At 37.4% G+C, this 144,179-nt stretch overlaps 1 long non-coding RNA gene and 1 pseudogene across 1 annotated transcript; both read right to left on the bottom strand.

The window, feature by feature from the left end:
- Window positions 1-40,267: 40,267 nt before the first annotated feature.
- LOC138811573 (uncharacterized) lies at window positions 40,268-105,086 on the bottom strand. The gene is made up of 3 exons (XR_011367430.1): window positions 104,799-105,086; window positions 84,028-84,144; window positions 40,268-40,399 (listed from the first exon to the last, which is right to left on the bottom strand). It is a non-coding gene; the product is annotated as an uncharacterized lncRNA (long non-coding RNA).
- Window positions 73,967-74,066, bottom strand: LOC138811575 (U6 spliceosomal RNA; annotated as a pseudogene).
- Window positions 105,087-144,179: the final 39,093 nt, after the last annotated feature.

Below are 144,179 nucleotides of genomic sequence, written 5' to 3'. Positions count from 1 at the left end.
ACTTCATCATACAAGGGAACATTCCTGGCATGTCAATTATTGTTTCTCAGAATCACTTAAACTGATTACTCTTTCCTTCTCTGTAACCGTAACTTCACAGTGGCACCCTTGGTGCAGAAGGAAGCACACTAACAGGTTTTTAGCTGTAAATTGATATTTTATATCTCAACTTAATACTACCAAAAATATAAAGCTTTGGCTATATAAATGCAAAGGCACTGATTGTACAATAATACCTTATAGACAATTCTACTCAGCTCTCCCCTCCTCTCCTATCCTCCCTTCTCCTCCTCTCTTTTACTCTCCCTTCCCTTCTTCATTCCTTTTGTCTATGTCCTCCATATTCATCTCTAACTTCTTACTTTCTGTCTTCCAGTAGCAAGTGATTTGGTTTATCAGACAACACATAAATCATTGAACAGATTTTTTTCTCCTTTTTGTGTTTATTTATTTTTAAAAGAAGTGAGTTTTAGTAGAGCACCAGTGGCTTCCACCTAGCTACTAGGTAGGTTCAAATTTGACAATTGAATTCCAAGCTATTCCAAATGAATAAACCTAAAAGATTCTTTTCTCCACTTGTAGTAAAAGGAAGAAGTGAAGGTGTGACTCAGGTGGTATAGTCCAAACATTGAGAATTAATGCCAAGATAGAGCTCAAGGCCAGTAGTTCAAAACCAAGTACCAACATAATATTAAATATACATCCTTCTATTTTGAATGGAGATATTTCTCCAAAAAGTCATACCCAGGACAATTTTCAAAGTCAAAGATTTTTTCAAAGTCTCTTTCAGATCTTAACCTGATTTCTCTGCTTGATTTACTTTATAGGAAATAGGAACCATTTGTTAGGAAATGGAAAGACTTAGTAAATGTTATATTAAGTGAAGTAAGCCAGGCCCAAAGAAATATAGGTCCCATGGTTTCCCTTATTTGCAATGTCTAGTATATGACTGAGTCAAGCAGAAAAGGTCAGATAAGTTAAACTAAAATTTTTTCATCATGTCCCTAACAAGAATCTCCAAGATTGGCCTTGATAATTCTGTCAGTTATGTTTGTGGTCCAATATTTTCTACAGTTGCTTAGGTTGCAAACTTCTCAAAGCACATACAGTATCTGGAAAAAGTGCTGTCTTACTAGGCACCTAAGGTATTTTTGAGGATCACAGTTCATTGCCAGCCTCAGTAGGAAAGTCCAGGTGATTCTTATCTCCAATAAACCATCAGAAAACTGTAAGTGGCACTATGTCTCAAGTGATCGAGTGCTGGCCTTAAGCCCCATGACTGACCAAATAAAAAAGAAAGAAAAGTATATATATATATATATATGATGAGATGAATTACATTTAAATATGTATAAATATATATGATACACATTTAAATATAACTAAATATTTGATGTATTTATAGTATATTCGTATATTTACATATATAATATGTTCATATTTTATCTGTATGTTTATAAATATATTTGTAATTTATATCCAAAGAGTACATCTGAAGATTTTGGGGAAATTTTAGTTTTTACAGATTACCACTGACCCATCATACTTTCAATCATTTTTTCCACTTATTACAATGTCTGCAGTACTAAGACTGAATGATTATGAAACAGAGCAGTTGTTTTATTCCTTAAGATTTTGGATTAGAAACATCTACTTATTTGGTGTGAAACCTGCCAAAATGTGATCTTGAAATCACACTCCACAAACTGGATATATACATCAATTTAGCAACTTATAGGTCTCAAACTTTTATTTGAATTCTGTATCTCATATACATTCAGCTTCCCTACAAACATGCATGCATATTCATGTTCACATACATCCCATACTCATGACATACTAAATGTAACACTGTAATAAAAAATAATTACTGAAAAAGAACACCTTCACAAATGTAATTAAATATCATTTTTTAAATATAATGCATTATTGAAATACTTATGAAAGTGCAGCTGGGAGGATGTTTCAAATAGAGTGCCAACCTAAAGATCACGTTTCTCAATCCAAACATCATTATTTCCATCCTCCCTTCCTCCATTAAAAAAATGAATACAGAATTCACCTACAAGTTCCTTAATCATTGATTGAATAAAAAAATTATAATATATATATATTTATGCATATATACAAAATGATATATTATTTAGCCACTCATTGTAATGAAATACCTTCATCTTCAGGAAAATAGATAGAAATGGAAACCTTTATATTAAAGCAATAAGCCATACTGTGTAAACAAATACTACAATTCTCACATGTAGACCCTAGATCCAGAAAATAAAATGAATAACCCACGTATAAAAGATGGAACTGATTGAGTTTGGAAAAAAGTGAATGAGGAGATGAAGAGAAATAGTGTGGAGTAAATATGTTCAAATAGTTCATAAGTTAGTATGATGTATGATCACATAATAAAATTTCAGAATAAAAATAGGATAATGAATTAATAAAAGGAATAAAATTTAATAAGCAACATTATGTGGACATATGAGTATAACACAATAAAATTACTTTGTGAAATTAATATTTGGTAATAAAAAGAAAAATTCATTCCAGTTGTTATAGATTCATATGTTAATTTCCTTTTTTGTCAGGTATTTTCCTGACAAACTATAAGGAAAAATGGACTTTGATCATTTAGAAAGACAATTTTGTCCAATTAGCATTTTTCTAGTTAATTACTGTCAATGTGAAATTGTTCAATCAAATTAAGTATTATATTAGAATATTTCTAATGCATTCTTCAAAATTTTCTCTAATGGTATATACTTTTTGCTATTTATTGAATATGTTTTGTTTACTTAATTGCAATATACCATTTTCTGAATGGAGTTTGGTTTATGCAACTAGGATATATTATACCTGACCAGAAAATCACTTATTCAAACAGTTTTTTTAATCAATAATACTTATTGTGAAATAAAGGGCTAAATCCAAATTATGTATATTTGAAGAGACTTCTTGGTTAGTCCTCACATTCCCCATTCCCTTCTTGAGAATAATACATATTGTAAGGAAATGCTTAGAATGTTTTGGAGAAATAGCTTGACTTTAAACGAGTGAGTTACTCTATGCTGCATTTTGTTTACTTTATATCCAGAATAGCTAAATTCTTACCTTATTATTTTCCTGAGGCTTTATACTCAGGTTTAATCTCTGATGGGAGACAGATAAATATATAAACATTTTTAACAGTGCTTAAATTTAGGTACAACTATACTCATGCAGATAGGCCTCATCAGTCATGAGACCATGATATTAAAATGTTAACCTATACTTACTGGCGTCATGTTATGTGATTTTGTGTATTATAAACAGTGGTTATTAGCATTTGTTTTGTAAACAACATCATTTCATGGATTAGGAACTGAAGTGAGACATTATACTCAGAACAAAATTTAAAGAGGCATCCAAAATTAGTTGCCAAGATATACATCATGTAACACAATGTATGAAAAATGCAAGCTAAAGGAAATAATTTATGAAAAAATCAACAATTAAAATAAATACAGAATCAGTATGACTGATTTTTCTTTTACCCTAGTTGTAATACGGCTTGCATGATGACTTTTCTGATTTTATGCTTAGTTAGGTCTTGATATTTAGTTGGAGAAGCTATGTTCTTTCATGTATTCATTTGTCAGATCAAAGAGGAAATGAGTTCCATGCCAGAATCAACATGCATTACAATGCTATAGTTGTATACTTTGCCAAAGTTTCAAATCAGCTCGAGTAGCTTGGGTCTTTTTTGGATCTAACTAATTAGGCATGCAATTTTGTCAGTACTAGAAACATTTTGACCACCAATTATTAAAATAACATTTTCCAGAAACTACTATTCTCTTTTCATGAGATTTTTAATTTCATTTATGTAATGTGCTGATGTTTTCCTTTAGATAACCCACATTCAGTAATCTACAGTGTAATTTGGAGTAGTTTAAAATTATGTACACTCATGTACACTGCTCAGATTCTATTATTTGCATATTTTGTTCTTGTTAAATCAGTGGTATTTACTTCTCAATGTTGATACTATTGGACTTACTCATTGCATTTTTGAATTTTTTTAGTATGTCATGAATTTTGTGAATTAATACTATAACATTTTTCCTTTTAAATGTGTGCAGATCTTTCTTAATATACAGTTACATCTGTTTTGATCCAAAGGATTTGTTATATTAGGTTCATCCAGATGAATTTAATTACAAATTAGCACAACCTTATTTCTGATAGACAGTTATAATTATAGCTCTACTCAAATTAACATGTATTTGAGGTTTTGTACTTAAAAAAAAACTGGGCCCAACATGTTTTTGTTCTTGAGGGAGTTCCACTTTCTTGGTTGTTTTTCCAGCTGTGGTGACTTTAACATATGTGTATTTTATTCCAAGAGTTTTGTGTATATATTTTGTTTCATATAACAGGAAGTACAAAAAGAATCAGTGATTTAGCACTTTCCCAAATAGAATTCTAAGAGAGACACTGACAAGTGGGAGTGGGCAGGTCTTAGTGAAAGCAAAATAACAGAGACATTGATTGATGTGAGTTGAAATCTGCTTCATTTTCCTCACTATTTCCAAAGTTATTACTTCAAAGTCTTTATTGAAAGGAAAATAATTTTGTCTGTAGGAACTCAGAATTTTTGTTTTAATTGGGACACAATTGGGACACACTACACCTTCATATTTTATTTTAACTCTAAAATCTTTTTTCCCTTAGTGTAAAACCACAGATGTGAATTTATAATGCTAAAATAACACCTAGTTTATATGAAATGGTGCAAACTATTTTCACTTTACACTATATGCAATATAGAATGTAATAATCATATTGTGTAAGATAGTATGTAATAATTGACTGTGCAAAGTCAATAATAGTGGATTTTTGTGATATACTGAGTAATAGTAAAAATTATATTTGAATCGTTTAAAAAATCCCAGTTACATCTAAAAATAACACATAGTTTTATAAACTAATGCTGAAAAAATAAAAGTGTTTATTGGAAAAACCAGAAATTTCAAAGCTTGCTTTTTAAAAATTGACTTGGATCTGGGTTTGTTGGCTCATTCCTGTAATCCTCGCTATTCTGGGTTGTGAGATCTGAGGATAGTTGTTCAAAGCCAGCCTGGGCAGAAAAGTCTGTGAGACTCTTATCTCCAACAAACCACCTAAAACGAGAAAGTGCACTGTGGCTCACGTGGTACAGAGGCAGCTGTGAGCTGAAGAGGTGAGGCAGAGTTCCCAGACCCAGAGTTCAAGGCCCACAACCGACAAAAAATTGACATGGAGTTTTACTTTATTAATTCATGATTATTATGAGTGGATGTTCAGTGAAAATGTCATTGGTTTTTATATTTTGTGTTGACATTAAATGAACCAAGTATTGTCTTAAATTAATCAAAAAAACTCTGATTCTATAACAGCATAAATTTTGTGGGTAATGGTTAAGAGCAAGTTGCATTTTTGACAAAAGTATATTTATATCACCCCCCAAAAAAAAGAGGAACCAAAGAAAATATATTCCATAAACTTACTCTGTAAATCTTGATGGACTAATAATCTGTGAGTTTGTTTTAACTTTTAATATAAAATTAAAGTAATACTGGATAATATGAACCCATTTAAATTTCCTCATCCTTGTCATTTAAGATACTTTCAAAAGAAATTCAACAGGTGACAGTGTTTTATATTACTTTTCCAAAGAAATGATCATTTCATCATTATAGTGTATAGCACAATATACCCAGAAAGCATTTGTTATGGAAAAAATCCCATTCTTTGGTTTGCTTCAATAAGTTTTCTTTCGGAAAAGTTTTATGAAATAACATGCTTTAATTCATAGTGCTTTCCAAAATATATCTCACAAATGCCAACAATGCAGCACAACCTGAAACATCTGTGGATTTTTCCACTTAGGGTGCATAGTAATCACTTTCAATACTCCTTAGAACTAGCTGTTCACAAGCATTAATTGCTCTGTCACTTCTATGCTTTAGAACAGCAGCATTTGACAATGGCATACATATTAATTTGTTTACCACATCTGGTTTGTTTTCAGCTAGGATTGTCTTCATGGAAGATGGTAATAGATAAGTTTTGCAATTATGTAGTTTAATAGGGCTCTAAGTTGTAGATATAGAACATACATTTAAGTGACTAAATATTTAAATTAAATCCAATAAATATATTCCTTCAATTTTCTGGCTAAAGTGTTCAACAATCTAGGTATTTTTAAAAGAAATATTTTATGTTGTTTCCTTGGTGACAACGTAATTTGAAGACTTAAGATTTTCCTATACCATGGCCATCTTAAATGAGGTGGATGTACTTGGGTTGGCATGAAAAACTTTTGGTATTGCATTAATGTTTGAATCTTGGATAGGATTTGATTGAGAATTGTGGCAGACTTTCACGGTATGGGAAGAAAAATGAAAGGACATACTAATACTTTTATCTGCTACATTGTTATATTAGTTTATTCAAACACAAAAATATACACATACAAACACACAGATATACACATTTGTAGTATAAAGACCCTGTCAGTTTGCAAAAAAATATTTTAATAGGAATTCCATAAAATATTTAGTCTGCTGGGCACTGATTAGAATTTATAGAAATATCCAGTTGATTCCACCCCTGGACAAGTCATTATCATTGGTGAATATGTTGCCATTTGAATTTAGAATGCCCCAGACAGACCTATGTGTTAAAGAAAAATGACTTTCTATTTCCTACCAGACTGTTGATAATTCCTGAGTAGTTCTTATGGAGATTAAGTTCATCCGTATGAAACCTATGAAACCATAGATACTCATCTACATTCTTCTTTTATCTTTTAATCATTCTACGTCAAAAACTTTTCTCTGACATCCTCCCCACCTTGACATTGTCATGTCATAGGCCCCCAAAGCGATAAAACCAACTGAACATACACTGAAACCTACAAACTTGTTAATCTGAGTAAGCCTTTCTGTTTAATAAATGGACAGTATCACTTACTATGGTAGGTTAAAAAGCTAACACAGAAATCTAGTCTTCCTAACAATGTAGAGTATATTAAATTGTGCTTCATTCTAAAATATCTAACTCCATTTTTAATTTATGTTTTAGTTTCTGTTGATCCCAGGGCTTAAACTCAGGGCCTGGGTTGTGTTCAAGGCCAGTGCTCGACATACAATCTAAACTGGAACTCTGTTTGTCCTGGTGGTTAACTGGAGATAAGAATCTAATGAACTTTCCAACTCAAGCTGGCTTTGAACTGGGATCTGCAGATCTCAGCATTTTAACTAGCTAAGATTACATCCTTGAACCACCAGTTCCTAGCCACGTTGCGTATTTTGTGTAATTCCAACTTTCAAGATTGTATGGATGCTCCTACTATAATATATTTTTTAAAAAACCCTGTTTTCACTGTATTTGATGTTGGTATAATTTGTGGAGGGGAAGGAAAAAAAAACAAATTATTTAAAAAGGGATACATGTGAACTCATTGCAACAATGAGATGTACAAGATGTTATGTAGAAAAATGAAGCTTACAACTTTGTTTCTGAGTGGGGGGAGGGTCCAGAGGGGGAGATGGGAGGGATGGTAAGGGGAAACAAAGGAGGAGTTAACAATGCTTGATAAGAAATGTACTCATTAACTTGCCAATGTAATTGTAACCAATCTGTACGGTATTTTTACACACACACACTCAAAAAACTTGAAACATACTTAGAATATTTGTAAAGTTTATAATGAAAGAAGAATTTTCATCCTTTACAAAATCTATGCAAAATCACTGCTAATCTATTGATATTTTACTGTAACGTTCCTGCAACCAGTTTGATATAGTTTAATACTTATTATGCGAAGTTTCTCTATATTCTACTGGAGATTTAATTTTTCATGTATGTATGTATATATATGTATATGTATATGTATCTATCTATACATATTCCAATGTGGATCATCAGACTTGAAACTTTGCTTTGTTTGGCTGTTCAGTAGTTAACCTGGTCGGCTCATTCTGTGACAATATCTGTGCACATTCTTATCATTCCTTTATTTACCACACCATCAGCCTTCTAAAATCAGCTTCATTTCCTGAAGAAGATTACCAATCAGTCCAACCAATATACACCAAGAGGGTTTTAACAAAACAAGCTTTAAGGAAGGAAGATATCATAAAGTGACAACTAAAGAATTTCTACAGAGAGTTGACATCTTTCACATTTCTGCCTTCCTCCTCATACTTAAGTATTGACTAACACTATAAGCATACTGCATTTATACCTTAAGGAACAGAGTTTTCTTTCCAACCTGAAGTCTTGTTTTCCATGATTTTTGACATAAACTTTTGGGAGATTTTTTATTGTGATGGGATTCCATCCAAAACAAAGCCGTGTATATCAAGAAAGCCAATATTTTCAACTCAGTGTACTAAACAAAAGAGGGAGAAAATTAAGGTTAGCTTTATATGTTAAGCACAACTATAGGCAATATCAATATATTTTGAAATTGTAGTAATCTTATATACTTGGGTATCAAAAATTAGAGATTTCCAGTTCCAGGCAAGCCCAGACACAAAAAGAAGTTTCAGAGATTCTAACCATTTGCTGGGTGGAATGTTTTATGCTTGTGTTAGGAGGACCGCAGCCCAAGAAGGCCCAGACATAATGATACTACCTCAAAATAAGCAATCCAATTATAATCTGCCGATATGGTAGTAGTAGAGATGCTGTTTCACAAGTATAGGGTTTTGTGTTCAATCCTCCAGTACCGCTAGGGATTTAAGTGTGTGCCAAGATAAGAGTTTGGCATGTCTAAGGTCAAGACTTCATACTCGTTTTACAAGCTCTATTAAAACCTTTACCTCTCTTGCTATTTTTTAAAATATAACCGTAATTCCATGCCTCAAACAAATAATTTTCTATTAGAGATTTTCTTCTACCCATTAAGTAATATGCTATGTGTTGGATACTGTCCCACTGAAATCATACTAAAGATAAAAAACTCATAGTCTTAGAAAGTGACTGCATATGAAAACAGAATCTCAAAGGTAGCATTTAAGTTGAAGTCTCCTCCAAGAGACGCAGAAGGCCTTGAATATGCCAAGGAAAGAGGACTCAGAAAAAGCCAACAATGATCTTGGAGTTCTAGTTCCACCAAGTAAGAGGCAATGTATTTACAGTATTAATGCTACCCAATCTGTGGTCGTTTATTATTTCAATTACTAGTAAACATGTGGAATCTATAAGACATGAAAAGTCATTGATTCTTGGGGTCCATGACTCCTCTCTATAATCCTAGTTATTAAGAAGGATGAGACTTGGGGGATAATGGTTTTCCACCTGGTAGGAAAGTTCATGAGGTTCTATCTCCAATTAACTACAAAAATTTCTAGGCTGGAGGCATGGTTCAAATGGTAGACTGACTATCGTTAGCAAACAAACTGAGATCATTAGGTATGTTTAAGCCCCAAACTGGGAGAAAGAAAAAGTCCTTAGAAGAATACTATGAGAAGAAGCATTTTGAATGGGAAAGCAGAAACAAAAGAAATGAACTTATTGATATAGACAAAGCTTCCCAATGTGAAATATGGGACAAAGTGTAATATTTAGTTTTTCCTTCCTATACAGTAGAAATAAATGGTATTTTTACTTGACGAAACTAAAATGTAAAACTATGCAATAAATAGTCACATTACTTTTGTGTTTCCATAATTTAACTTGTTTTCCTAGAAATTTCTATAATAGTGTTACTTTGGAAAATCAATAAATGTTGCATTTACATATAGGATTACATATCCTTCCAAGTGTCTAAAATTGATGTACACTGAAATGATTGCCAATAATATCTTTCTCAAGATTCCAAATGGTTATACTTTCAGCTGACCTTCCACAAAACTCCTAAGCCAAACATAACTTTTTAGTTTTTTCATGCAATCATAGGAACATAAACATATGTTTCAAAATGTTAATTACATTTATCTGCTGTCAATAATGTAGTATAACTAATAGAATTAAGTATATACCATGAGGGAAATAAGATATTTCCTTCTAAATACAGACTGGCAGGCACACACACACATAATTACTACTCTGACTCAGGTTAGGTTCCTGACATTGGGTATCAGACAATGATCTAATAATCAAACTTTCCTGCCCAGTCAAAAAATACATTTATAATTCCTCACATACAAAAACACCAGATCATTCAAAATAATGGGAATATTTAACAGAACCAACCAGCTATTGAGCCATCTATTCCTTGATTTCATTCAATCATGATGATGCAATTTTCATACAATAATTAAAAATCTTCTTGAGTCTCTGTGATTAGCAGACAAAAATGCTATCCTATAGTAGAAAATGTAGATAAAATTACTTGTCCTTTGGTAATCTTTAATATATCTTATCAAAGACTTCTGTTTCCTTCTTAAAGAATCTGTTTCTGGCATTTTGCTCTGATTTCTAATATTAAATTACAAAGAACATGTCATATTTCTTAATTCATTTTTCCTAAACTATGGAGTTGTATCTGATCAGCTTGTTGATTCTAAATCAAATTTTCTTAATAACTTGAATTATTGTTTATGTTACTCCTAAGCCATTTGAAATATCCAATAGAACTGGAAATTCCCCTTGGCAATCATTTTTGAATGGCATTAATGGTTGTGGAGGGATGAAGGACTTGAATTATCTAGAGTGCCTTAAAAATGGCACTGTTATTCAAAGGGCTGATCTTTCAGTCAACTTTTAAAGTGTGGTCTTCTTATTTCATCTAAGAAGATAAAAGTACGCTTTTCATCACATTCTTGCCTGCAAAACAGGAGAATTATTTCCTTTGTACAGTTGATGTCCAGTTGCGACTATAGTGAAACCTACGAACTACTGCACAGCTGTGTTAGCTGCTCTAGATTTTGAAATTTTCTTCCAGTAGCCCGAGTGAATTGAGCCCAGTTTGATGGAATAGCCACATAATCCACAATTGCAAAGCACCACAATATACAAAGACCATGTCCAAAATGAGGTTCAACGTTTTTCTTTGTTGTATGATTTTTTTTCTTATTGGTTGTCTTTTAAGGAGCTAGGAGCTGTTTATTTCACATTATTGTTGATGTGACTTAAATTTACCAGATTTTTCAAATAAAATAAAACATATGAAAGAGAAATATTTAGTCACAAAATACGGCTAAACATTTATGTGATTTTTTTATTCTAGTCCAGTTCTCAGTTATATTCAAATAATGTTGAGATGAGCCAAGCATATGTGTATATGGACACGTATCAAGCACACAGAACTCTGGAATCTTTGGGCTTTGATTTCTATATCAATTTCACCTAACAAAGAAAATTATCACTTGGTTCATGTGTTAAGTAATCTACTCAAAACAAGTTTTATTAATTTTATCAATAGATCTCATCATCTATGGAATTGATGCATTGCATAAGTTTTTTATTCCTTATTTCCACTAAATTAATATTATATTTATTTTACTTTTTTACACATGAAATAATGATATTCTTTAGGATAAAACATGCCTGTTTTTCAATTTGGTTGCCAAAGTGGAACTATCAGACATTCTGTAAATTTAACTTTAAGCCTGAGCCTTCAAATTGCCCTAGGACTTGAATTGTGTTACTTACAAATTTCATATTAAAATAAAAAGTATTATTAAATAGAAAGCAAAATTATGTTATCACACCATGATCCCTGTATTGGCTTTATGATAAAAACAATTATATTTATACAACAAGATTTACATAACCAAACAAGCCATGAGATATGGAAACAGAAAACTCCTTTTTTGTTTTGTGTTTGTTGTTGTTTATAGTTTGTGCTGATTCTGTCTTCTTTACCTTATGCCTGGTAAATTCATTGTTGTCTTCAAGAAGGAGAGGGGTGGGCACAGAGTTTTAGGGAAAAGTAAAAAATTGCAGCAGTGGATTTCATTGAAAACTCATGAAAGTGAACTATTTAACACATGGGTGGGGATAGGAGAGTGGGAATGGAACAAGTGAGGGAACTGAAGACATTTCACAAAGGAAATATACTCATTACCTGACTCATGTAATTGGATTCCATCTATAAATCAACTTAATAAGAACAACAGAGTAAATTTATTTTTTTTAATATTATTTTATTTTATTTGAGAACATACTGTACAGAGGGGCAGGATAATGCATACAATTCTTACCAAGCATTGCAGCCTCCTCCTTTGTTTACCCTTCACCTCCCTTCCCAGCTTAAAAAGGCAAACAAAATATTGTTTCTTAGAATCATAGAAGTTAGTTGAGTCTCTCTCTGAAAACAGCTACATTGACATTCATTGGGCAAATTTGTGAGCTACTAGTAGATAAAAGTTAACTATGATTATCTGTATGGGCTTTTCAGACTCTGATTCATTTATTTCTTTAATCTAATTTGTATTATTTCTGTCTACCAGTTTTTGGTTTGACTTGCTCCTATTTTTCAAGGACATAGTTATGCATCATTAGTGCTGATTCAAGATTTTTCTAATTTGTTGTTGTACATACTCAAAGATATAAATTTTCCTCTGAGTATTGCCTGTGCTGTTGTGTCCCAGATGTGGTAGTATTTTGTGTGTTCACGTCCACTGAATTTCATATATGTTGGAACTTCCCTCCATATCTCTTCAGTGACTCAATGATTATTTAGCAATGTGTCATTCAGTCTGTGAGTTTCAGAATTTTCTGTGATGCCTTTTGACGTAGAGATCTAATTTGGTCCCATCGAGATCGTACAGGATACAGGAGTAATTTCATTTTTATTTTTGAATTTTGACAGATTTTCCTTGTGATCTAAGATGTCATCTACTTTGGAGAACATTCCATGGGCTGCTGAGAGGAATATATATTGTCACATTGTCTGGTGAAATATTCTGTAGATACCTGTTGGGCATAGATTGTCAATGCAGTTATTTAGCTTTGAAGTTGTTTTGCTACGTTTTTACCTGGATGTCCTGTCTAGAGGTAAGAATGATATGTCCAAGTATCCAACAATGTATTTGTATGTATGCCTATTTTTAGGGTAAGTAATATTTGTCTGATTAATTTGGGAGCTCTAGGATGCAGGGCATTGATATTTACATTTGTTATATCCCTCTGATGGAGAGATTAGCAATATTTAATGTCCTTTGTCTCTTTTTACTTTCACACCACTTTTAATTTAAAACCTATTTTATCTAATATTATTTTAGCTACTCTGGCCGGATTATGTGGTCCATTTTTATTTTTTAAAGATGATGTACAGAAGGGTTACAATTACATAAGTCAGATAATGAGCACAATTCTTTTTGAACAGTGCCACCTGTTCCTTCATGTTCTTCCAGTTTTTTCCCTTTAACCTATCTCTCCCATAAGTTGTATAGTTCATTTACAGTGTAGTATCTATTGAGTAATATTGCTGCATTTGTTAACGCAACATTTCTGTGTTCCCCTTTGCCCTTTCCACACTTACACATAAGACCAAATGTGCAAAAATTAATAAAAAAGTATCAGAACACAGAAGAAAAAAGCAAAATAATAAAAAGCTCTCATTATCATTTCTTGGAGATCATTTTATATGATAATATTCATATAGGCATTGAGCCTTTGTGATCCTCTCCAAAGGGCATCCTTCTTTGATCTCACTGTATAAATATTTAGAATCCCATAAAATTTATCATGTCAAAGTGTAATGTTTTCTCTTTTACTATCCAAGTGTGTTTACTTGTAGAATTAGAGGTACATTCTAATACAACAAATTAGGGAAATCAAGCAACATATATTTCTTTGAGTTTGTCTTTCTACACTTAATATAAGTTGGTTCCAAGCATTTCCATTTCCTTATGAGTGGTCTAATATCATTATTTCTGGATCAATGGAATTGCATCATATTGAAGAGTTTCTTCATAGCAAAGGAAAAAGTTAGCAGGATATATAGAAGCAGAACAGAATGGAAGAAGATTTTTCTACCTAAGGATCAGAAAAGCGTTTTCATAACTAACCCATATTTAGAGATCAAAAAGTTAAATCTAACAAAATAAACCCTCAAATAAACAAGAACAAAATTAATATATGGGATAAAGAATTAACCTCCTAGAAGAAGAAGTAAGAATGAGAAATAGACAAATCTCTCTCCATTAAAGAAATGCAAATCCAAACAACAGTGAGATGCATCTCACCCCTGTTGCAATATCATGAAAAAACAATCAATTACAGATACTGATAGGGATGTGACCCAAAGGAAACTGTATTACACTGTTGGTGGGAATGTAATCTTGTTCAACCACTTTGGAAAACACCATGGAAATTGCTCACAGAACTGAATGGTGAACTACCTATGATCCAGCAATTCCACTTATGGGCATTTATCCAATAGAGCAGAAACAAGGACATGCTGAAGCTACTAGCCCAATCATGTTCATTGTTGTATTGTTTTCTGTAACCAACATACAGAATCAGTCCAGATGCCTCTCATTGTAAAAAGAGATCAAGAATTTTATATGTATATACAAATTATATATATATATATATATATATATATACAATCTTATTGATCCTAATTTACAAGTATATATGTATGTATATACATACATGCATATATATACAAATATATATATATATATATATATATATACATAATAGAATTCTGTTCATCCGTCAGAAAGAATAATATTGCACCATTCTTAAGGAAAATGAAACACTTAGAAATAATATCAAGTGAAATAAAACAGACCCAGAGAAACTTATCTAGCATGATTTTCCTCATTTGTGGTAGATACAAGGTGCCTATAAATGTAAAAGTAAACACAGTAGATGATATGGAAGGAGGTATAAAGGAATTGTCTGAAGTGTCAGAGTCCATGGAGAGTGAAAATACTATAATTCTCTTAAAAGACTAAGTCAAAACCAAACAAAATAAATATCAGTAAATGTGTAATGAAAGAGAGGTCAGTAGGGGGCAATGTGAGAGAGGTAGGAATTTGAAGGGGAAAGTACAGGCAAGAATCCACTGTTTACTTCCCAAAATTGAAACATACAAAGCAAAGGGTAGTGTGAAACTGGGGTGAAGATGTAGAAGTGGTAACATAATTCCAGGTTCATTGTACAATAAACTGATTTGTTAAATGCCAAGTAATTCCATAACATAATATTGAGATACATAAGGATTTGGAGGGCTGGATGAAAATGTTGAAAGGCGTGACATTGATCAAGATACTCTGTATCCACACACTGTTTCAGTGAGTGGCAACCCCTTCAAACAAATAAAAATAATAAAAAATATTCAAAAAATTAATTATGATAGTTGAATAGAGAGTTGAACCTCAATTCAATTCCCATTTAAAAATATTTTCAACCTGGAGACTTGGAGAATAAAATTCAAATAATAAAATTTTATGAACCTTTTTTATCAGAATTCGTGAAATTTAAATATAAACTGCTTTGCTTGTTGTCAGCCTTTGGGCTGTTATAATAGAATATTTCAAAGTAAGTGGTTTAAAAATATCAGGAGTATATTATCCAATATCTGGGAGCTTAAACATTGATTATAAAAATGGTAATTCAAAGCAATTATTTTTCTTTTTTGGGGGGGGAGGTCCAGTCCTGGGGCCTGAACTCTGGGCCTGGGTGCTGTCCCTCAGCTCTTCAGCTCAAGGCTAGTGATCTACTACTTAAGCCACAGCGCCACATCTGGCTTTTTCTTTTTGTTTATGTGGTTCTGAGGAATTGAACTCAGGGCCTCATGCATGCAAGGTAAGCACTCTACCACTGAGCCACCTTCTCAGCCCAATTCTTTGTCTTATGGGGATCCACTTTCTGGTTCATTATAACCTATTTGCTGGACATTCACATGGCAGAGTAATTATATTCGGCTTCTTTTATTAGGATCATTATTGTTGGGTCATCTTTGAAAGGTTCATTCTAAAGTCACCAAGCAGGGGACTAGAATTGCAACACATGTATCTGGAAGTAGTTACATCGTCCAATACACTGTGCAACATTTTCTTTAACTCAGTGTGGTGTATCATTTGGATATTATTTCATAGAAGATAATTACTTAAGGACAATCTTATATCATGTGAATTATTTGAATGATTCTTCTTACAATGGGAATAATTACAGTGATGGCAAAGTGAAGTATGATTGTTTAGTGGCTCTTGAATCACATCATAGGTAAGCATGTAGACGTAGTACAGCCTTACTAGGGCCCTTCTGATGTATTTGAACAATCTCTGAAGAGCTAATTGCTTTCAGACTTATTCGTTTGAGCCAACAAATACAGATCTCCTTTGATTTTAATTACAGTCCACTATTAGGACTCCCACAGACAAAAAAATCAGAGGTGCTAATTTATCTGATGAAATACATAATAAAATTATTACAATTAATATATATGAGAACAGTAATATTAATAGCACTATAATTACTAGTATTCACATTATATAATATATTGAAATCCTTTGGTTACCTAAATTTTTAGAATATTTATAACTAAATGTAAATTGTTTGCATGTAATTATTTGATGATGTATAGAAAATGAGTAAAAGATTTGCGTACATATTTAATGCATATGCAAACAGATTCACCTGGTTTTATCTGATTCTTCATGTGTTGGTTTCATTCATGCATGGCGAACTTGCAGAATAATGAAAATTTCAAATTTGCACTTACTAAAAGGTTAATTATATGAAGTTTATGTCGGGCTAAATAGCAGATTTTATAAATTAAATTGCTTTTGTCCCTCCCTTCCTCCCTCCCTTCCTTCATTCCTTGGTTCCTTCATTCCTTCCTGTTTTCCTTCCTTCCATCTTTTCTTCTTTCCTTATTTCCACCTTCTCTCCATCCTTAACTCTCTCTCTCTCCTTCCTTCCTTCCTTCCTTCCTTCCTTCCTTTCTTTCTTTCTTTCTTTCTTTCTTTCTTTCTTTCTTTCTTTCTTTCTTTCTTTCTTTCTTTCTTTCTTTCTTTCTTTCTTGCTTGCTTGCTTGCTTGCTTGCTTGCTTGCTTGCTTGCTTGCTTGCTTCCATTCTTTCTTTCTTCCTTCCTTTCTTTTTTCTTTCTTTCTTTCTTTCTTTCTTTTTCTTTTTTCTTTCTTTCTTTCTTTCTTTCTTTCTTTCTTTCTTTCTTTCTTTCTTTCTTTCTTTCTTTCTTTCTTTCTGTCTGTCTGTCTTTCTTTCTTTTCTTTCATTCTTTTTCTTCCACCATTCTTCCTTTCTTTCTTTTACTCACAATGCTTCTTATGGCTATAGAAAAAATACCAACTGTCGTACTACAAGGTGTTATGAATAATTATAAATACACTAGATTAATATTAATTTTAATAACCTATGTTATATCTTAGGACAAATTGTACTAAAATCAACTTCACAGAAATTGTGAGAAATGTAACAAATATTACTTTTGATATTATTTCTTCAAACTAAAATAAAAATTTACACATAATATTGTTTGTATGTGTTGTTCTTGTGATTGTTTAGTGATTTTTTCCCCTAAAGGATATTGCCACATTTGAGCCACAACTCCACTTCTGGCTTTGTGTGTGTGTGTGTTGTGATATGTGTGTGATTAATTGAGATGCGACTCACAAACTTTCTTGACAAGGCTGGTTTTGTTTTTCTTTTTTTAATTTTTTATTGTGAAAATACTCTACAGAAAGGTTACAATTACATGGACAAGGTAATGAGTACATTTATTATCAAGCATTGTTTCCTTCTCCTTTGTTTCTGCTTCCCAACCCTGCCCATCTCTCACCCCACCATTTCTGCCCCAACTCCCCAGCCAAAGTTGTAAAGGTCGTTTTACTACATAACGACTTGTACGTCTCATTGTTGCAATGGGTCGACCTGAATCCTTATTTAAACCATATGTTTTTTCTATTCCTCTCCACAAATTATACCAATATCAAACACAATGAAAGCAGGGGTTAAACTGTGGGGGAGGGACATTTCTGAGACAAGCAGAAAAGTACAGATAAGTAGATGTTAGGTGAAATGAACCCCAAGATAAGTATTCAAATTTTTTTCTTACTTGCAATTGTTTCTAACATATTTATAAGATGATTTCTTTGTTGCCAAGGCAGGCTTTGAACCCCAGCTTCCTGAGTAGTGAGGATTACAAGCTTGAGATACCATATTCAGCACAGATATAATATATCTACGAATAAAACAAATTTCTTATTATTTGAATTCTAGAGGCTCAACTTAACAAATTAACATTTACATATTTATTTAGCAATTAAACCTGAAATTGCTACGTGAAAAATAGTTTTCATTTTTATGAAAAAATATACACTCGAAGGTTTAAATGACAGAATTTTTGCACAAATTGAAATATCCTATTATTCAAAAGCGACAAAGGGATCATTAATGAAATTTCTCATGTAAGCTAAAAGCAATAGGCTTTGTCAGGGTGAATGAAGCAATTTTTCATTAAATCATTATCTACCGCTGTCACATGATTTTCTCTTCTTTTAAACCTAAAGTTTTTTTGACATAAAGTATAGATTCATACATTTTTTGAGTATATAAAAGTCTTAGTTACTGGTCATGTATTTCTGAGGTTTTATTACCAAGACATTTCACAGAAACACTGAATTCCATGTATTTTATGTCAACAGTGATTTTTAGAAATTGAATCAATCTCCATATGAGATAAAGCAAGATATTTCATGACTTATGCCATTATTCCTATAGACTTGAATATAACTTATTTTTGAATGGTAGGAAATTCATATTATACCTACTCTATAGAATAAGAAATAAGTGCTTGTGATAGTATTTATTTTTCCTTCACCTAGAAAGAAAGAACCTCACTTTAGATGACAGAAACTTGAATGGAAATATCATAAAATTAGGAATAATTCAAGTCATTATTAGTTAGATGAAATAGTCACTTTTGAACATCACAAAATGAAATCTCTTGAAGCTTCCTTATCTGTTAAATAAAATGTATTTTCACTCAAAATAGCTCTCCAGTAATAGTATAACCACCTCCATGTCAAATAGCTGCTCTGATTAATTCAAGTAAATATTTAGGGACAGAAGTTATCGCAATGTATAGAAATATTTACCCACCACTCTAGAAATTAAATCCTAAATCATAAAGGATTGAGATTAATAATTATCTTTCATTATGTTGCCATAAAGAGGTGAACCCTTTCATGTCGGCATTGTTGTAGAGATTTGGTTACTGAGAACTTGTGATCAAAGAGGATATTAAGATCAAAGTCCTTTCTTCCTCTTCCTTCTTTTTCTTTACGTTTCCTTCTCCTTGTCCTTTTCCTTCTCCCTCTCCGTTTTCCCCTCCTCCTCTTTCTCCGTCTCCCACCCCTATTCCTCCTCTTCTTTAATTCCTGGCTTCCATGAATACACATACTCCATCACATGTTCCTGACATGGGGTAATTTGTCACCACCAATCCGAAGCAATGAGGATAAGAAACATAAACTGAGGAGTTCCGGGAAGATGGCAGAGAAGAAGCTGGAGGCAAAACAAGCTGTAGCATTGAAAGCAGTTTTAGTGTTCCAATGAACAGTTCTAAGCCAGAGAATTATACCAAGTGTGTCATCACAGGACAGAGAGTTAGGCCAGAGAGGGAAAATCAAGGCAAGGAGACAGATCTGTGCACTTGCCAGTAGCCACGGCTGCAGTGGCAGTGGCAGCGGCGGCCGTAGCCTTCATACCTTCTATCTATTGCCTTCATGAGTCACATATTGCCCGTAAAAACAAACACTTTTTCAATGTGAAAGGCTGGAACAAAATCTACCAAGCAAACAGTCCCCATAAACACGCAGGAGTTGCAATCCTAATACCCGATAAAATACACTTCAAATTAAAATTAGTAAGAAGAGATAGAGCAGGTTGCTACATACTAATTAAGGGATCTCTCCTTCAGGAGGATATTACAATTCTAAATATCTATTCACCAAAAAATTGAGCACCCAAATTTATCCAAGAAACACTACTTTTCCTCAAATCCCAGATAAATCCAAAGACATTAGTTGTTGGGGACTTTAACACAAAACTTTCCACACTAGATAGATCAACCATATTTTAGGCTACAAAGCAAACATGTCCAAATTCAGATACATTAGACTTATACCTTGCATTCTCTCAACAACAAGGGAATAAAATTAGAATTTAACACCAAAAGCCACCAAAGAAAGTCTTGTAACACATGGAGGATGAACAACACACTGCTGAATCACGAGTGGGTCAGGGAAGAGATTACAAAGGAAATTCAAATCTTCAGGATATTCCACAAAAATGAACATACAATTACCAGGTACTCTGGGACACAGCCAAGGCAGTATTAAGGGACAATTTTATAGCTCTGAGTTCCTACATCAACAAATTGGAGTGATCTGAAGCCAAAAATTTAATGAGGCATCTGAGTCTCCTTGCAAAATAACAGCAAGACAAACCCTTATCCAGTAGATGGAAAGAAATAATTATATTTAAATCAGAATTAAATTAATTACAATAAAAAAGCATAGAAAGAATCAATTAACCAAAGAATTGGCTTTGCGAAAAAATTAACAAAATTGACAGACCCTTAGCAAATCTTATCAGAAAAAGAAGAGAACACACCCAAATAAATAAATTCTGAGATGAGAATGGAAACGGAATACTTCTCAAAACTTTATGCTAATAAGTTTGAGAACTTGGCAGAAATGGACCTTTTCTTAGCAAATATTGACAGACAGAATTAAATCAAATGAGTTAAATCATCTTAACAGGCCCATATCAAGCATTGAAATAGAATAAGAGACCTCTCATCGAAGAAAAGCCCAGGACCAGATGGTTTTACAGCGGAATTTTACAAGGCATTCAAAGCAGAGCTCACACCAATACTCCTCCAACTCTTCAATGAAATTGAAAGAGAAAGTTCACTACTGAACCCATTCTATGAAGCCATCATAACACACATCCCATAACCCGGTAGGGACTCAAATTAAGAGAACTATAGACCAATTTCTTTGATGAACATTGATGCAAAAATTTCTCAACAAAATTTTGGCCAATCAACTTCCACAATTCATCCAAAAAATCATACACCACGATCAAACAGGATTCATTTCAGGGATGCAAAACTGGTTCAATGTACTCAAATCAATTAATAGAATTCATCACATCAACAGAATCAATGATAAGAACCAAATGGTTATCTCAATAGATGCAGAAAAAGCATTTGACAAGATCCAAAATCCCTTTATGATGAAGGTTCTGGAACAATTAGGAATCCATTGAACAATCCTCAATAGAATAAAGGCTGTATATGACAAACCTACAGCCAGCATTATAATTAATGGTGAAAAACTAAAATCACTTCCTCTTGACTCAGGAACGAGACAAGGTTGCCCACTGTCCCACTGCTCTTCAATCTAGTATTAGAATGCCTAGCTACAGCAAGATGCAAACATAAAGGGGATCCAAAGAGGGAAAGAAGAAGTAAAACTCTCCTTCTTTGCAGATGACATGATCATGTATTTAAAGAATCCCACAGACACCATTCCCAAATTACTCAAGCTGATTCAAAACTTTGGCAAAGTAGCAAGATATAAAATTAGCCCTCACAAATCAATGATTTCAAGCAGAAAAGATCACATAAGGTGATGTTAAGGAAATGAACCCTAAGACATATATTCAAATGTTTTTTTCCATCATGAGATTGTTTCTAATGCATTTATAAGATTATTTCTTTGTTGCTTTGTATGTCCCTCCCCCACAGTATAACCTCTGTTTTCACTGTATTTGATGTCGGTAAAATTTGTAGAGGGGAAGGGGAAAAACAAGACGTTTAAATAAGTATACAGGTGGACCCGTTGCAACAATGAAAACTACAAGTTGTTATGTAGCAAACCAATTTTACAATTTTGGTGGGGGGGGGGGTGGGGAGGATTAGCTGGAGGGTCGGGGGGCAGATGGGAAGGGATGGGAAGGGGAAACAAAGGAGAAGGCAACAATGCTTGATAAAAAATGTACTCATTATCTGGCCCATGTAATTGTAACTCCTCTGTACAGTATTTTCACAATAAAAAATAAATAAAAATTTAAAAAATCAATGACTTTTCTGTATGCCAACAATGAGAAAAGTGTGGTTGAAATTAAGAAAGCAACTCCATTCGTAATAGCCCTATGAAAGATAAAATACCTAGGAATAAACTTAACCAAAGAAATGAAGGACCTCTATTATGAAAACTGTAAAAACCTGAAAAAGGAAATCAAACGGAACTTAGAAAGTGGCAAAAAATCTCATGCTCCTGGATTGGAAAGATCAAAATCGTGAAAATGGCAATACTTCCCAAGGCTATCTACAAGTGCAATTCGATACCTAGCAATATTCCATCTCCATTCTTCAAGGAAATAGAAGTTGCAATCCAAAAACTCATATCGAAAAATAAAAGACCCCAAATAGCTAAAATGATCCTCAACAGTAAGAACATTACTGGAGGAATATCGATACCAAATTTCAAACTCTACTACAAAGCCATATTAAGCAAAATAGCTTGGTACTGGCACAAGAACAGACCTCAGGACCAATGGAATAGAATAGAACACCCAGAAATGAACCTACAGACCTATAGACATCTAATGGAGCTAAAATTCGAATGGAAGAAAGACAGCCTCTTCAGTATATGGTGCTGGCAAAATTTTATAACTGCTTGCAGAAAATTAAAGCTTGACCTTTATATATCACCCTGCACCAGAATCAACTCCAAATGAATGAAAGACCTCGGAGTCAAAGCAGACACCCTGAAAACATTACAGGATGGAACAGGAGAAACCGTAGTTCTCCTTGGCACAGACCGAAATTTTCTTAATAGAGACCCAGAAACACAACCATTTAAAGAAGGTTGGACAAATGACATTGCATGAAATCGCAGAGCTTCTTTATGGCAAAAGAAATAGCTAGCAAGATTAATAGAAAGCCTAAGATTGGGAGAAGATCTTCACTAGCCTCACAACAGACAAGAGTCTCATATCAAAATATACCTGGAACTCAAAAAATTAAATCCCCCAACAACAAATCTTCAAAGAAACAACAGCCCAATAAATAAGTGGGTAAAGTCTTAAAGAGAAACTTGTCCGAAGAGTCAATAACAATGGCCAATAGACACATGAAGAAATGCTCAACCCCTGCTTTCACTATATTTGATGTCAGTATAACTTGTGGAGGAGATGGGGAAAAACCAGTTGTTTAAGGATACAGGTGTACCTGTTGCAACAATGAGAAGTACAATTTGTCATGTCCAAAACGAGCTTTACAACTTCGGTGGGGGGGGGAAGGGGGGGAAGGAGGAGGATTGGGATTGCGGGGGAAGGGGGAGCCTGGGAAGGGATGTGAAGGGTAAACAAATAAGGAGGATACAATGCTTGGTAAGAAATGTACGCATTATCCTGCCCATGTAATTGTAACTCCTCTGTACAGTATGTTCACAAATAAAATAAAATTAAATTAAAAAAAAGAAATGCTCAACCTCTCTAGCCATAAAAGTAATTTAAAACAAAACAACGTTGAGCTACCACCTCACCTCAGTTAGAATGGCTATAATCAAGAACGCTAATAATAACAGATGCTGGAGGGGATGTGTTTAGAAGGGAACATTATTGCATTGTTGGTGGGAGTGTAAACTTGTTCAACCACTTTGGAAAGCATTACATAGAGCTCTCCTCCGATCCAGCATTCCCACTTTTGGACATTTACCCAAATAATCACAAACAAGGCCACACTATAGCTACCAGCACAACTATGTTTATTGCAACATAATTTACCATAGATAAGATATGGAACTAACCCTGATGCCCCTCAGTAGATGAATGGGTCAAGAAATGTGGTATATATACACAATGGAATTCTATGCCTCCATCAGATAGAATGGCATTGCCCATTTGTTATGGAAAGACTTGGAAAAATTATATTGTGAATTTATCCAGGGCCAAAGAAACATAGATCCCATGGTTTCCCTTTTTTGCAATAACTAGTATATGTCTGAGTCAAGCAGAAAATGTCAGATAAGTTGATGTTAGGGAAATGAACCCTAAGATATATATTCAGATTTTTTTTCTTTCAGGTGATTGTTTCTAACACATTTATAAGATTATTTCTTTGTTGATTTGTATGTCCCTCCCCCATGGTATAAGGCCTGTTTTCACTGTATTTGAGGTTGGTATAATTTGTGGAGGGAAAGGGAAAAAACAAATAGTTTAATTAGGGATACACGTGGATCCATTGCAACAATGAGATGTACAACTTTGTTGGGGGTACAACTTTACATCTTTGGTGGGGGGAGGTTGGGAAAGGATTTGAAGGGGAAACAAAGGAGGAGGCTACAATGCTTGATAAGAAATGTACTCATTATCTTGCCCATGTAATTGTAACCTCTCTGTACAGTTTTTTCACAATAATAAGAAAAAAAAAGAAACATAAAATGAAATGCATAAAATCAGAAGCCAAGATTAATCTTTCCCCTTTTTAAATTAATTTTATAAAGTCACAGTATGGTTTCATTTATTATAAGTGATAAGGTTTACTCGAAAAAACCTGACTCACATCGCCCTAATGAAATGATTGATTAAATTAACATTATCTTAGGACAAATCTACTTTAAAATACCAGATATATTTCAATAAGAGGCAAAAAATCACCTCTATGGTTTCCTATGAAAAAAACTAGAAAATACAATCTGTTCCTCAAGGAAATTGACCTATAATTGGCAGTATTGTCTGTTTCATAATTGATGTAAAAAGACTATAGCACGAATTTCAACTCAAACTAAATTATATAAAATTTATTTTGTCCCGTGTATACTATCTTTATCTGGTTCCCAAAATGACTTGTATTTTATCATATTTTTAATTGACTTTAAGTAGTTGTATGGGAGTTTCTGTTTGACAAAGCAGTTTATGAACAGTTCTTAGTGAGCTTTTTTTTTTTTCTTTTTTCTCTCCTGAGGTTTGAACTCTGGGTCTGGGCACTGACCCTGAGTGCCTTTGGATGAATGCTAGAGCCCTATCACTTGAGTAGCACTTTCAGATTTTTCTGACATTTAATTGGAGATAAGAATTTCACAGACTTTCTTGCCTGGGTTGGCTTCAATCCTCAATCCTCAACCTCCTGATTATTCAGGATTATAGGCGTGAGCCGCTAGTGCCTGGCTTAATTAAATGCATTTTTTTGACTAGTCCTGGGGCTTGAACTCAGGGCCTCGGCAATATCCTTGAGCTTCTTTTTCCTCATGCTTGCACTCTACGACTGGTGTCATAGTGTCAATTCTAGCTTTTTTTGTTTATGTAGTACTGAGGAATCAAACTCACATATGCAAGGCAAGCAGTCTACCACTAAACCACAATCCATGGCCAATACAATGCATCTTGATGATCTTTATCCTTCATCTTCTCAATCTTATCTCATCCCTCAATTTACATAATTTTGTAGAATATTCACTGACTCACAATGTCATGTATAGTCACTCAGAGGATATATCACAGATCATATTTTATTAATAGTCTTATTCATCAACTTACTAAAGTTATACATTGTAGAGTTCTGTGATTTTAAATTCTAAATTATCACTCAGATTCACCCACTACTATACTAAAATTTTTCCTAAGTTTAATGCAAAAGCACTCTGTAATTCTTTGATTCTTAGAATGATAAAGAGTTGGAGTAAAAACATCACCTTCAGTTCTATAATATTTTGTCATTACTACCCTCTCAAAATACTCCAGTATTTATTAATAGTCACTTCCTTTCATCATTTCAACCTACTTTCCCCTTGAGCAGCTATTATTTCATATTCTACCTCCACAGATAGTCTAATTTTAAAAAGCTCATATAATTAGAAAATGTAGTCTATTTTATCCATTTCTCCCATGTAATATTACTATTTGCAAAGTAAGTCCATGTAAATTTTTCTCATGGATAGAGTATATTGTTTTGTAAGCATATGAATAATTGTATAACATCTTCAATGGGCATTTCAATATTTTATTCTAGGTTATTGTAAAAGGTTCTGCTATGTATATTCTTGTATATGTGTCTCATTGAACATATGTTGAAATCTATTTTTATATAAAATTATGATTCAAAATGCTGGATCATAGAGGCAACTCTATGTGTAATATTTTAAAGATTGCCAGTATGTTTAACTGACTATATCATTTTAAGTGCCAAGCACCATTGTACAAGGATTACAATTTCTACATAATTGTTATGCAGGGCTATCCAATTTTTTGTATTATCACTAATATCTATATGTATGCAATGTCTATCTATGTTAGGATCTTTCCATATGTTCCTTTGTTGGTTTTACATTACTATAGAGATATGTATTTGGATTTTATGATAACTTATTCAGGATGGTAATAGTATTTCCTTGACATTAATATGCTCTTAATACATTTGTGATTCAAGTCTATTTAAATAAATGCATATGTATGCACACTATGTGTACATATGTATAGATTCATACTTATATTTGTATAAATACAAATACCTGTTTATACAGATGATGAACATATATGTATATAGGCATACACGTATATTATTATTTTCATTTGTCTGTAAGTTACCATTTTACATTATTTGACAAACATGTCCTTTTTTGATTTTACTTTATTTTATTTTATGGTTAATATGTTGTACACAATGGCAGGGCACCAGTGGCTCACACCTATAATCCTACTCTGGAGGCTGGGATCTGATGATCGAGTTTCAAAGCCAGCCTGTGCAGGAAAAGTCTATGAAACTCTTATCTCCAATAAATCACCAGAAAACCGGAAGTGGCTCTATGGCTCAAATAGTAGAGCTCTAGCCTTGAGCTGGAGAGCTGAGGGAGAGCACCCAGGCCCAGAGTTCAAGGCCCACGACCACCACCAACAACAACAAAAATAAAAAAGAATACTGACTAAAAAAGCAATAGTATTAAGCAGTCATGAAGATAGACTCAAGTCTAACATTTTAGTATTATCTTAGATACCAGCAGCCTTCTAGTCCAATGAGCCATGAGCCCTCAGAATGTTGACCAAATTTCGTAGTTTATTTAAACAATTACTATAAGTATGTATTTTCTCATCTATCTTTCTTTCATTTCACCACAGAATGTGTATTTATCCTTTATATCATACTTGAATACCAAAGCCTTTGGAAGATATTTATTAATTGGTGTATATTAACTGTACGAAGAAATCTTATTGAAATATTTTACACTCGCACATATTGATGAAGGGCCTGATTCACCCATTTCTCTTTCTCCATTCGCATTGCCTTTTATGTTTCAACAGTTTTCTGTGAATTTCTTTGTGCTATCTTCACACATCGCCAAAATGTATTAAAGTGTGTTCACCCACTGTCAATGAAAATTATACTATATTGAATATAAAAGCAAAAACCTAAATAAATGGAGACATACATGTTTTGTGGATTGGAGGGTACAATTGAGCAAACACATAAATTGTCTCCTCCCCTTTTTTATCATCATTCATGGGGCTTGAAATCTGGCCATGGGTGCTGTCCCTCTGCTATTCATTTCAAAGTGAATGCTCTCCTCATTGAGAAATTGTGCCACTTCTAGTTTTCTGGTGGTTAATTGGACATAAGAGTGTTAAAGACAATCATATTCCAGCTGGCTTTGAACGGCAATGCTCAGATCTCAGCCTCCTCTGCAGCTAGAATTAAAAGCAAGAGCCAAGAGTGGCCAGCTTCACAGTTTTATTTATCTTTATGACAATTTCTAAAAACACCTGACTAGCAATCTTTGACTCAGTGACAAAGAAAGATAAACTGTAATATATTTCTCTGTCAAATTTTAAAGGTGTAAGTTTAAAATTGTTATATTTGTAGAGGAAAGATTATACAGCTCAATGGGTCTGTAGGGCACCAGATTAGATCCACATACATATTATCAAGGAATATTTAATAAGGCTTCAACCAAGTATTTGTGGAATGACATTCTCTTTAATAAGTGGTGATAGGTTAGACAGAATTTGGGCAAATTAAAAAGTGAACATTGACTTACACATACCAATTTATTCAAATATTAACTTCTAGCAGGATTAAAACGTATATAAAACATAAAGAGTGATGAAAATGAAAAGCAAAGGAAGATGTCTTGATAATTTTGGAAATAAAGCATTTTTAAATTTGGCATTAAAATTATACAAAATGAAAACGATATAATTGAACTCAATAAAAGTATAGAACAATTTAGCCTGTTTAAGCTCATATACAAGTAGTGAATAGAAGCTGTTAGCAGATGGCTTATGTATCTAATCCTAGCTATTTGAGAGGATGTGATTTTAGTATTGCTGTTTGAAGTCAGCCCACAAAATAAGGTCCCTGAGAATATTATTTTTTTAATCAGCAAAAAGCCACAAGTGAGGCATGACTCAAATGGTAAATTGTTAACAAATTGCAACAAATCCCAGGGACCCTGAGTTCAAGCCCCAGAAACATACATACAGGTACAAAAGTAATAATAGTAATACTAATATGACGATGATGATGATGATGATGATGATGATGATGATGATGATGATGATGATGATGATGATGAAGGGTACCCATAGTTAAGGATAAAATATTTGCAAATCCTATACCTGAAGAATGTCTTAAATCTAGATTCTATGTAGAATTCTCAAAACCTAATGTTTAAAAGAACATCAATTAGAAAGCAGCAAAATACATCTTGTGAAAAATAAGCACAATAAAAGCATCATCAGTCATCAAATAAATGCATATTAAAACTAAAATGACATCATAAAACATTTATGAGAATTACTTCATGAATACAATAATGACCATACTAAATGCTATCAAGAAACAGAGAAACTGGATGATGAGTGGGGTAGTGCATAGTCATAGGCACTGTGACTACTCTTTCACATGTTACCCAAGAGTCAGGTTTCAACACAAATGACTACAATGAGATTGTGGAAAAGAGATTGCAACTTTTCCCTCTCATGAATCAAAATTCTGTCAAATGATTTCTGTCTTCCAGATATTAACGGATTTCTCATGATATTTTCTAATATTTTGTCTTCATTCCTGATGTTCATAGTACATTTTTGCTGTTGTCTTGTGTGTATATCTAACTTTTAGGGCTTGAATCTGTGTTTAATGGTCTCCCTTGTATTTTTTCTCATGCCTGATGACACTCTATCCTTGAGCCACATCCTCAACTGCTGCTTCTTGCTGGAAAATTGGAGATAAGTTTTCACAGTTTTGTCTGCTTGGACTGACGTTGAACTATAATATTCAGGTCTCAGTCTCCTGAGTTCTAGCATTGTACACGTGAATGGCTAACACCAATCTTTGCTTTACTGTTATTTTAAGTATGCGGTAGAGGAAAGTGGAAGTATATATGTGTTAAGTGTGAAATTTTCAAATACAAGTTGAATACCTATCAAAATTCCAAACTCATTCTTCAAGGAAATAGAAGAGGAAGTCCAAAAATTCATATGGAACATTAAAAGACTCTGAATAGCAAAAATGCTCCACAACAGAAAGAACACTGCTGGTGGAATATCAATACCAAATTTCAAACTCTACTATAAAGCCATAGTAATCAAAAGAGCTTGGTACTGCCAGAAGAACAGACCTCAGGACCAATGGAATAGAATTGAAAACCCAGAAATGAACCTACAGACCTATAGCCAACTAATCTTCGATAAGGGAGCTAAAATAATAGAATGGAAGAAAGACAGCCTCTTCAGTAAATGGTGCTGGCAAAATTGGTTAACTACTTAGAAAACTAAAAGTAGATCCTTATATATCACCCTGAACCAGAATCAACTCCAAATGGATCAAAGGCCTCAGAGTCAAAGCAGACACTCTGAACACATTACAGGATGGAATAGGAGAAACCCTAGGCCTCCTTGGCTCAGGCCGAAATTTTCTTAATATAGACCTGGAAACACAGACACGGTTCTCATATCTAAAATATACTTGGAATTCAAAAAATTAAATCCCCCAACAACAATCCTCAAAGAAACAACTGCCCAATAAATAAGTGGGCTAAAGACTTGAAGAGAACCTTCTCTGAAGAAGAAAGAAGGATGGCAAATAGACATATGAAGAAATGCTCAAACTCTGTAGCCATAAAAGAAATGCAAATCAAAACAACATTTAGATACCACATCACCCCAGTTAGAATGGCTAGAATCAAGAACTCTAACAACAACAGATGCTGGAGGGGATGTGGACTGAAGGGAACCTTACTTCATTGTTGGTTGGAGTGTAAACTTGTTTAACCACTTTGGAAAGCAGTATGTAGGTTCCTGAAAAGATTTCAAATAGACCTCCCCTATGACCCAGCAATCCCACTTTTGGGCATTTACCCAAATGTTTACAAACAAGACCACACTAAAGCTACCAGCACAACTATGTTTATTGCAGCATTATTTACCATAGCTAAGATATGGAACCAACCCAGATGCCTCTCGGTAGATGAATGGATAAAAAAAATGTGGTATATATAAACAATGGAATTCTATGCCTCCATCAGAACGAATGACATTTCCCCATTTGTTAGGAAATGTAAAGGCTTGGAAAAAAATTATATTAAGTGAAGTAAGCCAAGCCCCAAATATCATAGGTTGCATGGTCTCCCTTATTTTGCAATATCTAGTATATGTATGAGTCAAGCAGGAAAGGTCAGATAATGTGATGTTAGAAAATGAACCCTTAGATATGTATTTAAATGTTTTGTTCTTTCATGCATTTGTTTCCAGCTCATTTATAAGCTTATTTCTTTGTTGCTTTGTATGTCCCTCCCCCACAGTATAATCCCTGCTTTCACTATATTTGATGTCGGTATAATTTGTGGAGGAGATGGGAAAAAACAAGTCAATTAAGGACACAGGTGGACCCAATGCAACTATGAGAAGTACAAGTTGTCATGTCAAAAACGAACTTTACAACTTTGGTGTGTGTGGGGGGATTGGGGAGATTGGGGGAGGAGGGAGGCTGGGAAGGGATGTGAAGGGTAAACAAAGGAGGGGGCTGTAATGCTTGATAAGAAATGTACTCATTATCTTGCCCATGTAATTGTAACCCTTCTGTACAGTATGTTCACAAAAAATAAAAATAAAAAAATAAATAAATAAATACAAGTTTGAATCAACTTGATATAATGTAACTGTTATCAATTTTAGCAGTTAAATCAATGAATATTACACATTCCCACAGAAATACAATTGAAAACAAAAGGCATAATTATTTTCTTAAAACAAGTAATAGAACCATGAATTTCTTTCACTTTACAATTCATGTTTTATATAACATTAATTTGAAGACTTCTATGACTAAAAGTAAATATATTAATTGTATACCACAAGAAGCAAAGTGAATACATTAAGAATAGATATTTTCTCACAGCCAGAAGAAGAGATTTTGAGCATTCTCACGAAAAAGAAACGTTACATGCAGAAATCAATGGATAAGATGTAGCTTGGTCATTACACAACATATAAATGAATGGGATTAGCACTCAATACTTCATAAATATGTAAAAATAATTATGTAGCTAAGTGCCAGTGGCTCATGTTTGTAACCTTAGCTACTAAGGAGGCTGAGAGCTGAGAATCATGGTTCAAAGCCAGCCTAGGCAGGAGAGTCCATGAGACTCTTATCTACAATGAACCACCAGAAAACTGGCAGTGGCTCAAGTGGTAGAGCACTAGTCTTGAGATGAAGAGCTGAGGGATAGTGTCCAGTCCCAGATTTCAAGCCCCATGACTGACAAAAATTAAAAATAAACAGTTACAAATAAACACATATTTTGCCATAAATGTTAAAATATATATTCTAAAATTTTTTAAATCCTCAATAGATATACTAGTTTTTATAAATTTTGAGAACTGTGTTCTGGATTTAGTTGTCATTGAATCAATTTTGTAACACACATTTCTCAGTCAATTCATATTTGTATGTTTATATACTTATATAACTTAAGTATAATTAACTTATACGTGATAGGCAATTCTGTTTTAGGAATCTATCTTGGCTTTCTAACATTAACCCTTCTACCCTAAAATTGATATGCCCTCCAACCTTGTCAGCGGTTTCATCTCATTGGAGCAGAAAAGTATAAGCCAAAACCATTGTTTGGAACAACTGTAACTTTTTACATGTATTTCACTTAGTTTAAGAACCAAAACATTCAATTCATCTTAACCATGCCAGTAACAGCAAAATGTCTTCTGAGCTTTTCAGTTTCTTAAGAGATGAAAATCTTTAATTATACATCTATTTTTTCTGTCAAACATCTTATATCTTAGGAAGATTTTTGGGTATTCCTGTGTTCTTGATTAGAAGACAGGAACAAAGGTAATAATGAATATAGCCAAAGAAAATACTTGAAAACAATTAAAAAAGCAATCACAAACACTCCTGTTTTCACCTATTTCAATGAGAATATACTTTAAAGTATCACGGTGTGTTGCATTTAAAGAGCAATAATTAAACTTTTATTATCAGTGAAAAAGGGAACAGAAAACTTTGTTTGAAGACAGCTTGACTTTGAACAATCCAACATAAGCATAATGGATTTAACTTGTTTTTTTATGTATTTGCCAAAATAATTGAAAGCAACAACCAAAGGCAGGAAAACATCTAAGCCAAAGCAATAAAGTTTTATCTATAAAATAATTTTGAGGGTTTGATTCTTTCAAAGTCAGGCTTGCAAAGAGGAAAGTATATTTGCTTTGGTGTGAACAAGAAAAAATATAAAAATCCTTTATTAATGTTTATCATATCTTGACTAGGGCTTCTCATATTGGAGAAGAGGAAAGGTATAAAAAAGTTCAAGATTGTTTAACTATTCCCCAAGATCATTCTTATTCATCTGCTATAGCGATGGAAGTAGGCTTGGTTACTATTAGTATCATGCTTGTTTACATTTAGAAGCATTGTTTGTTTCTGGGTTATCAGCTACAAATCTTGAGTATTAATAAAGGGTCACTTCCAAAGAGAAGAAAGTTTTTGTGTAATCAAACCTAAAATATTAAAGACAGCATAGTGGATACTACTTTCTAGCTATTTCACAATCTTTAGGTATGTCAGCCTTACTGGAATTAGTATTGTTTTCCAGTTCCTTTTATACCACCTGTCCTAAATTATAATACATATTAACTGAATGAAAAAGTAATGCCATCTTAAGAAAGTCCCATTGCAAAAAGACGTTATGTCGAAAAACTAACTTTACAACTTTGGCGGGGGTAGGGGGCGAGGGAGCGATCGGTGGGCAGGGATGGTAAGGAGAAACAAAGGGGAAGGCAACAATGCTTGATAAGAAATGTATTCATTACCTTACTCATGTAATTGTTATCCCTCTGTAATGTATTTTCACAAAAAAACTTATTAATATTAAAAAAATGTCCTTTAGGACTCTGGGAATGTGGCTTCATGGAACAGATATTGCTTAGCATGCATGAACCTGGGTTCAAGTCCTCAGTACCACATAACCAGAAAAGAAACACTGGAAGGGGTGCTTTGTCTAAAGTGGTAAAGTGCTAGCTTTGATCAAATAAAAAAAAAAGAGCTCAGGAACAGTTCCCTAGCCCTGATTTCAAGCCCCAGGTCTGGCAAAAGAATCATTATCTAGTAAATACAAAATAAAAAACCTACAATTGGAATATATACTTGCTCCTTCCAACTGATACCTAACAATAGTTCTTAAATCACGCATGGACTATACTTATATTAGAATACTGTGTTGAAAAAAAAACACCATGCTTTTTAATAGGTCATGGCAATTAATACCAGGAATGAGCTTAGATATCAAGTAAAGATTAATACAAGTAATTCAAAGATGCCAGGCTTTTGAGTGGTCACTGCTAATCACAATGAGAAGGTTAGGATAAGTGAGATTTGGAAAACTTTTTGGTAAGTCATGGTACGAAAAAGGCAGGGGTTCATTAATTGTTTTGACAGAAGAGAAGGGATAACTCCAGATGGAAGGAATAAATGATAATAATAACTAAGTTATACCACAAACTGTTCTAGAGAACCATTTTTGGTTATTGAACAACTAGTTATTAAATAGGCTTATTCCTCATTTCCGTTGCAATCTAATGACTTATGTCAGTTCTTAATCTCTGTGTGGTAAGTTGTATATCCTTCTATGCTGCTCTTTCATACCTAATCTCCTTTGCTTTCTAAAAATCTCAGTCTTTCTCTATTTCTCAATGAACAATTTCTGATAATAAGTCCACATACGGAAAGAGCAGAGGATGCTAATGTAAGAGTCCAATAGCTCATGAGTCATAATGTAACAACATGGAAAAGGATGACATATTCATTGCTACGTCAAATTTTCTGAAAATCTGCAATGTCATCATTTGATTCAAATTTCCATTATTTGTGTACAGTGTCATTAAGTGCACATAAATTCAAATATGAGCCGGGTACTGGTGGTTCACCCCTGTAATCTTAGCTACTCAGGAGGTTAAGACCAGAAGATTGTATTTCAAACCTAGCCTGGTCAGAAAATGGTTTATTAGATATTTAGAATCCTATTCAGACTCTATTGTTGAAGCCAGAGAGGGGAAAATCATGTTTTCATGTTTTTCTTCTTCCTTGAGCCACTCTGATTTACTTCATCTATTTCTGAAAGAATAAAATTCTGGCTTTGAAACCTTTTGTATGATGTCCACAATGTCTCATTCTTCCTTTATTAATAGGAGAATTTGGAGAAAGGATGAGAATTCTCAATAGAAAAAGGAGAAGGGGAAAAGAGAAGTGAGAAATCTAGATATTTTTTCTTCCTCATCTTAATCACAAGGTCGGTATCATAATGATTGTGGATATTAATTACAGTGCTCTAGAGTGATTAAACACATTTATAGAAAAAAGTTAACCCCTCAAGTGATCACATAGAGAATGCTTATTTATTAAAAATATGTAATAGCACCAAACAGGAAGTGTTAACTGTTTAGTATTTGTTTAGTATTTCTTAAATTCTGATGTGCTGTAGTCAACTATCATAAAGGTATACAAAAATGGTAAGTAACTGATATCAATATAATATTCTAATATTAGTTTAATTCTTGCTGTGTTTGAGTTTTGCCTCCATTTCACATGCTATATTCTTCCAGTATATAACTCGAAAGAAAATTCCCTCTGGAATTATGCTATTTTTATAGCTAAGGGGAAAGAAGTTAGCTCTTAGAAACAGACAATGGGATAGAAATCTTCCCCTAGAAATAGCCTTTGACCACTTCTGGTTCACTTTTGTAAGCTCAAGTGGGTCACATGACCCATCTTGACATTGCAGAGTAGAGGTAATTCTCACCTATAGGAAGCTGATGCAGAACAGACTAATATGTCAAGATATGCAACACTTTAGATGAAGAGGAAAAAGAAGACAACTATAATACAATCAGTCATACTTGCCATCACATGTCTCTGCAGGAAGTATACTATTATGTACCTTTGTTTCTAAAACTACTGAGATCTTCAAATCATGTCTTTAATGCTTGTATATTACTGGAATTAGAGAACATTTTAATACTGAGACAACATAAAATCTCAAAGAAATCTGGAGAAATCATTTCAATACTACATCTTGTTCTACTAGGACATGAAACGATTTTATATACAATACTTTATACTAGTAACTTTTTTCCAGAACTGGACTTTGTTAATATATGTGACTATCCACCAGAGTAAATGTCTTCATTTATCCACATCTAGTACAGACAGCATAGTCAAGCAGATGTGGGAATTCATCAGTAGCACTTTTTAAAAATGCGAAAAATTTGGACTGGGAGCCAATATGAATATTTTTCGAACATCACCTTCCACATCCTCTTTCTTCCTTCATAGGAAACAATCCAATCAATAAAAAGGCTTAGTTTTTGGCTCTTGAACTTGAAAGTGGAATCAGAATGTTATGGATGTCAGAGATGACTGTTCATGGTTTTGTACATAATAATGTCACATGCAATAGTCCTGCAGGACTTAGCATTGTACTTCCTTAGTGATGTGATAGGAATGTCAGCCTTACAGGACTTAATATTGTTTTCCATTTCCATTTCTACCACCTAGCCTAAATTATAATATAGTAATGGAATGAAAAAGTAATGCCATCTTAAGAAAGTCATTTAGGGTTCTGGGAATGTGGCTTCATGGTACAATTATTGCTTAGCATGCACGAAACCCTGGGTTCAATTACTCAGTACCACATAAACAGAAAAAGAAATTGTGCTGTGCCTCAAGTGATACAGTGCTAGCCTTAAGCAAAAAAAATCTCAGGAAGAGTTCCCTGGCCCTGAGTTCAAGCCCTAAGACTGGCAAAAAATTCATTTATGTAGTAAATGTCAAATAAATAACCTACACTTGGAATATATAATTGCTCCTTCCAACTATGACCTAACAATAATTCTTAATTCATGTACTTTACTATCTTAGAAGATTGTTTTGAGGGAAAAAAACGTTTTCTTAGTAGGTCATGGCAATTAAAGTCAGGAATGTGCTTAGATAGCAGGTGAAGATTAATCCTGGAAATTCAAAGATGCCAGGCTTTTGAGTGGTTACTGCTAATCACAATGAGAAGGGTAGTCTAAGTGAGATTTGGAAATCTTTTTGGTCAGTTGTGGCACCAAAAAGGCGCCAGCTAATTAATAGTTGTGATAGAAGTGAAGGAATAAATCCAGAAGGAAGAAATAAATGATAATTACTAAATTATACTAGAAAATCTTCTAGAGAACCATATTTGGTTATTGAAGAACTATTTATCAACTAGGCTTATTCCTTATTGCCTTTAGCATTCTAAATCGCTTAGGCTACTTCTTAATCTCTGTGTGATAAGTTGTACCTCATTCTATGTTGTTCTTTCATATCTGATCTCCTTTGTTTTCTAAAAATCTCAGTCTTTCTCTATTTCTCTTCTAGCAATTATTCATACTAAATCCACTGACAGAGACATCAGAGGATGCTAAAATAAGAGTCCAATAGCTCATGAGTCATTCTTGTAACAACATGGAAAAGGATGACATATTTATTGCTGCCTCAAATTTTCTGAAAAGCTGCAATATCATCATTTGATTCAAATTTCCATTATTTGTGTGCAGTGTCATTAAGTGCACATAAATTCAAATATGAGCCGTGTGCTGGTGGTTCACCCCTGTAATCTTAGCTACTCAGTAGGTTAAGACCAGAAGATTGTGTTTCATACCTAGCCTGTTCAGGAAAGTCCATGAGACATTTATCTTCAAGTAGACACCAGAAACCCGGAAGTGGTGCTGTAACTAAACTGGGAGAGCACTCAACTTGAGCTGAAGAGCTGAGGGACAGTGCCCAGGGTCAGAGTTCAAGGCCCAATACCAACAGAAAAAGGACAAATATGACTTTAATTTTCCCCCAAAAGAATGACGAAGTCAATAGTAATCTTCACAAGCCGAAAATATTTTCGAATATGATTCAGTGCACCTACTTTTGCTGAGATAAGTTATGGCTTCTTTGCTGGAAATATTCTCTTCTTTTAAAAAAATGTCATATATTAGCTTTATAATAAACTTCACCAAAAATTTTCTTGGTTCAAAAGAGAAGTCCATACAGTGTATGTAACTTGGATTTAAAAATATCACAAATCCAACACAGTCAGGAGAGTCTGTCAAACTCTTATCTGCAATTAAACACCAAAAAAAACAGAAGTGGAGTTTTGGCTCAAGCAGTAGAATACTACCTTTGAGGGCAGGTGGGCAGGAAAGACACCTGTTCAGGGACAGGGTCCAGCCTCTGAGTTCAAGCCCCAGAAACAGCACAAACTAAACAAACAAACAAGCAAACAATAAAAAACCTACATATTTCTTTGGGACCATCCTTAAAGCACTGGTTTGAAAAGAGGCTCCTTTTGCTGATCATACTCACTGGATTCTGCTTTTTGGAATCCTTATTGCTATGGCGAACTCAGGACCAGGATAAAGGAATGGATATCTGACTTTTGCAACAAGAGAATCATCTCAGGAGTTAAATATCCATGCATAAGACATTTTAAAACTCCATGTCTTTGTGTCTTTGAAGTAGAACACTGTAAAACAATGTTATTTCTTTTTTTCTATGCTGGCCTTCAAATGGCATATTTGTTTTTCCTTTTGTAATACTGTCAAGTGGAAGTTTACAGAAGTTTTATGAGTAAAGAGCACACTCGAAAAAGTCAGGGACAGAGTTTGCTTCAAGCCTTGGATTATTTTTAGTACAGTAAAAATGAGAGCACAAATTAACTTGAACTTTGTCATTTCTCTATGTTCAATTTCTCTCCTGGATTCAGTTTCTACTTCTAGTAAAAGTTCCTTAAAATGAGTGTTTTCTGGCTTCATTGAAATAGCCCAAAGACATCTTTGGGCATGAGGTAACACGTGTTTCAGAGACAACTTAGTAACGAGAAAATATGGAATTGACATGGCTTATAAAATATTATCCATGTACATATGGCCATATAAGTGAAATGAACCCCCAAATAGGGAAACATCTTGTATTTTTCTTTCTTACTATTGTTTTTAATGTATCTAACATGTATTATGTTATAATTTTGTTTCTCTTCTATTTTCTTCCTCAATGCTAATACCCTTTTCCACTGTATTTGATGTCAATGACCTGCATCTTGCATATACATTTTTCTAATGTTGGGAGAGGAAGGGAAATAAAATGCTGAAAGAAGTATTAAAATGTTAAAATGTTAAAATGAGAAGAACAAGACACTATGTTGAAAACGAACTTTACATCTTGGGGATGGGAGGAGAGAATTGGGGTGGTGGGGAGAAAAGGGATGGCAGGGGAAAAACAAAATAGGAGGTAACAATGCTCATTAGATAATGTACTCATTAAATTACTTATGTAACTCTAACCACTTTGTCCACCATTTTCACAATAAAAACATCAGAAAAAACATTATTCTGGAGTATATTAAGTTCAAATTTCCTAAGTGCTCTGGGAAGAAGGTTCTCAGAAACATTTTTAGTCAGTGTTTGTGTTGTGCATTATTACCCCAAGTGTACATAAGTTAAAAGAAGGTGAAATAATAGGAATAGGAGAAAGAGAAAAGTTCTGTGTTTAAGTATAATGGTTCAATACACTATAGAAGACTCTGCAAATAAGACAGCTTTGAAGCAATAAAGCCAAGGCCAGTATGTAGACTTATGGGAGTGATATAGAGAAAGCATTACTCCTAAGTGGAACATGATGAGGCCACTCTCTTTCTTCTACTAGCTCTAAATCATGGTAGCTAATCATTCAAATTTGTAAAAAGGAGAATGGAAGAATAGTTCCAGTTCCAATCAAGTCAGTTATAAGAGCATGGACTTAACTGGAAAAAAGGCCATGTTGAGAGAGCAGGAATTATACAAGCAATGAACTGGTGGCTAAGATCACATTTCTTTTCCTTTTTTTCTTTTTCTTTTTTGTTGGTAGTGGGGCCTGAACTCAGGGCCTGGGCACTGTCCCTCTACTCTTCAGCTCAAAGCTTGTGTTCTACCTCTTGAGCCACAGAACCACTTCCACTTTCCTGGTGGTTAATTAGAGATAAGTGCCTCAGAAACTTGCCTACTCATGCTGGATTTGAACTGCAATCCTCAGATCTCAGCCTCCTGATTAGCTAGGATAATAGGCATGAGCCACTGGCACCCTGCTTAGGATTACATTTCTAAAAGTGTACACTCAGCGTATGTTATGTGTATGTTCATCTATCTTTATATGAACTCGATTTTAAAATCTGGGCTACAGCTCAGATTTTACACTCAAAAAATGTTTGCAGTTCAAAAGTTGATACTGCTGGAGAAATAAAACATAAGAATGTAAAGGAGTCTGTGAAGTTAGGTTTGTATCCAGCCTGGAAAGAACAGTCTTTGAGACACTATGTATAATTAACCAGCCAAAAGATGCATTGGAAGAATGGCTCAAGTGATGGAGTACTATTTATGAGCAATATTGCTGAATAAGAGTTTGAGGTTTTTGCATACATATATACATACAAACATGCACATACACACATAGGCACTTATATGTTCAAACACACATATGAAACAATTCTCAGATTCTGTAGAAAAGTTAGAAAAAAATAGAAAATATGTCCCGAGTAACACTAGAATCAAGTGATAATTTTTAATATTAGAAAGTCCTCAAGAGAAATTTCCCCCAAAAAGCTTGAGAATATTACATAGGGGGGAACAGAGATAGTAAGAAACTCAATCATCATTAATAAATTATACTTCATCAATTCTTGGCACATTCTACTTTAGGCCTTTGTCTTCTTTGCACATTCCTTTTGAGTTCGTAGTTGCTCTATTTCCATTTTATCTGTAAAAACTGCTAAGAAAATTGTTCAACTTCCATTTCTTCTTTGCACACTCCCAGTCTATGTATGAAGGTACTTTGTCCATGTTAAGCAATGGGGTAGTACTCACTTTCTAAGGAGAAAAATTCCACAATTTAACCCTATGCCCACATTAGAGTGTGTAGAATTTAAAGCATTTTGAGACAAACAGTAATATTAGAATTGAAAGAATATCCTTAGGGACATTTCCTTGGAGCTCATTAGTTTTCCCAGAAGAAATATAAATATCCACAAAATTTGGAGCTAATTAGTTAAGTATCTGAATTAAAACTAGATGTTGTGTTATACAAGTCACTACTCTATTATTGTTACATCAGAATTCTTCACTACTTCACAATATGTATGAGTAAATGAAAGAGAGGCATTAAACATAATATATTATCTTTTTAAGCATTTAATCCAAGTGGTGAGGGTAATGTCTGAACTCTATTCAATAAAAGCTTGAAGTTTATTGAAGCACTTCCTACATATAAGAATTTGTGGCAGGTTGATTGAAAGAGTTATTTCAGGATGGAGATATCCCTAAAAAGAACTACACTTAAAAAGAATATGTGGCAGTTATGATGTGTCAATGCCTATTGAGGCATTTTTTATTCTAAAAAGAATCAATTTGAGGAGTCTTCAGTCACATCCATAAAGCTCTATGTTCAACCTAATACCTGATGTTACTTGTCCTACATTTATAATGAGTAGTTGATAAAATATACAAACATATCTAAAATATTTCAATAAAATTCCAACCTGATATATATTCATTGGTCACTCACTGGAACTGTAGGATACGTTAGGCTTATTTGTGTTGTAATTCAATCTATGGTCTCTTGCCTAAACAAATCTTCAAAAATATTCACAGAATACCTCTAAGTAAAGTTCATGACAGTTATATCTGTATAATTCTTCTAAGGTTAGGATAAAAGCATTTTGTCCTAACATTTAAAATCAACAGGATCTGTTGAATTCATGGATCCACAATTTTATGGCTTCACATTCATATCTCAAAATTTTATTAATATGACTTTCACCAAAACACTGTTCTTATTGAACTTGTCTATGTCCCTTTAGTTTTCAAATCCAGATAATATATTTCCTACAATATCTTCCTGAAAATTCTTTCCTTCTGCAAATCTGTGTTTATTACTTTTTTGTTTCCTTATTTATCTGTTTCTTCCTGTCTTGTCCACACTGGTGCGCACATTGCTCACACTTGTGTCAGAACTTTCCTTTTCCCCTTCCCTCCAATAATGCCCCCGATTTTATTATTCTTTTTCACATTAATGGTCATGGATATATTGATGATGTCTAAACAGACCTATCTTTGCATCTGTTTAACATAAATTTTGGAACTATCAGAATTTTTACCTCTAAATCCATCTTTTTCACCTGTAATCCTTATCACAAGAATATCACTAACACAGTTGCCAGCCAGAGATGTGGAAGCACTTCAGATTTCTTCTTATCCTTCTACTCTTGCCATTAGATAAGATAAATGATCATGATGTTCTCAGTTTCTGTCACTAATATGATTTCTATGTACTCCTTTATATGCCCCTAACACCAGCGTATTTCAAATACTTATCACTGGTCACCTAATCCTAAAACAACCATTTACAAAGTATGCTTTTCCCCCACAGTCTTTTCATATTTGTCCTCTCCATCACTAAATTACTCTCTTTGTAAGCATATGGAGTGAAGAGCTCAGACACAAATTCTAGTATCATTATTTACTCACTATATTGACTGTTAGCCTTACATTTCTTATCTGTAAATGGATGTAATTTACCAGAAATACTGTTGACTTCTAGAGCAGGAAATAGAAAAAGTGAAGATTCCTTACATTTTCCACCTTAGCTTGCAAATAATGAAAGAGTCAAATTCAGTTTGTTGGTATAAAGTTACAAATTGTTTCATGCAGAAATAAAAATAAATTTTACCTCCTTGCTCTATGGCCTGTGGCCTTTTAAGACAACTACACGCATGTAAGTGCTATTATGTAAATAGTGTCATGTGTTCACAGCTGTATTGAAGATCATAATCTTAACATATCATTTGTTTTTGAATAGTATCTATATGAGAATGTTATTTGAACTAATCACCATAAGTTGAAAACTATACTTTAGTCCATCAAAATGTGGAAATAAATTATTTGATGTATTAAAAAACAATACCACCAAGCCAGGCACTGCTGGCTCACAGTGAAGTGCCTAGATTTCAGATGCCCCCCTCTCAGACCACCAGAGACCATGATCAATGCAAACATCAACGAGTCTTTATTGCAAGCTCGAGCTTGGTCTTCCGCGCACTTGGTAACCAGTGATGCTAAGAGGCCCCAAGCTCAAAATTAGGACAGCTTTTATAGTATCAAACAAAAAAGTGTAGGGGGTTTCCACACAAGCAAGTTCATAAGTTCAGGGGGTTTCCACACAAGTAAGTTCACAAGTTAGGGGGTTTAAGTCCTCCCTGATCACACTTCCCTTTTTATGCTGGAAAACCTGGGCAACTGTTCTGTTCCTTAAGGATGGGCAGGGTTGGTGGCAACCTGCGGTTTTTCTGAGAACTATTTTTCTCTTTGGCAGCACAGCTCTCTTTGGAGGTTACTCTGAGGGCATCACAACTCACGGGGCTTCATATTAAATTGGAGTTACTTTAGCTCTTCACATACGTGTAATCCTAGCTACTCAGGAGGCTGAGATCTGAGGATCACTGTTCAAAGCTAGGCTGGGCAGGAAAGTCCTTGACACTCCTATCTCCAATAAAGCAAGAGAAAACCAGAAGTGGAGCTATAGTTCAAGTGGTAGAGCTGTCCCTTTAAGCTGAAAAGCTGAAGGACAGTGCCTAGGCCCAGAGTTCAAGCCCCACGACTGACCAAAAAACCGCAGAAAAACAACAAAAAAATATACTACCAAGAAAAGTGAGTATACAGGAGTATGTAGGAATAACATTAGGAATTCTCTTGTCCCTACATGTTTATATGATTGTATTACTTGATATTAAATCTCTCCTCTTGTTATTCTTTTTTTTAATTTTTATTTTATATTATGAAAATACTTTACAGAGGAGTTACAATTACATGAGCCAGAGAGTGAGTACATTTATTATCAAGCATTGTAGCCTCTTCCTTTGTTTACACTTCCCATTCCTTCCCATCCTCCCTCCCCCCCCCCAATCTTTCCCCCCCAAGTTGTAAAGTTGGTTTTCGACATTACCACTTGTACTTGTCATTTTTGCAACAGGTCCAACTGTATCCTTATTTAAATGATTTGCTTTTCCCCATCCCTTCCACAAATTATACATACATCAAATACAGTAAAAGCAGGGGTTATACTGTGGGGGAGGGACATACAAAGCAACAAAGAAATAATCTTATAATTGCGTTAGAAACAAATGCATGAAAGAAAAAAAACATTTAAAATACATATCTTAGGGTTCATTTTCCTAACATCACATTATCTGACCTTTTCCACTTGACTCATACATATACTAGATATTGCAAATCAGGGAAATCATGAGACCTATGTTACTTTGGGCTTGACATACTTCACTTAATATAATTTTTTCCAATTCTTTCCATTTCCAAACAAAGGGGGCAATGTCATTCTTTCAGATGGAGGCATAGAATTCCATTGTATATATATACCACATTTTCTTGATCCATTCATCTACTAAGGGGCATTTGGGTTGGTTCCAGATCTTAGCTATGGTAAATAATGCTGCAATAAACACAGTTGTGCTGGTTGTTTTAGTGTGTTCTTGTTTGTAAGCATTTGGCTAAGCTCCAAAAAGTGGGATTGCTGGGTCATTTGGGAGCTCTATGTAAAGTCATTTGTGGTATCTCTACACTGCTTTCCAAAGTGGTTGAACAAGTTTATACTCCCATCAACAATGCAGTAAGGTTCCTTTCTGTCCACTTCCCCTCCTGCATCTGTTGTTATTAGAGTTCTTGATTTTAGCCATTCTAACTGGAGTGAGGTGGTATCCCAATTTTGTTTTGATTTGCATTTCTTTTAGGGCTAGGGAGGTTGCGCATTTCTTCATGTGTCTATTGGCCATCCTTCTTTCTTCTTCAGCGAAGTTTCTTTTTAAGTCATTAGCCCACTTATTTATTGGGAAGTTGTTTCATTGAGAATTTGTAATTGGGTGATGTAATTTTTTGAGTTCCAATTATATTTTAGATATGAGACCCTTGTCCGTTGTATGGCTAGTGAAGATCTTCTCCCAATCCGTGGGCTTTCTATTGATCTTGCTAGCTATGTCCTTTGCCATGCAGATGCTTCGCAACTTCATGCAATCCCATTTGTCCAACCTTTCTTTGATTCGTTGTGTTTGCGGGCCTCTAGTAAGAAAATTTCAGCCTGAGCCAAGGAGACCCAGGGTTTCTCCTATTCCATCCTATAATGTTTTCAGAGTGTCTGCTTTGACTTCGAGGTCTTTGATCCATTTGGAGTTGATTCTGGTGCAGGGTGATATATAAGGATCTAGATTTAGTTTTCTACAAGTAGTTAACCAATTTTGCCAGCACCATTTACTGAAGAGGCTGTGTTTCTTCCATTCTATTGTTTTAGCTCCCTTATCAAAATTAGATGGCTATAGGTCTGTAGGTTCGTTTCTGGGTTTTCAATTCTATTCTATTGGTCCTGAGGTCTGTTCTTCTGCGAGTACCAAACTGTTTTGATTACTATGGCTTGATATTAGAGCTTGAAATTTGGTATTGGTATTCCCCCAACAATGTTCTTTCCGTTGAAGAGCATTTTTGCTATTCGGGGTCTCTTATTATTCCATATGAATTTTTGGATTTCCTCTTCTATTTACTTGAAGATTGAGGTTGGCATTTTGATAAGTATCACATTGAATTTGTAGATAGCCTTGAGAAGTATTGCCATTTTCCTGATGTTAATTTTTCCAATCCAGGAGCATGGGAGTTTTTCCCATTTTCTAAGTCTGTTTTGATTTCCTTTTTCAAGTTTTTTAAAGTTTTAATCATAGAGGTCCTTCACTTCTTTGATTACCTTAATTCCTAGGTATTTTATTTTTTGTGGGGCTATTACAAATGGAGTTGCTTTCCTAAAATCAGCCCTACTTTTCGCATTGTTGGCATAAAGAAAAGCGATTGATTTTTGAGCATTAATTGTATACCCGGCTATTTTGCCAAAGATTTGAATCAGCTTGAGTAATTTGGGAGTGGAGTCTATGGGATTCTTTAAATACAAGATCATGTCGTCCGCAAAGAGGGAGAGCTTTTATTTCTTCTTTCCCTATTTGGATACCATTTATGTCTGCATATTCTCTTATTGCTATAGCTGGGCGTTCTAATACTAGATTGAAGAGAAGTGGAGAGATTGGTCATCCTTGCCTTGTTCCTGAGTTAAGAGGAAATGGCTTTAGTTTTTCACCATTAAGTACAATGCTGGCTGTAGGTTTGTCATATACAGTCTTTATTGTATTGAGGAATGTTCCATGGATTCCTAATTTTCCCAAAACCTTCATCATAAAGGGGTGTTGGATCTTGTCGAATACTTTTTCTGCATCTATTGAGATAACCATGTGGCTCTTATTCTTGCTCCTGTTGATGTGATGAATAATATGAATTGATTTGCATATATTGAACCAGTTTTGCATTCCTGAAATGAATTCTGTTTGATCATGGTGTATGATTTTTTAGATGAATTGTTGAAGTCGATGGGCCAAAATTTTGTTGAGAAGTTTTGCATCAAATTTCATCAAAGAAATGGGACTATAGTTCTCTTTTTTGATGAGTCCCTGCCTGGTTTTCAGATGAGGGTTATGATGGCTTCATAGCATATGTTCTGTAGTGAACTTTCTCTTTCAATTTCATTGAAGAGTTGGAGGAGTATTGGTGTGAGCTCTGCTTTGAAGGCCTTGTAGAATTCCGCTGTAAAACCATCTGGTCCTACACTATTCTTAGCTGGGAGGTCTCTTATTGCTGTTTCTATTTCAATGCTTGATATGGGCCTGTTAAGATGGTTTAACTCATCTTGGTTTAAAAGGTCCATTTCTGCCAACTTCTCAAACTTATTAGAATAAAGTTTTGAGAAGTATTCCCTTAAAATCTTCTGAATCTTGGTTGTTTCCGTGGTGATGTTTCCATTCTCATCTGTGAGTTTATTGATTTGGCTGTGTTCTCTTCTTTTCATGAAAAGATTTTCTAAGGGTCTGTCAATTTTGGTAATTTTTTGGATGAACGAAGTCTTTGTTTTGTTGATTCTTTCTTTTTTTTTTGTATTCTAATTCATTTAATTCTGATTTAATTTTAATTATTTCTTTCCATCAACTGGATTGGGGTTTACCGTGCTGCTCTTTTTCAAGGAGGTTCAGATGTCTCATTAAATTGTTGGTTTCAGATCTCTCCAATTTGTTGATGTAGGAACTGAGAGCTATAAACTTGCCTCTGAATACTGCCTTTCCTGTGTCTCAGAGGAACTGGTAATTTGTTTGCTCATTTTTGTTGAATAGCATGAACATTTGAATTTCCTTTCTAATCTCTTCTTTGACCCTCTCGTGATTCAGCAGTGTATTGTTCAGTCTAGATGTGTTACCGGACTTTCTTTGGTGGCTTTTATTCCATTGTGGTCAGAGAGAATGCAAAGTATAACTTCAGTGTTTCTGAACTTGGACAAGTTGTCTTTGTGGCCTAAAATGTGGTGTATTTTAGAAAATGTTCCATGTGCTGCTGAGAAAAACGTGTATTCTGATGCTGTTGGGTAAAATATCGGTAGATGTCTGTTAAATCTAGGTGATCGATGCAGTTGTTTAGATCTGCAGTTTCTCTGTTGAGTTTTTGCCGAGTTGATCTCTCTAGTGGGGAGAGTGGTGTTTTAAAATCTCCAACAATTAATGTCTTTGGATGTATGTGGAATGAGGTAAAGTAGTGTTTCTTGGATAAATTTGTGTGTGCCATTGTTTGGCCAATAGATATTTAGAATTGTAATATCCTCCTGAAGGGGAGATCCCTTAATTAGTATGTAGAGACCTTCTTTATCTCTTCTCACAAATTTTAATTTGAAGTCTATTTTATCTGATATTTGGATTGTAACTTCCGCCTATTTATTTGACCATTTGCTTGGTAGATTTTGTTCCAGCCTTTAACATTGAAAATGTGTTTGTTTTTATGGGCAAGATGTGATTCCTGAAGGAAGCAGATAGAAGGATCTTGTTTTTTAATTGAACTAGACAGTCTATGTCGCTTAATTGGAGAGTTAAGTCCGTTAATATTAAGAGATAGGACAGAGAGGTATTTGGGAGTTCCTGCCAAGTAATCCACCTTCTTGGGAGCTGCGAAACTGGGTTCTTCCTATATTTCTTAGATTCTCAGTTTGGGTGTAGTTTCTTGGCCTTTTTTGTGGTCTTGTTGGTTTTCTAGGTTTAGGATATATTTAAGAATCTTTTGTAGGGCTGTTTGATGCAGATGTATTGTTTCAATTTTTCTTTGCTATGGAAGGTTTTTCTTTGGCCTTCGGTTATGTAGGAGAGTTTAGCTGGGTACAGTAGTCTTGGTTGATAGTTGTTTCTTTTTGGACATGGCATACATCATTCCAGGCGCTTCTTGCTTTGTCTCTGCTGATAAATCTGAGTTCATTCTAATTGGTTTCCCTTTATAGGTGATTAATCTTTTCTCTTTGACAGCATTAAGGATCTTTTTTTTTGGTCTGAATTGATCCTGTGTGGATTATAATGTGACAGTAGGATGTCCTATTCTGGTCTCGTCTATTTGGAGTTCTAAAAGTTTCTTGTATTTGAATAGGCCTATATTTTTCATGTTTGGGAAGTTCTATGCTAGGATTCTGTTACACAAATTTCCTAGACCATTAACTTCTGTTTCTAGGTGCTCCTCTACACCCATTTTCCTTAGATTAGGCCTTCTGATGGTTTCTTCCATGTATTGGCTAGATCTCTCATATTTCTTGGATTTGTCTAGGATGGTTGTATATTCTTCTCAATAATGTCTAGGCTGTCTTCAATCCCCGAGATTCGATCTTCTGCATGATCTAACCTGGTGTCGAGCCTTCTACTTTGTTTTTTTTTTTTAATTTCTTTTTCTTCTAGTTGGTCAGCTTTGATGTCTTCAAATTCTTTGTTGAAGCTTTGTTTTAGATCTCGTAAGAACTTCTTTACTTCCTTAATTTGGTGTTCAGTGTTTACTCTCAAATCACTTAGTTGATTGGTTATGGTTTCCTTGGATTCTCATTCTTTACATTGGTTTCCATTCAGCATTCTCTTTGTGGTCGCCCTGACTTCCTTCAGCTCTTTGTTAATGGATTCCATGAATGCCTTTAGTAATCTTTGTGTATTCTCATCCTGCCCTCTCAAATCCTGTATTACTCTTTGATTATCTTCCTCCCATTCATGTGAATCCTGTAGTTCTCTTTGAGTCTTCTCAGCCTGCTCACGTCATCCCTGCCTTTCTCTTTAAGTATTCTCATGCTGCTTTCGCAAATCCTGTATCAGTTTTTGAGTAGCTTCCTCATGCTTATGATATTCCTGTATAAACTTTTAGATTGCCTCCTCTCTCTCCCTATCACGCTCATACAGAATCCTTTCTGTGTTTTCATCTATCCCAATTGCCAGCAGTGTTTGTAGAGCTATTTGGGAACTCTCCTCTGGATTATTCATTATCTGTTCTGTCCCTTGATTATCATGAGTGGGAGTTGAGATAGCCGGACTTGCCATTTTTCTTGTGTTTTTCCGGCTTACTCTGCCCATTTGCGATGAAATTAACACCAGTTTTGTGCTACAACACTGTCTTAAGGCAAGCATCAACTACTGTCTGTATTTCCACAGACAATAGTCTGCAGATACAATCTAGTTCAACAGATACATCTTTTTAACATCAAACAATTATATATTAATGGGCTCCGAACCGCAAAGAAAAATTTGGTAACCAGAAATTATTAGTTTTAGGAGGAGATGTGGGTAAGAAATAGGAATAGAGTGAAGTGGGAAGGCACAGGGAGTGTTAACTAAGTCCTAATCTCAAAGCAGGAAATAGGTTGCATAGGATGAAAGTAGATAGAGAGAGAGAAAAGAAGAAAGAGAAAGGGAACAAAAAGAAACCAGAAACAATAGAAAGGTTAAAATGAAAAATATAATACTGATCTAAAACAAACTATTCAGAGAAAAACATGAATATAATGAGAGAAGGGGAGGGATATAAAGGAGAGGTAACTTAAAAATAAAAATACTTAAAATATTATATAGGTATAAAAAGGTAGTACTGCTATTAAGGAATTTAAGTCTAAGGGGTTTTGAATTGAGTAACAAATTTGTGGATTAAGTGTGTACACAATGGGGGATAAAGTCTAATAATCGACTCTGGGTTTATCTGAGGATGTGCAGAACAGCAATTAAGTCACATAAAGAAGAACGAAATAGAAGAAAATGTGAAAAGGATAAGAAAGAAAGAAAAAAGATCAGAAGTTCAGTAGAGCTAAACAAAAAAAAAAAACAAAACAAAAACAAAAACAAGAAAAAAAGGAAAGATAGAATAACGCACACACAATCTTATACCCCGAAAATAAAATTCTAAGAGGAAAAAAAATTACTAGAAAACAAGTTTTTTTTTTTCAAAAGAGGTAAAAATTAAAAATTAAAAATTTTTTGAAAAAAAAATTTTTTTAAAAGGTACAACAAAAAAAAATATTCTGTGATTTTTTTGGGAGGGGAAGGAAAAATCCTGTGTCTCCCCTGAGTCTGTAACCAGCCTCTTGTTGGAGTCTGTTCTGCTTGTGTTTCTGTGGCTTGGTTGGTTACTTTAGTCAGTTTCTTTGAACAGGCAGAAAAATGCTCTGCAATCCTCCTCCCAGATTAGTTCAATGGGAGGGAGATCTGCTTTGAGTATCACAAAAGAGGGAGATGGCTTTTTCCTCGAGTTTGGAGATGCTGTGATGAGGCTAGGTTCTGGGTAGAATTGAGGCCTTTCAGCAAACAGTAGCTTTTCCCGGGGTCCGGTTTGTGAGAAACTCACAGAGCCCAGCCTATAGCCACTCTCAGGGTTTCTGTTTACTGGATTTCAATTGATTGTCAAGGCTGCTAAAGGGAGGGGCAGCCTCTTGCTCTGACTACCCAGTGAAGAAACCCACTCCTGGGGCTGGTGCCCGAGATCGGTGACTTTTTCCTGGGTAGAGCTGAGTCTGGCAGGTCAGGTTAGGCTCTTGTGACCTGCTAGATGACTCCAGATTTATCCCAAGGCCTGAGTTGGAGTTAGCAGCTCCACCGAGCTTTGTCGGTATCCAAGATGGAGATCTCCAGTACAGGGAGTCGAGGGGTGGCCTTCTCTCTTCTGCTCCCTGAGAAGGAGTGAGGAAGTCAGGCTTCTACTCACACCGAGTCTTGGTTCCTGGGTCATCTCTGGTCTGGGAACTACAGGATGAAGATGTCCACTACTTGTCGGTTCTGGCTGGTGTTGAGTACAATCCACTTGCCTGCCACCTCTGGCTCCTTTGTCCCGGACTCTCTGTGATTCAGGTATGGCAGCTGCAGTCGCCACCAACACCACTGCTGCTGCCACGGCGGCTGCTGGCAAGAGCTCAGATCTGTCTCCTTGGCTGGATTTTCCCTCTCTGGCCTAACTCTCTGTCCTGTGATGGCACACTTGGTGTGATTCTCTGGCTTAGGACTGTTCACTGGAACTCTAAAATTGCTTTCTATGTGACAGCTTGTTTAGCCTCCAGCTTCTCCTCTGCCATCTTCCCGGAACTCTCTTGTTATTCTTATTGTATGTAATCCAATGCCATTTATTACCATGAATTCAATGTGACAATCTAGCTTTAAAGATGTCTAAAGTATCTTCCTTTTCAATCAGAACATTGTTGTCATTATCATGATACACTGTGGTCATCATCATCATCTTCATCAAAATTATTAGCATCAGAAGTGCTAATTAATGAAAGTCTTTTTTGTGTCTATGATTTTGTTATTATTTGTCTTTTTATTAATAAGTTTAATGTCACCACAGGGAATGCACCCATATTAAAATTTTGAACAAATATAGAAACAAAAACTAAACCATATCAGATAGCTTGACTCTGTGCTTATAACAAATTATGGAATAGATTTTTGAAACATTGCAAATTCCTAACCAATATGAATTAACTTCTTCTCTCCCCATCACTATACACAAATATTTAAGAGTTTCAACAGAAATTTTTCAAGTGATATACTTTAAGTGTTACTAAAATATCAAATGCATATTTAAAATTTCCTTGAAAGTAATAAACTCTACTTTCTCTTGAAATATTTGTTATTTTATTCTAACGAACTTTTAGAAAAATAGACTATATATCTTTGAAATGAAAAAGGTCAAAATAGTAGCATAAAAGTTTTAGAGGTTGTCTGTCTTCTCTGTCTCTCTCTCTTTCTCTCTCTCTCCATATATATATGTTATGTGTAGAAAGATACATTTTTAGAGATTATTTGTAAGAAATATATACATATATCTAAATTTATGTGTAGAATGATATACATTACAGTGAAAAAAACATAATCAATTTTTTTTAATTCATCAAACCAAGTGTCGGTAACTCACGCTTATAATTCAAGCTATTCTTGTGCTGAAATCTTAGAATTATAATCGAAACTAGTCCAGACAGAAAATTATTTGTTAGATTCTTATCTCCAATTAACCAATAAAAACAGAAATTAGCTCTGTGCCTCAAGTTGTAGAGTGCTTTCCTTGAGCATGAAAAGGCTTAGGGACAAGGCCCAGGCCTTGCAAACAACAACCACAACAAGAAAATGTATCACATTAATTTCACAAAAGCATCTTTTAACTGCTGTGAACATTTCTTAGAAACATGAATACATGCCCTTGGAAAATGTTAAGTTAAAATGTATACAATATTTATGTCTATGTTAAAGACATGACTATTTAGATTAAGATATTTAGGTAATGATTAGGAATTAAGAATAATGATGAGTAGGGAAAATATTGGGACTGGTCTTTTATTCTATTTTACGATAGTAATAAAATGGTATTTTTAATGATTATATAAAATTACTCTTGCTTGTTACTTGAATTATATTAAGTGATAAATGTTTTTAAATGATTTAGAATGCAAAGGAGTATCAATTTTTGTAATTTCAAAACAATTAAGAAAATGATTGCAAGACTGGCTCACTCTAAGAGTATATTTGTTTTCTTGTTCTAGTTTTTATATTTGAAAAAATTCCAAAAATTCAATAGATGTTGGCATTCAGGAACCGCTTCATTGATACTAATATTGGAGCCCCTTATGTGGAATTGTTTTATTTCATTTGTTATTTTCACAAATAAATCAAGATGATTGTGTATTTTGTTTCTTTTCACTGCTTTTGGCTCTTGTCTTGAGAATAATTTGATTTCCTAGCAAAGTAGAGAAAAGCAATTTGATTGAGCAAGTAATGTATGGCTTTCATAAATTGCAGATGCATAGATTTGTGTCTTCTGTCATTTGATAAAAGTTTCTTCCAGAAAAGGTTATCAATTACTTATAAGTGATGCATAATTCCTAGGTATTCCAGTTATAACATAGATTTTTGATTGATTTATCTCTGTATAAACTCAAAATAACAGACAAAAAACCTCAAAATAAACAGAAATCACATCTTTGTTTTAAACGCTGTAGTTTACAGAGTTTTTAGCCAACACCAAAAATATCTTTTTAAATATTGTGGATTTTGTGTGAAGTATTTTTAACAATAGTTTTTTTGCTGACATGTAATTAACTTACAATATATTATCTCCTTTTATTGTATACAGTTTAGTGCTTGGAAGTGAATTGTACCTTCATAGGTTTCAAAGCCTAATTTTCACAAACTTGCATTTTTTCAAATAGAAATGCTATAAATTTTAGAACAGACATTAAAATAGATATAAAATTCTGTTACAGGAATTTGTCCAGCATGCATCCTCTATAGTGTGTCTTTTCAAAATTTGTTTTTGGGGATTATTTCCCGGGTCTCATACATACTATTCAAGTGGACTGTCAATGAACTACAAATCTCTGTCCAAACACGTTTCTTATTTCTCTTTAATACATTCATAGAAGTATAATGATTGGATCCTATACAATTCTCTTTGACCTTTTGAAGTCTTGAAAACTTGCTTACTAAAATGATTGCAGTATTATACAAATAAAATCACTATGAGGAGTATATCAGTTTCTCCACAAATGCATTACTATATTTTGTGTCATCTTTTTATATTAGGGTCATACTAGTGAGTTTTCTTTTTCTTAGATACTAAAGAGGAGCTTATTTCATATGCTCCTCCTCTTGACTATTAATTTACATATGTTCTTTAAAGAAATATCCTATTCAGGCAAAACTTTATATAGAATTAGAAGATATAAAAATGCTTAAGGTTCAGAATCATTGTAGCATTAACGTTATAGCATTAACAAATATGTTCCGTCCATCTGTTGGATGATTTCACTTGGATTATAGTGTCCTTTGAATTATGAAAGGTTATCACTTGATATAATCCAGTTTATTCTTGCTTTTCTTTAGCCACTAATGCTTTCCAGGACAAATTTTTAGAAACCTTTACGGATCCAATGTCATGAATTTTTACATTTATGTTTTATAGGCTTTTACATCTCACATTTATAGGTTGATAATCATTTTTTATTTTAAATTTTTGTATAAGGATTGAGGTAGGCCGGGTGCTTGTGGCTTATTCCTGTAATCCTAGCTACTCAGGAGTCAGAGATCTGAGGGTTGTGGTTTAAAGCCAGCCTGGGCAGGAACGTCCATGAAACACTTATCTCCTGTAAACCACTAGAAAACCAGTAGTGGTACGGTGGCTCAAGTGGTAGGGCTCTGGCATTGAGCTGAAGAGCACACGAACAACGCCTAAGCCCAGAGTTCAAGCCCCATGAGTGACAAAAAACAAAACAAAACAAAACAAAACAAAACAAAAAGATTGAGGTAGTAGTCTAAGATCATTCTTTAAATCTCGAGAGAAAATAGTGCCAATACACCCATTTAAGATTCTATTTTTATTTCATTAAGTCATGGGATAGTTTTCAAAATCTATTCACCATAAAACTAAGAATTTATTTTTGACAAATCTGTTACATTCTTCTATGTGTCTGCTCTTATTGTAGAACTATGTTTCCTTCACTACTAAACATGGTAATAAGATTCAAAGCTAGTATGAAGGCTCAAGCTACACCATTTACAAGGTTGTTCTGACTGACCTGTATTCCTTGAATTTACATACGATTTTATTGAGCAGGTGAACCAATATTCTGCAGAGATATCTAGATATTTGATAGTCACTCATATTTTGTACCTTGTGAAAATACAAGACCTCAGATATTATATATAGAATATATATAGGGATATGCCTTTAGAGAATACTTGAAACAACTAAAATTAATTTAGGAATGAGTTAAGATTTAGATAATGCTGTAGCATAATAAAGCTGAATGATAACAACTTGAGCTGTAAAACAGAGGAGAATGAGAGTGGAAAAAATGATGGACCTTATAGGAACTATATGTCGTTGCTCTTGTGTTTCAAAAAACAGAAAGACTTCAGAGAAGAGAAGGAGAAAAATAAAGTGTCCTGAGTCAAGTTTCTTTTTAGCCCATCTAACAGTTTGGAATAAAAGTCAGTGAAAATGGAAAAAAATAAAATAGAAAACAAAGAATTTTATATACCTGTTACAATGTAAAGAAATTGTAATAGGAATATGATAATTAATTTCCAAAGATATAAGAGAAAGAACAGGTAATCACAAAAGGGCAAAAGAAAGAATAGAGAAAAGAAGCAAAGTAAAACCTTTATCAAATAACAAACACAAGACTTTGGAAGTGGAATGGCAGTGGAAATATTCAAAATAGCAATAAAACTTGCTAGTGTGGATAGACCATGGATCACATTTTATTATATATAATTTTGAAAAAGCATACTAGGAATGAAAGTATAAAAGTCATGATTTAAAATATTATTTGGATTATAACTAGACATTATAGCTCAGTGGTCAAACATTGGTCTAGCATATGTGAAGCAATGGTGTGATCTTGCACGCATTACAAAGGACACACAAAGCACACACACACAGAAACCACATAAACATGCGCATACACACACCACATACACACATTTGGAATGTTGATATTATCATATTAAACGGAGGAAAGTATCACAAATAGTAAAGGTATGTTAATATATGAAATCATTATATTGCTCGTACTATTTAAATGTTTAGTAGAAACAAAATAGTCACAATATACTTGGATTTTAATAGATTAAGAAAATTGAAATTAATAGAAGACATGAGAATCTTTGCAAATAAGTTTTAAATAATAAACATTTTGAATCATGTGTCCTTTTACTTTGACAAAAGATTGATGTTACTGGTGTTTTTTAACTAAAGATTTAGAATATGATAACGAGGTGCTTTATATAACGTTATGGATGGCTTATCTCTAATCATTTCACTCTGAATAGTTTTATAATAAGGTCTTGTAGTTTCTGTCTCTCCTGAATTACAAACCCTATTTACACCTCCCACCATAGCTACAAAATGGATGCCACAAATCACCATGCTGAGCTCAAAAATTTCTTTTTAACACAAGTACAAATATTTCCAAAAAGAGACCAGGTAATGAAGCGTTTCTTAATAAAGTATGTGCTTCTTGAAAATACAGTAAGTATTTGCTACCTGTACAAATATGTTCATAGCTATAAGAAAATAAATTTATTTAAAACCACTAACCATATAAAAATTAAGAAAATAATTTTTAAATAGTCACATGTTAAATATTTTAAGAGCAAAATATATGTATCTGAATAATTTGCATGCGTAAAAATCATGCAAAATTAAATTAACTAATCCTACAACTCTTCAAAAAGAATTACCCTAAAGAAACAAAACATTTAAGCTCAAATTTGAAATTTAAAAAATAAAATGAAGTGTACTCTTTTTTTTGGGGGGGGGTCCGGTCGTGGGGCCTGAAATCTGGGCCTGGGTGCTGTCCCTCAGCTCTTCAGCTCAAGGCTAGCACTCTACCACTTGGGCCACAGCCACTTCTGGCTTTTTGCTTATGTGGTGCTGAGAAATTGAACCCAGGGCCCCAGGCATGCAAGGCAAGCGCTCTACCACTGAGCCACCTTCCCAGCCCGAAGTGTACTCTTTTTTTTTTTTTTTTTTTTTTTTTTTGTCGGTCGTGGGGCTTGAACTCTGGGCCTGGGCGCTGTCCCTCAGCTCTTCAGCTCAAGGCGAGCGCTCTACCACTTGAGCTACAGCGCCACTTCAGGTTTTCTGGTGGTTTATTGGAGATAGGAGTCTCACGGTCTCTCCTGCCCGGGCTGGCTTTGAACCGCGATCCTCAGATCTCAGCCTCCTGAGTAGCTAGGATTACAGGCGTGAGCCACCAGCGCCCGGCTCCGAAGTGTACTCTTTAGTTGACTTAATTAAGTGTAAAAGACCTGTATATCAATTTTATAATAAAAAATGCATGAACAAAGAAAACACAAGTACCCATTGATCAATAGCAACAGCAAAAGCATCAGTAGTTTTTGTTTTGCGTGTCCAAAAAAATCGATGGAAGAGATAACAATGTTTCTTCCCTAAGAAATGTACTCATTACCATATTTATGTAACTGTAACCCCTGTGTACATTTTTATTACAATAAAATTAAATTTAAATTAAAAATAAACCAAATAATATACCAATTAAGAATTCTTAGAAGCCATTGGTTAAAAACTTTGTAAAAAAAAAACTGCCCTAGGTACCCAAGGAATATACTTTGATGATACTATTTAAATATTTCAACTTCAGCAGAGAAGCAAAACGTTTAAAAACTGTTACAAAGTTAAGCAATAAATGAGAATATATTACTATTAATAATAATCATAAGATGAATTTATAGTGGTAGTCAAATATGTAAGAAATGAGGCAATTTGCCATTCGTTTGCACTTAATAAGTGAGAAAGAATTTTCTAGGTCTTTTTAAATTATCATAAGTTTAATGAAGAAACTATACTATTACATCATATGATAATCAGATAAAGCTGATATTATAGCAAAGAACAGATTTTACTAAGTTTTGGGGTGTTAATGAATATACTTATTTTGGTTGTGGGAAATTGTGGGGATTTCAACTTGGGTATATTGTTCTTGCTAGGCTGGAGTCTTATCATTGGTGAATTTTAGGAGAGGGGTTCCCTTTCCAAAAGAACATGCACCTGATCTGTCCTTTTAACCTTCCCTTCATCAAGGCATCAGAGTTGCACACCAACATGTCTAGCTTGCTACCTTGACTGGTCTGGATTCCCAGCCTTTCCAAACTTAGTCTCTAGATTGTGCAGGATGGTGGAAATGATACAATGCACCCAGCTATAGACTGAGAAGGAAGTTCACTAAACTTTCTGCTTGGGTTCTGTTCTAAAGCCTCCTAAGTAGTTAGGAGTACACATGGGAGCCCCTGATGCCAAGCAGTAAGAGTATTTTTTTAAGCAACTAGACATATATATATGACTTAGGCTTGTGAATACCTCAAGAAAAGAATAAAAGAGCAGTGAAGCATAGAGGACAGGCAGAATTTTAAATAGCTACTCAGAGGCTGAATAAGTTTAGCTAGCTACTAGAGAGTCTGAGATCTGAAGACCACTGTTCCAAGCCAGTCCAATCATGAAAATACAAGCAATTATCTAAAAGAAATCCATAAGTGTAGCAGTGGCTGAAGTGGTAGACCACTATCCTTTGGCACAGAAGTTTAGGAATAGTTCCCAGACACTATTAAGCCTCAAGAATGATGAATGCATGCATGAGCACATGCACATGTGCGTGTGCGTATTCACACGTGCATGAACACAGACACAAATGAGTATTTCCATGTGAAATTCTTTAATTTTTTTCCTTGCTGTAATTTATTCCCCTGTATTATTTCACAAATTAACAAAATCAGCTAAGGACCTATTTGCATAAAATTCATGTTTCTCTAAAATCTACTCTCTTTTTGGAAGCCTGCTTTTATTTGACCCAAAAGTAAATTATTCAGGAAGTCAATCCATCACTCTCAAGTCTGTATTATTAGATCATTGTTTAGTTTCTTCCTAGCAATATGATTTTGTGAAATCCTGCATCAAGCCATATACTTCTTTCACTAGAAGGGAAGCCACTGTCAAACAATTAATTATAGGTTTTTCTCCTCCTGGCATGCATCTGTAGTTTTATTATCTTCATATATTTCATAATCTGTCAGTGTATGCCAAAGGCTGCCGTCAAAATAAAAACACACTTCTCAGAGCTTAGCATTTGTATATCATTTATAGATATGAAAGTGTTTAAGTGTTACTGAAATTGCATTTAAATAAATAATGTTCACCCTGACTATCTTGAGAAAGAATTGGTTTCCAAGCATTTTAGATAAGAACTTGAGGGAAAGAAACAAAAGGAAAAGTGAGCAATTCAACACATAGATTCAAATGAAACAAAACAACCAAAGAAAACACAAATAAACTCAAGAACCTGTAGGAAATGCAAAGATTTAAAAATAATCAGCTATGACAAGCTTATGAAAATCCTGACTACATGGGAGTGCACTGTTGTGAGGACAGAGGCTAAAGCCCAGACTGGACAGAAAGATCTGTACACAATGCCATGCACCTGTTTTTCTGAATTCCAGGATTAATAGCATGAAGTGAACTGAGGCCAAGATCATACACAAGTAGGAAGCCAGTTTTTATCTCAAAAATAATCAAGATAATTTAGGGCTGGGCACATGAAAAAGTGGTAAGAACACCCATTTAGGGAGCACAAGACACTGAATTCAAACTCTAATATTAGGGGTATTAAAGAAAAAAAGCTATGATTTTAAATACATGGAATAATTGTAGCACATGAGTATTTGAGTGGAGAAAAATCCATGAGAGAGATAGAATGAACCCACGTTCCAATGCTTTCTACTTAAGTAATAATATTTATTGGTACTTCAGACAAAGCAGAGTTACCTTGAAAATGAGCATGGATGTGCATTTGGGTGATGGAAATACTGTACTTACACAGGTGTAAGTTAAATAGATTTTCTTTGGTAGATTGTAGGTCTTGAACTAAGAGCCTCGGTGATGTTCTGAGCTTTTTCTCTCAAGGCTACAACTCTACTACTTTGAGCCACAGTTCCAATTCTTATTTTCTGTTGGTTCTTTGGAGATAAGAGGCTCATGGACTTTCCTGCCTAGTTTGGATTTAAACCATGATCGTCAGATCTCAGCCTCCCGAGTAACCAGGATTCCAGGCATGAGCCATCGATGTTTTTAATAATTTAGTAAATTGTACAGTTACAGAAGTTATAAATTATCATTGTAACCTGTGTAATAAATATGTGTATGTATGTATCAATGCATTTGAATAGAACTATTTTAATATATTTTTGTATCTACAGTAGATTTATGAAATCATCCTTCATTATAAAATAAAATGGAAACAAAAGTTAATAAAGTGCAAAACAAAGGGAATTGTTTCTTTTTGTTGACTGGAATATGAATTGTGAGAATCAGTTTGGGAAAATCATCTCTACTTTACCAAAATGGATAATTGCTATTAATTTCAATCCATCTATTTGCCCATATTGTGCATCCTCAAACATGAATGTCACAATCAAACCACACTTTTTGCCTTTGTATTTAACTCACCTGTTATAATTTAGGAGATAATCAAATAAAGATTAAAATAACAGTAAGTGAGGCTATGAGTTAGAGCTTAACAAGATTTTAAATATGATAATAGCTAATTAAATTGCATATACCTTACTTTTGCTCTGTTGTGATGTCCCTCATTCCCACATTAGGAAAGTACATAGAAAGTTCTCACTAAATTATATGTATAATTATTAAAAATGTATTGAAAGAATATGGGCACAGTGTGGTTTTAGCTTATTGAGACCTGTATGGGGTAGTGTGTTTTTGAGGACTTGCAATACGTTGTGATGGAGATGAAGGGAAGGATGTGCTTATTCTGGAAAACAGGTTAGAGGATTGCTCTCAGAAAGATAGTGATGAATTCTTCCAAAATGTAACAGGAAAAACACTTTCACAACCATATTCACTACTGCACTATTCACCATAGCCACGTTATGGGAACAGCCCAGATGCCCTTTGGCGGAAGGATGGTTGGAGAAAGTGTGTCATATATACAAAATTGGATTGCACCTAACAATTATGAAGATTGTTACATAATTTGCAAAGAAATAGATAGATCTAAAAATATGTTAAGTAAACTAGGTCAGAACCAGACACACAAAGGACCGCTGTTCTGTCTCATATTTGGAAGCTAGAACTTTATACAAGTTTACACAAGAATATTAACCAAAGCATGCTATTTGCAAAGGAGTATTTAAAAGGTGTAATTTTTTATAAAATTGAAATTTTAATCCAACAAAATGAATACCACGAAATTATCACATGGAAGATATGAGGGGAAATCAAAGGGAAGCAATAAACAGAGTTATGGAGGAAGAGAGTGAAGACAGTATATTCAATGCAGATAGTATTAAACTAGTAAAAATGAAGGTTGGGTGAAGTTTGGAAGGGTAGGGACAAGTTATATAAAGATCCATTATACTGAAAAAATGATTTGTTGAATGGAAATTTCTTGTACAATTAGCTAAGATAATAAAAATATACTTAAAAACAATGGAGATATCTTAAACTGCGTTCTTTTAAACCATGAGTCAATATAATAGTTTTCGCCTCAGTAATTTTCTTTGCAGGACTGGGAAGGTGGCTCAGTGGTGGAGCGCTTGGCTTGCATGTATGAGGCGCTGGGTTCGATTCCACAGCCCCACATAAGCAGAAAAAAAGCCAGAAGTGCCGCTGTGGCTCAAGTGGTAGAGCGCTAGCCTTGAGCTGAAGAGCTGAGGGACAGAGCCCAGGCCCACAGTTCAGGCCCACGACCGGACACAAAAAGAAAAAAAAAAGAAATTTTCTTTGCAGGTATTTTCGTCATAGTGACAGAAAAGTGATCAATGCAATGAATATTAATAAATCACATTGCACATCATAAAGGGACACAATATAGAATCACGATAAAAATGTTAGAATTCATCAAATGATAAAATAACAGGTAGAATGTGCCAAATGCTAATTGATTGTTTTTCCACGTACTTTAACTAGGGTATCTAATTTAATCCTCAAAATAATTCCATAAAGTGGAACTATTTACATTATTAATTCTCAGAAGATGATACTGAAGTCTTCAGAGTTGGAATTACTAGTACCACATTGCACACATGGTAAGTGTTATCCTGAGATCCATCTCCCACTGCAACAATTAACCTCATTCTATTTTATGACTAAAATACCAGCACTTAGTCTACAAATTCTAGGAGAAATTATCAGAATTATTGTGTACACTCATAATATTTCACTTTACCTTTGTTAGAAAAGAGGTAACGGTAATATGAAAACTCAAAATTCATAATCAGTGCATACCTCCCTGATGAAAGGAACTGCTAAAGTATAACATTCTTGATCTCTAGCTGAAAATAGTAGAAATCATATTGTATCCCTTCACTCAACACTACACTGTCTAGGAACCCTATCACTGTTTAACGAAGTCTTACTGAAAGAATGACCTCCCCAATTCCTGATGGAAACAGACTGCAGGTCTTATGGAACAATCATTTCTACATTGTAGCTCACCTAAGTTGTTTACCATTAGAAGTATTTTGATTGTTTTTTATACCCAATATTTTGAGAGAAAAGTAATACTTTAAAATGTCATTAAAGCAAGACTGATATAAAAATCACCTTTGACCTCAATAAAATATTTTACCTTTCATATACCCAAAAATGCCATCTCACCTATCATTAATGTTAGGAACGAGAGTTTAAAAATCATAGACACCAAAACTTAAGCAAGAATTAAAGATTCTCCAACGTGTGAATACAATTTGTTTAAAAAGACATAAAGGGCTGGGAAGGGGCTCAGTGGTAGAGCGCTTGTGTTGCATGCATGAGGCCCTGGGTTTGATTCCTCAGCACCACATAAGAAAAAAGAAAAAAAACCTGCAAATGGTGCTGTGGCTTAAGTTGTAGAGCTCTACCCTTGAGCTGAAGAGCTGAGGAACAGCGCCTAGGCCCAGAGTTCAGGCCCCGCTACCGGACCCACCCCCCAAAAAAAAGACATCAATACTACTACATTTTTTCAAAATTTCTTATGATACTGAAGATTCACTCATAAACTATTAACACTTGAAAATAACTCATTTTCTTGGGAGTAGGACACAAAAGACAAGATTATTCCAAATCATTTTCAAAGACCGTTATTTATACTACAAATTCACTCTTATAACTACAAAGATTCTAAAAATAACTAAAGCACAGTGACACAAAGGACATAATTTAACGGCATCAGCTACATTCAAAGGACTATGTTAATAGAAAACAAAGTTATACTAATAATTAGCTTACCCAATTCACATATTCTTTTATTCTATTTCTTTTAGTTTCATAAAAACTGGCTTTCCATAAAATGATGCATAAAAGCCTATATACCCACTTACTTTTTCAGATTTTAACAATGTTTATTGTAGAAATGTCTTTAGCTCTATAGTCAATTAACTGAAATAATACTAAAATATTCAAAGGGTTTTCAGAAATTGCAAGACTAGCCCTGAGATGTTATTTATATACAAAAATAATCAAAAAGCCTTATTTGTTAAATTTGTTATCATTACTCCCACAAAAGAACTATTAATGAAGAAATCTTTGTATGTACAAAACAACTTCAAATGCATCCACAATCTGGAGATGACACATGCTTTTTTTTTTTTTTTTTTTTTTTCTGTCAGTCGTGGGGCTTGAACTCTAGGCCTGGGCGCTGTCCTTGGGCTCTTCAGCTCAAGGCAAGCGCCCTACCACTTGAGCTACAGCGTCATTTGACACATGCTTTTTGTTTCTTTATTTTTGAAATGTATATCTAACAAGCATATCCACAATATTGATTTTCATTCAATATGATGGAATATTAAAATCTAAAAAATATGGGGTTTAGTATATTAGTGTGAATAGATACGATCTTACAAAAAACGTTATTTTCAACAGAAATCCATAAGGAGTTTATCCACCTTGTGTTTCACAGGAATAACCAGAAAGTAATACCTGTTTGGTCAAGTCAATCTAAATCACTCCATGAGTATATCTTAAAAGTATAACCAATTTAAGAGGTCAAACACATATTTTGTACTGACCGTCATCTTACAGCAATAACTTACTACCTAATTATATATGTATATTCTTACCTAACATATACTAAGAGCTGAAAGTGATCTCTTTTATCTAACTTAATGGTGTAAATGCTTTGATAATGATATTGTTATCATTTGACAAATAAAATGTACAGAAGTGTGGTTCCACTGAAAGACAGAATGGAACCTGATAAAAAAAAAAAACATAACAACACAGCTCTTTTCAGCCTCACCCTGTACACATTGGCAAGCAACATTGCAACAGCACAAAGCACACATATACACATACACACAGTTGTGCACATCCACACACACATATACCCACATGCCAAATTCAGGGTTTATTTTACAAAAAAGTTCAAATAAAATGTTAGTGATTAGGACAAATGATAATTTGCCTTATTATAAAATAATACATAAACCAGTCACCATGGATGTTACATTTTACCTTCCACTCCACATGTGACCACTTAATTCATTTTTAGTTAATTAATTAATTAATTCATTCATTAGTTTGTTGATAATACTAGAGCTTGAACTCAGGACCTGGCTCTGTCCCAGAATTGTTATTTTTTTTTTGTTTTAGTTTTCTCAATGCTAGAATTTTACTGCTTGTACCACAGCTCCATTTCTAGCTTTTGCTGGTTACTTTTAAATAAAAATCTAATAGACTTTTTTTTCTTGGTCTGATTTCAAACCACAATCATCAGATTTCATCTTTCTGATTAGCTAAGATTAAAGACATGAGCCACCAGTGTGGATCCTACTATTTCCTATATTAATCTATGCACATACTTATATAGTAATTTAAAACTGAGAGAATACAAGCAAGATGTACAGTGATGATATTGTCCTGTCAGAAATTCAAGTTAGTAATGTAAATTTCTTCTTAAGAATATACACAAAAAATACTTAAGAAGAAATCTGATGATGTGTGTGTATATGTGTGTGTGTGTGCTGTTGCAATATGTTCCACATATAAGCACTGTGCAAGGTGTCCAGCCATTCACAGTTATTGCATGAATATCTGCCTTGACTACCAACACATGGACAATGTCTAAGAATCCACTCTAGGTGTCCCTATGAAGAGGTATATACTCATCCTCATCCCTAGCATTCATATGAGTGTCATTTTGGAAAGTAGTCTCCGCACTTTAGTAAGCTGCAAGGCAAGCACTATACCATGAGCCACCTTTCCAGTCCAAGGATTAAGATTCTTGTCTGTAATTTGATCAAAGGTATGTCTCTTTATGTAGGCTACTAAAAATGTGTTTACTAATTTAAAGTCAATACATAAATTCTATTTCCATCTCTTTAAAAAATTGTTCTGTAAATTGATCAGAAGCATGGATTTTGTGGCTAGATAGGTCATTGCACATCTGTATCTTTCTTCTTCTCTCTCTTTCATGTTTCTCATAAATAATATGATTGCTCCATAATTATCCTAATTTGTATTGCTTTTATATTTTCAGTGATATCATTTCACTTTCTGTCCTGCCATTTCCCAAATCAGCACCACATAAACAGAAAAATATGGAAGTGGTGCTGTGTCTCAAGAGGTAGAGCACTTGCCTTGATTTGAAGAGCTCAAGGACAGTGCCCAGGCCCAGAGTTCAGGCCCCACAACTAATTTTTAAAAAAATGTAAATCCTTTATAATTCTACTACCAGATCTGACTGAAATCAGTGGAATCACACTTTTCCTGTACAATGAAGGAATAGGTCCAGGCTAGGAAAGCAACTAGAGAAGGCAGGCTGATTGTATCTGTGACAAATCTTTTTGGAAAATGGTATCGAGTATTACTTACTGGTGATCCGCTTGTGCTGGAAGCATGATTCTGAACTATTGCTTGCTGATTCTGAACTATTGTTTCGATCATTATATTCTCCAAGAAGAAAAGTGAAATTTAATTGATAGCAAAGGACTACTAATACATTTTGACTTCTCATTAAGCATCTTCAATAATCAAAATCACCTAAAGATAATAAACAGGACTACGTTTTTAGATGAAAACAAGTGTCTTTTTAAAAAACAAGGAATTTAAGTATTTATGCAAAGGACTTGTATTGTACTACTGAATTATACATTTATTTCTCATTTGAATACCAATAAATTATGGATCTATTAGAAAGCTCTTAAAGCTCATATGTTGAATAGTGAGTTCTCTTACAGAATATCATGGTATTTCCCAAATCATTTACATAGAAGGTATTGTTTCCTATTTTCTCATTCCTAAGAATAAGCTGTACATGAAGATACCACTGGTCCTCATTTTCAGTCTGTACTTTGAATATGGAGGAAAATCTTTCTCTGCTCTCTATCAATCCTTACTCTCCAAGTAGAATAATTTAGAATAGTAAAAATGGAAAAAGAGAAAATAAATCATGGTGAAAAAATATATACCGAAAATTCACCGGATTTTTCTGACCAGTTCAACCGACGTGAACTATACGGGAAACTCATTGACACCTCATTCCAGCTGGTACTCAAAGTCTCTGGTTAGGCAATTCTGATGAAGACAAGGAACAAGATGAAAAATTGAGAAATGGTATCAATTACAAGACAAAAATGGAGAAGTATCCAAGTAAATTTCTTCTTTGGGATGCCGAAATTAATCGGCTTACTACAGTGCAGAGACTACTTTCCAAAAAGGCCACTCATATGAATACTAGGGATGAGGATGAGTATAACCCTATTCATCGAGAAGCCTACAGTGGACAGTTAGATATTGTCCATGAGTTGGTAGCTCAAGGCAGGTAGCCATGCAATAACTGTGAATAGCTGGACACCCCTGCACAGTGCTTATATGTGGAATAATACCAGAGTGGATTCTTTCTTACTTCATCATCATGCAGATACAAATGCCCAAACTAAAGTCCTCTTGACCACATTGCATCTTGCTGCTGGGAATAGAAATAGCAAAGATATGCTGTACCTACTTCTGTTGAACCATTATATCAAACCAGGTCTGAAGAACAGCTTGGAAGAAACTGCCTTTGATATTGCCAAAAGGATAAGTATGTATCACTACCACTTTGAAGTTGTGAAAGTCTTTACAAATTGTTCTCCTAAATCGAAATGGTTTGGTTAAGTTCCTTAAATTTCAAAAATGCCAGTTCATACTTTGTGTCCCTAGAAAAGTCATAATGGTTTGGTTAAATTTCTTTTTTTAAATTTTATTTTATTTATTTATTTTTTGTGAACATACTGTGCAGAGGGGTTACAAATATATGGGGAGGATAATGTGCACATTTCTTATCAAGCATTGCAACCTCCTCCTTTGTTTACCCTTCACATCACTTCCCAGGCTCCCCCCTCCCCCCCAACCCCCACCTAATCCTCGCCCCCTCTTCCCACCCCCCCGCACCAATGTTGTAAAGCTCGTTTTCGACATGACAACTTATACTTCTCATTGTTGCAACAGGTCCACCTGTACACTTAAACGACTTGTTTTTCCCCATCTCCTCCACAAGTTATACTGACATCAAAAATAGTGAAAGCAGGGGTTGAACTGTGGGGGAGGGACATACAAAGCAACAAAGAGGTAATCTTATAAATGCGTTAGAAACACATGCATGAAAGAAAAAAACCATTAAAATACATATCTAAGCGTTCATTTTCCTGACATCACATTATCTGACCTTTTCCGCTTGACACATATATATACTAGGTATTACAAATAAGGGAAACCATGGGACCTATGTTTCTTTGGGCCTGATTTACTTCACTTAATATAATTTTTTCCAAGTTTTTCCATTTCCTAACAAATGGGGCAATGTCATTCTTTCTGATGGAGGCATAGACTTCCATTGTGTATATATACCACATTTTCTTGATCCATTCATCTACTGAGGGGCATCTGGGTTGGTTCCATATCTTAGCTATGATAAATAATGCTGCAATAAACATAGTTGTGCTGGTAGCTTTAGTGTGGTCTGGTTTGTAAACATTTGAGTAAATGCCCAAAAGTGGGATTATTGGGTCATAGGGGAGCTCTATGTGAATTCTTTTGAGGAAACAAAGTGGATGAACAAGTTTACATTCCCACCAACAATGAAGGAAGTTTCCCTTCTGTCCACATCCCCTCCAGCATCTGTTGTTATTAGAGTTCTTCATTTTTGCCATTTTAACTGGAGTGAGGTGGTATCCCAATTTTGTTTTGATTTGCATTTCTTTTATGGCTAGGGATGTTGAGCATTTGTTCATGTGTCTATTGGCCATCCTTATTTCTTCCTCAGAGAAGTTTCTCTTCAAGTATTTAGCCCACTTATTTATTGGGCAGTTGTTTCTTTGAGGATTTGTTGCTGGCAGATTTAATTTTTTTGAGTTCCAAGTATATTTTAGATTGAGACCCTTGTCCATTGTATGGCTAGTGAAGATCTTCTCCTAATCTATGGGCTTTCTATTGATTATGCTCGCTATGACCTTTGCCATGCAGAAGCTCTACAACTTCATGCAATCCAATTTGTCTAACCTTTCTTTGATTGGTTATGTTTCCAGGTCTCTATTCAGAAAATTTCGTCCTGAGCCAAGGAGAGCTAGGGTTTCACCTATACCATCCTGTAATGTTTTGAGAGTGTCTGCTTTGACTCTGAGGTCTTTGATCCATTTGGAGTTGATTCTGGTGCAGGGTGATATATAATGATCTAGCTTTACTTTTCTACAAGTAGTTAACCGATTTTGCCAGCACTATTTAGTAAAGAGGCTGTCTTTCTTCCATTCTCTTTTTTTAGCTCCCTTATCAAAGCTTAGATGGCTATAGGTCTGTAGGTTCATTTCTGAGTTTTCAATTCTATTCCATTGGTCTTGAAGTCTATTCTGATGCCAATACCAAGCTCTTTTGATTACTATGGCTTTATAGTAGAGTTTGAAATTTGGTACTGGTATTCCTCCAGCAGTGATCTTTCCGTTGAGGAGCGTTTTTGCTATTCGGGGTCTTTTATTGTTCCATATGAATTTTGGATTGCCTCTTCTACGTACTTGAAAAATGAGGTTGGAATTTTGGTAGGTATCTTATTGAATTTGTAGATAGCCTTGGGAAGTGTTGCCATTTTCACGATGTTAATCTTTCCAATCCAGGAGCATGGTAGGTTTAACCATTTTCTAAGTTCTCTGTTAATTTCCTTTTTCAAGATTTTAAAGTTTTCATTATAGAGATCTTTCACTTCTATGGGTAAGTTAATTCCTAGGTATTTTATTTTTTGAGGGGCTATTACAAATGGAATTGCTTTCCTAATTTCAGCCACACATTTCTAATTGCTGGCATACAGAAAAGCCATTGATTTTGGAGGGTTAATTTTATTCCCTACTACTTTCCCAAAGTTTTGAATCAGCTTGAGTAATTTGGGAGTGGAGTCTGTTGAATTCTTTAAATACAAGATCATGTCGTCCGCAAACAGGGAGAGTTTTATTTCTTCTTTCCCTATTTGGATCCCCTTAATATCTGCATCTTGTCTTATTGCTGTAGCTAGGCATTCTAATACTAGATTGAAGAGAAGTGGAGAGAGTGGGCATCCTTGACTTGTTCCTGAGTTAAGAGAAAATGGCTTTAGTTTTTCACCATTAAGTATAATGTTGGCTGTAGGTTTGTCATATACAGCCTTTATTGTATTGAGGAATGTTCCATGGATTCCTAATTTTCCCAAAACCTTCATCATAAAGGGGTGTTGGATCTTGTCGAATGCTTTTTCTGCATCTATTGAGATAACCATGTGGTTCTTATTCTTGTTTCTGTTGATGTGATGAAAAATATTAATTGATTTGCGTATATTGATCCAGCTTTGCATCCCTGAAATGAATCCTGTTTGATCGTGGTGTTTGATTTTTTCAATGAATTGTTTAAGTTGATTGTCCAAAATTGTGTTGAGAAGTTTTTCATCAATGTTCATCAAAGAAATGGGTTCATAGTTTTCTTTCTTTGATGAGTCCCTGTCTGGTTTTGGGAAGAGGGTTATGATGGCTTCATAAAATATGTTCGGTAGTGAAGGCAGCGATAGAAGGGTCTTGTTTTTTAATCCAACTAGACAGTCTATGTGGCTTAATTGGAGAGTTAAGTCCATTAAAGTTAAGAGAAAGGAATCAGATGTATTTGGGAATTCCTGCCATGTTATCCACCTTTTTAGGGGGTGCGAAAACTGGCTTCTTCCTATGGTTCTAGGAATCTCAGTTTCGGTGCAGTTTCTTGGCCTTTATTGTGTTCTTGTTGGTTTAATACGTGTAGGACATTTTTAAGAATCTTTTGTAGGGCTGGATTGGTGGAGAAATATTGTTTGAATTTTTCTTTGCTATGGAAGGTTTTTCTTTGGCCTTCAGTTATGAAGGAGAGTTTAGCTGGGTACAGTATTCTTGGTTGATAGTTGTTTATTTTTAGGGCATGGCATACATCATTCCAGGCTCTTCTTACTTTGATTGTATCTGCTGAGAAATCTGAGGTGATTCTAATTGGTTTCCCTTTATAGGTGATTATCCTTTTCTCCTTGACAGCTTTAAGCATCTTTTCCTGGGTCTGAGTTGATCCTGTGTGGATTATAATATGACAGTGGAATGTCCTATACTCGTCTGGTCTATTTGGGGATCTAAAAGCTACTTGTATCTGAATAGGCCTATCTTTGTCCATGTTTGGGAAGTTCTCTGCTAGGATGCTGTTAAACAAATTTCCTAGGCCATTAATTTCTGTTTCTAGGTGGTCCTCTACACCCAATATCCTTAGATTAGGCTTTCTCATGGTGTCTTCCAAGTGTTGGATAGATCTATCATATTTCTTGGACTTTTCTTGGATGGATATATGCTCTTACTCTATAATATCTAGGCTGTCTTCAATCCCTGAGATTCAATCTTCTGCATGCTCTAACCTGCTGTTAAGATTTTCTACTTTGTTTTTTATCTCTTTTCCTTCTAGTTGGTCAGCATTGATGGCTTCAAATTCTTTGTTGAAGCTTTGTTTTAGATCTTGTATGAACTTCTTTACTTCCTTAATTTGGTGTTCAGTGTTTATTCTAAAATCACTTAGTTGATTGGTTATGGTTTCCTTGGACTCCCATTCCTTCTGTTGGGTTCCATTCAGGATTCCCTTTGTGGTCCCCCTGACTTCCTTCAGCTCTTTGTTAATGGATTTCACTAATGCCTTTAGTGATATTTCTGTATTCTCTTCCTGCTTTCTCAATTCCTGTATTACTCTTTGATTAGCTTCCTCCCGTTCATGGAATTCCTATAGTTCTCTTTGAGTGTTCTCAGCCTGGTCATGCCATTCCTGCCTTTCTCTTTGAGTATTATCAAGCAGCTCTCTCAAATCCTGTATCAATTTTTGAGTAGCTTCCTCACGCTTATGATATTCCTGTGTAAACTTTTGGATTGTCTCCTCTCTCTCCTTATCATGCTCATACAGAGTCCTTTTTAGGTTTTCAATCTTTTCCTGCATTGACCTTTTGTTTGCCTCCTCTCTTTCCATATCACGCTCATGAAGAGTCCTTTGTATGTTTTCAATCTTTTCATTTATCCCAATTACCAGCAGTGTTTGTAGAGCTATTTGGGAACTCTCCTCTGGATTATTCATTATCTGTTCTGTCTCCTGATTATCAAGATTGGGAATTGAGATACCCGGACTTGCCATTTTTCTTATGTTTTTCTGGCTTTCTCTGCCCATATGAGATGAAAATAGCACCAGTTTTGTGCTAGAACACTCTTTTAAGGCCAGCATCAACCAATGTCTGAATTTGCACAGTCTATAGTCTACAGATACAATCTAGTTCAACAGATACATCGATTCAACATCAAACAATATATGTTAATGGGCTACGAACCGTAAAGAAGAATTTGGAAAACCAGAAATTATTAGGGTTAGGGAGAGATGTGGGTAAAAAATCTGAATAGATTGATGTGGGGAGGCACAAGGACAATTAACTAAGTCCTAATCTCAAAGCAGGAAATAGATTGGGTAGGATGAAAGTAGAGAGAGAGAGAAAAAGAAGAAAGGGAAAGTGAAAAGAAAATAGACCAGAAAGAATAGAAAAGTAAAAATTAAAAATATTATGCAGAGCCGAAATCAATCTATTTAGAGAAAAATGTGAATATAGTGGGAGAAGGGGAGTGATATAAAGGAGATGTGAAAAACTTAAAAATAAAAATGGTTAAAATATTGTATAGGTTTAAAGAGGTAGTACTTCTATTAAGGAATTTAAGTCTCAGAGGTTTTGAATTGAGTAATAAAGTTGTAGATTAAGTATGTACACAAAGGGGGATAGGGTCTAATAGTCAACTACTGGTTTATCTGAGGATGTTCAAGACAAGAGTTAAGTCACATGAAGAAGAACGAAAGAAAGGAAAAGGTGAAAAGGATAAGAAAGGAAGAAAAGAAGATCAGAAGTTTAGTAGAGCTAAACAAAAAACAAAAAGATAATTAAAAAAGAAAAAAAAGAGAAAGAAAACAAAAAAAGAAAGAAAAACACACACTCACATATCACTAAAATAAAAATTATGAGGAAAAAAAGTTACTGGAAAACAATTTTTTTTCAGAAAAGGCAAAACTTAAAGATTAAAAAAGTTTTAGAAAAGAAAAAAAACAATTTATATAAGGTACGAAGAAGAAGAAGAAGAAGAAGAAGAAGAAAGAAGAAGAAGAAGAAGAAGAAGAAGAAGAAGAAGAAGAAGAAGAAGAAGAAGAAGAAGAAGAAGAAGAAGAAGAAGAAGAAGAAGAAGAAGAAGAAGAAGAGAAGAAAAGTTCTTTGATTTTTTTGGGAGAGGTGGGGAAAATCCTGTATCTCCCTTGTGTCTGTAACCAACCTCTTGTTGGATTCTCTGGTCTGCTTGTGGTCCTGTGGCTTGGTTGGTTTCTTAAGTCAGTTTGTTCGAGCAGGCAGAAAAATGCTTTGCTTTACCAATGATTTTGTGATCCTCCTCACAGGCTAGTTCAATAGGAGGCCGATCTTCTTTGAGAATCACAAAAGAGGAGGATGTAATGATGAGGCTAGTTTCTGGGTAGACTTGAGGCCTTTCAACAAACAGTAGCTTTTCCCGGGGATTTGTTTGTGAAAAACTCACGGAGCCCAGCCTGGAGTCATTCTCAGGGTTTCTGTTTACTGAATTTAAATTAATTGTCGAGGCTGCTAGAGGGAGGGGCAGCCTCTGGCTCTGATTACCCAGTGAAGAATACCACTCCTAGGGCTGGCACCCAAACTGGGTGACTTTTCCCTGGGTGGAGCTGAGTCTGGCAAGTCACGCCGCCGTTAAGTTCTTGTGACCTGCTAAATGACTCGTTTTATTCCAAGGCCTGAGTTGGAGCTAGCAGCTCCACTGAGCTTTTTCGGTTTCCAAGATGGAGATCTCCAGTACGGTGGGGCGGCCAGAGGCGGGGTGGCCTTCCCTCCTCTGCTCCCTGAGAAGGAGTGAGGATGTCGGGCTTCTACTCATGCTGAGTCTTGATTCCTGGGTCGTCTCTGGTCTGCAAACTGCAGGATGAAGATGTCTGTTCCTTGTCGGTTCTTGCTGGTTTTGAGTGGAATCCACTCGCACGCTACATCTGGTTCCTTCGTCCCTGACTCTCTGTGGCTCAGGTATGGTGCCTGCGATCACCACCGCCGCCACCACTGCCACCGCCACAGCGGCTGCTGGCAAGAGCTCAGATCTTTCTACTTTCCTGGATTTTCCCTCTCTGGCCTGACTCTCTGTCCTGTGATGGCACACATGGTGTGATTCTCTGGCTTAGGACTGTTTACTGGAACACCAAACCTGCTTTCTATGCAAGAGCTTCTTTAGACTCCAGCTTCTCCTCCACCATCTTTCCGGAACTCTGGTTAAGTTTCTTAAATTTCAAAACTGCTCGTTCATCCTTCATGTCCCTACAAAATATTTTCACAATGCAAAGCAACAGCAATATCTTACTTTAAAAAGTCATGGATTCCATGTTATTCTTCCAAGTGAATTGCCTGACATTGATGTCAAAATGTATTCAAGAGTTGTTTGTATACATCTATAATGTTTTCTGCAGAGTTTGTGATTTTTTTAAATCAGAAATAATTTTAACTTATCTGTGGAAATGAATAGTACAGAAACTAAAGTTATTCCTGATGCTTGTCTGAAAAAAGTATATTTATGTTTGTATAATGCCCATAATCTATTTCCTTCTCTCCTAGATATAATATTTTGAATTCTACGTTGTTTTATAATATATAGGTTAATTAATAAATGTGTCCATTCAAATTGCATTCCATATCGAAAAAATTTAAGATTTTTTTCCTAGGTCCTTATAGTATTTTATTTCTTTGGGATAAGATGACAATGTTATCTAATTTCAAGTTTTGTAAAGATTATGCTATGTAAAGGTCTTTCTAAGGTAAAGATTTAAACACTGATTTCAAACTAACCTTTAATTCTATGAATTATATATGTTGTTACCATTGTATTCTTGTAATCAACTTTTTAATAACTGTTTTTCATTTCTTGCATCTGAAAAATGAAAAATATGGAATACTTCACAAATTTTTATATGATCCTCGTGCAAGAGCCATGTTAATCTCTGTGTTGTTGTCATTTGGTTAGACCAGCTGCTGAAGCACGTAGTATCCTCTAAATTTAAGTAGTTAATGATGCAATCTTTATACAGGCATATATCCTTGGTTGCCTATTTGTAACAATGAACCCTTATTGTTCCTAAAAATGTTATTGATCATATTTCTCTAAATTTGTGTATAGTGGAAAAAAACTTACATTGTTTGGTGGATTGCTTATATTTGAAATTTTTCTGTCAATGACTATTTTGTCTTTTTCATTTTAAATTTTGAAGCCTTTATAGCTAAGTCCAAAGGTGATGGCTTTTCAAGTATTTACTTATCAACTGAGTTAGCTTTGTGGAGCTAATGGATTCAAAGTAAGCCTTCTTAAAAGCTACTTCTAAACTTCTGCAGCTTAAAATTTCCCAAATGAGGTCTCAATGGTACAATTGTCTACCTGACCCTTTACCCTTCTTCCATGTAGGAAGAGACCAACCAGAATATCTTACCGTAGCAGCATAGATTGTCTTACTGGAACAAAACTAATCTTAGTTACAAGGGATCATAGAGAGATGAACAGTTGAGAACGAATTGTTCAGAAAAGAAGGTATTTTATAAAAAAAGGCATGAGGATGAATATACCCCTCTTCATGGGGAAGCCTACAGTGGACACTTAGATTTTGTCCATGAGTTGGTAGCTAAAGGCAGATATTGAAAGTATTTTTTAAATACCTTTGTTTATTATACCAAACATTTCAAAAGTAACTAAAGCCAAGAAAGTGAAAATATTGTTCATATTGTTACATTTCAAAAGTAACTAAAGCCAAGAAAGTGAAAATATTGTTCATATGCATGATTACCTAATGTCTTAGCCTGTCTACAATCCAACTAGGCAGTAACTTACACTACTGACTTTCTACCAACAAATATTTCCATAGCTCCTGGACAAGTCCTTATGTTTCTCCTCGATATTAGGCCTTAAATTGGTAATGTTTTAATCACTGTGTTTCCTCTTGCCTCTAGGCTGTAAATCTCAAAATGGTAAATCTTTAGATCTAACTCTACCAAAAACTGAGGTAGAGATAATGGAACAATACTTTAAAACGGAGTTGACTTTGATACCCTAACCACAACAGAACAATGGAAAATAATTTCTTATATTATATACACTTATATATTTTTATTTATGTGTGCTGATCTTAAATTTCACACAGTGAAACTTACTAGAATTAGATGATAATTTGACAATTAAATTGATATTTATTCCCATAAATAGATTTGAATATAAATAATTAGGTTTAGAATATTAGAATATAAAAAGTATCAATGCAATGTCTTAGGTATAAACTTGTGATACCTTCTAAGTGTTCTTGGTCTTCTGAATTCACATGGTAAAAACACAGTATTGTTTTCCTCTAATCTATAAAGGATTTTAATCTGCTGCTCTGTTTATTGTTTTAAGTCGCTGGTCCCAAACTTTTTTTCTCCATATTTCTGAAACATTCTTACTGATTATACCAAAATTTTGCTGATATGATGTCTAAAAGCTATTATTCTTCTGCAGGACCCACGGGTCCTAGGATACCAGATCCCAGTTATCTGCATCATCAGATAACGAGAGCAAAACTTCTCACTTAGGCCCATGCAACATGCCAATAGAAAGTAATTGAAGACCCGTCTCAATTTCTCATTTCCTGTAATATTTCAGGTCCTTAATTCCTTGGAGGATTTAGCAGTAAGCTATTGTGAAATGCAAGTCTACTTAAAATGAAGATGAGATCATAAAATATGAGAGAATGTACTGTAATACAAATTTCAAATTACAGATGACAAGCCCATTTGAGTGAACAAAATCACAAATATCACAAGATTATTTTTAATACCCCTCTCCTAATGATTAATGAAAGATTTTAGCCCAGCATAAGTAGGTCAAAAAATACTTCCTGGAATGGTCGATCCATATTTGTTCTACCAAAGCTAGGAAATCTTGACTTAGAGGTGAAATATAATTTAGAAAAACTTTAATTGAGAAGATCCTTAGTGCTGCAAAATCCTGTTACTTCAGTAAAACTTGGTTCTCTAGTACAAAAATATTGTCATTCTCAAACCAATGATAACCTACATTTAATCTTCTGAAAGTATATTCCTTTTCAAATAAACATTTAAAAATCGCATTCGCCAGAATAACTCTTGACAAGTAGATGATAGTGACATTACAAGTTTTTCAATGTAAGGGTAAGTTACAGTACAATTGATTTATTTAGCCAGCACTAATCCCAAACAAGTTCAACCATTCATTAAAGTGTAGAAATATTACCCCCCCACACCATTGGCGTTGTTCAGTAGGTGCCTTCCAGAAATGTGTTAAACAGAACAGCATCCCATAATTTCAAACCCAAATACTAGCTAATAAAGTAAACTTCATCACATAAGAAGGTACATTTTAAAAAGTCACTAATAGTTGCCTTATCATGTGTTGTTTTATGTTTTCCCTGTCTAACATAGTAAGAAATATGACTTTAAGTATTGAATATGGGTACTCATCAGAGATATGACAAATATAAAATCTGTCTTCTATTTCTATCATATTCCTCTATAGTAGTAAATCTTAATTTTCTTCTTTTTCCAAAACTTATAGGTAGTAGAAAATATTAACCCATGTAGAATAAAATAATCACACCATTTTACAAAGCCATTTATAAAAACTGGTAGGAATAAATTCTAAGCCATTTTTAAATTTTCTTGTTGACTAAAGATTAATTTTCCAAATGGATGAGAATAAAATCATGTGTAGGTGCTTCACATCTCCAGTCTTGCAAATGAATTATGGAAATATAAGCTGACATCAGTTCATGTATATGTGGGATTGAAACTGCATGGGATGTATATAAACCTTTCAAAATATTAACAGACAGTTTAACAGAATGACTATCAAGAAATTGAAACCCGAGAGGAATAATGGTAAAGACATAGAATGAATGAAAAATGGAACAAGGGACAAGTATATCTAGAAAACTCAATATACGCATGAAGTGGTAAATCTGAAATGAATCTTGGAGAAGGGATTGGTTGAGAATGCTAGAAGGAGTGACTCTGATCCTGGAGCATTTGACAATTAGATGGACATATTTAATTGTAACAAATTTGCACAACCTTTGAAATTCAGTTAAAAAACAAAACAAACAAAAAACAAAAATCACAACCAAACAGCAATCTCTAGACAGTATGAATATGACCTATCAAAATTTTAGACAGTTAATGAAGGGCAGTCTTGGGAAAAGCAAACAAAGCTGTTCAAAGAGGGCAGTTTGGGGTAGGGGAGAATTTAGAACAGATTAAGTACATTGTCAAAGGTTATAAATGACCTACATCTACTGCAAATATTTTCATCTGCAAGTGCTCTTTGTCTGAACTGGACACTCCAGTCATGAGGCACACTTGATAGCTTGTGAAGATAGAATGGAAGAAACAAGATCAAGAACGCATTATTCCACTAGAGCGAAAACATTTTTCTATGTTTTCTCTCCTCTGTCTTCATTACTCTTTTTTCATACTTTTAATAAACTCAAGTGATTTTGAATTATATCTTTCCTTCTTTGTTCTGGCAAAGTAATTGTTCAAAATATTTCACTAAATTTTATTTCCCATTATTTACTATCATAGTGTTTACTTGTCCGAGTGAGTCCATTAAACTTCCCCTTTGCATTTGGTTGCCAGGAAAACTCAACATTTATGTTAATGAGGATAAAGTGTAATGCAAAACTTTGTCTCCAAAAAACCAGTCCAAGAACCTGTAATCACAAATATTTAGCTATAATTTTTTTTTCCTTTTTCTTTTACCTTGCAAATCTTCTCGTGTCTAAAGTTTCCTCAAAAATAAATACTCTACCTTGAGCGCATTGGCACCCACCCCTAGGTGTCTGGACAGGGAACAGACCTAAGAAAGGAGACATCCAGTTTCAAAGGTGAATCATCTGGGGTTGAGGAACACCCGAGAACTCTTCATTTGTTTGTTTAGCTTTACTTGATAATGTAACCCAGTTCTTGAATGTCAGTAGATTAGAATAAATTTAGGGCATTAAATATTAAAAATAAAACAAAAATAAATAAATACTCCACCACTTTTTGCTTCAATCACTTCTAACCTCAAAGATATATTTGCTAACAAGATGCTTAGAAGAAACCGAAGAATACTCCACTTTTATCTTCTTTCTTAAGACTCTCCTTAGATACCATATCAAGAACAGTGAAGTTACTCTTTGCAGAATTATTTCAATAGATTATTTTTCTCATGGTCTTGCATTTGCTCAACAAGATGTATGGAGCATAGAGTTAAATCACCCATTCCTTGGATTACAGTGTCTGTTAAAAGGCAATACTTCTATGTCCTACTTCTCTGTTCTCCTCTTAGCTCTTGACTGATTTCCAATTAATCACAGCTTCTTGGCTTCAGGTCTAGTAAAGCTGAAGGACTATAAGGCCTCCCGCACTGCTATATCTTCATGGTTTCTCTTTCAAAACTCTTTTATTTGGATATGGAATTTATTTTCATGTCTTTAATTTGTTCTGCAATACACTGAGCCAAATAGACTCTAAAATCACTTTAGGTTGCAAAAACATTAAGACAATCTATATCAATAAGTTTTGGTCTCCCACCACTGCAGAAGACAATACGCTTAGCTAGGGCTTCTAAGAACGCGTTTGCTTACCTTTTCAATTTTCCCAATTCTTTTCTGATCCCAAAAGTTTTTGGCTTATGTAATAAGAGAAGTCTTCACTATCTCATGTTAATAAGGATAATATTCTTGAGCTACTTAGAAATGTGAAATCATTGGTTTGAAGTATCCAATCAGATTTTTTTCTGTGTTTCACTGCTTCATGAGGAAAGACATTGTGGAAAGTATTACAAACAGAAAAGTGTAAACCCAATACCTTCTTTCATTGTGGAGGACACTCTCTCCCTAAATAATTTGAACCAAATTATCTTTTTCAGAAAATTACTGTTTGGTAATTGAAGTCAATTCACAAATTTTCATTTCTTATTTTTTTTAAAAACTTTGAGTTTAAATACCACTACAACCTTGTTTTTACCCAGTAAGAGTATTTTTCCTGGTTAAGGACAATTCTCAAGGGAACTTACATGATTTACAGCAAGGTTTGTGAGGTTTGTTGGTTTGGTGTGAAAAACAGCCATCTTCACCCACATTGCTCCCTCTCAGCTAAGTCTCTATGGATTTCTTTACATGAAAGCCTATTTTTCCAAGTAATTTTAAACTTTCTTAATAGGCTAAGTTGTGAAAAATTTGACCAATTAAAATTTACCTGTCATAAATTTTTAAACTTTTTTGAAATTCCTTTTTCAGAATCGCAAATTCACCAATCCTAATTCCAACTTTACCATAAAAACAGTTAATATGTTTTTTCCTGATATGCTCTCCATGAAACTATTATTTTCCAGTGGCTGTGTTATGCATGTATATAGTCATATGAGCGGATGCTGAGCAAAATGAACTCCAAGCTATGGAAACAGACATATTTATTTACAGTTGTTGTTTCTAATGTACAATGTGATTTCTATTTCCTCTATGGTTTATCCCCTGCTGTATTTGATTTTGGTACCCTGTGTATTGTGCATACATTTACCTTAATTAGGGAAGGGAACATGAACAACAAAATGGCAAGACAAAGGACAAAGGGCAAACCAATGCAATAGCAATACTCACAAGAAAATAAATTGGAAATGTACATTACAACTTGTGAGGCGTATTGGGGTGAATTAAAACTGTGAGAAAAATGAGAGAGGGGGTAATAAGTTTGAAAAGTTGTGTATTTACTAGCTTACAATTGTGCTTACCACTGCATATAACTTTGACATTATAATTAAATTTAAAAAATAAGCTGCATGAAATAAAATTTCACTGTATTGGTATAGTAAATATTATTCTTTATGTAGTAACTTTTTAAAAATCAGTACTATTTGACATCTAATTTGAATTAATTACCCATTTTTAATCAAAGGGCCATCAACTTGAATGTTATCCAACTAGGCAATATTTTCACAATATACTTGCCAATATTTTGAAAAAAGAATAAATTTAGTACTTTCTCGTACTAAAACAGAAAACACTTTAATTCTACGGAAACCCAGAACTTTTGAAAGTAAATAAGTTGTTAAGAGAACAGAATATATGTGTTCTTCAACATTCATATGAATAATAACTACTCATTTTGAAATAATGAACATTCCATACCTGAGAGATTCAAAATAGTATTTGTGTGCATGTTATGAAATTCTGCATTAGATGCATTTTCCAATGGGGTGTTACAGATAGAGAAATGAACAGAAAAATATCCACATTCTGGTATAGTATAAAACTATGAAACGTCAGTTAAAATTTGCCACGCCGACCCCAGTAGAGTCTGCTTAGCATGGGAAACCATCTATCAGACCATGATAGGGGCTTCGAGACCTATCTCTGAGTTTTGGGACTTCACCGAAGTCTACCTCAGAGAATGGGGCTTTACAGAAACCTATCTCCAAGTTTTGGGACTTCACCAAAGTCTACCTCGGAGAATAGGGCTTCTAAGAGGCCTACTCCTGGGAAAAGGCTGGCAAAACCCCTGGAAAAGATGTGTTTCTGCCTATCTTTTCCTCATAAGAGTGCCTATTAATCTTTTACTGCTTCTACTGCTCTTTGTACTTACTCATTGTCAACGTTCCCTTATTCAAAGCTCTTTCTTAAGAGTGTTGACGACTCCAATATCTGATGAGTGTCTTAAAAATATGACTAACTCACCAGAGTTAAGTGCTACCCTGAAACCCCTCTTATGGAGGCTAGTAGACAAGTTATAAGTAAATATAAAAGTATTGGGGGTTTCACAAAGTCACTTCAGCAGAAGGAATTGTTTGTAAGAGATTTACAAAAAGTTGTAGGCGCGGCTAGAACAGAAAGAATGTATGGCAATTGCTGAGATAACTACTTAGGAGAAAGAACTTCCTCATTTACTAAGAGACTTGCTAAATCTAAGTCTCCTTGGTGCTTACTATTAAAGAAGGAACAGGAAAGATCTTAATGGGACAGTTAAGGCCTCTATAGAATAAAGTAGTGGTTAATTGGTGACAATCATCGAAACCAATTGTATTTCTTAAAAATAGAGGTAAAGCCGGAAACAAGTGCCTATCAGGCGACCAGCTGGTGACCGCCCAAGAATGAAGCCCTGCAGCAAGATTATGTAACCTTTTGCCCTTTCTTATGGAGACTTTTTGCTATAAAAGTTTGTTATCCTCTGCATTAAATCGCACTCAGCACTCAGCACTCAGCATCCACTCCTAATGTGTGTGAGTTGTCTGTTTGCCATCTCCCCGTCCTATTCCAGGTTCCTCCACTAGGTATCCTCCGTCGTCCCGACAGAACCCGGTCCGCGGCAAAAATTAATTCTTCAAGAGTAAGCAATTGTTTAACAGATTAAGCTATTATTTCTATGACCATCAATCCCAAGGTTTATGCAATAAAGTCATCCTAGACCAACAGTTTCCAACTTGTAGGGTGCACTTCAAAATTCCCTTAATTCACATCACGAATAGCTTATCTCCATAGTGAAAAAATACTACACCTTTGCTAATGTGATGCCCTCCGTGTTCTGGAAAAAGCACCACAATAAACTGGGTTGCATCATTTTTCCTCCACTGGTATTCTTGCAAATATTATTTATATTTATACTTTTTAACTATCATAGATAAACAGGATGCTAATATCAGAAGATTACATTTCAAAGCCCACCCAGGCAGGAAGGTTCCCTAGATTCTTATCTCCAATAAACTTCTCAGCAAAACCAGACACAAGTGGTACTGATGTTGAAGTGTTAGGGCATGAGCCTTGAGCATAAACAGCCTCAGAGACAGTGTCCAGGCCCAGAGTTCAACACCTAGGACAAACCAATAAAACAAAAACAAAAACAATCCCAAAACCTAGCATTTTTCTCATTGTATACAGAGACATGTCATTAAGGAAATTGCTTCCTGTGTTACATACAGGTCGAAGAAAGAAGAAGTCACACAATTATTCTCTTCATACAATGTTATACCAAAGCCTCAAATAATTGCTCTTTTTCTAAATTTATAAATTAATATCATCATTTGTTGGCAACTCTGTCTACATTATTCACATTATCATTTTATACATAAACTGTTTTTTAATATCTATTAACGGAGTTCTAATTATAACTCCCTTGAAAGTATATTCTAGGCAAATAGAATGCAAGAAACATTTGTAAATTTGTCAATTAAACCCTCTACTTAAAAAGAATTTTGTAGTATCCTATAGAATATGAAATTACAAACAAAACCAAAATATATATTTTAAATCTAAACTCTAATTTAACAAGGTCTATAAAGTCCTACATTGGACCAAGTTTGCTATATGTCCAGGCTTAAGCTTTTGCAATCCTTCATCCTTTCCTTGGAAACTAACAGAATGAAGATTACTTAATTTTTCAAATTTTGGATGGGAATCATGAGCCATTTTGCATCTAAGAATGTTTCTAATGAAGAGAGCATTTAAAAGCACAACTGAGGATTATATATGAGTTGCATTTCAATAGGAAATTACTTCTCAAAACATAATGACAAAATTAGCCCAAACTTCCAACTGCGTATTCCTTTCTTGTTTGGTTACTTTTATTAAGACAAAATTATACTACCTGGTCCAGGGAAGGTATCACTATGTAATTCCAGTTTCTAATCTCCTGTCAGTCTGAGTGCTAGAATTCTAGGCTTGTATCACATTGACCTGCCAGAGTTTCTTGGTTTATTTAATCTAGATACAGACTAGCAATTCTGAACTTCTCCAGTGATATCATCCACTAGACTGCTCAGACTGTTCATGGACTATATTAAAAGATGTTCTAACATTTCACAGAGGATATGATCATTTTCAGATACACCTGTGGGGTCTCTGATTCATTCCTACATGGATCCGATCCCTTTCATAATGATTACTTGTCTCTCTTACTATCTCTGGTCCATATCTATGTAATATTCTTAAACTTTTTTGAAGAAACTTCACTTGAGGACTTTCTAACATTAAAAATTATCACTTGATTCTAGTCTTACTGAGGACATATTATCTATTGTGTCCTAACTTTTCTATATCTTCTGAGAATTGCTTCATTTGTGTATTTGTGTGTGCACATATAAGTGCCTCTGTGTTTATGTGTAAGTTTGTATGTATATATGCAAAAGCCTCAAGCTCTTATTCAGCCATCTTGCTCATGACTGGTATTCCATCACTTGAACCATTCTTCTAATACAGCTTTTGGCTGGTTAATTATAAATAGTGTCTCAAAGACTGTTCTGCCCAGGCTGGATGCTAACCTGAGCTGAATAGCAGAGGGACAGCGCCAAGGACCAGAGTTCAAGTGCCAAGACCACCATCAAAAAATATATATAAGTAAAGGAAAGAAAAAAATGTGATCTTATCCACCAGTTCATGGCTAGTATAATCCCTGCTCTCTCAAGATGGACTTTTTTTCCAGTTAAGTCCATGCTCTTATATCTGAATTGCATTGTAAACAGAATTATTCTTCCATTCTACTTTTTACAAATTTGCATGATTAACAAGCATGATTTAGAAAGAGAGTGGCCTCATACTTCGTGTTCCACGTAGGATTAATGCATTCCCTATATCACTCTCATAAATCTACATACTGGACTTGGCTTTATTGTTTCAATGTTGTCTTATTTGTAGAGTCTTCTATAGTGTAATGAACCCTTAAACTTAAACACAGAACTTCTCTTTCTCCTATTATTGCTATTGTTTCCCTTACTGTTAACTCGTGTAAACTTGGGAAATAATGTGCAGCACATACACTCCTTAAAAAATGATCTGAGAACCTTCTTCCCATTTAAAATTCACCTTATTTACAGAGGACTTAAAAAGTTTGAACTCAATATACTCATGAATAGTGTATTTATAAGCAATATAAATGGTATTTTCTCTTTACTATGTTTCTCTGAAACATGTGTTACCTCAGGTCCAAAGGTGTCCTTGGGTTATTTTGGTGAAGCTAGAAAACATTCATTATATCTCAAGCATCACCATCGATTGTTCCTGGAAGTAACTGTTACTGGATGTGGAAACTGATCCTAGGAGAAGAATGGAACACAGAGGATTGACAAAGTTCAAGTTAACTTGTGTTTTCCTTTTTACTGTATAAGAAAAGGACAAAGATGGTAACAAGGCAGTAGGGAAATACCAAAGCTCTCCCCAACCAAAAAGAGAGTTTGAGTTCCAATGCTTAATCTCCCCAAGAGACCAACAATAACAAAAAGATGAACACTCAGAGAAAAACAGGAGGTGGAAAATAACAAAAAAGAAAGAGAGGAAAAGAAGAATTTCAGAACAGAGAAGAGCGAATACCCCTCCCCCAACATTCACTGGCCACACGGCAGTGTGCCAAGCCATGGCCAGCCGGCGCTGCGGGGGCTTCCCGTATCCAAGAGACACAGGGGACTGCCTGCATATCACCTGCTCAGAAGCCGACTGAGGTACCAGTTTACAGACCTGCTGATCGCCACAAATAGAGAAAGCTACCAGCTGTGAGTCTCCACTATGATCCCACACCCACCCCTCACTTTCCACCCAAGCAGAGAGGCTCCATCCCGCCAAAGCCACCCGGCACCAGCAGCACATCAAAGGGAGCTGTCTGCAGATAGCACAGAAGTGACCTGAGGTACCGGTGTCAGCCCCGCCAATTGTGACGACATGGTGGGGGCCACTGGGGTCCCAGAGACACAGAGGGCTGCCTGCAGATCACTCATGCAGAAGATGCCTGAGGTACCGGTGTCAGACCTGCCGATTGTGACAACCTGGCGGGGGCTGCCAGGGTCCCAGAGACACAAGGAGCTGCATGCACATAACTCGTGCAGAAGCCGCCTGAGCATGGACACTGTGGACCCGACAGCTTCGACAGAAGCAGACACAGAAGAGAATCACACAGAGCCACCACTGCCCAGCCTAGCCCGCAACCACCCCAACTGAACTCGGATTGCAACAGCAACTGACAACCTACACCACACAGAAAGAACTAGCTCCAGGGTGAATACCCCACAGGGGACAGTGTATCCCTCAAGGGAGACCAGAGCTTGAGGGAATCTTGAGACCCTGACCCAGACTCCCCACCCCAACACCCGGACCACAGGACCCACTGAAACTGGGAACTGCTCGAGAACTCCACCGGCCCTTGGAGCACACTCTGCTGGGCAGGCTAGAGCAAGAGCACCCCTGGAAGGGAGCTTAAACACCCAAGCCAGGAACAGTGCCGCTGGGTCCAGACAACCAACAGTAGAAGAAATGTAAACTGTGTACCCCAGGCTGCATAACCTAGGTGGTATACACAGCAGCACAGGCCTAACCAGCATGCCCCAGGTGGGGGGCCAGAACCAGGCCTGGCAATCCGGTGCCTGAACAACACAACCAATTCCTCCCAACTGAGCATAAGCCTCAGCAGAGAGATGAAAAACAGGGAACTGCACACCGTGGGAAGCACACCTGTGACAACAAAAGACCTGGAGGCTCAGTACAAGAGAATCCAAAAACCCACCAAAACCCGACCCATAAATTCTAGGCTGGGATTGGGCAACACAGGCCACCTGCACCTGTTAGTAGGCAGGAGCTCAGGCTGGTAAGGTGGCTCAGCAGTAGAGTGATAGTCTTGGATGCATGAGACCCTGGATCTGATTCCTCAGCATTACATGAGCAGAAAGGGTCAGAAGTGGTACTGTGGTTCAAATGGTAGGGTGCCAGCCTTGAGCTGAAGAGCTGAAGGACAGCACCCAAACCTAGAGTTCAAGCCCACAACAGCCCCCCCCCAAAACCAACCAAACAAACAAACAAAAACATCAGGAGCCCATAGCCGACTCAAGCATCTGGGAGAGTGCATCCAGAGCATCTGATCTTGCCAAGAGCACCCATAGGAGCAAACATGAGCAGTCTAGGGTGCACAACCCTTCTAAAGGCGGGAATTACCAGCAATCTACAGCAGAGAGCTGAGAATCCTATATAGATCAGACCAGCAGCTGGAGGTACGCCCCCAACAGAACCCAGATCAGGCACAGACTCTCTCTACCAATACAGAATCAGCAACCAAGCAAAGACAGACACACCAAAACAAAATTGCAGATTAGTCTCCAATAATACCTGAACCCCCATGAGAAAATCACAGAGAAAAATTACAAGGTTTATCACTACCCAGGATAGCAAGCTATCCTCAATAGCCAGCAGCCACACAGGGGAGAGCCCCAGTGGGAGCAAAGCAGGAATGGAAGACAAAAGCTACATCCAAGGGATGCTGGAGGCAATGACTCAAGAAATAAAGTGAGAAATAGACCAGAAATTGAAAGAGCACAAGGATGAGCTATCAAAAGAGATACAAGATATCAAACAGGAGATGCTTGCAAAAATAGAGTCTGCACAAACCTCAGTAAGAAGTGAGATAATTGCCAAATTAGAGGTAGTACATACCTCATTAAGAGGTGAGATCAATAGTTTGAGAACCAACATCGAATCTATAAAGGAATCCATTTCCTCCATACAAACCACAATAGAATCCATGGTCAACAGAGTGAACGAAATGGACTGTAGAGTGTCAGATACAGAAGACAGAATACACAAACTGGACCAAAAAGTGACAGATATGGAAAAATCACTCAAATTAAGCAAAAGGGAAATTCAAGAGAAAGAAAATAATGCAAAGAAATTTTACCTTCATATAATTGGAGTGGATGAAGGTGAGGAATTTCAGAGCAAGGGAAGACAAAAGCTAATCAACAAGATAATCGGTGAAAAATTTCTCCACCTCAAAAAAGAACATCTTACCTACATAACAGAAGCATATAGAACACCCAACAAGCAAGATCCCAGGAGAAACATTTCTAGACACATTATAGTAAAAATGATAGATCTGAATAATAAGGAAACAATCTTGCATGCAGCAAAAATCAAGAAGTAGCTATACAACAATGGGAAGAAATTAGAATCATTGCAGATCTCTCCACACAAACACTGAATGCAAGAAAGGCCTGGGAAAGTACCATACGAACCCTGAGAGCCAATAACTGGCAACCCATACTGATATACCTGGCAAAGCTATCATTCACATTCAATGGAGAACTGAAAAATTTCAATAACAAAGAAAAACTAAATGAATATATAAACGTTAAGCCAGCATTACAAAGAATACTAAGAGGTGGGACATAACCTGAAGAAAGAAACCAGGAACTGGGACCTGCACCCAGACAGACATTAATCAACTTCTAACTGAGCAAGCACAGGAGGAAAGGAAAGAAGAAAAACTCAGGAAAACAGGGAATGACAGGGTCAACAATGCATCTCTTTATACTTTCTCTTAATATTAATGGGCTTAATTCACCAATCAAAAGAAAAAGAACTGCAGACTGGATCAGAATTGCCTTCAGGAGACCCACTTCTCAGCCAAACATACAAACAAATTCAGAGAAAAGGGTTGGAAAAGGATCTACCAATCAAATGCCCCCAGTGAGAAAGCAGGTGTAGCTATCCTGATATATGACAAAATAGAATTTTCATTAAAATCAGTACAAAAAGACAAGGACGGACACTCCATATTAATACCAGGAACAATCCAAGAGGATGTATTACCATCATCAACTTATATGCCCCAAATATTGGTGAACCCAGATATGTTAAACAAATACTCTCAAACTTACAGAATAAAATAGATCCCAATATGAAAATACTAGGAGAATTTAACACACCACTCTCACCAAAGGACAGGTCTATCAACCAGAGGATTGGCAAAGAAGCTACCGAATTAATAGAGGACATACTTCAAGCGGAATTAACTGACATCTACCGAGTATTTCACCCTAAAACAACACAGTACACATTCTTCTCAGCAGCTCATGGAACTTTCTCCAAAATAGAACATATCATAGTTCATGCAAGGAACTTAAGAAAATACAAAGGGATTGACAAAATCCCCTGTACCCTATCAGACCACATTGGAATCAAGCTAGTTCTCAATAACAAAGCATACTGCAGAAATTTCTCTAATAAATGGATATTGAACAGCACACTCCTTATCAATGCCTGGGTAACGGAAGAGATCAGAGAAGAAATAAAATATTTCCTACAACTCAATGAAAATGAAAACACTTCGCAAAGAAACTTGTGGGACACAACAAAAGCAGTCCTGAGGGGCAAATTTATTGCCCTCAGTGCCCACATCAAGAGAATGGAGACAGACCAAGTAAATAATCTCATGTTGCATTTAAAACAGCTAGAAAAACAAGAAAAAATGGAAACTAAAGTTAATAGACGGAGCCAGATAACTAAATTAAGAGCAGAGATTAACCAATTACAAAATCAGAAAATTATAGCCAAAATTAACCAAACAAAAGCTGGTTCTTTGAAAAAATAAAGAAAATTGATGGACCATTGGCAAGATTAATTTAAAAAAGAAGAGAGGAAACACATATTAACGGGATTAGAGATGCCACAGGAAAAAATCACAATATGTAAACAAGATATCCAAACAATCCTAATGGACTACTTACTTTCAAAATTTATAATCTTTAATGGAAGAAAACCTGGCAGAAATGGAAGCATTTTTAGAGAAATACAAGTTGCCCAAACTGAGCAAAGAAGAAATAAACCAATTAAATAAGCCAATATCCTACAACAAGATACAGAAAGCTATCAAAAGTCTTCCAACAACAACAAAAAAAAAAGCCTCCGGGTCTCTATTCAGAAAAGTTCGGCCTGAGCCAAGGAGACCTAACGTTTCTCCTATTCCATCCTGTAATGTTTTCAGAGTGTCTGCTTTGAGTTCAAGGTCTTTGATCCATTTGGATTTGATTCTGGTGCAGGGTGATATATAAGGATCTACCTTTAGTTTTCTACATGTAGTTAACCAATTTTGCCAGCACCATTTACTGAAGAGGCTGTCTTTCTTCCATTCTATTGTTTTAGCTTCCTTATCGAAGATTAGATGGCTATAGGTCTGTAGGTACATTTCTGGGTTTTCAATTCTATTCCATTGGTCCTGAGGTCTGTTCTTATGCCAATACCAAGCTCTTTTGATTACTATGACTTTATAGAAGAGTTTGAAATTTGGTATTGATATTCCTCCAGCAGTGTTCTTTCCGTTGAGGAGCGTTTTTGCTATTCGGGGTCTTTTATTGTTCCATATGAATTTTTGGATTGCCTCTTCTATTTCCTTGAAGAATAACGTTTGAATTTTGATAGATATTGCATTGAATTTGTAAATAGCCTTGGGAAGTATTGCCATTTTCACGATGTTAATCTTGCCAATCCAGGAGCATGGGAGGTTTTGCCATTTTTTAAGTTCTGTGTTGATTTCCTTTTTCAAGATTTTAAAGTTTTCATCATAGAGGTCCTTCACTTCTTTGGTTAAGTTAATTCCTAGGTATTTTATTTTTTGTGGGGCTATTACAAATGGAGTTGCTTTCCTAATTTCAGCCACACTTTTCTCATTGTTGGCATGCAGAAAAGCCATTGATGTTTGGGGGTTAATTTTATAACCTGCTACTTTGCCAAAGTTTTAAATCAGCTTGAGTAATTTGGGAGTGGAGTCTATGGGATTCTTTAAATACAAGATCATGTCATCTGCAAAGAGGGAGAGTTTTATTTCTTCTTTCCCTATTTGGATCACCTTAATGTCTGCATCTTGTCTTATTGCTGTAGCTAGGCATTCTAATACTAGATTGAAGAGAAGTGGAGAGAGTGGGCATCCTTGACTTGTTCCTGAGTTAAGAGGAAATGGCTTTAGTTTTTCACCATTGAGTATAATGCTGGCTGTAGGTTTGTCATATACAGCCTTTATTGTATTGAGGAATGTTCCATGGATTCCTAATTTTTCCAGAACCTTCATCATAAAGGGGTGTTGGATCTTGTCAAATGCTTTTTGGGATTGCATACAGTTGCAGAGCTTCTGCAGGGCAAATGACATAGCTAGCAAGATCAATAGAAAGCCCACCGATTGGGAGAAGATCTTTACTAGCCATACAACAGACAAGGGTCTCATATCTAAAATGTACTTGGAACTCAAAAAATTAAACCACCCAACAACAAATCCTCAAAGAAACAACTGCCCAATAAATAAGTGGGCGAAAGGCTTAAAGAGAAGCTTCTCTGAAGAAGAAAGAAGGATGGCCAATAGACACATGAAGAAATGTTCAACATCCCTAGCCATAAAAGAAATGCAAATCAAAACAACATTGAGATATCACCTCACTCCAGTTAGAACAGCAAAAATCAAGAACTCTAACAACAACAGATGCTGGAGGGGATGTGGACAGAAAGGAACCTTACTTCATTGTTGGTGGGAATGTAAACTTGTTCAACCACTTTGGAAAGCAGTATGGAGGTTCCTCAAAAGACTTCACATAGATCTCCCCTATGATCCAGCAATCCCACTTTTGGGCATTTACCCAAATGTTTACAAACAAGACCACACTAAAGCTACCAGCACAACTATGTTTATTGCCGCATTATTTACCATAGCTAAGATATGGAACCAACCCAGATGCCCCTCATTAGATGAATGGATCAAGAAAACGTGGTATATATACACAATGGAATTCTATGCCTCCATCCGAAAGAATGACATTTCCCCATTCGTTAGGAAATGGAAAGGTTTGGAAAAAATTATATCAAGTGAAGTAAGCCAGGCCCAAAGAAGCATAGGTCCCATGGTTTCCCTTATTTGCAATATCTAGTATATGTATGAGTCAAGCGGAAAAGGTCAGATAATGTGATGTTAGGAAAATGAACCCTTAAATATGTATTTTAATGTTTCCGATTCTTTCATGCATGTGTTTCTAATGCATTTATGAGATTATTTCCTTGTTGCTTTGTATGTTCCTCCCCCACAGTGTAACCCCCGCTTTCACTATATTTGATGTCAGTATAACATGTGGAGGAGATGGGGACAAACAGGTCGTTTAAGGATTCAGGTGGACCTGTTGCAACAATGAGAAGTACAAAATGTCATGTCAAAACCATCTTTACAATGTCGGTGTGGGGGGGGAGGGGGGTATAATTGGGTGGGGGGAGGGGGAGGCTGGGAAGGGAGGTGAAGGGTAAACAAAGGAGGAGGCTGCAATGCTTGGTAAGAAATGTATGCATTATCCTGCCCATGTAATTGTAGCCCCTCTGTACAGTATGTTCTCAAATAAAATAAAATAATATTAAAAAATAAAAATAAAAAGCCCAGGACGAGATGGACTCAGCAGAATTCTATAAGACCTTTAAAGAAGAACTAATAGCCATATTCCTCAAGCTCTTCAGAGAAACAGAGAAGGAGGGAGCTGTCCCAAACTCATCCCCAAACCAGGCAAAGACCCAACCAAAAAGGAGAATTACAGGCCAATTTCCTTGATGAACACTGACACAAAGATTCTTAACAAGATTCTAGATAACAGAATCCAGAAACACATAAAAAAATCATACACTATGACCAGGTAGGCTTCATCCCAGAGATGGAGGGATGGTTAAAAATACGTGTCAATAAATGTAATCCAACACATCAACAGAGCCACATGATTATCGCCACAGATGCAGAAAAGGCCTTTGATAAAATTCAACATTCATTCATGCTAAAAGCTCTGGAGAAAATAGTAATAGAAGAAACATTTCTTAAAACAATAAAAGCCATTTATGACAGACCAATAACCAATATTATACTGAATGGGGAAAAGCTACAATCAATTCTTCTAAAATCAGGAACAATGCAAGAATGCCCACTGTCTCTACTCCTCTTCAATATAGTCCTGGAACTCTTAGCCAGGGCAATAAGGCAAGAAAAAGACATTAAAGGTATCCGCATAGGGAAAGAAGAAGTTAAACTATCGCTTTTTGCAGACGACATGATACTATACCTTCAGGATCCCAAAAATTCCATCCCCAAACTCTTTAAATCATAAATAACTTCGGCAAAGTAGCAGGATAAAAAATAAACCCACAATAATCAGTTGCCTTCCTGTACACTGACAATGTAAAGAAGAGAGGGAAATAAAGGGAGCAATCACATTCACAATGACCGCCGAAAAAATAAAATATTTAGGAATTACCCTAACCAAAGATGTAAAAGAACTATTTAATGAAAACTATAAAAAGTAAAAGAACAAAATTGCAGAAGACTCTAGGAAATGGAAAGACCTCCCATGCTCTTTGATAGGCCGACGATATAGTGAAAATGGCAATACTGCCCAAATTAATATACAAATTCAATGCAATTCCTATTAAAATCCCAATGATGTACATCTCTGAAATACAGAAAACAGTCCAAAAATTGATATGGAACCACAAAATACCTAGAGTAGCCAAAACAATTCTAGGGAATAAAGACAACATGGGAGGGATGTCCATGCCTTCCTTCAAGCTCTACTATAGAGCCATAATAACAAAGACAGCATGGTACTGGCACAAAAACAAACCTGAAGACCAATAGAATGGAATAGAAGATCCAGAAATAAATTCACATGCCTACAGTCAGCTGACATTTGACAAAGGAACCAAAGACATACAATGGAAGAAACACAGCCTCTTCAACCATTGGTGCTGGGAGAACTGGGTGGACACATGCAGAAAGCTAAAAGTGGACCCCAGACGATTACCATGCACCAACATCAACTCAAAATGTATTAAAGACCTTAACATTAATCTTGAATCTCTAAAACCACTGCAGGACAGAGTAGGATAGACACTTGAACTAATAGGCACAGGAAGGACTTTCCTGAACAGAGTCCCAGGGACACAACAAATTGGAGAGAGACTCGACAAATGGGACTACCTTAAAATAAAAAGCTTCTGCACAGCTAAATTTATCACAACCAAGCTAGAAAGACAACCAACTAATTGGAAAAAATATTTACCAGCAATATATCAGACAAGGGGTTAACATCCAGTATATACAGGGAACTCAAGAAACTAATCCCTCCCAAGCCTAACAAACCAATTACTAAATGGGCAAGGGAACTAAAGAGAGACTTTTCAGATCAAGAAATAAAAATTGCAAAGAAACACATGACGAAATGTTCATCATCCCTGGTGGTGAAGGAAATGCAAATAAAGACAACCCTGAGATACCACCTTACCCCAGTCAGAATGTCTCACATCCACAAATCAGCGAACAACAAATGCTGTAGGGGATGTGGAGGAAGAGGAACCCTACTACACTGCTGGTGAGAATGTACAGTTATACCACCACTTTGGAAAGCAGGCTGGAGGGTACTTAGAAAACTAAAATTGGACCTCCCTTATTACCTAGTCATACCACTTCTAGGCATCTACCCTGAACAACAGGAACCAATATACAAGGACACATGCACCTCCATGTTCATTGCAGCACTCTTCTCAATAGCTAGGATATGCAAACCATCCAGATGCCCCACCACAGATGAATGGATCCAAAAATTGTGGTATCTATAAACAATGGAATATTATGCAGCCATTAGAAAATGACAAAATAATGGCATTTGCAGGGAAATGGATGGAGCTAGAAGGAATCATGTTGAGCGAGGTAAGCCAAGAGCAAAGACAAACGATATATGGTCTCCCTGATAAGTGGATGCTAAATCCAAAATGTTTGGTGATATTACAAAATTAACAAGACTTAAGAAACAAGGAACTCAAGCCGGGCGCTGGTGGCTCACGCCTGTAATCCTAGCTACTCAGGAGGCTGAGATCTGAGGATCGCGGTTCAAAGCCAGCCCGGGCAGGAGAGACCGTGAGACTCCTATCTCCAATAAACCACCAGAAAACCGGAAGTGGCGCTGTAGCTCAAGTGGTAGAGCGCTCGCTTTGAGCTGAAGAGCTGAGGGACAGCGCCCAGGCCCAGAGTTCAAGCCCCACGACCGACAAAAAAAAAAAAAAAGAAACAAGGAACTCCCACTCATCTGGTTGAACCACTACTAAAAGTCCCGATGCTGCTGATCACATGTATGGTGGATAGTGTACACTGTTTTATGTTATAGATTGTGATAGACAATTTGCTCCAGGAAAGTTAGAATGAACTTGTGACTTTATATGAACATTAATATTCCACAATTCTGTGAAATTTAGGAAATTATGTAATCACTTAACCACAATTTAAAAAAAAAAAAAACTTCAGGGAAGGTAGGGAGTGAAGGGATGGTAGGGGGAAAACAATGGAAGGGGTAACAATACTCAATAGGAAGTGTACTCATTACCTTGCTCTTGTAACTGTAACCATCTGTATAGTGTCTTTACAATAAAAAAAAAAAATTAAAAAAAGAAAAGAATCTGAAGGCTTGAAGAAAACTCTGTCCCTGACTTTTTCGAGTGTGTTTTTACTCATACATAAGTTTTCTGTAAATTTCTAGTTGAGCGTACTACAGAAAGAAATAATTTCCTGGGAAGTTCTGGGAAGATGGTGGAGTAGAAGCTGAAGGCTAAACAAGCTCTCACATAGAACACAGATTTAGAGTTCCAGTGAACAGTCCTAAGCCAGAGAATCACACCAAGTGTTCCATCACAGGAAAAAGTGTTAGACCAGAGAGGAAAAATCCAGGCAAGGAGACAGATCGGAGCACTTGCCAGGAGATGCCACTGCTGCAGGAGCTGTGGCAGCGGCGGCCATACCCACCATACCTATAACAGAGAAAGTCCAGTACGAAGGAGCCAGACATGGTGGGCAAGCAGATTCTACTCAACACCAGCAAGAACTGACAAGGAACAGACATCTTCATCCTGTACTTCGCTGACCAGAGACGACCCAGGAACCAAGACGCTGTGTGAGTAGAGGCCTAACATCCTCACTCCTTCTCGGGGAGCAGAGGAGGGAAGGCCACACCCCCCAGTACCGGAGATCTCCATCTTCGATACTGAAAAAGCTCGGCGTAGCTGCTAGCTCAAACTCAGGCATTGGATGAAAACTAGAGACTAAAGTGACCTGACAGACTCGGCTCCACCCAGGGAAAAGTCACCCAGCTCAGGCGCCAGCCTCAGGAATGGCTTTCTTTGCTGGATAATCAGAGCCAGAGGCTGCCCCTCCCTTTAGCAGCCTTGACAATCAATTGAAATTTATTAAACATAAACCCTCAGAGTGGCTCCTGTCTGGGCTCTGTGAGTTTCTCACAAACTAACCCCCGGGAAAAGCTACTGTTTGCTGAAAGGCCTCAACTCTACCCAGAACCTAGCCTCATCACAGCATCTCCAAACTTCAGGAAAAAGCCATCTCCCTCTTTTGTGAAACTCAAAGTAGATCTCCCTCTCATTGAACTAGCCTGGGAAGTGGATCACAAAAACCTGGGTTAAGGTGAGCATTTATCTGCCGGTTCAAAAAAACAGACTTAATGAACCAACTAAGCCACAGGAAATTCAAACACCACAAGGAGACCAAAGAATGCAACAAGAGGCTGGTTATGAACAAAAGGGAGATACAGGATTTTTCCCACCTCTCCCCCCAAAAAAAAAATTCAGTATTTTTGCACCTTTTATAAATTTTTTTTTCCTCCTTCATAGCAAAGCTCACACCAATGCTCCTCCAACTATTCAATGAAATTCAAAGAGAAAGTTCACTACAGAACACATTTTATGAAGCCATCATAACCTTCATCCCCAAACCAGACAGGGACTCATAAAAGAAAGAAAACTATGAACCCATTTCCTTGATGAACATTGATGCAAAACTTCTCAACACAATTTTTGACAATCAACTTCAACAATTCATTCAAAAAATCATACACCACGATCAAACAGGATTCATTTCAGGGATGCAAAGCTGGTTCAATATACGCAAATCAATTAATATTATTCATCACATCAACAGGAGCAAGAATAAGAACCACATGGTTATTTAAATAGATGCAGAAAAGCATTCGACAAGATCCAACAACCATTTATGATGAAGGTTTTGGAAAAATTAGGAATCCATGGAACAATTCTCAATACAGTAAAGGCTGTATATGACAAACCTACAGCCAGCATTATACTTAAAGGTGAAAAACTAAAGCCATTTCCTCTTAACTCAGGAACAAGACAAGGATGTCCACTCTCTCCACTTCTCCTCAATCTAGTATTACAATGCCTAGCTACAGCAATAAGACAAGATGCAGACATTAAGAGGATCCAAATAGGGAAAGAAGAAATAAAACTCTCCCTCTTTGCAGATGGCATGATCTTGTAGCGAAAGAATCCCATAGACTTCACTCCCAAATTACTCAAGCTGATTGAAAACTTTGGCAAAGTAACAAGGTATAAAAATAATGCCCGCAAATCAATGGCTATTCTGTATGCCAACAATTAGAAATGTGTGGCTGAAATTAGGAAAGCAACTCCAATTGTAATAGCCCCACAAAAAATAACATACCTAGGAATTAACATAACCAAAGAAGTGAAGGACCACTATGATGAAAACTTTAAAACCTTGAAAAAGGAAATCAAAACAGAACATAGAAAATGACAAAACCTCCCATGCTCCTAGATGGAAAGATTAACATCGTGAAAATGGCAATACTTTCCAAGGCTATTTACAAATTCAATGCCATACCTATCAAAATTCCAATGTCATTCTTCAAGTAAATAGAAGAGGCAATCCAAAAATTCATATGGAACAATAAAAGACCCCAAATAGCAAAAACGCTCCTCAATGGTAAGAACACTGATGGAAGAACATCAATACCAAATTTCAAACTCTACTATAAAGCCATAGTAATCAAAACAGCTTGGTACTGGCACAAGAACAGACCTCAGAACCAATGGAATAGAATTGAAAACCCAGAAGTGAACCTATAGACCTATAGCCATCTAATCTTCGATAAGGGAGCTAAAAAAGAGAATGGAAGAAAGACAGCCTCTTCACTAAATGGTGCTGGCAAAATTGGTTAACTACTTCTAGAAAACTACAGAAAGATCCTTATATATCACCCTGCACCAGAATCAACTACAAATGGATCAAAGACCTCGGAGTCAAAGCAGACACTCTGAAAACATTACAGGATGGAATAGGAGAAACCCTAAGTCTCCTTGGCTCAGGCGGAAATTTTCTTAATAGAAAGACAACGAATCAAAGAAAGGTTGGACAAATGGGATTTCATGAAGTTGCAGAACTTCTGCATGGCAAAGGACATAGCTAGCAAGATCAATAGGAAGCACACAGATTGGGAGAAGATATTCACTAGCCATAAAATGGACAAGGGTCTCCTTCTAAAATATACTTGGAACTCAAAAAATTAAATCTGCCAACAACAAATCCTCAAAGAAACAACTGCCTTATAAAAAAGTGGGCCAAAAGTTTAAAGAGAAACTTCTCTGAAGAAGATAGAAGGATGGCCAATAGACACATGAAGAAATGCTCAACCTCCCTACACATAAAAGAAATGCAAATCAAATAACATTGAAATACCACCTCACCCCATTTAGAATGGCAAAAATCAAGAACTCTAATAACAACAGATGCTGGAGGGGATGTGAACAGAAGGGAACCTTACTTCATTGTTGATGGTAGTGTAAACTTGTTCAACCACTTTGGAAAGCAATATGGAGGTTCCTCAAAAGACTTCACATAGAGCTCTCCTATCACCCATCAATCCCACTTTTGGGCATTTACCCAAATATTTACAAACAAGACCACACTAAATCTACCAGCACAACTTTGTTTATTGCAGCATTATTTACCACAGCTAAGATATGGAACCAAACCAGATGCCCCTCAGTAGATGAATGGATCAAGAAACTATGGTATATATACACAGTGGAATTCTATGCCTCCATCAGAAAGAATGACATTGCCCCATTTGGTAGGAAATGGAAAGTCTTGGAAAAATTTATATTAAGTGAAGTAAGCCAAGCCAAAGAAACATAGGTCCCATGGTTTCCCTTATTTGCAATATCTAGTATATGTATGAGTCAAGCAGAAAAGGTCAGATAATGTGATGTTAGGAAAATGAACCCTTAGCTATGTATTTAAATGTTTTTTTTTCTTTAAAGCATTTGTTTCTAACGCATTTATATGATAATTATTTGTTGATTTGTATGTCCTTCCCTCACAATATAACCCCTACTTTCACTATATTTGATGTCGGTATACTTTGTGGAGGAGAAAGTGAAAAACAAGTCGTTTAAGTATACAAGTGGTCCCGTTGCAACAATGAACAGTACAAGTAGTCATGTCAAAAACGAACTTTAAGACTTTGGTGGGGTGGGAAGGATAGGGTGGGGGTGGGCGAGGGCAGGCTGGGAAGGGATGTGAAGGCTAAAGAAAGGAAGAGAGTGCAATGCTTGATAAGAAATATACCCATTATCTTGCCCATGTAATTGTAACCCCTCTGTACAGTATGTTCCCCCCCCCAATTTTTTTTCTAAAACTTTTTTTAATATTTAATTTTTAGCTTTTTTCAAAAAAATGTTTTCTAGTAAGTTTTTTTCTCTTATAATTTTTATTTTCGGTGTATGCGTGTGTGTGCGTTTTTCTCTCTTTCTAATTTTCTTTTTTTAATTACTTTTTGGTTTTTTTTAGCTCTACTGAACTTCTGATCTTTTTTCTTTCTTTCTTATCCTTTTCACATTTTCTTCTCTTTCGTTCTTCTTTATGTGATTTTATTGTTGTTCTGCACATCCTAAGGCAAACCTGTAGTCGATTATTAGACCTTATCCTACGTTGTTGTGTACACACTTAATCCACAAATTTATTACTCAATTCAAAACCTCTTAGACTTAAATTCCTTAATAGCAGTACTACCTCTTTATACCTATATAATATTTTAAGTAATTTTATTTTAAAAATTTTCACATCTCCTTTATTTCCCTCCTCTCTCTCATATTCATGTTTTTCTCTAAATAGATTGTTTTCATTTCTGCATAATATTTTTAATTTTTACTTTTCTATTTTTTCTGGTCTCTTTTTTTTCATTTCTCTTTCTCCTTCTTTTACTCTCTCTCTACTTTCATCCTATCCAACCTATTTCCTGCTTTGAGATTAGGACTTACGTTAACTCTCCCTGTGCCTTCACACATCACTCTATTCCTATTTTTTACCCACATCTCTCCCTAACCCTAATAATTTCTAGCTTACCAAATTCTTCTTTGCGATTCGTAGCCCATTAATATATAGTTGTTTGATGTTGAATAGATGTATCTGTTGAACTAGATTGTATCTGCAGAGTATTGACTGTGCAAATAAAGACTTTGGTTGATGCTTGCCTTAAATTAGTGTTCTAGCACACAAATGGTGTTATTTTCATCCCAAATGGGCAGAGTAAGCCGGAAAACCACAAGAAAAATGGCAAGTCCCGGTATCTCCACTGCCACTCATGATAATCAGGGACAGAACAGATAATGAAAAATCCAGAGGATAGTTCCCAAATAGTTCTACAAACACTGCTGGAAAACATAATAAAGGAAAAGATTGAAAACATACAAAGGACTCTGTATGAATGTGATAGGGAGAGACAGGAGGCAAACAAAAGGTCAATGGAGGCAAACAAAAGGTCAATGCAAGAAAAGATTGAAAACCCACAAAGGACTCTGTATGAGCCTGATAGGGAGAGAGAGGAGGCAATCCAAACGCTTATACAGGAAAATCATGAGCGTGAGGGAGCTACTAAAAAACTGATACAAGTTTTGCATGAGCAGCTTGAGAATACTCAAAGACAAAGGCAGGAATGGCGTGAGCAGGATGAGAACACTCAAAGAAAATTACAGCACTGGCAAGAACATGAGGAAGCCAAGCCAAGAGTAATACAGGAATTGAGAGGGCAGGATGAAAATACACGAAGATCACTAAAAGCATTCATGGGATCCATTAACAAAGAGCTGAAAGAAGTCAGGGAGACCAAAAAGGGAATGCTGAAAGGAATCCAACAGAATGAATGGCAGTCCTAGGAAACCATAATCAATCAACTAAGTGATTTGAGAATAAAAACTGAACACCAAATTAAGGAAGTAAAGAAATTCATTCAAGATCTAAAAGAAAGTTTCAACAAAGAATTTGAAGCCATCAAATCTGACAAATTAGAAGGAAAAGAAATAAAAAACAAAGTAGAAAGTCGTGACAGCAGGTTAAACCATGCAGAAGATCGAATCTCGGGGATTGAAGACAGCCTAGATATTATAGAGAAAGAACATACAACAATCCAAGACAAGTCCAAGAAATATGATAGATCTATCCAACACTTGGAAGACACCATCAGAAGGCCTAAACTAAGGATAATGGGTGTAGAGGAGCACCTAGAAACAGAAGTTAATGGTCTAGGAAATTTGTTAACAGGATCCTAGCAGAGCACTTCTCAAACATGCAAAAAAATAGGGCTCTTCAGATACAAGAAGCTTTTAGAACTCCAAATAGACCAGACCAGAATAGGACATCCCACTGTCACATTATAATCCACACAGGATCAACTCAGACCCAGGAAAAGATACTTAAAGATGTCAAGGAGAAAAGATTAATCACCCATAAAGGGAAACCAATTAGAATAAACTTAGATTTCTCAACAGAGACAATCAAAGCAAGAAGAAAAGTCAAGCAGAAAAGGTCAGATAATATGATGTTAGGAAAATGAACCGTAAGATATTTATATAAATGTTTTTTTCTTTCATGCATTTGTTTCTAAGGTATTTATAAGATTATTTCATTGTTGTTTGTATGTCCTTCCCCTACAGTATAAATCCTGCTTTCACTGTATTTGATGTTGGTATAATTTGTGGAGGGGAAAGGGAAAAAATCGTTTAAATAAGGATAAATGTGGACCCATTTCAACAATGAGAAGTACAGGTTGTCATGTCGAAAGCGAACTCTACAACTTTGGTTCGAGGATGGGGGAGGATTAGGTAGGGGGTGGCAGAGGCTGGGAAGTGATGGGAAGGGGAATCAAAGGAGGAGGCTACAATGTTTGATAAGAAATGTAGTCATTATCTTGCCCATGTAAATTTAACCCCTCTGTACAATATTTGCACAATAAAAAATAAATTAAAAAAAAGAAATAATGAGCCATTTGAAGGCTAGCATAGAACAAAACGAAATAACGTTGTTTTAAACATGTTTCAATCTAGGGACTGGGAAGGTGGCTCAGTGGTCGAGAGATTGCCTTGCATGCATGAGGCCTGGGTTCGGTTCCTCAGCACCACATAAGCAAAAATAAGCCAGAAGTGGTTCTGTGGCTCTATTGTTAGAGGGCTAGCCTTGAGTTGAAGAGGTGAGGGAGAGTGCCCAGGCCCAGAATTCAGGCCCATGACTGAACCTCCCCCCCAAATAAAAGCTCTACTTCACAGAAACAAATACATGGAGGTTTTAAAGACTTATCGATGTATATTTCACCCCTGAGATGATTTTCTTGTTTCAGGAGTCATTTATCAATTCCTTTAATTCAGTCATGAGTTCTCCAAAACAAGAAGGATTCCAAAGAAGCATCTAGTGAGTATGATCAGGAAAAGGAGCCTCTTCTCAGATCACTACTCCTTTAAGGAGGGTTTCAATGAAATACCTGCGTTTTTTTTGTTTGCTTGTTTGTTAAGTTTGTGTTGGTTCTGGGGCTTGAACCCAGAGGCTGGACCCTGTCTCTGAACAGTTTTCTTTCCTGCCCACCAGCCCCCAAATCTAGTATTCTACTGCTTGAACCAAAACTCCACTTCTGGCTTTTTGCTGTGTAATCACAGATAAGAGTTTGACAGACTCTCCTGCCAGGGTTGGCTTTGAATTAAGATAATAAGAAAGCCAAGTGACATCAACTGTATAGATTTCTCTTTTCAAACATGAAATATTAGATGAAGTTTATTTTAAAGCTAATATTTGACAATTTTTTCTTTTTTTATTGTGAGCATACCGTTCAGAGGAGTTACAATTACATTGGCAAGAGAACAAGTACTTTTTTAGTCAAGCATTGTTTCCTCCTCTTTGTTTCCCCATCTCATCCCTTCCTGTACTATCCCCTCCCTCCTCTTGGTCTTCCCCCTCCCACCAAAGTTGTAAAGTTCTTTTTTCAACGTTACGACTTGTACATCTCATTGTTTCAATGAGTCCACCTGTATCCCTAGTTAAACGATTTGTTTTTAGAGAATATGTCCAACAAATAATCCATAACATTACTCAGCAAAATTAGGTGCACTGAATCATTTTGAAATTATTTGTATTGCTTGGGAAGATTATTGATATTTTCGTTCCTTTTGGGGAAACTTAAAGTCATATTTCACCTTTTTTATTGGTTTTAGGGCTTGAACTCTGATCCTGGGCAATGTTCCTCAGCTCTTCAGTTCAACTTGAGTGCATTACCACTTTAGTTACAGCACCACTTCTGGATTTCTGGTGGTAAACTGAAGATTAGTGTCTCATGGACTTTTCTGAGCAGGCTGACTTTGAACCACAATCCTCTGGTCTCAACCTCCTGAGTGGTTAGGATTACAGGTGTAAACAACCAGCACCTGGCTCATATTTGCATTTATGTGCACTGAATGACACTGTGTTGACAATAAATGGAAATTTTAACCAAATGATGACATTGCAGCTTTTCTAAAATTGAGATAGCAATAAATATGTCCTCCATTTCCATTTTGTTACATTAATGACTCATGAGCTAAGGGACCCTTACACTAGCATCCTCTGACATCTGTGTGGGTGAATTTAGTATCAGGAAATGTTCATAGAGAAATATAGAAAGACTGTGATTTTTAGAAAGCAAAGGAGATCACCTATGAAAGAACAGCAAAGAAGGAGATTTATCACACAGAGATTAAGAACGAGACTAAGAGATTTAGAATGCTAAAGACAATGAGGAAAAGCCTAGTTGACAACAAGTTCTTCAATAACCAAAAATGGTTCTTTAGAACAGTTTCTGTTATACCTTATTTACTATCATTTATTCCTTACATCTGCAGTTATTCTTTATCTTCTCTCACAACATTTAATTAGCCCTGCCTTTTTGGTGCCATAACTGACCAAAAGGTTTAAAAGTCACACTTAGACTACCCTTCTCTTCGTGATTAGCAGTGATGACACAAAATCCTGGAATGGTTGAATTTCCAGAATTAATCTTCACCTGACATCTAAGCACATTCCTGGCATTAATAGCTGTGACAATGAACAAAACTTTTTTCAACACAGTATCCTAATATAAGTACATGAATTAGGGACTATTGTCAAGTGTCAATATGGAAGGAGCAATTATATACTACAAGTATGGGTTCTTTATTTTGCTTTTACTAACTAAATGTTTTTGTATTGTTTTGTATTGTTTTGTTTTGTTTTTTTTGTTTTTGTTTTTGTTTTGCCAGTCCAGGGGCTTAAACTCAGGGATAGGGAATTATTCCTGAGATTTTTTTTTTTTTTTGCTCAAACTAGCACTCTACCACTTGAGGCACAGAACCACTTCCAGAATTTTTCTTTTTATGTGTTACTGAGGAATTGAACCCAGGGCTTCATGCATGATAGGCAATCACTGTACCATGAAGCCACTTTCCCAGAGCCCTAAATGACTTTCTTAAGATGGCATTACATTTTTATTCAGTAACGATGTATCATAATTTTGGCCAGGTGCTAGAAATGATGTCAAAAGCAATACAATACAATAAATCCAGTAAGGCTGGATGGACAATGAAGAACTGTCATGGTCTAGCCAGGGCACAGAGGGGCTTATCTCATGGAGCTGTTTCAACAGGCTGAGCAAGACAGCACCTGAACTACAGCCCACCTCCAGAATGAGAGGGTCACCTTGGGTTCTAGCCACATGCGGATGCCCAACCCCTTCCTCCAGCACCCATTGAACCAGTTCTTGTGAAAGAGGGAGAAAAAAAAAGTCACAATTACAATTAAGAAGGTTGCTGGTGGCTTAGAGCTCTAATCCTAACTACACAGGAGGCTGAGATACGAGGATCATGGTTCATAGCCAGCCCCGGCAGGAACGTCTGTGAGACTTTTATATCCAAAGAACCACCAGAAAACCAGAAATGGTGCTGTGTGATCAAGTGGTAGAGTGCTAGCCTTTTGCTGAGGAGCTCGGGAACAGTGCCTAGACACAGAGTTCAAGCCCCACGACTGACAAGAAGTGGACTTCCTACCACCAGAAGTCTACTGAATAACAACCATTGTCTTAGGGAGCACGGTAGCAAAGTCAGGCTGAGCTTCCTGTGAAGTTGAAGTCATAAGTAGGTCACCTGGCTTCTCTGTGCCTCGGTTTCACCAGCTGCAAAACTCCACAGAATGAAGGATCCCCTTCCATATGGGGATAGGGTAATGATGAAAGAGAGCCATGTTTTGCTTCATAATCCCACATCTGTTCCACGATTAATAAAAGGCCCCATCTGAGCCCTTTCCAGGTATCTTCTTGTCATTTGCTCATAGAACTGCAGAGAACCTTATCTGAAGGCTGCTCCCTCTGTGCCTAGCTGTGTTCCTGAGATCCCTCTGCATAAATCCCTAGTTTCCTAACAACTGTCCTGTGAGGAAAATGAGGTCTGATGGTTGCCGCCCTACCCAGAGCTTCACCTATGGTCAAGAATTGGCTACTGTGGACTAAAAGTTGGGGATAAGCCATCTAAATTGATGACTGCGCATGTTGCTACATGTCTACCATCCCTACTACAGAGGACCAGGCCTGGAAGAGCATACCTGTCACAAATACGAGAACCTCGATCCAGCCCATCCAGAGCATATATTGAGTCTCTGTTTCAGAAATGCCCAAGACAAAATGTTGTTTCCTCAGAGCCAGGGAGAGGAAACAAGCAGGGGTTATGGTGCTCCCAGGGGGGGTCTGACCTCGGTAGGGGTGGTTTGGGGGCAGCCACTCACCTGTGCTGCTGGGAGAAGCTGCTGGAGGCTGCTCCAGGTGGGGCGAGCAGTGATGGCAGTGGTATTGTGGACAAATGGGCCCAAAGTAGAGAACCAGGTCCAGGTATCAGGTTGGGGCTTTAATCAGGCTGGCAGGGGGACATTGCCTGATATTTGAAATCTCGAAACTTGGGAAAGGGGGAAAGCGGCTTGGGTGCGGGCAGGCTTCTCAATTTCCTACTATACTCCGAAGTCACCTTGAGTCTCATCCTCACCACTCAAACACCTCACCTTCCTCAACTGCTGGTAGTGGTGTAAACTAACAGTGAGAATCCCTGTTCTACCAAGCAGCATGGAATGTTGGGGTGGCCACAATTCTTGTATCCCATTGGTCAGAAAGAACAATGAAAGAATGGGGGTGTGGCTGGAATCCTGTGATGCAAACAGCATGGGCAGAGTCAAGAAGTTAGCATCTCCCCAGCCCTTTTCCCAGGGAAGAATGTCAATTCAGTTGGAGACAAGAGGGTGACCAGCTTTAACCAGATGGTTGCACAGATTATTGTGTATGTCTGTTTGTTGCTAGTCCTGGACCTTGAACTCAGGATCTGGGCACAGTCTGTGAGCTACTTTTGCTTAAGGCTGGCCGTCCAAAGTGGAGCCACAGCACTTCTGGCTTTGTTGTCACTGAAGTTGGAAAGGGGTCTCAAGGACTTTCCTGCCTAGGATAACTTCAACCATGATCCTCCAATCACAGCCTTGTAAGTATCAAGGAGGACTGCTGGGAGCCACTGGTGCCTGCTTAATCATCGGTCTTGCTGATGTTCTTGGACAAACAGGTTAGTTCCCTATCCTTGGGTTTAAGTGGTATGAGCTGTAGCCCACAGTTCATATCCTGGTCCTGCCACCTCCAAATGGCAGGAGATCCAAAAAACTTATTCCTATCCATATGATTACCAATGGAATGTGATGTGTGTCATGATTGAATGAGCAGTTCTTGAATGATTCCAGTATAAAATTATACACAATTATATTATAGGACACTGATTGATGTTAGTTCATATTTTATTGAGCATTTAAACAATCACATTAATAAAATGGAGGCATAATGAAATAACTAAGAATTGGGTCTCACATATAAAGGTGCCATTTTTTGCCAGGGATGGTTTTGGAACTCATGGTCTTGGTAACTCTGATGCACTATGTGGGAAGGGAAAGCTGGTTTCCTTGAAGTCAAGAAATTCAAGTCTGTTCTTTAGGCCTGAAATAGATACCCACCACTAGAAAACATCCTAGTCATGTACAATTTACATATATGATTTATATTTATAAACATATGTTGACTATATTTCATTCAGTGCAGTTATTTAATTTTTTGTTTTATTCATGCATTGAACATTTATTTTATTGACTATTATGTCACATAAAACATTGATTACATGGGCTTGGGAAGGTAGCTCAGTGGTAGAACGTTTGTCTTGCATGCATGAGGCCCATATTGAGAAAAGTAAAATTAAAAAAAAAATGCTCCCTCGCTTGCAATTCATGCCATTTACTGTTCTAGGCTTTGGATTTGAACTCAGGATGTGGGTAAATCTGCAGCAATGTAGATGAATGGGAAGAACACCGTACTTGCAGATAAGAAAGTCAGGCCTGTTCACTAGTCCTGAATTCAAGCCCAAGCCCTGGAAAACATACTAATTATATACATTGTAAAGATAGGATTTATACTTACCAGTAGATGTTCAGTCCATACATGTTTGGTGTGGTTGTTCCTTGTATTTTTTGTTTTATTCATTTATTTACCATTGATTGTGCTAAGATGAAACCCATTCTGTTTTTTTCACTGATGACATACTGTCACAGAGCATCCAGAATTGTAGAAATGTTCTCCACCATGCCAGGATTCTCAGGATCACACAGGATATTCAGAGAAAAGGAAAACAAGTTTCACACTTGGCTTCTTACTCCACGATCCACTTGTTGGTAGTGCTGGGATCTAAACTCAGGGCCTAGTAGGACCAATTGGCCAATAAGTCAAGGTTAACACACAAACCTGTGAGCAACTAAGGAGCTAAACCAGTCCCAGGATGTGACATTGAGCCACAAGGTGGTCCACTATAGTCATAAATTCATAATTTAAACATACAATCTATATTGACATACATGTGTCAACAGCATATTGTGTTTAGTGAACTTCTCCTTATTTTGTATCTACATCATGGAGGTATTGTGTATTTTACTAAGTATGGTGACAGGTATAACTGTGCTGAAATGGATGACAAAAGGTTCCCATGGTTATAGGGTTGTCTATGAATTCCCCTTCCTGGTTGATACCCAGGACTTTCACAGGAGAAGAAAACGTGTGCAACAACTGGCTTCTGACATCAGGATGAATCTTTTGTCAGTGCTAGGATTTGAACTCAGGTGTGGGTAGCTCTGTTGCACTGTGGGGGAAGGGGAAGCTCACCATCCTTGAAAACTAGAATGTCAGACCTGGTCCAGGGCCTGATTTGAAGCCCAGCACTGGACAAAATAGCAAGCCCACCTTTTTAAAACATAGGACCTCTCTTTACCTACAGGTGTTGTATGCATCTTGCATTCAGTGTAGTTATTCTTTTTATTTTGTGTCTTATTCATTGATGTATTGTGCATTTTATTGAGTATGGTGACAGATATAACTGTGCTGACATGGATGACAAACTATTCTCATGGCTATAGAGTTACCTATACAGCATTCTCCATCCTCAGTGACAGCCAGGACATGCACAGAACACGAAAACATGTGCAACCCTAGGCTTTTCACATCAGAATGAATCTTTTGGCAGTGCTGGAATTTGATCTCAAAGCCTAGAAGGCCCAATTGGTGAATGGGTCTTGGTAAGCATACCAGCCTGTGAGCCTCTAAGGAGCGAGGCCATTCCCGGGACCTGAGATTGATCCCTGGTGGGGGCCAATATAGTCATTAATTCATAATTGAACAGAGGATCTATATTTCCAAACATGGGTGGGTGGCATCTTGCGTTTGGTGTAGTCATTCTCTTTATTTTGTGTCTTATTCATTGATGTATTGTGTATGTTATTAAGTATAGGTTGACAGATATAAATGTGATGAATTGGATGACAACCTATTCCCATGAGTATAGAGTTGCCTATACCTTCTCCATCTAGCAGAGACCCAGAATTTGTGCAGCACAGGAAAACAGGTGCAACAACTATCTTCTCACATCAGGGTGAATTTTTGGCAGTGCTGGGACTCGAACTCGGGGCTTAAGAGGCCCAATTGCACAGTGGGTCCACGTGATCACAACAGACTGTGAACCAGTAAGGAGCTGGGTTGTTACCAGGAACTGAGATCGAGCCCTAGGGAGGCCAAATAGTCCTCAATGCATCATAGAAATATGGGATGTATATTCACATCCGTGTGTGGACTGCGTCATGCATTGAGTGTACTTATTGTCTTTATTTTGTATGCTTTTCATGAATGTATTGTGTATTTTCTTGAGTATATGATGACAGGTATAACTGGGCTGACATGGATAACAACTTATTTCCATGACCACACGGTGGCCCATGCATTCGCCATCCTAGCTGGGACCCAGTACTTGCACAGGAAATGAAACAGGTGCAACGATTGGCTTCTGGCATCAAGATGAATCTTTTGGCAGGGCTGAACTCAGGCTTAGCAGGCACCATTGGTGAATGGTTCCACATGAGCACACCAGCCTGTTAGCAACGAAGGAGCTAGGCCTTCCCAGTACCTAAGTTTGAGCCCCCCTGGGGGGAGAGTGGCGAGCACAATAGTCACCCATCCATAAGCTGAAGGTAGTATGCAAATAAGTATATATTTTTATAGAGTAGGATTGATGGTGTCTTGTGATGGAATCCAATCTGTGTGACTACTGATTCTTGGATCTTTCCTGATGCCTCCATTTCATGACTGTGAGTATTATTGTCATGCTTCATCAACTCACCTTTACAAATAATCTATACCCCATGAGTCTTGCCTATCATTTCCTACTTGCATAATGCACGAAGTACTCATTCAAGGATGAGATCGATTTCATTCCATGACTCTTCCTAGGTCCAGAAATTAGTATCTCAGGATCTCCCGCCATTCCCTCTTCGTAGGGGGGCTGAATTCAAGCCTCATGACTGGAAAAGATACTCTTTATATACATTTCAACGATGGGATTTATACTTCAATACAGATGTTCAGTCCATATTGTGTTTGGTGTGGTTATTCATTTTATTTATTGTTTTATTCATTTATTTACCATTTATTTTATTGACTCTGATGACATCTATACCATTTATTACATTGCTTACATCCTATCACATAAAATCTAGATTTTAGATGTGTTCTCCATCATGTCTGGCAGTGTGAGGATCTGAACTCGGTGTATAACAGGCCCAATTCATGAATGGGTGAGTTTCAGCATGGCAGCCTCTAGACAATGAAGCTGTCAGGTGTTTGCCCAGCACTGAGATCAACCCCCAGGTTTGGCCAAAACAGCAATACATGGATAGGCAGACGGTGGTATACAAATAAATATATATTGGTAAAGAGTGCCAGAGCCGTCTAGCTATGATTGAATGACAACTACTACGTTCCTACCAATTCTTTGGTATTTATTATCCCACCATTGAAGGAATATTATCTTTTTCATGCTTAATAACGTTAAGACCAATCAGCATTCTAGGATTATTGACTCCAATTTTAGACAAGACCGATGCATGAACTACTCTTTTAATCAGTATTCCTATGCATAGGAATGAGTCTCTTGTGATCCCCTGCCATTGGTATCAGGACTGGGATTTGAACCCAGGGCATATGTTGACAGGTTGGCCTATGGCTTCACTGGTAGCCCACCAGCCATCAGCAAGGGCAGGTCAGGTACACCTCGCAGCCATGTCATTCAGACCCAAGATGGTTACCGTCCAAAGAAAAAATCATAAAACCCCAGCCCTCTACAGCTTGCCACTTTTAGTGCTTTCCAGGTTTTTTTTCTACCTGCAAGAACTCTCAGCCTAGGATCTCAGGGTCAGCTATGGGAGATCCAAGCTGAGGCAAAGTTTAAACGAACTGAGTTCAAGCCCCATGGTTGTAAAAAAAAAAAAAAGAAGAAGAAGAAAAAAAAACATTATTTAAGTAAATTAAAAAAAAATAAAGCTCCCTGGTTTGGAATTTTTCCCAGTTTTCTTTCCTAGCTTGGGATTTGAACTCAGTGTCTTGGTAAACTTGTAACAATGTGAGGGAAGAGTTGCCACAGTTAAGTTCAAATCCAGTGCCAACCAAAAATGAAAAACTAAGTCACTGACCTCGGCAGGGTGAGGTAGTAGAGATGGGAGGCAAGGGATGGTAGGGGGAAAACAAACGAGGAGTCAACAATGCTCAATTGGAAACGTACTCATTAACCTGCTCCTGTAACTATAACCCCTCTGTAAAACATTTTTGCAATAAAAAAGTACAAAAAAGAGAAACAATATAGTTCTCAGAGAAGCACTTTAGAGGTAAGGAAAGTATGTCTGAATAGCTGTACAAAATTCTACACTGCTTTTTTTTAATGTTCAGTATGGAACTGAGTAAACAGGATTGCTTCCATTAAAAAAAAAATAAGTCACTGTCGAAACTGGGGCCAGTATTTCTGCCATTGCTAGGATTTGAGCTCACCATCCAGGTAACACTTACACCATGGGTGAAGGCGAAGCTCACTGTCATTGAGGAAAAGAAATTCAGGCTAGAGTTCCCAGGGCCTGAATGAAGGCCCTGCAATTGAAAAAAATATTTCTATATATGTGTAACATATGATATACACTTATGTATGTCAATTTCATATTATGATTTTATTATTGATTTTGTATTTTATTTTTCTTTGATTCATTAATTGATTATTGTATTTAGCATATTATATACATAATATTTATTGCATTTTGCACACTTATAATAAAATTCTATGCAACAATTTAGGACATTGACTCATTTTTCATTAATATTTTATTAAGTGTTGAAACATAATTCATAATTAAATGGATGCATTTGTCACATTCTTCACATGTTTAGAGTCTCTTCCAAGTATGAGCTTTGTCCAATTTTTGGACTTCTTCCTATTGGGATTTCTTTAGATGATTTATAGTCAGAAACCTTTTCCTGAGTATAGGCAAGTGAGGGATAAAATTGAAAGCATGGAGCTAGAAATGTGGCTTAGTGGTAAGGAGCTCGCTTAGCAGGCATGAATGCCAGGGTTTGAATCCTCAGTGCCACATACTCAGAAAAAGGTAGAAACTGTGGAGTGGCTCAAGTGGCTAGCCTTGAGAAAAAGGAGCTCAGAGACAGTAACTAGGCCCTAAGATCAAGCCCCAGTACTGTCAAAAACAATAGACCAGATGCCAGTGTCTCACAAATGGAACTCAAGCTTCTCAGGAGGCTGAGAGCTGAAGACCACAGTTCAAAGACAGTCAATCAAGGAAAGCCTGTTAGACTCTTATCTCCAGTGAACCACCCAAAGACCCCATGTGGTGCTATTACTCAAGTGGTAGAGTGTTTGTCTTGACCTGAGGTGCTAAGGGACAGTGCCCAGGCTTGAATTCAAGACACATTATTGAGAAAAAGTGAGGGTTAATCCAGGTACTTTTCCTATTTGCTAATTATGAGATCATTCTTTGGAAAATGAACACTGATGTATACCAGAATTGGAGTCAGAGCTTAAGGTTCAAGTGTAACACATCCATATGCCCAGACTCTCAGACTCTAGCATTGTAATCTTGTGTCCTAAAGGGTTCTGAAAGGTCCAATGTTGAAAGGCTTAATATGTTCCCCAAGACCATTGTGATAGCAGTTGACTTGTACTGTCAAGGTCATTACAGGTCTGAGCCTATCAGAGCACCAGTAGTGCAGGCCTGTCATCCTAGCTCAGGAGACTGAGGTTTGAGGATCACAAGGTGAAGCCAGCCAGGGCAGGAAAGTCTATGAGACTCTGACTTCCACTTCTGAAAGGTCAGATGTTCAAGAGCTTCCTGTGTTTCCCTTGGTGATGAGATGTACTTGCACTCTGAATGTTCTTAGAATTCTTGAGCTATAGAAGCAGGAAAGAAACATTGACCCATCTTGGGTTCACATGAAGTTCTCAGGCTCCAAACCCTAGCCCCATTAGCAGAAAGAGCTCCAGTGTAACACTGTAATTGAAGGACAGAAAACAGTTTCAAAAGCCAGGCTAGGTGCAGAGATCAGGTCTACAGGATTTGGAGGCAGAATGTACACATTCAACAGATAAGTGAGCAGCAAAACCACTTCATATATTCCAGACAATGCCAGCAATGGGAGGAAACCTAAAACACTTGTTAGAGTTACACCAAGGTCAGGCTTTTCTCAGCCTCTTCAAACAATGACTAATTAACATTCTTCCCACAAGTGAAGGGAGAATCAAGCTATCTTAAGTTACCAATAGAGCCAGTTTAGTCGGGGAGAGGGGAGGAACAGAGTAGAAAAACCCTGCTCTCTGGTCTTAGGGAGTGGGTTTTTGACTCTCCATCTGTCAGATTTGAAGGCCCTTCTTATACCTCTGCCAGTCCTTTCTCCTTCCTTCATTCTCCACATAATTAATTCAAATCCCCAGACCAACTAGAGTCAGGGTTGTTTCTCTTCTTTCTCCAAGCATCTGAGTTAGAACCTGGCTCTGACCAATTGGCTCTGGTGCCCTTGGCTGCCTGAGAAGTAGGAAAGAGAGAGGCTTCTTGCTCTCTGGTTGTGTGAAGGCAATGCTGGTGTCCTGGCACCCGCAGAAGGCGTAATGACTGGGAATTGTTCCCTTCTTTCCTCCTGAAATCCAAGACCAGATTCATCTATCATCTTTCTATCTATCTGTCTATCTATCTATCTATCTATCTATCTATCTATCTATCTATCTATCTATCTATCTATCTATCTATCTATCTATCTATCTATCTATCTATCCTATGTCTATCTATCTACCTACCTACCATTCTACCTAGGTATCTCTTTGCCAGTTCTTGGGTTGAACTCAAGGCCTGGATACTGTATGTAGCACTCTACTACTTGAGCCACAGCCCCAATTGTGGCTTATTCTGTGTATGTACTACCGAAGAATCATACCCAGGGCTTCTTACATGCTAGACAAGCACTCTCTCATTAATCCACATTCCCAGCTCCCTATCTTTTCCTTAATGGTAGTTTTTAGGAAAGTATGTTGCCATTTTACCTACCCAAGTTTAATTTTCTGAATACTGGATACTTCTATGAAACCTGGTCTTCTTTTCCCCTGCCTAGTTTGTTATGGTTCCTGCATTGGCCGCATAACAAAATGTAAATAAAGGCTCCTGAGAGCGTCAATGTATCATGTAAGGACACAGGCCTGGAACCCTGGAAGAGAAAAGCCATGGGCCTGAAATGAAGAGAATGATGCAATATATGAAAGGAGCATATCTGAAATATAAATCAGTAAATAAAAGGGAAGCTCTGTATAAGGTCTGCATTCAGGGAGGTAATATACAGACATAAGTAGGTAGGGTACTGATACATAAAATTGGCCTTCTCTTTTTGAAAATTTTTTGTGGACATCCCAGGGCTTAACCTCAGGGCCCAATGCATTCCTCAGCTGTTTTTCCCAAAGCTGAGGCTTTACCACAGCCAAGCTCCACTTTCAGCCATCTGGTCATTAATTGGACATAAGTGCCTCCCAGGCTTTCCTGCCTGGTCTGGCCTGTGTCTCCTTCTCGGCTTTCTCTCTCAAAGCTGGAACTCTGCCTTCTGGACCACTGTTCCACTTCTGGTTTTCTGGTGGTTTATTGGAGATAAGAGTTTCACAGAATTCTTGCACAGGCTGAATTTGAACGGACATCTCCCAAACGGGAATCAATAGGCTTTCCTCAGGGATACACCAAGGAATCCCTCCACACAAACCCTTAGTCTAAATCTCGAGAAGCACTACAGAAAAAGAGATACATGAAGATGCTTCTAGTGGGTTCTAGATACTTAAGGTTGTAGACACACAACACTCATAATTACTAGATTATTTTATAGACAAAAGGAGTAATGCAGACAGTATGATAGCTCCAGCTTTTGGTCTTCTCATCTTGAGACAGCAAATTCACTGCAGCTCAATGCTAAGTGACAGAATTGACATGTCCTGTGGGCATTTGCTCCCAAATCCTGTGACACTCATTTCTCACTTTTGGCTTCAAACATGTGACCCAGAGGAGAAGATGAGGAGAGAAAATCCTTCTCAGGTAAAGCAGTTCTAAAGAACATTGGGTAGTTAATTTATAAATTCAAACCATTGGAATGACTGCTAAGAAGTCTGATTGTCCCGATTAAAAATGAAGAAGAAAAGAAAGAAGGTGCCAGTGGCTTCTCACTGTAATCCCAGCTCCTCAAAGGGTGAGATGTAGAGAATCTGAATTTGATTCCAGCCAGATTAGGAAAGTCCATGAAACTTATTTCTCAGAGATCACAGAAAAACCCAGAAGTGGGATGTGACTCAAGCTTAATGCACTACCCTTGAGCAAAATGAGCTCAGGGACAAGTTCCTGGCTCATGGTTCCACCCCAAGACCTGCCCCCTCAAAAAGAGCCTGTAATTCCATGTCTTTGGTATATATGGATGTATTCCTATAGGTGAAGCTCCAGAGTAGCTATGATGAATGGCATTCATCATATTCAATAAAATGATTTCACAACAGAGACTGTTTTCATGATAGTGCATGTTCCGGGGCTCCCCTCACTGTTCCCAGTGTAACCTGAGGTTTTCTCTGCATCCCAGGCCTGCTGGAAAAAAGTCTCTCTCATTGTCTGGACAGGCAGACAAAAGGTCTCAGTCCTGTACAAATGTGTACCAAACAACTCCGTCCAGGTCAGATAGTGAGGATGAGTGTGGATGGGCTTTGAAGTTCAGGAAAATAGGTCTCTTTGTACCCCAAACTATCTTTTTCCCCAGTGCTCTGGTTTGACAGGAAGCCTTCATATGTGCCACCATCTGTGACAGGCCACGTCCTGTGCACTTATCCTGGTTTTATGAGACTATAGTCCAGTGTTCAGATACAGTGCTCAATATAATTCAAGAGATCTTCTGGTGGACAAGTAGGGCATTGAACCTAATGAAATGTTTCATTTCCTGTGATGATGGGCCTATGATGCCTCTCCTAGGTTTCAGGAAGCTTGGAAAATCCAAGCACATATCTGGTATCACAAAACTTCCTGTCATCTAGGGCTGAGACCTGAAGACCACAGTTCAAAGACAACCAATTAAGGAAAGCCTGTTAGACTCTTATCTCCAGTGAACCACGAAAAGACCCCATGTGGCACTATGGCTCAAGTGGTTGACTGTTTGCCTTGACCTGAGTGTCTAAAGGACAGTGCCCAAGGTTGAGTTCAAGACACACAATTGGGAAAAAAAAGTGAGGATTAATCAAGGTACTTTTCTTATTTGATAAGTATGAGAACACCTTTTGGAAAATGAACACTGATGTATAACAGAATTGGAGTCAGAACTTAAGGTTCAAGTGTAACACATCAATATGTCCAGCCTCTCAGACTCTATCATTGTAATCTTGTATCCTACAGGTTTCTTAAAGGTACAATGTTGAAAGGCTTAATATGCTCCCCAAACCCTTTGTGATAAGCAGTTGACTTGTATTGTCAAAGTCACCACATTTCTGAACCTAGCAGAACACCAGTAGTTCAGGCCCGTCATCCTAGCTCAGGAGGCTCAGGTCTGAGGATCACAGGGAGAAGCCAGCCAGGGCAGAAAAGTCTATGACACTCTGACTTCCATTTCTGAAAGGTCAGATGTTCAAGAGCTTTCTGTGTTTTCCTGGGTGATGAGAAGTACTTGCACTCTAAATGTTCTTAGAGTTCTTGAGCTATAGAAGAAAGAAAGAAACATTATTGACCCATACTTCAGGTTTGTTCAGCCCTATACTTCAGGTTTGTTAGTTTGTTTCTTATTTATAATTGTAGGAGTTGATGTCTGTGACTGGGTGCTGTCCTTGAGCTCTTCAGCTCAAGTCTTGTGCTCTACCACTTGAGCCAAATGCCACTTCAGCTTTTCTGGTGGTCCATTGGAGCTAAGTGTCTCAAGGACTTTCCTGCCCATGCTGGCTTTGAACCATGATCCTCAGATCTCATCCTCCTGAATAGCTTGGATGACAGACATGAGTGACAAGCATCTAGCTTCCACTTCAGGTTTCTTAGTGGTGAATTGGAGATAATAGGCTCATGAGACCTTTTGTGTCTGGGATAGTTTGGAACCCAGGTCCTCAGAACTCAGCTTCCTGAGAAAGCATGATGTGAGAGCTCAGCTATAGACCCTAGGGCTGTTGCCTCTCCATGTAATTAATATTATTTTTTCATCCTTAATGAATTATTAATTAAATCAACCACTGTTCCAAAACTATTGTGTCCATGTAATTAATACTATTCTTTGAATATGTAAAAAATATTCATTAAAATCCATTGGCCTCCTAAAATCACTCTATTTATATAGTAGTATTCAGAAACAACCTATTCAACCTTGCCATTCATAATCTTCCGTCAGTATTCCTATGAATAGGAAGGAGATTCTTAGGATCTCCCACCTCTGGTAGGGGTCGTGACCGGGCTTAAAACACAGGGCCTATGTTGCCATGTTGGCCTATGGCTTCCTTGGTAGCCCGCCACCCTTCAGCAATGGCAGGTTACCAACATTTTTCAACAGTGTCATTCAGACAGGATGGTCACCTTGCAAAGAAAACAAATGTAGAACCGGCAGCCATCTGAAGTTGCCATTTTTTTTTTCTGTGTCACATTAATTATTGTTTTTCTTGTCAGACTGTGGGGCCCAGGAACCCAGGTTCAGCTGTGGTTCCAGTGGCTGCACCCCAGCCTAGAGTGATCAAAGCTGAGGCAGAATTGCCACAACATGAGTTGAAGCCCTGTGCTTGACAAAATAAAAATACCTACCTACCTACCTACCTACATACATACATACATACACACACACATACATACATACATACATACATACATACACACACACACACATACATACATACATTTAAATATTTTAAAAATTATGAGGCTCCTTGGCTTGGAATTCACACCATTTTTTCTGCCAGGTCTGGGAATTGAACTCAGGGTCTGGTTAAATCTGCAGCACGGTGGGGGATGGGGAAGATCACCCTTCTGGATGACAAGAAATTCAGGCCTGTTCTTAGGGCCTCAATTCAAGTCTTAGCACTCGAAAAATTAATATTCGTATATATTTTGAATACATGATTTCTATTTATCTACACAGGTTTACTGCATATTGCGGTTAGTGTATTCATTTTATTTTGTGTTTTATTTATTTCTTATGTACTTTAGTGAGTATGACTACACTTATAACATTTTTTTGCATACTATTATATAAGACATAGATGTGCCTATGTATTCTACATCATTGCTGAGTCCCAGAAATTTCACCAATAAGGAAAACAAGTGGGACAATTGGCTCTCCTCCAGGATTAAGTTTTTGGCAGTTCTGTGACTTAAACTCAGGGCCTAGCAGGCCCACTTCATGAATGCGTAAATGTTAGCACACCAGTCTGATGCAAGAGAAGTTGGCGGGAAAATTTGAGGACCTGAGATCAAGCCCTAGGAATGGCCAATATAAAAACAGATAGATGTTTAGATTGCAGTGTGTGAATGAGTGTGTGTGTGTGTGTGTGTGTGTGTGTGTGTGTATTTACAAATATGTATGCATCTATAAGTGTATACAGAGAGAGACAGATAGACATTTATGTAGACTCTAGTGTATAACCCTATATAAAGGGTGATCTCTATATCTTATTTCTACATATTATATTATTACCAATTATTTAGTATAAAATTCTGCCTCCATTAATCAATTATAGAAGAAGACTTATAAAGTATTAATCAATGACCTATATTTATTGAACACAATCTTAAACTGGAATGACTAGCTAATTAGTAATTCAGTTAGTACATTTCAAATATTCTATTAGTGTTCCTATAGATAAGAATAAGTTTCCTAGGATCTTCAGCCATGTGAAGGTGGCAGGCCCAGAATTGAACTCCCAAGATTGAACTCAGGGCCTAGGTGTCTAGGTTGGGCTCAGGCTTCACTGAGAGCCCTCAGCCTTCATCAATACAAGCACATGTACAATTTTTAAGCTGATTCATTGAGACCCAGGAGGGTCACGGTGCTAAGGAAACAAAGGTAAAACTGTTGTGTAAAACTTCCTGATGTCTCCTTCTCCATTTTTGTTGGTTTGTTGTATTTTTGCCAGCGCTGGGAGTTGAACTCCGGTCTTAGGATCCCTGGATTATCTGTGGGTGTAAAAGCTGCACCCCAGCCTAGGGTAATCATGGTTTAAAACACAATAAAATGCTTCCTTGAGCAAAAGGAGCTCAGTGAAAATGTCTAGGCTCACAGTTCAAGTCTCAGGACATGCCACAAAAAAAGAGCCAGTAACTCCATGTGTCTGTGTATGTATGCATGTATTTGTATCAGTCTCTATGAAGAAATGTACCCAGCTAGGAAATTTGCTTTGAATAGAATGATCTCATAGCACAGCGAGGGTGTTCAAGACTGTGCATGTTCTGGGGCTCCCCTTACTGTTCCCAGTGTAGCCTGAGGAGTTCTCCATACTCCAGCTGCTGGAGGAAGTCTGCCTCATTGTTGGAACAGGCAGACAAAAAGCCTCACTCCTGTATTGGTGTTTAACAAACAATTCATCCGGGCTAATTATTGAGGATGTGTGCAGGCAGGCTCTGAAGGTCAGGAAAAAAAGGCCTCTTTGTACCCCAAGCTATCTCTCTCCCCAGTGCTCTGGGTTTTTTTGTTGTTGTTGTTTTTGTTTTTTGGTCGGTCATGGGGCTTGAACTCTGGGTTTGGGTGCTGTCCCTGCACTCTTCATCTCAAGGCGAGCCCTCTACCACTTGAGCTACAGAGCCACTTCCGGTTTTCTAGTGGTTTATTGGAGATAGGAGTCTCATAGTCTTTCCTGCCCAAAGTGGCTTTGAACCATGATCCTCAGATCTCAGCCTCCTGAGTAGCTAGGATTAAAAGTGTGAGCCACTAGCGCCAAGCCCAGTGCTCTGTTTTGACAGGAAGCCTTCATTTGTGCAACCTCAATGGCAGGCCAAGTTACTGCACTCATCCTGTCATTGTAAGATTGTGTTTCAGTGTTGAACCAAACTCCTAACATTAACTCAAGAATATTTCTGGCAGATAATTAGGAAGCTGAATCTAATGGAATGATTCATTATTGGCAATGGTGCCTCTGTGTGTGTGCGTGAGTGTGTGTGTGTGTGTGTGTGTGTGTGTGTGTGTGTGTGTGTGTGTGTGTGTGCTTGAACTCAGGACCTAACCACTGTACCTGAGTTTCTCCTGTCCAAGGACAGCACTCTACCACTTGAGTAACACAGCCACTTCAGGCTTTTTTTCTAGGGATGTGTATCAAACCCAGGGTTTCACACATGTAAAGCAGTCTACCCTTAAGAAACAATCCCAGCTCTCCACTTCAAGTTTCTTTCTTTTCTTGTAAGTTGGAGGAGTTCAAGTCTGGGCCTTGGTGTTGTCTCTGAGCTCTTCAGCTCAAGTCTAGTGCACTGCAACTTGAGCTATAGCACCCCTTTAGGCTTTCTGATGGTTTATTGGATATAACCATCTCAAGGAATTTCCTGCCCAGGCTGGCTTTTGTCTGTGATCTGGGATAATTTTTTTTAACTCCATAATTTAGTGACTTTAATTTTGACAGCAGAAATTAACAAACTTTTTGAAAATTTCATTAGAATATTTTAAAATCACTTTCAAAAGTATTTTTAAAAGGTACTTTAAAAGTCCTTGGATAGAGATGTGCTCATTTCCAGATACAAACATCTCTTTGGCATCATTACTTCAAGATAAAGGAGCATCAGAGCCACTCAACCACCAAGGGGAAAAGGTACCAAGATCCTCAGCTTCCTGAGCAGGCAGGATGATAAATCTCAGCTAAAGAGACCTAAACCGTGACACTTTGCTGCAAGGGGGTCCTTGGCTCCACATAGTAGAACCTTAGCCATGAACCCAAGAATGAAGTCAACACCTAGGCTCTGAGTTCAAAGTTCATTATATAGAAAACTAAACAAAACAATTGTCTACAGGAAACAAGTCACTAGAGCTCAGTATATACATAAATTTGGCCCTGCCTTGGGGACATATCTGAGCCTCAACTTTCTCATCTGCACAATCATCTTACTTGTGTATATCTTATAAGGACCAGATGAAAGAATAAAACTCATGAAGGACTCACCACATAGTACCCTGTGAATGACTCAGCACACAATACACCATGAACAACCCAGTACCCCGTGAAGGACTCAACACCCAACACCTCAGGAAAGACTCATAACATAGCTGTATCCCACAAACTGTCATTAGAATTAGGGTGCTTAACACCATTCTTTCAGATACAGGTCACAAACTGCACAAGTTCACATCTAACAGTTTAGAGGGGTGTTTTATTTTGTGGGGAGGTCCATCAGCCTAGGAGATTTCGCTCATAGGTTGGAGGTACTGTCCTAAGACCTTTTCCTCAAGGCTAGAGCTCTACCAATTTGAGGCACAGCTCAGAGTCTCATAGATTTCCTGGCAGGGCTGAGTTTTCAACCCACCAGTGTCTGATCTTACCCTCTGAACAGCTAAGGGTGAGCCAGCAGTGTCTGGTTCCTTGATGCTGGGTTGCAGCTGTTGACCTCTAGCTAAGTCAATTTAGATGACAGCCATCAGCATCAGACTACCAGCTTGATCTATGAGGAGGTATTTGAAATCCTGGCCTTCTTTTCTTGCAGTTAGAACATTCTAACTTATTTCTGGTGCCAGTCCTGGGGCCTGAGTAAGGGCCTAGACACAGTCCCAAAGCTTTCATGCTCAAAGCCAGTGCCCAACTGCTTGAGTAACAGCACTACTTCTGGCTTTTTCTGTGCATGTGATAGTGTGTTATCGAACCCAGGGCTTCATACATACTAGGCGAGCACTCTACTACTGAGCCCCAGGAATGACAAGTGTAGAAATATATATGTAGATTGTTACATACACACCCACATATATATATAAGTATATATGTATGTATGTATGTATGTATGTATGTATGTATGTATGTATGTATGTATGTATGTATATATAAAACAAGACAGAGATATCTGTATATTATTTAATTATATATACGATATTACTACCAATTATTGATAAATTATCCCTTACTTTATTTAAGTATTATGGTTGAATACATAACAAAATATTAATTGTAAATTAGTCAATGTACTATAATTATTGTGTATAATTTTATAATGTAATCATACACTACTAATGTAATTGTTACTTTATAGCATTCCATTCATACGGATGTAAATCGGAATGTGTTTCTGAGGATCTCCCGCCGTTGATAGGTGGCAGTCCTGGGATTCGCACGCCGAGCTAGGTTGCTGGTTTTGGCTATGGCTTCCCTGATAGCCCACCAAAGTTCAACAGTGCAAGGTCATGTAAACTTTACGGTCCCTGATATTTAGACCCAGGATGGTTGTAAAGGAAAAAACAATGTAAAACCGCCTTCTGGAACTTCCCAGTTTTATCCTTCTCCTTTTGTTTTCCTGGCACTATTTTTTCTTTCTTTGTTCTCGGTTTGGTGCCAGAACTCTGGGTCTGGGTGCTGTCAGCCAACTATTCAGCTCAAGGCTATGGCTCTATCACTTGAGCCTTAACACTTCTTCCTGCTTTTTTCTGCTTATGTGGTGCTGAGGAATCGAACCCAGTTTCTTATGCATGCAAGGCAAGCAATCTATAACTGAGCCACCTTCCCAGCACTTCCCCGTTTTTTTTTTTTTGTTTTTTTTTTTTGCCATCCCAAGATTTGAACTCGGGTCCTAGGATCTCAGGATGGGCTGTGTGTCCAGATGCTGCACCCCAGCCTAGGATGATTGAAGCTGAGGCAGAGTTGCCACGAGCCGAGTTCAAGCCCTAATACTGGCCAAAAGAAATTAAGGCCCTTGCTTGGAATTTTCACCATTTTTCTGTCAGGCCTGGGATTTGAATTCAGGGTCTAGGTAACTCTGTGGCACTGTGGGGCAGAGGAAGCTCACCGTCATTGAAGACAAGAATTTCAGCCCAGTTTCCAGGGCCCAAATTCAAGCTCCAGCACTGATAAAAATAATATTCATATATGAGATCTATTTACATCCATGGGGTTACTCCATATGACATTTATTACCACTATGTTTTATTTTAGTTTATTACATATATACCATTTATTATATTTATTACATATTATCACATGGATATATTTGCATGTGAATTATACCTCATACTAAGACCCAGGACTTTCACAGAGAAAGAAAAAGTATGTGTCAAAATTGGCTTCTGACACCACATATAAAATTTTGGCCATGCTGGTATTTGAATTCACAGACCACAATGCGGAACTTATGAACGGGACAGCAGTAGAACAAAAGCCTTTGGCAAACATAGCTACCAGCCAGTTCTGAGAACCTGGGAACAAGCCATAATTGTGACTGATATATATATAGATATAGATGTACATGTAGGTATAGATATAGATGTTTAGATAAATAGATAGGTAGATGTGTAGTTTGCAATATATATAAGAGAGAGACAATGTGAGGATATTAAGTTATATATATTGTGAATTATTATTAAATTATGCCTCCACTTAATGAAGTATCATGGTTGAATATTTATTAAAGCATTAATGTAAAAGTAGTCAGTATTCTTTAATTGGGATAATCATACCATGGTGCTAGAATGGAAGACATAATCCACTACTTTTTTATATAGCCATATGAATGGAATGTTGTAAAGTAACAATTACATTAGTAGTGTATGATTACGTTATAAAATTATAAACAATAATTTTAGTACATTAACTAATTTGCAATTAAAACTTTGTTATGTATTCAACCATAATACTTGAATAAAGTAAGGGATAATTTATCAATAATTGAGAGTAATATCGTATATATAATTAAATAATATACATGAACTAACTGCAAATTTAATTGATATTTTTATAACATCACATTAAGCATTCACATGAATAGGAAAGCTTTTCTCAAGATCTCCCTCCATGTGTAGGTGGGAGTCCTGGCATTTGAACTCCAGGCCTGGGTAGTTTACTTCGAAATGCAAACCATTAGAATGACACTGTGAAGATTTCATTTTGTCATAATGAAAAAAAATAACAAGAAGAAAAGAAAGCCAGGTGTCAGAGGTTCCTGCCTGTAATCCTAGTTCTTCGGGAGTCTGAGAGGTAGAGAATGCCAGTTTGAATTCAGCCAGGACAGGAAAGTCTACAGCACTCTTACTTCTGAGGGATCACAGGAATAAAAGATCACCATGAATGGGGTTGTGGCTAAAGGGCAGAGGGCTACCCTTGAGCAAAATGAGCTCAGAGGCAGTGCTTAGGCTCATAATACAGCCCCCGGACCTGCCAAAAACAAAAACACAAGTAACTGCATGTCTCCCCTTGTATCCTTGTATGTTTGCATGCATTTCTATCTGTGAATGTCCAGAGTCCCTATGATGAAAGTAACCCAGCTAGGAAATTTTCTTTAAATAGAATGATTTCATAGCACAGAGAGTGTTTGCAAGACAGTGCATGTTCCGGGGCTCTCCTCAATGTTCCCAGAGTAGCCTGAGGTTTTCTCCACACCCCAGGCTGCTGGAGAAAATCTGCTTCATTGTTGGAACAGGCAGACAAATGGCCTCACTCCTCTACAGCTGTGTAACCAACAACTCCATCCAGGACAATTAGTGAGGAGGAGTGTGGGCAGCCTCTGAAGGCTAGGAGAAAAAGGCCTCTTTGTACCCCAAGCTGTCACTCTCCCCAGTGTTTTGTTTTGACAGGAAGCCTTCATTTGTGCCACCTCCCATGGCAAGCCAACTTCCCTGTACTTATCCCGTCTTTGTTATACTATGTTCCAGTGTGGAAATAACCTACTACAATTAATTCAATGGTCCTTTTGGCAGACAAGAAGGGAGCTGGACCTAATACAATGATTCATTATTGGCAACAGTGCCTTCCTAGATTTCTGGAAGCTTGCTAAATCCAAGCATATATCTAATATCACAATGCTTCCTGTTATTTAGGGCTGTTGAAGCTCATCAGGTTTTGAAACCTTTGACCTCTCCTAAATGGGCCCTGGGTGGCTAGGTTTTGGAGTTGAACACGGGGCCTGGGTGCTGACCATGAGCTCAGAATTTTAACATTTGGTATCACAGCTTCAATTCTGGTATCTCTCTCTCTCTCTCTCTCTCTCTCTCTCTCTCTCTCTCTCTCTCTCTCTCTCTCTCTCTCTCTCTCTCTCTCTCTCTCTCTCTCTCTCTCTCTCTCTCTCTCTCTCTCTCTCTGTGTGTGTGCATGTGTGTGTGTGCATACACTTGTCTTGGAGCTTGAACTCAGGACCTGAACACTGTACCTGAGTTTCTCCTGTGCAAGGATAGCACTCTACCACTTGAGCCACAACAGCTACTTCAGGCTTTTTTCTAGTGATGTTTTACTAAGGAATCAAACCCAGGGATTCTTACCTGCAAAGCACTCTACCCCTAAGACACAGTCCCAGCACTGCACTTCAAGTTTCTTTCTTTCTTTTCTTGAAAGTTGGAGGAATTGAAGTCTAGGCCTGGGAGCTGTCCTTGAGCTCTTCAGTTAAAGCCAAGCACCCTACCACTTGAGCTACAGCACCCCTGCAGGATTTTGGTAGTTCGCTGGAGAGAAGTCTCTCAAGGAATTTCCTCCCAGCCTGGCTTTGGACTGTGATCCTCAGCTCTCAGGCTACTGAGTGGCTAGGATAACAGGTGCAAGTCACCAGCGCCAAGCTTCCACTTCAAATTTCTAAGTGGTGAGTAGGAGACAATAGACTTATGGGACCTTTTGTGTCTGGGAGAGTTTGGAACGGATATCATCATATCTAAGCTTCCTGAGTAGGAAGGATGACAGACCTCAGCTACAGATACCTAGACTGTAACTCTCTGTTGCAAGGCGGTTCTTGGCTCCACGTGGTAAGGTGCTAGCCATGAGTCCAACAGGGAATGGTCAGTGGCTAGGCCCTGAGTTCTTAATGACTAAGAAAAATAAACCAAAACAATTATCTGCAGGAGACAACTCACTAGAGTTAGGTACATACATAATTTTGGCCCTGACATGAGGACATATCTGAGCCTCAAGTTTCGCATCTACACAATCATCTTACTTGTGGAGCTCCTATAAGAAACAGATGAAAAAATGCACCCTGTGAAGGACTCAGCACACAACACCTCCTAAAGGACTCATCACATAGCTGTATCCCACACACTGTCATTAGAATTAGGGTATTTTCATCAGTATTATCATTCTTTCAGAAACACATCCCAAGCCACACAAAGTTCACATCTAGTGATTTAAAGGGGTGGCTTTTTTGGGGGGAGGTGGAGTCAGACACGGGGATTGCCCTGAAAGGTTGGGGGTACTGTCCTAAGATAGTTTGCTCAAGGTTAGAGCTCTATCACTTTGAGCCACAGCTCAGAGTTTCGCAGACTTCCTGCCAGGGAGGGTTTTAAACCCACCAGTGTCAGATCTTAGCCTCCAAGTATATTGGATGACAGGGGTGAGCAAGCCAGCAGCATCTGGTTCTGTGGAGCTGGGTTGCAGCAGTTTACCTCTGGCTAAGTCAGGTTAGATGGCAGCTGTCAGCACCAGACTCAAGGCTTGCTCTTTGATGAGATATTTGCAGTGCTATCCTTATATAGTTGCAGTCAGAACATTCCATCTTTTTTTGGTACCATTCCTGGGTCTTGAGCAAGAGACTAGACACAGTTCCTAAGCTTTCATGCTCAAAGCTAGTGCTCGGCTGTTTGAGCAACAGCACAACTTCTGGATTTCTGTGTACACATGGTAGTGAGGAATCCAGGGCTTTGTACATACTAGGCGAGCACTCTATAACTGAGCCTCAGGAGTGACAAGTGTATAAATAGATAAATGTGTAGATTCGTAGACAGAAAGACAGACAGACAGACAGACAGACAGACAGATAGATAGATAGATAGATAGATAGATAGATAGATAGATAGATAGATAGATAGATAGATAGATAGATAGATAGATAGATAGATGTAGATGCATAAAACAAGAGAGAGATGTCTGTATACTATGAAATTGCAGATATCATATTACTCACCATTATTGGCAAATAAATTATTCCTTCCTTTTCAAAGTATCATGATTGAATACATAATAAAGTACTAATTGAAAATTAGTCAATGTAGTATAATTGTTGTGTATAATTTTTATAATAAAATCATGCACTACTAATTTAATTGTTACATTTATAACATTCCATTTGTATGGATTTATATAGGAATGGGTTTCTTAGAATCTCGCCATTCATTAGAGGCAATCCCGGGATTCGACCTCCAGACCTAAGTTGCCAGTTTTGGCTATGGCTTCCTTAATAGCCCACCAAACATCAGCAATGTTAGATTATATTCACTTTCTGGGCCTTGACATTTGCACTCAGGAAGGTCACAATACAAAGGAAAATAAAAGTAAAACCACCTTCTTGAACTTCTCAGTTTTATGCTTCTACTTTTTATTTTTTTTCCCATGCTCAAGATTTGAACTCGGGTCCTGGGATATAAGGGTCGGCTGTGGCAAAAATGCCAAGACCTGAGTGCAAGCCCTGTGCTCAGCTAATAATAATAATAATAATAATAATAATAATAATAATAATAATAATAATAATAATAATAATAATAATAATTAGGCCCTGGTTTGGAATTTGCACCATTTTTCAGGAAGCCTTGTATTTGAACTCAGGGTCTGGTTAACTCTGTGGCACTGTGGGTGAAGGGGAAAGGATCACCGTCCTTGAATACAAGAAATTCGGATCGGTTCCCAGGGCTTGATTGAAGCCCCAGCTCTGGAAAAAGTAATATTGATATATAAGATCTATTTACATACACAGGTATACTGCATATGTTGTTTATTACTCTTATATATTTAGTATTATTACATATATATGTTTCTTTTATTACATCATATCACATAGGATATATTCGCATATGGATTATACATCATATTGAGACCCAGGACCTTAACAGAGAAGGAAAAAAAATATGTCAAGATTGGCTTCTGACTCCAGGAATAAATTTTTGGCCATGCTGGGATTTCAACTCACGGCCTACAATTGCCAATCCAAAAATCGGGTCACAATCTTAGCACACCAGCCTCCGGCAAACTGAGCTGCCAGGAAGTTCTGAGTACCTTTGATCAATCCACAGGTGTTCCCAATAGTATATACATGCATAGAGAAACAAGGAATGTGAGGATATTAAATTGTATATATATATATATATATATATATATATATATATATATATATATATATATATATATAATACCAATTATTAGTTATTAAATTATGCCTCCATGTAATACTTAGAAAAGCATTAATTAAAAATTAGTCAATATCCTTCCATTAGGGGAATCATACCATGGAGCTAGAATGGAAGATATAAATCCAATAATTTTTATGTAGCATTCTAAAATAGTATCATGAATTAACTGAAAATTTATTTATTACTTGTATAACATTCCCTTAGCATTCACATGAATAGGAATGAGTTTGTCAGAATCTCCTTCCATTTGTGGGTGGCAGTACTAGCATTCGAACTCCAGGCCTGGGTGGTTTACTTCGGATGCAAACCATTGGAATGACACCGTGAAGATTTCAGATTGTTACAATTACAAAAAAGAACAACAAGAGGAAATGAAACCCAGGAGCCAGGGGCTCTTGCCTGTAATCCTAGCTCCTCAGGGGGCTGAGATGTAGAGAATTCCAATTTGAATTCAGTCAGGGCAGGAAAAGTCCGCCACACTCTTATTTCTAAGAGATCACAGGAAAGGAAAACTTGAATGGGACTGTGGCTCAAGGGCAGAGCACTATATTTGAGCAAAAGGAGCTCAGGGACAGGGCCTAAGCTCATAGTACAAACCCAGAACTGCCCCCTCCCCCCAAAAAGGTGGCAATAACTCCATGTTTCTGTGTATGGAAGGATGAAGGATGGATGATGGATATTCAGCAGGTTGGCTATGCCCAGCCCCCCAACCTGGGCAAGCAGGGAAAAGCCCTCAGAGAGTACTAAGTCTGAGCCAGTAGCTTGAACAAAGCATACTTCTCTGCCATTTAATAACTGAAGTCTTATGTCTGGCTGAGGTATCCCATTGGGACACATAGCAGACAGTCACTGCCTCCAAGGAGACCACAGTTCCTAGATTGTAGGAGTTTTCGAAGGTTCTGGCTCTATATTCTCTATCCCTCTGTAGGATGTGAGCCTAGACCTCTGGGGCCTGGTGGCTATCACTAATTAATCATTCCTCATTGCTAAGTCATAGGCTGGTCCCAAATCTTGGCAAAGATATGAAATAGTAAGCTATTTCTATGCAAAAAGAGGTATGCCAATAAATCCCACTCTCATAGAAGTGGGATTTGGGCTGCGAATGTGGCTTAGTGGTAGAATCCTTACCTAGTATGCACTAAGTCCTGGGTTCGATTCCTCAGTACCACAGAAAGAGAAAAAGCCAAAAGTGGCACTGTGGCTTAATTGATAGAGTGCTAGCCTTGAGAAAATAAGCTCAGGAACATGCACAGAACCTGAGTTCAAGCCCCAAGACTGTCAAAAAAATGAGCCTGGTGAGACATATTTTTCTGGGACTCAGAGGAGGGCTGAGGATATAGGGAAGCAGTAGGGTAGAGGGCAGGTGCTGGTGGCTCACCCCTGTAAGCTACTCAGGAGGCTGAGATCTTAGGATCCCCACTGCAAGCAGGAAAGTCTATATGAGACACTATTCTCCAATTAAAAACCAAAGAAGCCACAAGTAGAGCTGTGGTTCAAGTAGTAGAAGCCTAGACTTGAGCACAAAAGCTCAGGGATAGGATAGCATCCAGGCCATGAATTCAAACCCCAGGACTGGCACTCACTCACACACACACACACACACACACACACACACACACACACACACACACACACACACACACACACACACCATGATAGAGCATTTGCCAGTCAGCCTGCACAAGTTCCATTTCTAGCAACTCAATATTTAAAAAGAGGGAGAAGGGAAGGAAAGACTTGCTCCAGGAGGTGATATAACCAGGGCCAAAATTCCACACGAATTCTAAGATGTGGATACAGGACAGAGAGCCTCAGGCAGAAGTTAAAGTATGGGCAAAGGTCCTGAGGTATGCTGTAGAGCAGGTGGTATGGGTGGAATGAAGGTTTTGTGGCTACAGGAAAGTCTGGCAGGATGTTCAATGCTGGGTCAACATTTGTGCTTGAGTCACAGGGCAGAGGGTGGGGTCCCAGAATTAGGCCCAGCGGGAAGATCAACTTGACTTTTCACCATGGACCCCAGCCATTTCCTGTGGCTGGGAAGCCTATTTTTTACAGCTCCTGACCCTTAGACCTCCTTCGCATGGAGGAGTCAGGGCAAAGAAGAACCCTTGCTTAAGAAAAGGTTCTAGCCCAATGCCAGCAGTGGATCAACCCCTGTAAATCCTAGCTACTCAGGAAACTGAAATCAGACATCATGGGTCAAGCCAGCTCAGGGGAGGAAAGTTAGTGAAACTCTTCTTGCTGATTACCAAAAGCCAAAAGTGGAGCTGTGGGTCAAGTTGTAGAGTGCTAACTTTGAGGGAAAAAGTTAAGAGACCAGAGCCCAGACTCTGAGTTCAAGCCCCAGTAGTAGCACGAAAAAATAAAGAAAAGCTTTCAGGAGCTCCTAGTACACTGTGGTGAAAGGCCAGATCAGCCGGGAACTGGTGACTTATGCTTGTCTTCTCAGGAGGCTGAGATGTGAGGATTGTGGTTCCAAGCCAGCCCCGGCAGGAAAGTCTTGGAGACTCTGACCTCCAAGGAACATCCAGAAAACCAGAAGGGCTCTGTAGCTCAAGTGGTAAGCTGAAGAGCTGGGGGACAGCGTCCAGGCCCAGAGTTCAAGCCCCATGACCAACACCTGGCCTGCTTGGACCTCACTCTGTGGCTCTAGGCAGAGTACTTTCCAGTGGGCCCCTGAGGGTATCCCAATGTCTAGGTGTTGTATATGTCTTGAGAGCAGTCTGTTTGGAAGCCATTGCCAACAAAGCGGGCCACAGTACCAGAGAAAGGTCGAGTCTTGGGGCATGGAAAACATCAGAATGGCATGTCATGGGTGCAATGTGGATCTGAGCAGTAGTAAATCGACATCTCAGACCATGGTTCTGGGCCAGGAGGGGCAAGAGCTGCAACATGTCACACCAGGTAATGCCCACTCTTGGCCTAGGGTGGAAAAGATCTCCTCTGGCATCAGCACTCAGTGTGAGTAAGAGTCAGCTTAGCCATGGTCACTTCCCCCAATTGAACTCTAGAGCATTGTGGCAAGGGACTGCATGTCCCCAATCTGGCCACCAGGGAGCAGGAGTCTCGCTCCATAGGAATGTCCCTGTGAGTTTTGTTTACTCTTGCTTCCCTGGGGCCACCATCATGCTTCAAAGCCACCCTGGACAGGAAAGCCCTTGAGACTCTTATTTAAATTAACCATCAAAAAGCAAGTGGGGCTCTGGCTCAAGTGGCAGAGCACTAGCTTGAGCAAGAAAACTCAGGGATAGAGCCTAGGCCCTGAGTTCACACACACACACACACACACACACACACACACACACACACACACAAACACACATACACAAACACACACACACACATACACACACACACAGGCATGCACCACACGCATGCACCACATGCATGCAAAACCAGAGATTTTGACACTGCTATCTTTGGATATTCTCTAACTTTGCCCCACTAAGCCTGATGGCTGTTGGCCTAGGTGTTTGAGGCATCCAACACCATCTGGCATCTTTAATTTTGGGGAACAGGATGGCTAGAAGGTCAGTCTTCCCCCATCCCAGCTCCTTGATTGGGTCATGATCTATCCAGGCCATTTTTGGCTCCTTTTACAGACTTGCCAAGATGCCTTCAAAAGGCATCACATGCTGGGCATTGGTGGCTCATACCTGTCATCTGAGATACTCAGGAAGCTGAGATCTGGAGGATCATGGTGCCAAGACAGCCTGGACAGGAAAATATTTGAGACTCTTTTTTTTTTTATTTATTTTATTTGTGAACATACTGTAGAGGGGTTACAATTACATGGGCAGGATAATGCATACATTTCTTACCAAGCATTTCAGCCTCCTCCTTTGTTTACCCTTCACCTCCCTTCCCAGCCTCCACCCTCCCCCCTACCCAATCCTCCCCCCTCAACCCACATTGTAAAGCTCGTTTTTGACATGACAATTTGTACTTCTCATTGTTGCAACAGGTCCACCTGTATCCTTAAACGTCTTGTTTTCCCCATCTCCTCCACAAGTTATACTGACATTAAATATAGTGAAAGCGGGGGTTATACTGTGGGGGAGGGACATACAAAGCAACAAAAATATAATCTTGTAAATGCGTTAGAAACACATGCATGAAATAAAAGACACATTGAAATACATATCTAAGGGTTCATTTTCCTAACATCACATTATCTGATCTTTGCCACTTGACATACAAATACTAGATATTACAAATAAGGGAAACCATGGGACCTGTGTTTCTTTGGGCCTGGCTTACGTCACTTAATATAATTTTTTCCAAGTTTTTCCATTTCCCAACAAATGGGGCAATGTCATTCTTTCTGATGGAGGCATAGAATTCCATTGTGTATATATACCACATTTTCTTGATCCATTCATCTACTGAAGGGCATCTGGGTTGGTTTCATATCTTAGCTATGGTAAACAATGCTGCAATAAACATAGTTGTGCTGGTAGCTTTAGTGCGGTCAATATGTGAGACTCTTATCCTCGATGAATCATCAGAAAACAAGAAGAGTCCCTGTGGCTCAAGTGATAGAGTGCCAGCCTTGAGAAAAAGAGCTCAGGGACAGCATTCAGGGACAACAACAACAAGGAGAGGCATTGCATGTTGGCTTTGGGATTGGCATGGGCCAAATATAATTGGAATTTTCAAGTGTTCCAATACAAAGCAGTACCTCATTTAGTACCATGCTCCTCCATCTTGTCTCACACTCTGGCCTTGGCCCTGCTTTGGGTCAGCATGGCTTTGGCTTGATGGGAGCACTCCAAGGAGGAAGATCCCAGAGCAATTGCCCCAGCTCCTTACCCCTGCTCACCCTGCTGCTTTTGCCCTTTGCCATAGACCTTCTTCCTAGAATCTATGCATGAGGTCATCACTGCCACCATTGTGGTGAGTGGTGGGTCCAGCCTAACTCGGGGCAGTCAGTGGTGGAAGTCGGTCTTGGACTAGGAGCTTCTACCCTGTGTGTAGGCTAAGGACAAAGCTGACCTTTATTTCATCCTGAGCATTGAAGTGATAGGGAGACAGTGTAGACTCCACATTGAATCAAGTAATATTGGAGTCTAGAGGACCACTTGTGTGGGGTAGGCTGTGGGGCTCAGGGGACTATTCTTCTTGGTACTCCTCTCTTGGGACTCCCTCTCCCTCTCTCATCCCTAAATGGTAGAGGAGAATTTTCAACTAAGGGGGTCAAAGAGGGGGCAGGGGAGTATTTCTCTGTGAACCATACTTGTGCATCATATACATCCTAGCCTCTACTTCCTATTTATCTGAGGAATGGCCATATGGGTTTGGGAGGGAGGAGAATCATCCTAGCTGAGAATATGGCTCAGTGGTAGAGGGGTCGCCTAGCATGCCTGACACCCTGGGTTCAATTTCATACAGAAAAAGCTGGAAGGGGAGGTGGGGCTCAATGGATAGAGTGCCAGCTTTGATCAAAAAGAGCTCAAGGAGATTAGCCAGGCCCTGATTTCAAGCCCCAGGACTGGAAGAACAAATCTTTGTTGTAGGCTTTTCTTCCCCTTGAAAACAATTTATTGTTTGGGATAAGCATAACATGGGTCTCTTCCCTGGCCACCAATGTGCCATTAGATGTCCCTTGAATTTGGGCTGCTTCCCGGCAGCCTCTGCCCTACCTGACCCGAAGTTTACCCTTCCCATAACACAGCAGATGGAGGCCTGAGAGAAGGCCACCTGGCCACCCACTTCTGGTGGCTGCCCTGGCTTTTGAGAGTCAGTATTTCACATAGAGCGTCATCATCCACATCAGTCTACAGAAGAACAGGAGGAAGTGCTCCTTGCCCGAGTCCACGAGCTCTAGGCTGCTCTGGGTGTGGGTCACCTGCTGTAGAACCTGCTCCGTGGGGGAGTCATCTACGAAGTCGTGAACCCCGACCACTACTCTGGCAGTGTCCAAGTTGTCTTAAAGTTGCAATTCTTCAAAACCTTTGTGCTCCTCACTCATTTCGCCCACCCTGGAGCATGAGGCATCTGGAGCAGTGGTGGGGGGCTCAGCCTGTGCTGGCATCTGGAGCCCCCTGTCCACTCCTTCCCCTGTGAGGAGTAACAGCAGCTCCTGTAGCTCTCTCTTCTTCTACATCTTCTCCTGGGTGAGCGGGCAAACACGCTTGGCTTTCTCTTGACACAGCTTATCCAGGACGAACATTTGCTCCTTACATGCCACAATGGACTCCTTGACATTTGTGGATGTGTGCCAACAGCTGGCTGCATCGATTGTGGAGCTCATCTGCTGGACTATGGATGTCCACTTCATCATACAAGTCGTGGACGAAGCAGATTTTCTTCTCAGACACCCACGTGTCCCAATTCCCATCACCAAGCCTGCTGTGGTGGCAGCTCACAGGGCGTGGGTGCCTGTTCCTCCAGCTCTGTCTGACACTGAGCTGCCAGGTTTGCCATACAACTGCACTGGGGTCACTGCTACTGCAGCAGGAGTTTCCCCTTGTGGATCTCAGACTCTGAGAATGCTTGCAGAGACACATCCTTGTGGGTCTGGGGCATGTCTCCATCCTCTGTGATGCTCACTTTGTGGAGGAGTCACCTCCTCAACTTTTGCTTTTCCAGTGCTCACAACTTCCCCTCCCCAGTGAAAGCCAGGCTCAGCTGGGCCTGCAGGCGCTACTCCTGTGGTCTGGTCACTTCTAGGCATTTGGGAGTATCCTGCCACTTTGGGGGCACCACCTGCTCCCCCCAGTTGGTCAGCCCTGCACTTGCTGCAGATGCTCTAGCAGCTGGGTTTGCCTCTGCAAGTGCTGCTGCAGGGCCTCCTTCTTGGACTTCAGCTGCTCATTAGAGGCAATGTGTTGCTCACAGGTGGCTCTGAGCTCCAGAATGCTGGTGAGCTCCTCCTTCTCATATCTCACCTTGTGGAGAGCATCCCACAGCAGGGCCAGCTCTATCTATGGGTCACATACACATACACATCGTGGGGTCTCAGGGATCTACTGCCAATACTTGGCCTTCTCATCCAGTCTCCATAGTTGCTCCCACTGCTCCACATTCTGGAGACCGAGCCTCTGGTTTTCCTGGACCTGGATGTGAAGTTGTTCCTCCAGGTTTTTCAATTCCATCTGCATGCAGTAGGCCTGGGCCTGCAACTGCCACTCGGCCTAAGATGGTCCTGCGGAGGGTCAAGGCTCTGCCAGCGTCCTTTTCAGTTCCTCCAGCTCATTCTCTAGGGACAGCATCTGCCTTGCCCTTTGCTCCTTCTCCTCTGTCAGATGGTTCACCTGCTTGGTCAGCCACTGAGCCTCCTCCTTCCACGTGGACCTCTCAATGCTCAGGCTCTCCATTAAGGTGTCTCTTTCCAGAATTGCTGTGGTCACCATCCAGCTCAGGTTTTCCAGTCGTCTCTTTACCTCAATCCCCACCAGCACTTGTTGAAACTTGCAGATTCTGTTTTTCCTGTTGCTCTTCTTTGTCCAGATCCCTTCCAACTTCTCCTGCAACTCTGTGTTCAATTGCTCCAGGTCATTGAAGCTTCTGGTCTTTTCCTCGAGCTGAAATGTCACATCATTCAGCTGTTCGAAGAACATTTCAGTCTCCTTCTGTGCAGCAGTGACTGCCATCTCCAGCTCCAACATATTATACCCTGTGGCCTGCAGGTAGCTGGTGAGATCTTCTTGCTCCATTTCTCTGTCATTGGCCTCCTGCTTCACTAGCCCAGTGCAAATTGTAAATTGCTTTCTGCTGAAACCAACCTCTGTATGGGTGGCTTGTGGATGTCTAGCTCTGTTTTTGGTGCTTGTGCACCTGGGCTACCTTCTCCCTCTCTTTCTCCAGTCGATACTGCAGGTCAGTCTTTTCAGTGGTTGGATCTTGGCACAGTGTACCTGGTTTCTTCTTTTGCTGTGGTCCAGGGCAGGCACCATGTTTAGGTAGCACTTCTAAAGATCCTTGGTGGTATAGGGACCCTTGACACTCTGGACCCTGGTGACTGTGACTGTGTCCAAAGGCAAGGGAGGCCCACGGTCAGCATCACCTTTGGCTGGACCCTCTGGTGAATCACCTTCCCCACTGGTGTTTCTTGAAGACCCCCCCTTTTTTGTGTTCTTTGTTTTCTTGAATGTTGCAGGTCTGATGGGAGAATTCTTCTGCAGGTATTCTAGCAGTAGTTTCTTGCCCACAGCTCTCACGGAGTCTTGTCGTTTCAGACATCTGAGCTCTGGGATGGGAAAGATGGGCTGGCCACGTTCCCAGGCTCTGGGAAATCCTCTATTCTCCCACTCACTGACTAGGACGTCAATTTCAACTCTACTCCAAAGTGGACTAGAGCTCTTGCTCACCACTCAGTCACCTCTACCTTCCTCAACTGCTGGTGGTGGTGTCAACCAACAGAGGAAATCCTGGTGCTACACAGCATGGAATGTGGGCATGGCCACAATTGTTGTTTCCCCTTGCTCAGAAAGAACCATGAAAGCATGGGGGTGTGGTCAGAATCCTGTGATGCAGGCAAAATGGGTGGAGTCAATATGACAGCAGCTCCCCTAGACCTTTTCCCAGGGAACTCTGTCCAATTCAGTTGAGGACAAGAGGGTGACCTGGGGACAAGAAGGTGGCTGCACAGATTGCTGTGTATGTCTGTTTGTTGCCAGTCCCAGATCTTGAATACAGAATCTGTGCAGTCTGTGAACTGCTTTTGATCAAGGCCAGCCCTCTACCACTGGAGCCACATGGCTCTACTTCTGGCTTTGTTGGCCCTGAAGTTGGACAGGGGTCTCAAGGACTTTCCTGCCTAAAGTGACTTTGACTATGATCCTCCTATCACAGCCTTGTAAGTATCAATGAGGACTGCTGAGAACCACTGGTGCCTGCATAATCATTGGTCTTTCTGTTCTTGGACAGACCAGTGAGTTCCCTATCCTTGGGATTAAGTGGTGGGAGCTGGAGCCCACACTTGGGATCCTGGTCCTGCCACCTGCAAATGGAAGGACATCCTTAGAAACTATTTCCTATCTATATGAATACCAGTGGAATGTGATGTATGTTATGATTGAATTGACAGTTCTTAAATAATTCTAGGATAAATTTATATACAATTATATTAGAGAACACTGATCGATTTTAATCAATACTTTATGAAGCATTTAAACAATCACATTCATTAATTGGAGGCATAATGAAATACCTAAGAATTGGGTGTCACATAGTATAAAGGTGCCATTTTTTCTGCCAAGACTGGGATCGGAACTCATGGTCTGGGTAACTCTGTTGCACTGTGTGGAAAGGGGAAGCTAGCCTTCTTAAAGTCAAGAAAATCATGTCTGTTCCTTAGGTCTGAAATCGATCCCCAGCACTAGAATACATTCTATTTGTGTTTATTTTAAATATATAATTTATAGTTATATTCATAGGTTGACTCCATATTGCATTCAGTGTAGTTATTCATTTTATTTTTTGTTTGATTCATGTATTTGTGGGGCACATAGGCAGAAAAGATGGCGGTGAGAGGAAGTTAAGTGGTCAGAACCCTAGTTGTTTACCTTAAAATCTGATTGGATAAAGCTTAGGCACATGATAGGGTGTGACCTTTCCAGTGATTAGTTGGTTCCTTTCCCTCCCCTTCCATGCCACGCAGTTTTTCCCTTTAAAAGATGCTTTCTGTGTGGTAATAAACGAGTTCTTGCTTGACTTGACTCCCCGCTTTGTCTGAATGTCTCCCGCCTAAGGGGGGGGGGGAACCGGCGAGCAAGTGTACTTATATTTCCTTGGACCCCATCCATCTTTCTTAGGGCAGACGAAGATCCCACATGTATTGACTATTTAATTCACTAATATGGCACATAGAACATTGATTACATTGATTAAGTAGGATATAGGTCTGCATATGTATTCCACTTATACCTGACATCACAGATTTTCACAGAAAAGGAAAACGTGTCACCATCAGTTTCTTACTCCATGATTCATTGTTTGGGCGTGCTGGCATCTGAACTCACGGCCTACAGGGACAAATTCATGAAAGGGTGTGTGTCAGCATGCCATCCTGGAGCAAATTGAGCTGATAGGCATTGCCCAAATCTGAGATAGAGAACAAGGGGTTGACAAAACAAGTACAGATTGACACGCAGATTGTAGCATGCTAATAAATATACATCTTTATGGAGTGCAAGATATGTCTATCCATTGTTCATTTATATAGACTGCATTCCTACAAATTCTTGGGTATTTATTATGCCTCCAAGTAATTTATGTTATTATTTTCATCTTTAATAAACTATTAAGTAAATCAGTGTCCTGAAATTATTGTGTCCGTGTGAGAAATAATATTCTTTTAATGCTTCATAAGATATTAAATAAAATCAATCAACCGACTGAAATCATGATGTCTAATTTTATACAAGTATCATTCATGAGCATCTCATTCAACTGTGACATTGATAACATTCCATCGTTATTCCTGTGGATAGGAAAGAGCCTCTTAGGATCTCCCACCATCCAGAAGTGGCATGACTGGTATTAGAAGTGTAGGCCTATGTTGCCGGGAGGGACTATGGCTTTTCCAAAGGCCTGCAATTAAAAAAAAATTCATGCCATTTTTTCTGCCAGGCCTGGGATTTGAACTCAAGGTCTAGGTAAATATGCAACACCGTGAGTGAAGGGAATCTGACCATGCTTGAAGAAAAGAAAGGCAGGCCTGTTCCCTAGGCCTGAATTCAAGCCTCAGACCTGGAAAACATACTCCTTATATCCATTTTATTTTATTTTATTTTATTTTATTTTATTTGTGAACATACTGTACAGAGGGGTTACAATTACATGGGCAGGATAATGCAAACATTTCTTACCAAGCATTGCAGCCTCCTCCTTTGTTTACCCTTCACCTCCCTTCTCAGCCTCCCCCCTCATCCACCACCCAATCCTTCCCCCTCTCCCCCCCACTGACATTGTAAAGCTCATTTTTGACATGACATTTTGTAATTCTCCTTGATGCAACAGGTCCACCTGAATCCTTAAACGACATGTTTTTCCCCATCTCCTCCACAAGTTATACTGACATCAAATATATTGAAAGTGGGGGTTATACTATGGGGGAGATACATAAAAGCAACAAAGATAAATAATCTTATAAATGCGTTAGAAACACATGCAAGAAAGAAAAAAAAGCATTAAAATACTTATGTAAGGGTTCATTTTCCTAATATCACATTATCTGAATTTTTTTCTGCTTGACTCATACATATACTAGATATTGCAAATAAGGGAAACCATGGGACCTGTGTTTCTTTGTTCCTGGCTTACTTCACTTAATACAATTTTTTCCAGTTTTTCCATTTCCTAACAAAAGGGGCAATGTCATTCTTTCAGATGGACGCATAGAATTCCATTGTGTATATATACCACATTTTCTTGATCCATTCATCTACTAATGGGCATCTGGATTGGTTCCAGATCTTAGCTATGGTAAATAATGCTGCAATAAACATAGTTGTGCTGGTAGCTTTAGTGTGGTCTTGTTTGTAAACATTTGGGTAAATGCCCAAAAGTGGGATTGCTGGGTCATAGCAGAGCTCTATGTGAAGTCTTTTGAGGAACCTCCATACTGCTTTCCAAAGTGGTTGAACAAGTTTACATTCCCACCACCAATGAAGTAAGGTTCCCTTCTGTCCACATCCCCTCCAGCATCTGTTGTTGTTAGAGTTCTTGATTTTTGCCATTCTAACTGGAGTGAGGTGGTATCTCAATGTTGCTTTGATTTGCATTTCTTTTATGGCTAGGGATGTTGAGCATTTCTTCATGTGTCTATTGGCCATCCTTCTTTCTTCTTCAGAGAAGTTTCTCTTTAAGTCTTTATTCCACTTATTTATTGGGCAGTTGTTTCTTTGAGGATTTGTTGTTGGGGGATTTAATTCTTTGAGTTCCAAGTATATATTAGATATGAGACCATTGTTCATTGTTTGGCTAGTAAAGATCTTCTCCCAATCCGTGGGCTTTCTATTGATCTTGCTAGCTATATCCTTTGCCATGCAGAAGCTTTGCAACATTATGCAATCCCGTTTGTCAAACCTTTCTTTGATTTGGTGTGTTTCCGGGTCTCTATTCAGAAAATTTCCACCTGAGCCAAGGAGACCCAGGGTTTCTCCTTTTCCATCCTGTAATGTTTTCAGAGTGTCTGCTTTGACTTCGAGTTCTTTGCTCCATTTGGAGTTGATTCTGGTGCAGAGTGATATATAAGGATCTAGCTTTAGTTTTCTAAATGTAGTTAACCAATTTTGCCAGCACCATTTACTGAAGAGTTTGTCTTTCTTCCTTTCTATTGTTTTAGCTCCCTTATCAAAGATTAGATAGCTATAGTTCTGTGGGTTCATTTCTGGGTTTTCAGTTCTATTCCATTGGTCCTGAGGTCTGTTCTTATGCCAATACCAGGCTGTTTTGATTACAATGGCTTTATATTAGAGTTTGAAATTTGGTACTGATATTCCTCCAGCAGTGTTCTTTCCGTTGAGGAGTGTTTTTGCTATTCGGGGTCTTTTGTTGTTCCATATGAATTTTTGGATTATCTCTTCTATTTGCTTGAAGAATGAGGGTGGAATTTTGATAGGTGTTGCGTTGAATTTGTAGATAGCCTTGGGAAGTATTGACATTTTCACGATGTTAATCTTTCCAATCCAGGAGCATAGGAGGTTTTGCCATTTTTTATGTTCTGTGTTGATTTCCTTTTTCAAGATTTCAAAGCTTTCATCATAGAGGTCCTTCATTCTTTGGTTAAGTTAATTCCTAGGTATTTTATTTTTTGTGGCGCTATTACAAATGGAGTTGCTTTCCTAATTTCAGCCACACTTTTCTCATTGTTGGCATACATAAAAGCCATTGATTTTGGGGGGTTAATTTTATAACCTGCTACTTTGCCAAAGTTTTGAATCAGCTTGAGTAATTTGGGAGTGGAGTCTATGGGATTTTTTAAATACAAGATCATGTCATCTGCAAAGAGGGAGAGTTCTATTTCTTCTTTCCCTCTTTGGATCCCCTTGATGTCTGCATCTTGTCTTATTGCTGTAGCTAGGCATTCTAATACTAGATTGAAGAGAAGTGGAGAAGGTGGACCTCCCTGCCTTGTTCCTGAGTTAAGAGGAAATGGCTTTAGTTTTTCACCATTAAGTATAATGTTGGCTGTAGGTTTGCCATATACAGCCTTTATTGTATTGAGGACTGTTCCATGGATTCCTAATTTTTCCAAAACTTTCATCATGAAGGGGTGTTGGATCTTGTCGAATGCTTTTTCTGCATCTATTGAAATAACCATGTGGTTCTTATTCTTGCTCCTATTGATGTGATGAATAATATTAATGGATTTGCTTATATTGAATCAGCTTTGCATCCCTGAAATGAATCCTGTTGGTTCGTGGTGTATGATTTTTTTGGATGAATTGTTGAAGTCGATTGGCCAAAATTTTGTTGAGAAGTTTTTCATCAATGTTCATCAAAGAAATGGGTCTACAGTTCTCTTTCTTTGATGTGTCCCTGCCTGGTTTTGGGATGAGGGTTATGATGGCTTCATAGAATGTGTTCGATAGTGAGCTTTCTCTTTCAATTTCTTTGAAGAGTTGGAGGAGTATTGGTGTGAGCTCTGCTTTGAAGGCCTTGTAGAATTCCGCTGTAAAACCATCTGGTCCTGGACTTTTCTTAGATGGGAGGTCTCTTATTGCTTTTTCTATTTCAGTGCTTGATATGGGCCTGTTAAGATGGTTTAACTCATCTTGGTTTAGTTTTGGCATGTCAATATTTGCTAGGCAAAGGTCCATTTCTGTCTAGTTCTCAAACTTATTACCATAAAGCTTTGAGAAATATTCCCTTAAAATGTTCTGAATCTTGGTTGTTTCCGTGGTGATGTTTCCATTCTCATCTCTGAGCTTATTAATTTGGGTGTGTTCTCTTCTTTTTCTGATATGATTTGCTAAGAGTCTGTCAATTTTGCTAATTTTTTCAAGAACCAACTCTTTGTTTTGTTGATTCTTTCTATAGTTTTTTTTTTGGATTCTAATTCATTTAATTCTGATTTAATTTTGATTATTTCTTTCCGTCTACTGGATTGGGGTTTATCTTGCTGCTCTTTTTCAAGGAGGTTTAGATGTGTCATTAAATTGTTAGATTCAGATTTCTTCAATTTGTTGATGTAGGAGCTCAGATCGCTCTAATAAGTTGTTGTAGGACCTCAGAGCTATAAACTTGCCTCTTGGTACTGCCTTTGCTGGGTCCCACAGAAGCTAGTAATTTGTGTGTTGATTATTTTTGAATATCATGAACATTTGCATTTCCTTTCTAATCTCTTCCATGACCCACTGGTGATTCAACATTTTTTCAGCCTCCATGTTGTACAGGACTTTCTTTGTTGGCTTTAATATTGAATTATAATTTTATTCCCTTGGATGCTGTTTCTTGGCTCTTACTGTGTTGTTGATGGTTTTCTATGTGTAGGATAACTTTAATATCTTTTATAGGGCTGGGTTGGTGGAGATATACTCTTTTAATTTTTCTTTGCTACGGACAGTTTTTATTTGACCTTTGGTTATGAAGGAGATTTTAGCTGGGTTCGGTATTCTTGATTGATAATTGTTTGTCTTTACCGCATGGCATCTCCCATTCCAGGCTCTTCTTGTTTTTATAATCTCTGCTGAGAAATCTGGAGTGATTCTAATTGGTTTGTGTTTATAGGTGATTGTTCTTTTCTCCTTGAGAAGTTTAAGGATCCTGTCCTTGGTCTGAATTGATCCTGTGCAGATTATAATGTGACTGTTGGGATTTCCTCCTCTGGTCTGGTCGATATGGGGTTCTATAAGCTTCTTATATCTGAATAGGCCTATCTTTTTGCGTGTTTGGGAAGTTATCTGCTAGGATTCTGTTAAATAAATTTCCTAGACCATTAACTTCTTTCTCTAGGTGCTCCTCTACACCCATTTTCCTCAGATTATGATTTCTGATGGTGTCTTCCAAATGTTGAATAGATCTATCATATTTCTTGGATTGGTCTTGGATATTTGTATGTTCTTTCACTATAATATCTAGGCTGTCTGCAGTCCCCGAGATTCAATCTTCTGCATGCCCTAACCTACTTTCAAGACTTTCTACTTTGTTTTTTATTTCTTTTTCTTCTAATTGGTCGGCTTGGATGGCTTCAAATTCTTTGTTGGAGCTTTGTTTTAGGTTTTGTATGAACTTTACTTCCTTAATTTGATGTTCAGTGTTTATTCTCAAATCACTTAGTTGACTGGTTATGGTTTCCCTGGACACCCATTCTTTCTGTCGGGCTCCATTCCACATTCCATTTGTGGTCTACCTGAACTGTTTCAGCTGTCTATTTATGGATTCCATGAATGCCTCTATTGATCTTTGTCTATTCTCATCCCGCTCTCTCAATCCCTGTATTACTCTTTGATTAGCTTCGTCACGTTCACGCAATTCCTGTAATTATCTAGACTGTGCTCAGCCTGCTCACCCATTTCCTGTATTTCTCTTTTACTCTTCTCAACATCCTTATGCAATTCCTGCATTAATCTTTAAGTAGCTTCCTAAATGAAATTCCCCAACAACAAATCCTCAAAGAAACAACTGTCCAATAAATAAGTGGGCTAAAGGGTTAAAGAGAAACTTCTCTGAAGAAGAAAGAAGGATGGCCAATAGACACATGAAGAAATGCTCAACCTCCCTAGCCATAAAAGAAATGCAAATCAAAACAATATTGAGATACCACCTCCCCCCAGTTAGAATGGCAAGAATCAAGAACTCTAATAACAACAGAAGCTGGAGGGGATGTGGACAGAAGGGAACTTTACTTCATTGTTGGTTTGTTAAGTCTGTTTGGGCAGACAGAAACTGCTCTGTGTTAGGCATGATTTTGTGATCCTCCTCCCAGGCTAGTTCAGTGGGAGGGAGATCTATTTTGACTATCACAAAAGAGAGAGATGGCGGTTTCCTCTAATATGGAGATGCTGTGATGAGGCTAGGTTCTGGGTAGGGTTGAGGCCTTTCAGCAAACAGTAGCTTTTCCCTGAGGAGCTAGCTCCTGAGACACTCACAGAGCCCAGCTTGGATCCTTTCTTGGAGTTTATGTTTGCTGAATTTCTATTGTTTGTTTTGGCCGGTGTAGGGTGTTCCAGCCTCCGGCTGACATCATAAACAAATTGTGACCTACTGTGTCATCATAAACCGATAGTGTCCTCATCCCCACCTAATTATACCATCAAAATATTATTATAACTTGATATTGTGATGTCATATTGCCATTGTAATATCACTGTCCCATTGGGTTTTTCAAATCTATTATGACTTTATAACATTTTACAAAACTCGTGGCCTTTTTGACTATTAACTTGTGAACTTGTATACATATGATGCATAAAACACAAGACAATCCAATGAGGCACATTGAAGATTACTTTATTTACACCAGAAATTGGCCTGCATTTACCTTGTCCTCGGCTGTACACTCTGTGACAGGCCAGCCCAACCACCAAATCTCAGACATGCAATGGGCAGCCCCACATAGTTAATTGGTTTGCAATCCACCAACCCCCCAAATTATCATCTCCATGCTCCAAACTTCAATAGGTAAGCCTTTTTCCTTTTCCCTTTCCCCCTCCGTCTTTATAGATCTTTCCTTCATTTCCCATTTTTCCTTCCATCACTCCCTTCTTCTCTTTAGGCTTCTCCCCTATCCACATGCCTCCACTTCTCTGTCCTGGAGGCCAATTGGCATCCTTCCCCTCCTGCTCTCCCTCAAATTCCTCTTCTCCCACATCTTTCCCCTCCTGCTGTCTCACCACTTCCTTCCTTCCAGGTCTTCCCTTGATTTTCTTCAATTCCAGTGCTCTCACCATGCAGCCTATATATAGGTTGAACCCCTCCATCACTCAAGTGGTTCTCCTGCCTAACAGTTTTGAACCATCACTTCACAAACTGCCTGTTCCCCAATCATTTCTTCACAGCTCATCATGTGAGGATGACATCCTACCCCCTCC

The sequence above is a fragment of the Dipodomys merriami genome, unplaced genomic scaffold (genome assembly GCF_024711535.1).
Source record: "Dipodomys merriami isolate MVZ:Mamm:240054 unplaced genomic scaffold, mDipMer1.0.p SCAF_536, whole genome shotgun sequence".
NCBI lineage: Eukaryota > Metazoa > Chordata > Mammalia > Rodentia > Heteromyidae > Dipodomys > Dipodomys merriami.
Note: the sequence above shows the minus strand (reverse complement) of the source record. Positions and strands in the feature narration are given on the sequence as shown.